The sequence below is a fragment of the Meles meles genome, chromosome 7, assembly GCF_922984935.1.
Source record: "Meles meles chromosome 7, mMelMel3.1 paternal haplotype, whole genome shotgun sequence".
NCBI classification, from domain to species: Eukaryota; Metazoa; Chordata; class Mammalia; order Carnivora; family Mustelidae; genus Meles; species Meles meles.
Genome location: NC_060072.1, coordinates 118797977 through 118942155, shown reverse-complemented (window position 1 = coordinate 118942155; position 144179 = coordinate 118797977). Strand labels below are relative to the sequence as shown.

At 37.9% G+C, this 144179-nt stretch overlaps 1 protein-coding gene across 4 annotated transcripts; it reads right to left on the bottom strand.

Moving 5' to 3' along the window:
* Positions 1–45153: 45153 nt before the first annotated feature.
* On the bottom strand, positions 45154–137333 carry EPC1 (enhancer of polycomb homolog 1). Of its 4 annotated transcripts, none has more exons than XM_046011716.1 (15): positions 137064–137333; positions 74357–74516; positions 64124–64269; positions 63540–63746; positions 63012–63160; positions 61978–62137; positions 60445–60621; positions 60272–60361; positions 60032–60180; positions 58112–58464; positions 50520–50638; positions 50353–50439; positions 49388–49529; positions 48689–49052; positions 45154–46537 (listed from the first exon to the last, which is right to left on the bottom strand). In XM_046011716.1, exons 1-15 carry the CDS (start codon positions 137160–137162, stop codon positions 46465–46467), a joined length of 2475 nt encoding a protein of 824 aa, XP_045867672.1. In that variant the 5' UTR covers positions 137163–137333; the 3' UTR covers positions 45154–46464. The 4 variants fall into 4 exon arrangements, 3 of the variants coding, with proteins under 3 accessions (XP_045867672.1, XP_045867671.1, XP_045867673.1); XM_046011715.1 differs by lacking the exon at positions 137064–137333 and adding an exon at positions 111503–112141; XM_046011717.1 differs by lacking the exons at positions 50353–50439; positions 137064–137333 and adding an exon at positions 111503–112141.
* Between the last annotated feature and the right edge of the window lie 6846 nt (positions 137334–144179).

Below are 144179 nucleotides of genomic sequence, written 5' to 3'. Positions count from 1 at the left end.
ATTCCCTGGTTCAGTCCTATGGAATTGATTGTTGTGTGGCTGGAGCTTGGGTCAGCAGTCTGCTTTCATGACGTATGTGGGCAACTGGGGTAAAAAGAGTCCTGAGAATCCCCACTAAGTTCAAAGGAACAGTCTGAACGTCATCTAAGCAAAGTCACTCGAAAGCCTATACATAGGAGCCTACTCTTCAAAGTACCAATAGTTTCAAGGACCTACGCCAGTCCTTTCTACAGGGCTCTGTGACTGTCCTTTCGTGAAGAACGGATTCTAGCTTAGAGCAGAGCCTTCAGTCAAGCATTTGAGAGAAGCAGACACCAGTAAAACAATGAGACTGAATGAAGTTAATGTGTTACAGTGAACAGTAGCATCAGAATGGAAGAAGGTAAAATTCTCTACTGGGATCAGTGTATAACTGCTTCATTAGGGTTTAATCAATGTTTCCTTCCCCTGAAAGTCAGAATATATTACAAACAGTGAGAGCATTTATAAATCTCTAAGATCTTTCCATAAAATAGACACAATTTAGAATATTGATATTTATAACATTTTACCAATACAGACTTAACCGAGGGAAGGCTGAGCTTCTCTTCTGATTTGACAATTTTTCCCATGCAGTTTTTCCGATTGTGTTGAACTAATAAAGGATATCAAACAAACCCAATTATTTCTAGCCTCTCTTCTTTTATAAGGTGAAAAGAATATATCTTTGCAATTTCCAAGGGCCCTCTGAGAAACTTCAAAGAGAGTTTAAGTTTAAAGGACAATCCCCCCACCCCCTGCCTCTTCCATCGTAAATTTGAAGGCTGGATTTTGGAAAGACAAAATCAAAAAAATAATCAGAAGATGTTTGGATACTTGTAAGATAATAGGAGGCCTGGGAATCGATACTTGATTACCTATTCAGTCAATGTAAAAATATTTTAAGATAAGCATAGAAGAAACTTAGCTCTTTCACAAGTGAGGAACATGATATGTTTTGTTTTGAATAATCAAGGACTTTATTCTGGTAAGCTGTGGGATCTCTGTTATCTGGGCAGTTTTCTCAGAAGGTAAAGGAAACCTTTAACCACTGCCAGGTAAGAGCTCAAGAACCAATCTTTCATGTAACAGAGAGAAAGCCACATTCTAGTTTTGGTTCATAGAGTACATGGCAATAAATGTTTCATGATTCCCCCTCCCTTTTTAAAAAAATTGCTTTGTGAATAAGCCCATCAAAGCTGGTAAACTTGGTGAAAAGTGATCGTGCATCATTGTTGCATCTCAGACTCAACCAAGCATAAACTAAGGCAAATAAAATCGGCTTCCCTCACCCCTCAGCCCCATGCTACTCACTTGAATTTTATCTTTCATTTTACTCTTGCATATCCTGAAACAAACTTGTATTATTTTTATGTTTTTTAAAGATTTTTATTTATTTGAGAGAAAGAGTGAGAGAGAGCATGAGAGGAGAGAAGGTCAGAGGGAGAAGCAGACTCCCCATGGAGCTGGGAGCCAGATGTGGGACTCGATCCCAGGACCTTGGGATCATGACCTGAGCAGAAGACAGTTGCTTAACTAACTGAGCCACTCATGTGCCCCAAACTTGTATTTTGTTTTAGACGAAACTACTTTCCTTTTCCTTGAAAACAAAAACTGATCCCATGGCTTTGCATGCACAGCTATAGTTTTCTGTCACTTTTGCTGCGAGTCCATGCACATTAATGATAACTTTTAGCCAAAGTCACTAAATTATATTGCAAATAGAAAACTGGGACCTTTGTTACATATAAGCATTTCAGCGGACTCGCAAAGCTCAGGGATGCTGGCAACACCACCCTCAACAGCTGCACACTTATACCTTCCGTCATACCTTCTCAAAGTGGCGAAGTGAATACTTTCTTTTTTTAAAGTTTTTATTTAAATTTCAGTTAATTAACATAAAGTGTTATATTAGCTTCAGGAATACAATTGCATGATTCAACACTTCCATTCACCAGTTAGTGCTCATTACAAGTGCCCCCCTTAATCCCCATCTGTTTCTCCCATCCCCCCCTCCCCCAGTAACCATCAGTGTTTTTTGTAGTTTAGAGTTTGTTTCTTGGTATGCCTCTCTCTCTCTTTTTTCCCCCTTATGATCCTTTGTTTTGTTTTATAAATTCCACGTGAGTGAAAAAAAATGAACGTATTTCATAACGTGGCCTAAAGATACAATCACTTGTTGTGTATTAAAAAAAAAAAATTCCAAAAGTTAAAATCATTCTTAATATTCACTGTTCAATATTCAGTCTTAGAAATTTTTCAGAGATACTTGAGTGGCTCAGCTGGTTAAGCATCTGCTTTTGGTTCAGGTCCTTGGAACGACCTTGGGATCCCTGCCTGCTCAGCAGGAAGTCTGCTTCTCCCTCTCCCTCTGACTCCGCTCATGCTCATGCGCTCGTGCTCTCTCTCTCTCCAAAATAAATAAATAAAATGTTTTTTTAAAAAAAGAAAATTTTCAAGGATCAAAAGAGTACTCATTAATTAAAATGGTGTACTATCGAGGCACCTGGGTGGCTCAGTTGGTTAAGTGTCTGCCTTCCGCTTAGGTCATGATCCGAGAGTCCTGGGTTGGGGTGAGCTCCCTGTTCAGTAGGGAGTCTGCTTCTCCCTCTGTTCCTCCTTCCCCTCCCCTGCTCGTGCTCTCTCTCACTCTCTCTCTATCTGAAATAAAAATCTTTTAATAAAAAAATGAAAATAAATAGATGTACTATCAACCCAACTGTTTAAGTTTCCTAAAGATTTTGGAAATTATATTTAAACTGAACTACTATAAAACATAGTTACTACTATAAAACATTAGTTGAAATTATGATTCAATTTAGTTGAACACAAATATGGACTTTAATAGTCTTAAATATTATATAGGAGTAATAATACTAGCTTATTTGGTAGATAACTTATATAAGAAATTTATGAAGTTCAAGTCAACTACTCTCCTTATGAGAAAATAAATCTAAGTTTTATGAAAAAGTAAAATGTATGCTTATAGATTATCTAGTACTGATAAATCTGAGAAAAATGTATACCTGTTTCTTTTTTTCTCAAACCAAAATTGTCAAACCAGTCTGATTTGTTCAAAGATTCACCTTAATTATTTAAGCTTGGATTTTTTAAAGTATTTCTGAGTTAGTTGTTTCGGTAAGAATGATTTTTTTCCCTAAAAGTTTAGCATGTTTAAAGTACTTAAGGTACAGTTTATTTTATATAAATTTTGAGACTATTTTATTTCTTTAGGTACTTATTTATCCCTATAAACAATCAGAACAGAGCTCCTTTAACTTAAGAGTGGTAATTATTAAGAACGGCTGGATGTAGGGAAATATTTCACACTTGGACAAGTAGAGGTAAAGGCTGTTCTAAACTGTAGACACACAGATGCATAAGCACATAGCTTAAAGCTTCATCCTATGACTTCAGCAATGGATCAAAAATAAATACAGAAATCAAGAACTCAATTGTCCTATTATCATATGATCTCTCTGATATGAGGAATTTGAGAGGGGGGGTTGTGGGGGGTAAGGAGGGAAAAAATGAAACAAGATGGGACGGGAGGGAGACAAACCATAAGAAACTCTTAATCTCAGGAAATAAACTGTGGGTTGCTGGGGGATAGGGTGGCTGGGTGATGGACATTGGGGGGGGCGGGTATGTGCTATGGTGAGTCTGTCAAATCTGTAAGCCTGATGATTCACAGACCTGTACCTCTGGGGCAAATAATACATTATACATTAAAAACAAACAAAGAAAAAAACCCAAAAAAGCAAAAAACAAACAAACAAACAAACAAACAAAACAAAAAAACTTGTCCTAATCTCAAAGAGCTCCCTCACAATTGACACCAAATATTTGGTTGATTGAATTGAGCTCACCAAACAAACAAATAAATAGTCACCAGACAAGCAAACAAAAAGCAAACCAGAGTCTCTGTCATCTGTCAGCCAATAGAGAATAAATGTCTGTTACCCACGCTACAGACAACCCAAATCATTAGACCATATCAGCAAGTTTCTAGCCATTGCTGCCATTAGTGGGGAATCACTGACTGGTCTTACATGAGCCAAAAACAAAAACAAAAGCAGAAAATCAGAAGAAAAGAAAGAAAGACAAACAAAACCCACCAGAATCCGTTTCATCACTGCTTGAGAATCACTCTGGAAGCCAAGAAAAGACGTATCTGGGCTCGAGCAACCCATGGGGGTGGGTCTCAAGCAAGGCAGTTTAACAGGGTCTTTCGGGGAAGTCCATGTGGATGTTTCTGTCAATCACCTCTGAAAGTGCTAAAGTAAATTTTCAAGAAGGTAAAATCTTGACTCTCCTGCAAATATAAAATAAACACATGCCCCAATGTTATTGAACCAATGAATGGATGAAAGAACCAATAAGATATGAAAATTTTCTCAAGGAGCATTTGAGGAGCTGGGGGATTAAGCAGCTTAGTATCCTGTAAAGTCATAAACTGTAACTGTCAGGCATTGTTTTTGACACTGGACAGAAATTACTTGCACCCCTTACCAAACAGAAATTCACAAGTGAATCTGCCCCTGTGGAGATGGAAAATAGCTCAGGCAATACAAAGTCAACAAAAATTGCAAGCCCAGCACTACTCTTAGTGCTTAGAAATCTTTGCTTATTTCTCCGTTTTTGTGTTTTACCTACCATTTTTTTTTCCTTGCAGCAGGGCTACGGTTAGGAAGACAATTAAGTAGTTCTTGGATATCTGGGTGGCTCAGTGGTTAAGCGTCTGCCTGTTGCTCAGGTCATGATCCCAGGGTCCTGTCCCCTTATCGGACTCCTGCATCATGCTTTCTCTCTCTCTCTCTCTCTCTCTCTCTGGCAAAAAAACAACAACAACAACAAAACAAACAAACAAACAAAAAACACTTAAAAAAAAAAGAAGTTCTCAATAATCATGTATGGTAATAGTACCTTCATTTATTTTAAACACTTTCTTTTGATTGTTATTGAAGCTAAGTGCTTAGATGGGTTTTATCTTTGTTTCCTCCCATGTAGACTCTTTAAAAAAATTTTTTTTTAAGATTTATATATTTATTTTAGAGAGAGAGAATACGTGGCAGAGGGAGAGAGAACCTCAAGCAGACTCTGTACTCTGAGTGCAGAGCCCAAGTTCTGGCAGGAGGCCATGACTCTAAGATCACAACCTGAGCCACGATGAAGACTGCCATGCTTAAATGACTGGGCCACCCAGGTGACCCTACTCCCATGGAAACTCGGAATTCATCTACTTTGGATCATTCCCAGAATGAGAAATCTGGGCATTTAATAAATACTTCTTTTATTATAATGTTTTTAAAGACTTTTTATTTATTTATGTGGCAGAGATCACAAGTAGGCAGAGAGAGAGGGGGAAGCAGGCTCCCTGCTGAGCAAAGAGCCTAATGCGGGCCTTGATCCCAGGACCCTGAGATCATGACCCAGTTGGAAGGCAGAGGCTTAACCCACTGAGCCACCCTGGTGCCCCTATTATAATGTTTTTAACAGACAGCCTTTGTCACTTGTCTTTGCACAAATGTAATTTTTTTTTAAAGATACTAGACCCTGAGATCATGACCCCAGCCGAAGGCTGAGGCTAAACCCACTGAGCCACCCAGGCGCCCCACAAATGTAATTTCTTGACTTGTTTTTCTTGACATGTACAAATTATATTCCATTATGCAATCATAAATTTTAAAAATATCCAAACATCTTAGAACTGATAATAACTTTCTTCATTCATAAGTTTACTGCTCTTTCCCAGCTGGCTTGAGCTGGTGCTTCAGAGATTTGGTACATTTTAATTTTTTAACCTACTTGTAATAGTCTGTAGTTTGGGAAGTCAGCTCTGTTTTGTTCATCTGGGATCCAGCTGTAGACTTATTCCCACAGCATTTGTTACATAGAGGTTCCTTCCCCCCTCTGTTGTGCTATTGCTCATTTGTAATTCATTAAATTCATACAGTTGTTGAAGTTAATTTATGGAGAGTCTTGCTTAGTTTTTCTCATGATTTTAAAGTAATTTTCTCTTTGTAATATCCCTCAAGTAAAATTCTCAAAAGATAATTTCTAGAACTTTATAAACTTGTGATGAGGTATATCCAGAAAAAAAACCAAGAATATAAAATATTTCTATATGTTTTAAAGATGAGGGACTCTGTTAAAGTAGTCCCCACCTTGGTTTTGTGGTTTTCATTTATTAGCTCTCTTGGTCTCCAAGTTAAATGAGTGTGCCCAGTATTTTGAGCCTTGTTTTAGTGGGTGGGGGGGATCATTGTAAATGAAATCTTACTTTTTTATTACCGCGCTGTATTTCATAGATTAAAAGAGGGTGGTGGGTTTCTGTTTCTCAGGCAGGAGATTCCTTGAGGTACCTAAGATATGACTCCAGCCTTGAGGTCACCCAGCATCTCCTCCCAGTTAGAGACAGCAGAACAAAGCAGTTAGGAGTCTTGAGCTCTGAATCCTGACTCCACGACTTCCTAGCTGTCTGACTTTCAGCAAACTAGAAAACCTCTCTGTGCATTAGTTTCCTCAGATTAAAAATGTGAGGAATAATAGTATTTGCTTTATAGGATTGTCAAGAGAATTAATCGAGATTATATATGTAAAGATTTTACAGCATATCTGACTTCTAAGAAGCACTCAATAAATGTTAGTTGTTATTATTAAGAATTCCCTAACTCTTTTTTTAAATTTAAATTCAATTTAATTAACATACAGGGTATTAGTTTCAGAGGTAGAATTTAGTGGTTCATCACCTGCATACAACACCCAGTGTTCATTCCCATCAAGGGCCTTCCTTAATGCACATCACCCAGTTACCTAACTCTTAAGTGAGGGCAAAGAAATGAAGAGACATCGCAGAAGATGGGAGAATTTAATGTCTTTGGTGATTGGCCCTGAACAGCCAGGTCTGTCTTAAGTATTTGAGGAAGATCTATACACACTCTTAAGGAACCGTGTTGTCAAAAACCACCTTTCAGAAATCAAAGAAAACCTTGAGTAGGATCCTTTTCGTGATCCTTATTCACTTTTTCATCACCAATGAATTTTTACTTTACAATGCAAATTTAATAAACATTCCTTATTTTGTTTTATACATCGCACTTAAAAAAAAAAAATTGGCCACATGTTCCAAGAAGAAAAACTGATCTTGTACTCTGTATGCAAAGCTGCTAACATAGTCACTGGTTTTGCCAATGTTTATTATGCATTATGTTTTGCTTCAGTTGGCATAATTTCATGCTACATTAGCCATATAAGCAGGATTTATGGTGAATGATATCTAACAGTTTCAATTAGCAAAGATGCCAGGTGTGTGGTGTTGGAAAATTGTAATGGGGAGATTCTAACCTTGTTCACAGAGCATCCTACTTACTCAAAACATTATTTTAACATCTGTTCAAGTCATATTCATTAGCAGTCATTTGCAGTATTGTGAATGGAATACTGATTTCCAAAGACAAGGCAATCAACAGTTGCTTGATTTGGAAGCGAAATGGTTCCTGTTATTTTGCATGACAGTGTCAGAGTGCGGCTGCAAAGCTTGCTGTTCTGGTCTGACTAAGAGAAAATGGAACTGACTGTGGGATTCTCTAGAAGTCTGGTAGGCTGAGGGGAGAGCTGGAGAGGGTCTCCCCTTCCCCTCTGCATCCCGTCCTTCACTAGTTCAGCGGTCACTTGCACCTGGCCCCGGCTCCCATCTGCCCATCCTCCCAGAGGCCTCTGCGGAGTGTGGTCGGCCTCGGCTCTCTTAGGACTGCCTCATGACTACCTGCCGCTTGTCCCCCTCCAGCCTTGTCCCCTCCGGCGGCTTGTCCACATGGCTCCTGCCCATGTGATTTTCCTAACACACAAATATGATTATTCTACTTCCCCTGTCAAAGTTGTTCGGCAGCTCCCTGCTCACCAGCCACATGACACAATGAAAAGTTTTGCCCTTGACCTACGAAGACCATCAGGGTTGCCCCTGCCTTCCTGTTGCGCCTCATCTCCCTCTGTTCCCTTCCCTAGGCTTCATCCTCTGGAATATGGAGCTGCCTGTGGCTCCCTTTACTTGCCCTTCATGCTTCTGCTCAATTGCTTTCCCCTGTAAAGAGTTCCCTGGTCCGGCCGGCAGACCTAGGGAGCCTTCTCCTGTGCTCATACAGCACCTTGTACCTAGCTTCATAAGAAATAAAACATTTTGGGGATGTTTGGGTGGCTCCGTCAGTTAAGTGTCTGCCTTCAGCTCAGTCATGACCCTGGGGTCCTGGGATTGAGTCCCGCATCAGGCTCTGACTCCGCGGTGAGCCTGCTTCTCCCTCTCACTCTGCCCTCCCCCCGCTTGGGCACATTCTCTCTCTGTCAAATAAATAAATATAATCTTTAAAAAAAGAAAGAAAGAAAACATTGTGTTGTTACTGGTTGTCTAGCAGCTCTCTCCACTGAGATGGTAGCCCCTTGAAAGCAAGGGCGATTTCTTTCATTTTCATCTTTGAATCCCAGGGCCTGGCATGTCATGGGCAATATCTATCTGCTGAATAAATTTGAAATTGTAAATTAGGGGCGCCTGGGTGGCTCAGTGGGTTAAAGCCTCTGCCTTTCGCTCAGGTCATGATCCCAGGGTCCTGGGATCGAGCCCCGCATCGGGCTCTCTGCTTGGCAGGGAGCCTGCTTCCTCCTCTCTCTCTCTCTGCCTGCCTCTCTGCCTACTTGTGATCTCTATCTGTCAAATAAATAAATACAATCTTAAAAAAAAAAAAAAAAAGAAGTTTGAAATTGTAAATTAAATAATACAAATAAAAAATTTCAAAATGATTTAATTCAAAAATAAGTAAAAATGTTTTTAAAATAGTTGCCATCTTTCACCATGTGTTTACTCTTTGCCAGATGCTTAGGCAAATACTTTTAATTTTGTTACACGTTTCCCAAATTCCAATGCAGACTATTTTATTTAGTTTGGCTCATTTTGCTAAGATAAATGTATTTTATTTTTTATTTTATTTTTTAAAAGATTTTATTTATTTATTTGACAGAGATCACAAGTAGGCAGAGAGGCAGGCAGAGAGAGAGAGAGGAAGGGAAGCAGGCTCCCTGCTGAGCAGAGAGCCCCATGCGGGGCTAGATCCCAGGACCCTGAGATCATGACTTGAGCTGAAGGAAGAGACTTTAACCCACTGAGCCACCCAGGCGCCCCAAGATAAATGTATTTTAAAAGAAATTTTATATTATTACCGCATGTGGAAAGCGAGTATTACTGTCATAAATGGAAATAAAGAAGTAAGCTATGTAATATAAACAGTAGTGTATCTAATTAATTTGCCAAAATGTTCTCCAAGAGAAGAAGAAAAGTATTTAAGATCAGTTAGGAAATAAGGATATTCAGCTCAATTTCACATAGCTTAAGAAAAATTTATGAGAATCTACATTAATGAGAATGTTTTAGTTTTGATGTAAACTTGCACCAAGATTTCTAATTCACGTGTATTCATAGCTTGAGAGGTGATTACATATAATTTACTCTTTTGATAGTTCCTAACAAAAGTGATGTAAGTGACTTTTGTTCAACAAATTTTAGTTAAAAGAAGCCATCTGAGGAGATTGGCAGAATTCGTACTTGTGTTATTTGGTAATTATGCCCAAAATGATGGGGAAAAAAATTCCTTATTCAGTCAAGGCTGCCAATGAGGTTGGAAAAACACTTACAAGAACCTTCTTTTTATGAGGTTGTTTGAATCTCTTTTTTGTTCAAAATTTTCTTGGCAACATCTCTGGGTGAGTTCAAAGCCAATTTGTTCACCTAACAAAAGGGAATCATCATGTCATAATCAAGGAGTGACCCTCCCTAGGTCTAATTTTACGGCCATTGTGTATGCTCTGCCTCTCCCATGGCATGCTACTTTGTAGGAATACATTCAAGTTGTTCAGATGACCCAATGTGACTGAAATTATGCTAATTGGCAAAGTTGCCCAATCACGGATATTAACTCGGAGAATAAAAGTTTCTTTCAGAATGACTTTGTCCTCATGGTTTGGATGGACACTGGGGAAACTAAAAAGCTTCAATGGGAACCAGTCGCTCTGCCTTTCTTCAGTCTGCTTTTCTTCAGTCTCTGCCTTTCTCTACACAAGGCTGAAGAAAAGCTCAGAATTCAGTTGAAATGGACAAATGTCACAATTTAAACAGCTTTAAAAAATAGCTAAATCCTGGCTGGCTCAGTGGGTTGAGCCTCTGCCTGTGGCTCAGGTCATGATCCCGGAGTCCTGGGATCCAGCCCCACGTCAGGCTCCTAGCTCAGCAGGGAGCCTGCTTCCCCTTCTCTCTCTGCCTGCTGCTCTGCCTACTTGTGATTTCTCTCTCTGTCAAATAAATAAAGAAATAAATAATCTTAAAAAAAAATAGCTAAGTCCTTCCCTTTCTCTTCACATGGTTAAGGGCTTCTCTATGTTTCTAACAGTGGGTAGAGTTTTGATTTTACACCTGGAATAGGTGTCCCCTTGGCTTTAGACGTATGTGCATTCTACATGGGATCGCTAACCCTGCATGCTGTCCACACTGCTGTGCCAGCCCCACTGTGCTCCACGCTCACCCTTGTAAAGGAGGATAAAGAGTCAGTTCTTGAAGGCTCAAAATGTGTCATGGGTGGTAGGCAGAATGATGACCCTCCAAAAATGTCCACTCTCTAATCCCTGGAACCTGTGACCTTGTCTTCTTTTGGCCCAGTCTCTAGGCAAGGGCAGGGGCAAGGAAGGCGGATGTGGGGGCAGACGCAAGCCATTCTGAAGGGCAGGGGAATGGAGAGCTGGAGCTCACGCCCAGACACCCCATCTTCTGCATGCAGGAGAGCTAAGTTCCGGTTAGACCGCTGCCGGGTTGTCAGACAGAGGGCAACGGCGGAGTAGGAGCCCCAAGTAGGATCGCCGAGCCATGCTGGGCACGCAGCTGAGGTCGAAAACCGTAGACGGGCGCTGGGTACACGTCCGTTAGCAAAAGACTGTTCTACGCAAGCGGCCTCACACTTCCGAGGAGGTGGCGCCTGTGGATGTTTTAGGGAAATGATGTGACTTTGATACACGGGGGTCATGATGGCCTTGAACTTGCTGCTGACTCAGTTAGCACTCTTACCATACAAAACTGGACGGCAGCTACAAAACAGGTGGGAGGAGCAGGAGACTAGCTCGCAGGAGAAGGGGCGTTTGCATCAAACACCCCGGAGGAGCTCCAGAGCTGGGGTGCAAGGACCAGGCATCTGTGAATGACGGAGGGGCGATGGGGCCGTGCTGGCAGGTGGTGGTGTGGACCTCAGCTGGGCACGAGGTATTTTGTTCATAAGGCTGTCATCAGCGGTTGGGAGGTATTGACTCATGGCTGGCCCCCTGACAGGAGGAATGGAGGAGGAGAGTAAATTATTTTCTTTTGGAGAATAAATATTTTTTGGTTAGTGAGTTAGAGGGAAAAGAATGCTATTTGGCTCTTCTCGTTTTCCTCTAAAGAAGTATCCTAATTTCTCGCTGTACTAAGTAGTTTTTCGCTACATCAAAAAAAGCTTCCATGATACAGTATATAGCGAGAGGAGAAGAGTCCTAGAAGGCGAGCTGCTGGGGAGATGGTCATAAACAACATGCTATCCAGAATTTGCAGGCATCTCTGATATTAAGCAAAATTGTGCCCCAGAGTGAGAACTTAAGCAGAACCCCGACAACAGAGCGGGTGTCCTCAGCTGGCCCCTGGGCTACTCTATGAAAGCAGTACATTTTCCATTTGGTAGTTTCTTTCTGTTTCCGTCTATGTACACAATGAGTTCCTTGCTCTTTTTCTGCTTCTTTGGGGGATCCATGCCAGGTCCTTTTCTTTCCCCCTATCTTTGAGGTAGTGTTTGTCCTCAAAGGTTATAAAATACAGTGTAAATTTTTTCTTCATCCTGATGTTTTCCTTTTGATACTGTTTTGTCTTTTCCTATTTTCGAGGAGTGGATTTCTGTCGTGGGCATATCTTCCATATCTTTCACTTGAGAGTGCATAATTTAACAGCTCTGCTTTTTGTTTGAGACCCCATTCTTGCTAGACTGATGGGAAATATATCACAGCCATTTTTAGGCTTTTATCAAGGTTCCTGGGGCTTGTTAGGAACTGTAAAAGCTTTGGTAGAGTCTGACTGGTCCTCAAGTCACTGGTCCACACAGTGGACTGGGAGGTCCACTGTCCAACCCCACCTGGGCTTTTCAGCCTTCGTGTCTCTGAAGATTTTGTGCCTTACTTGTAACCAAGACTTGGCTCAGGCCAACTTGGCTCGCATCTGCTATGCTGTAGCCTATGGCTCTGTGTCTCTCAGAGGTTGCTGCCTCTCTTCCCTGCTGTCAGGAACTGGGGCCCAGATCCCTCCACTCTGGGAAGCATGGTCCCTTTGCTCTCATTTGCCCAGCCAGGGAAAATACCATTCTTGGATTAGGATGTCATTCTCCCTTTGTGTTTCCAGTCATAAGGCTTGTCCATGCTCTCCAACTCTTTCCAGCCTCAAACTTTTGAAAACAAAATCAGAAGGAGAAGGATTGGGGTAATATCACTTTTCTAGGCCTGGAATTTTCTCTGTGGGAATGTGTGTTAGCCATGCACTCAATTTTTCACTAGGTCTAGGGCAATTCTTGTTATGTATTTCCTCTTGAATAAGACTTTGGTTATCTGTATCTTTCAAGGAAGTGTTCTATTTTACTTAAATTGTCAATTTTTAAAAAGATTTTATTTGTTTATTTGACAGACAGAGATCACAAGCAGGCAGAGAGGCAGGCAGAGAGAGAGTGGGAAGCAGGCTCCCTGCTGAGCAGAGACCCTGATGCAGGACTCGATCCTAGGACCCTGAGATCCTGACCCGAGCCGAAGGCAGCGGCTTAATCCACTGAGCCACCCAGGTGCCCCAATTGTCGAATTATTGGTAAAAATGTGTTTATATATCCCCTTATTATTCTTGAAATATTTGTAAATTCTTTAGAAATGTCTCCACTTTCATTCTTGAAATAAACAATTTTTTTGCCTTCTCTTTGTTACTCGATAATTCTAGCTAGATGTTTATCAATTATTATTGATTATAAAAAAGTCAACTTTTTTTTAAGGTTGTATTTATTTATTTGACAGAGAGGGACACAGATAGAGAGGGAACACAAGCAGGGGGAGTTGGGAGAGGGAGAAGCAGGCTCCCCACGGAGCAGGGAGCCCAACGCAGGGCTCGATCCCAGCACCCTGGGATCATGACCTGAGCTAAAGGCAGATAGATGCTCAATGGCTGAGCCACCCAGGTGCCCCAAAAGCCAGCTTTGTATTTTATTGTTTTTCCTGGTTTTCTATTTTATATGTACTGATTTATATTGATTTTCACTGTTACCTTTATTTCCTTTATTTATTATCTTTATTTCCTTCTTTTTGCTTACTTTGGGTTTACTCTAACTATGCTTTTTCTAGTTTCTTAACATGGGAATTTAGACTACTGATATAAGAGATTTCTTCTTTTCCGGTATAAGTTTTTGATGGTATAAAGTTCCATATAAGTCTTATTTTACTCATATCCCACAGGTTTTGATAGATTGTGTTTTCATTTTAACTCATGAATTTGTAATATTTTGTCATTCTTTGCTTTGATCCAACGGTAATGTAGAAAGCCTATTATTTAATTCCCAAATATTTGAGGAATTTTTCAGATCTTTCTGTTACTAATTTCTAATTCCATAATTCTAATTCATAATTCCATTGTGATCAGGAAATATATTTTGACTTCTTTCATGTTTATTGAAACTTGAAATAGAACGTGATTTTCTCTATTTTTCATGTGGACGTGAATGAGGATTCTGATGTTTTGTGGTGGAGTGTTACGTCCATTAGGGCATTTGGCTCACACTGTTGTTCAGGTTTTCAATATCCTTATTGATTTTTTACTTATTTGTTTACAACTGCTTAGAGAGGAGTTGAAATCTTAACTGTCCTGGAGAATTTGCCCACTTATCCTTTCAGTGCTATCAGGTTTTGCTTCATGTATTTTGAAACTATATTATTAAGTGCATATAAACTTTTTTTAAAAAGATTTTATTTATTTATTTGACAGACAGACATCACAAGTAGGCAGAGAGGCAGGCAGAGAGAGAGGGGGAAGCAGGCTCCCCGCTGAGCAGAGAGCCCCATGCGGGGCTCGATCCCAGAACCCTGGGATCATGACCTGAGCCGAAGGCAGAGGCTTTAACCCTCTGAGACACCCAGGTCCCCCAAGTGCATATAAACTTAGGATTGTTGAGTTTTATTGATGAATTAAGCTTTTTATCCTTATAAAATGTGCCACTTTTGGGGCTCCTGGGTGGCTCACTTGTTAAGTGTCTGCCTTCAGCTCAGGTTCCTAGGATGGAGCCCCGCATCTGGCTCCCTGCTAGGTGGGAAGCCTGCTTCTCCCTCTCCCACTCCCCCTGCTTGTGTTTCCTCTCTTGTTGTGTCTCTCTCTGTCAAAAAAAAGAAACAAAATCTGAAAAAAAAAAAAAAAAAAAAAAAAAAAAAAAGGTGTCACTTTTCCCATGGTAACATTTTTTGTTCTCTCTTGTATTTTCTATGATAGTAATATAGCCATCCAGCTTTCTTTCAATTAGTTTTGTTTGGTATATTTTTATCTACCTTTTTATCTTTAACCTATCTGTGCCTTTATATTTAATATCAGTTTCTTGTGGACGGATTATTATTGTGTCCTGATTATTTTTGATCCAATGTGAAAATCTCTGCCTTTTAATTAGAATGTTTAGACAATTATAGACAAAATTAGTAATTATTCATATAATTGGGCTTCATTCCACCATCTTTCTACACTTCTAAGTATCAATCACAACTGTTCTTTGTTTCTTTTCCTTTTTTTCTTGCTTTTCTCTGGATTATTTGAGTATTTTTTATAATATACTTTTAACTACATTATCGGCTTATTAAGTTTTAGCTGTCTTTATTTTTTAAGGTTCATAATATACATCTTTCACTTACTGCAATCTACCTTCAGGGAATATTATATCACTTCACATATAGTGACGAATTTCTAAGAGCGTATTTTATTTCTTCTTTATCTATTGTATGATTTCTGTGATGTCATTTACCTCTACCTGTTATAGTCCCAAAATACATTGCTATTGTTTCTCCTTAAATACTCAATTATCTTTTGAAGAGATTCTTTATATTTATATATATATAATATAAAATACATTTATATATATTTGCCATATCTTATGCTCTTCGTCCCTTTGTTCATATTCAGATTGCCATATGGAATTATTTTTCTAAGTCTAAATAATTGCTTTAAACATTTCTTGTAGTGAAGATCTGCTGGTGATCAATTATTCTATCTTTTCCTTATTTGAGAATTCTTTATTTCACCTTCAAATTGAAAGATATTTTTTCTAGTTATAGAATTCTACGTCTGTTTTGTTATTTTTTTCTTTTTTCAAGATTTTATTTAAATTCAAGTTAGTTAAAATATACAGTGTCATATTAGTTTCAGGTGTTGAATTTAGTGACTTATCACTTAAATACATAAATACAGCATCCAGTGCTCATCAAAAGTGCCTTCTGTAATACTCAACACCCATTTAATCCATCCCCCCACCCATCTCCTCTCCAGCAGCCCTCAGTTTGTCCTCTGTAGCTATGAGTCTGTTTTCTGATTTGCCTCTAATCTCTGCCCCCATGTTCATGTTTTGTTTCTTAAATTCCATACGAGTGAAATCAAATGGCATTTGTCTTTCTCTGTAGATCTGTATTTTTTTTTAAAAGTATTTTTAAACATTGCTCTATTATTTTCTTACCTGCATAGTTTTTGGTAAGAATTCTGCTCTCCTTTTTATTTTTGTTGTTCTGCCGATAGTATCTTCTTTTTCCCCTCTGGCGGCTAAAGGTTATATTAAAAATTAGGTCAAAAACTTGTAGTGTGTCAAAGTTACTTGGAAACTAAATTCACAGCTCCAGGAAGTCTCCTTGACTAAAATGAGGATCCAGAGACATGGGATGGCTACATTTGCAGTCGAAACATTAAAACACCTGAGTCTTTTCAATTCTTGCTGGAGAAGAGTAGACTCCTACTGCTTGTAGATCATGCAAAGTTCTCATCCGAAGCAGGTGTATTGCAAATGATTCACGTCCTTCTCAAATCTATCTGGGTTTAACCTCGTTGCATCTAGACAAAGAACTAAGTTTCAGACTCTGAATGAACTGAACAGAGAAGTACTGTTCCCGAAACGAGAGACAATGCATTATTTCCCCCATCCCCAAACCTGCAGGACTTGGCAGGAACCAGGAGAGTGAGTCTGGGAGTGCGTATGGAAAGTATTGTTTGACAGAGCAGGGAATGGGATATAAATCTTGATGGGGCGAGTTTATCGATATGGGCGTTTCCATCAGATGAGTATCCCATGACCTCCTAGCAAGGATGCCTAACACGCTATGAGAATGGTTCCTTGATCTTTGGAGATCATGATGGCCCATGGTAGTGGAGTTCCCAAAACTTCCCTGAGTACATTAGGAAGTGTTTAGAAGGTTTAGAAAACTGGTCATTCTAGAATAGATCCATCATGTAGAACCAGAGGGACCTCCCCTCTCTGTTTCCTGAAGGGACACTCCCCTCTCTGAAGTGGTAAAGGATGAAAGGGAATTATGAATAGCAAGGTATGAAATAACATTCAGGCTATACACATTAAGGGCACAATAAGACACAACCTTATATTCATAAAAAGCCTGATTATTGCTTTTATCAAGCTGAGATGGTGTAGTAGACATCATTTTCAATTTTCTTGAGCTCTCAACAAAGTTTATTTTATTTTAAAGATTTTATTTTTTTATTTGACAGAAATCTCAAATAGGTGGAGAGGCAGGCAGAGAGACAGAGAGGAGGAAGTAGGCTCCCCGCTGAGCAGAGAACCTGATGCAGGGCTCAATCCCAGGACCCTGGGACCACGACCCAAGCCTAAGGCAGAGGCCTTAACAAACTGAGCCACCCAGGTGCCCCAACAAAAAGTCTTTAAAGTGACACTTTTCGGTTTGTGCTTTACACTCAAGGCATTCATTCTTTCTTGCAAATCTTTGCCAGATGTAGTGATGTTTTCACTTTACAAACCAGGAAGTACTAGTTCCTCCATATTTTCTCCAACTTGTGCTTCTAGACATAATTTAGCTCATTTCTTATTTTCTGTACTGTTCAAGTTAGTGTAGGAGACACTCTGGCTGATTGCTGAGCTGCTGCCTGACACAGGTCCCTATTTTTCTTGCTGTTATAGAGCAGTTTTCTCACTGCTTCTTCAGCTTCCATTAACAGTTTGCTTGCCATTTTTAACTCCCCTCAGAGTTTTCCACTACATTTCTAACCTCTACCCACTGTCCAGTTTCAAGGCCATAAAATTTTTTAAAAAAGATTTTATTTATTTACTTGAGAGAGAGTGAGAGAAAGAGCATGAGAAGGGAGAGCGTCAGAGGGAGAAGGAGACTCCCCGCTGAGCACGGAACCAGATGCAGGACTCGATCCTGAGACTCCAGGATCATAATCTGAGCTGAAGGAAGTCGTCTAACCAACTGAACCACACAGGCGCCCAAGTCCATAAATTTTAAATTTGTGTTATAACAGCACGCCATTCCTGGTACCAGCTTATGTAGCAGTCATTCCTTATTGCATCACAAATACCCCCAAACTTAGGGCCTTCAGGCAACAACCATTTTTACTTAGTTCACAATTCTGCAGGTCAGCAACTGTACCTGAAGGGGCTTCCTGGTCTGGGCCAGGCTTGGGCTATTCCCAGATAGGCTTCTTTGTATGTCTGGCATAGCTTGGATAACTGGGATGTCCAGAGCCTTCATTCACACAGTCCTTCATCTTCCATTAAACTAGCCCAAGCTTGTTTCTGTGGTAGTGGAAATATTGCCAGGAGCAAGAAAGTAAGTCCCAATTCACAAACTATTCATGTTCCTGCTTCCATAACACGATCTATTGTCCATTAGCCAAAGGAAATCACCTGGCTGATAGAATTAAATACAGGGAGGGGAATTATAGTGGCCATGTCTAAACTGTAAGACACACCTTTCCTTTGTATTCATGTATTATCTATGGGATGATTCCTTGAAGTCATCTGAATCTTGTACCTCAACTTTTTAACCTGATGGTTTTATTTTATTTTAAAGATTTTTAAAAAAAAATATTTATTTGACAGAGAGACAGAGAGTACAAGCAGGGAGAGCAGCAGAGGGAGAGGGAGAAGCAGGCTCCCTACTGAGCAGGGAGCCTAATGTGGGGCTCCATCCCAGGACCCCAAGATCACGACCTGAGCTGAAGGCAGATGCATAACCGACTGAGCCACCCAGGTGCCCCTACCTGATGGTTTTAGTATCCACTGATATTACGCTGTGAGTTACAGAATGGTGGTTTTCTATTTTATCATTCTTCCTGTATTTATTAACTGGCATACAGTAAAGAAAAATTCTTTCCCCCACTTTTCTGCATCTGTTTTTGTGACTATCCCTATGGATTCATGGATTGTTAAAGTTCAGTAAGTTGTAATCAATAAACTTAATTATTCATTCTTCCTTCTTTCCGTCTCAAATTGTCTCAGATTTGGCTTACAGGATTTCCTTCAAACCAACTTCTATGCCCTTTTTGTCATGACCTTATTAGTCTTTGAGCCCTTTCTTCTTTTGGGAGCAAGATATTGATGTTTCATGCTTACCTTCCACTTTCCCTGTCTCAGGGTCTGGAGTAAGTCAGAGGATTCCTAATTTTTCCAATTCCTTTTAATGGACAATGGTATTTAGAAATCAAGAAATAGACATTAGATATGTTCAATGTTCTGTAATGTTGTTGTTTTAAGACCATTTCTATGGACAGAGCTAGGAAATAAACACAAACAGATACACACCTACACAAAATTGTGAATTTATAGAAAAAATTATATTCTTGAGGATAGAGAGCCTTTTTCAGAAAGATAAAACTCAGAAGTCATAAAGGGAAGGTCAACATGTTTGACAATGAACAGCTCTGCACAATATGCTTGCAAGTTCAAGAAGTGATCATTGGATCACACTCCTCGTGAGTTTCCAATTTTGAGACATGGTGGAGGAGGAAAACTGTCCCCAGCACTTGTTAGCTGTCCTAATTTAGCATTTTTGAAATCTTACACCTGATCCCAGGCTTGGTTACCTCTAGGAGTTTGATTTCTCTTTATTGAACCTGTTCTGCTTCCCTTGGAGGGAAAGGGGAAGGGTCCATCATGGGCATATCTGGGTGCTGAATGGCCACTCAGTGGGCAGTACAGAGGAAGGATTAGAGATGCTAAATATTTTAGAGATAAAATGATAAAATTCTCCCTTTGTAATTCTGCCAGGGTCAGCCCTGGGTTGAGGTGTTATGAAGTGGCCTTGGTAGCACCTGTTAGCATACGTCCTTGCTCAGGAGTCTAAAGGACATATGACAGTTCCTCAAAAGGTTAAACATAGAGTTGCATTTAATCCCATGATTCCATTTCCAGATACATACATAAAAGAACAAAAAACAGAGATTCAAACAGATACCTAGATGCCCATGTTCATAACAGCATTATTAGCATTATTCACAATAGCCAAAAGATGGTACAAACCCACATGTTCGTGAATAGATGAATAAACAAACTGTAGTATATACATCCAATGGGATGTTATTTGAGCTTAAAAAGGAATGAAATTCTGATCCATGCTATAACATGGATGAATCTTGAGGACATCATACTACACAAAACAAGCTAGGCATAAAAGGACAAATATTGTCTGTTTCCTCTTATATGATGTTACAGACTGAATGATGTTCTACAATTCATATATTGAAGCCCCAACTCCCAATGCTTGGTGATAAGACCTTTATGAAAATAATTGCAGTTAAAGGAGGTCATAACAAACCATAAGAGACTCTTAATGTCACAAAACAAACTGAAGGGGGCCGGGGGGACGGGGGGAGGGAGAGGGTAGTGGGGTTATGGACATTGGGGAGGGTATGTGCTATCGTGAGTGCTGTGAAGTGTGTAAACCTGGCGATTCACAGACCTGTACCTCTGGGGATAATAATACATTATATGTTTATAAAAAAATAAATTTTTTTAAAAAGGAGGTCATAATAAATCTCTGATCCAGTAAGACTAGTGTCCTTGTGAACTGGTCACGAGCACCGGGTTTTGTATAGAAATGTTGAATCACTATATTGTACACCCAAAAATAATATCACACTGCATGTTAACTAACTGGAATTTAAATAAAAACTCAAAAAAAAAAAAAAGACTTGTGTTCTTATAAGATGAGACACCAGAGAGTTTTCTCTTTCTCCATCTTCCTCTCTCTCTCGCTCTTGCTCTCTCCTCCTCTCCTTTCCTCCCTACCTGCCACGTGAGAACAGGTGAGAAGGTGGCCATTTGCAAACCAGGAAGAGAGCTGTCACCTCAACCATCCTGGCACCCTGATCTCGGACTCCCAGCCTCCAGAACCGTGAGGAAATAAATGTCTGTTGGTTAAGCCACACAGTCTCTCCAATTTTGTTATGGCAGCCTGAGCTGACTGACATCTGAGGGACCCAGAGGAGTCAGATTCATAGAGATAGACCAGTGGTTAGCAGGGTGTAGGAGCACTGCCAGCCCTGACGCCATCATGTTCTTCTGTTGGGCACATGGATCGGACACCATTTTTTTTTTTAAGATTTTATTTATTTATTTGACAGAGAGAGACCACAAGTAGACAGAGAGGCAGGCAGAGAGAGAGAGAGGGAAGCAGGCTCGCCGCTGAGCAGAGAGCCCGATGTGGGACTCGATCCCAGGACCCTGAGATCATGACCTGAGCCGAAAGCAGCGGCTTAACCCACTGAGCCACCCACTAAGCCACTGGCGCCCAGGATACCATTTTTGATAACTACCCTGTGGCCTCACCACCATGCTCCTCACTCTATAGAAGCTGTGGGTTGAGGTCCGGGCTGTGTGGGGAAGAGCTGTGCGGTACCACCAGGATCATCCATCCATCTCCCCACTGCCTGATGGCTCCTGTCTGTAACTCACCCTGAACAAAACTTGGTGTGAATGGTATGGAGTGGCTTGCTTCATTTGTCCATATTAAAGGGCCTTACTGATTTTCCTCTACCTTCTAACAACTGGAGTAGTCAGCAAGATATGGAAAACAAAATGAGAGTGGATAAACGGGCTGTGCCTGAGGAATGCCCATTGTTCTTGGGTGAAGGGGGGGCATTGAATTGGAATTGGAGCTATTGAGTTGCTTGAGCAATGGGGCTGATGAGGGTTGACAGCTTGGGTGTTATAACTATGGGATACTGGGGGGGATAGTATTATGTTAACTGGGTTTGAAATGTTAGAGATGGCCTCAGTTGCTGCTTGACCTGTCTCGGACAGAGATACAGAAATTGTGTGCTGCAGGCAGGAGTGAGAGTTGCAGGTGCTCAGCTAATTTAATTGACTGGATAAATGTTAGCATTGAGATCACCTAGACTAACGAAGGGGATGCTCCCTCCCCTCCATTACCCTGAACGTCTATGGAAGAAATTAAACAGAACTGGGAATGAAGTATGCCATTTATGCCCAGCATTCTAGAGGCCCAGATGAAGAATTGGTTTCCCCGGGGATGAAAGACGCTATCTTACTTCGGCCCTGGGGTCATGTGGGACTTTAGCATCTGTCATTGCTGCAACCGCTATGGAGGCCGACTTGAGTGGAACTGAAAGAATCTGTCATTAAGGAAAATAGACAGATGGAAAAATGGGGAAGAACAAAAGGTCCTGCCACAATAAAATGGTGGAAAAGGGGCCCATCAAGGTCTCTCATAAACAATTACAGCAAGATCTAGTATTATCTCGGACCTGGAGACACCATGTAAAGAAACAACCCAATGAGATCTTCTAAGCTTATGGAAGGCATTGCCTAAGAGAAAGTTCTCCTTTGAAGGCAGGCTCAAAAAGCTAGATGCATCACCAAGTGCCCTTCCACTGATGGAGGGATTTCAGGATTGGCTATTCCCACCCCTAGAGTCCAGGTATCAGGCAGCACTGTCCTCTAGGGCTTGCAACAGCAGGTGACCGGAGGCTCCATGTTGAGTTAACCATTCACTGGTCTTGCACAAACAACCAGACTATATATTAGCTCTAACAGATACTGGAGCTAAATGCATACGTATCTAGGGAAAGCCCTCACAGTTTCAGGGAGAAATAAAGGCTTCCAGTGTTTATGGGGGGGGGTTGCAAATTATCAAGGTTTGACAAACTAGTCTGTCCCCTACAGATTGGCAGGCTTCGTCCTGGATGTTTCCTACTGCATATTTCACCCACTCCGAGTGTATTTTGGGCACAGATTTTTGAATCTAACTACAATGGGTAGTGAATTCCAGTTGTGTATCCAAGTAGTGAAACTTGTCCTCACGGGTCATGCAAAACAGGAACCTCTATAGCTGCCTGTTCCCAGAGAGTAAGAAACATAAAACAATATAAGCTATGGGATGGGGTGGGGAGTGCCTGGTGAGATTACGGCCATTAAAGAATTAGAAAAGGCAGGGGTAATCAGGACTACTCAAGCCCATTCATTAGTCCAGTTTGGCCTATAAAGAAATCTAAAGGGACCTGGTGAATGACTATAGATTATAGGGAACTCAATAAAGTCACTCTGCCCTTCTTTGCAGAGGTGCCTCATATAGACTTGTCAGAAGAAAATCATGGCATCCATTAAGACATATCATCACGTATTGGGCCTACGAAGCCCTTTTCAACATTCCAACAGGAAGGACTTGAACCTGGAGACCAATTTGCCTTCATGTGGAATAGGAGACAATGGACCTTCCAGGCATTGCCCCCAAAGGTACCTCCATAGTCCCATGATTGGTCCCAGGATGGCAGCCAGAGATTTGGAAAATGGATATTGGCAGAGGAGATGTTGTTGATGATGTCATGTTAACTTGGGATGATATTCTCCTTGTCTCAAGTAGCTGTGTCATTACAGGCATCCTTCAGGTCAGGAGGAGATCCGTGGGCCGGGCTGTTCAAGGAAGGCCCTAGTGTCATCTGGCTGGGTAAGACAAAGTGATGCCAGATGCGGTCAATGATGAGATACAAGCCTTCCCCACGGACGCTCACTGGTTTAATAGGTTACTGGGAGACCTTTTGTTCCCCATCGAGAGTAGACTTTTTTTTTAAAGATTTTATTTATTTATTTGGCAGAGAGAGATCACAAGTTGGCAGAGAGGCAGGCAGAGAGAGAGAGAGAGAGGGAAGCAGGCTCCCTGCTGAGCAGAGAGCCCGATGTGGGACTCGATCCCAGGACTCTGAGATCATGACCTGAGCCGAAGGCAGCGGCTTAACCCACTGAGCCACCCAGGCGCCCCTCGAGAGTAGATATTAAGACCTTCATACACCTTGATTAAGAAGGGAAGCCGATGGGATTGAGGCACTGACCAACAAGAGGCTTTCTTAAAGGCAGAAATGGTAGTAAAACATATCAATGGGGGCATTGATGCCAGAGGTGAGCTGTGAATTCGATGTGGGTTCAGATCCGGAAGGGTCTAGCTGGGGCTTCTGGCACTGACATGATGGGAAAGGAATCCCTTGAGGATTCGGGTCTCATTTACGGAAGGGAACAGAAAGCAGGTATCTTCCTCTGGAGAAGCAACTGTTAGTTGTCTCTCCTGCACTGCAATGGATGGAAGGACTGACCACTGACCTGCCCGTGATGACAGGAACCTCCGGGCCAGAGCGAGAATGAATTAAGAATACATTTAGCAGGCGGAAGATTGCCTGTGCCCAGAAAAGCACCTGAAAGAAATGGTACATTTACCCCCGACAGCAGAGGAGCACATACACGCCACTGACTGCCGTCTCATGCCCTGGTTACAGGGCCGGTCACTTATGGCCACCCCAGCCCGGCAGTATGTCTCCCCCGCCCCAAGTAAAGGAAGGGGAAGGCTGGCCCCTGGAGGACACGTGGCACGCTGATGGCAGTGCCAAGAAAGCCACCTGTCTGGCGTTTCTTGGTCACCGAATGGATCCTGACGTACTTTGCTTGGAAAAAGGAACTCAAAGTAGGGAGCAGAATGGAAAGCAGTAAGGATTGCGTTGACGGGTGAACTTGTGCCCATCAGCGTGACCGCCGGCAGCCGGGCAGTGTGGAAGGGCTGAACAACACGGCTGCTACCGTGGTGCAGAGAAGGCTGGGTACATGAAACACACCCCCGTGGGGAGCAGGACTACAGAAAGGTACTGGGGAACATGCACCGAACCCGAGGCCGCTCTCCAAACAGGGCATGTGTCCACTCGCTCGGCATCCACGCTGCAGGGCCTTCGAGAGTCAGAGGAGTTAGCCTGAGCCTGAGCCCTTCTGCCGGAGGAAGTGCTGGTCCCCCTGATAGAGCAGAATGGGCCCACCGTAAATCAGGACACTGCGATCCTAACACGAGTCGGGGAATAGTAAAAGGATTATGTTTGCCTTTAAAATCTGCAAGCTGGGGGTGCCTGGGTGGCTAAGTGGGTTAAAGCCTCTGCCTTCAGCTCAGGTCATGGTCTCAGGGTCCTGGGATCGAGTCCCACATCGGGCTCTCTGCTCAGCGGGGAGATTGCTTCCCCCTTTCTCTCTCTGGCTGCCTCTCTGCTTACTTGTGATCTCTGTCAAATAAATAAAATCTTTAAAAAATAAAAAAAATTTAAAAAGGGTCTTTTAAAAAATATATGTTTTATTTATTTATTTGAGAGACAGAGAGAAAAGGCATACCAGCAGAGGGACAGAGGGATGGGGAGAAGCAGGCTCCCCACTGAGTTGGGAGCCACATGAGGGGCTTGATCCCAGGACCCTGAGATCATGACTTGAGCAGAGGGCAGACGCTTAACTGATTGAGCCACCCGGGTTTTTGTTTTTGTTTTTTTAATAGGAGGTAAAACTCCAAAACAACAAAGAATGTGAGGGACATCTGGCCCATCTGAAACCCCAATACTGCATGATCATCCTGGCCACAGTGTCGCCTTTCCTTTCCCATCCCCTCACCATGGGCACAGTGAAGATGTCCTCCTACCGGGGCCTTTGGAATCACATAGCTCAGCAGATGACAAACTGGAGAACATTTTAAGTTCCTTCTAAATGAGCTCTAGAGCTCTGCTGTCACTGAATTTAAAAGTCTTTTTCCCGAGAGGGAAAGAAACATTGAGAAGAAGAAAATGTTTGCAGCTGGAGCCTGAATTAGCAGTTTTGTCTCCAAAGACCGGAAAACACCTGGTCCTAGCAGACTTTCTATTGAATTTTATGTGGCTTTCAAAAATAGACTAATTCTTAGCTGACTGGCAAGATTGAGTTATGTTAGGTTGTCTAACACAATTTTATCTGAGCTCGAGCATCACACAATACTTCATTTTTTACCAGGGAGAAGACCACACAAAATAACTGTCCTATCTTTCCTAGATCAGGTTGTAACTTTGTTAACTCAGGAAGCTTATGACAGAGCAAAAGCACATATTATTGAAGAACCCCCGAGGGCATGCCGTTGATTTAAAACAATCTTCAAACTCTGGAGTCTTGCTACTCTGAGCCGGTTCTCAGACCGGCAACGTTAGCAGTTTCTCTGAGCTTGTTAGAAGTGCAGGACCTTCTACCCTGCCCGAGATCCACTGAATCGGAACCTGCATTTTAACAAAATTTCTAGGAATGCTCATTAAAGTTTGAGAAGACTTGCTATCGATCACTGTTTCTCAGAGGGTGATTTTTTAGACCTCCCTCAGCAAAATTGCCTGGGAATACTTATTAAAAATGCATGTTCCTGGGTCCTGCCCAAGACCCATGAAAATCATCCCATATGATTCTTCGGCAAACTAGCTCAACAACCACTGCTGTAGCTGTTAAAAAAAAAAAAAAATGTGGTTTAAAAAGCTACTCTGAGGGGTACCTTGGTGGCTCAGTCAGTTAAGCTTCTGCCTTTGCCTCAGCTCATGATCATGAGGCTCTGGGATCGACTCCCACATGGGGCTCCCTGTTCAGTGGGGAGTCTGCTTTACCCTCTCCCTCTGCCCCTCCCCAACTCTCGCTCATGTGCGCTCTCTCTCTATCAAAAATAAACAAATAAAATCTTAAAAAAAAAAAAAAAGCTACTCTGGTGATTCAGATACTCTCTCCCACCCCCCAAAACGCCCTCCTCTGAGAACCACTCTTAAGAACTTGAGGTTTCTCAGTGAGCCTGCCATGAGGGTAGAAAGAAGCTAAACTCTCCGTGCTAGTGGGATCTGAGGGGCTCTGACTCCACACACCCAGTGTGAATGAATTTTTAAGGATGTTTCTTGGTCTGAGTCCATTTTCTCAATCTCAACTTCTCTCTCTCTCTCTCACACACACACACACACACACACACACACACGTCTGTGATGGGATTAAGAGAAGACTGGGAGCCAGAGGCAGACGACCTTTGCACATGAACCCTCAGAGGGGTAATTCTAGGCTGACGTGGGGTTCAGCCCTGTCACCGCACTTGTCTTTGAGCAGCTGCCCAGTGCCTTGTGAGGACTCGGTGTGGCCCTAATCGCCTTCCTCTCCCCGCGTTAGGCTGCAGCCTTCCTGTTCCTGATGTGGCAGCTTCTCCCTCATCACGTGTGTGTGATGAGACCTAACAAGCACCAGGCAGCATCTCCCGCCGGTTTGCAGTCACGTCCATGTCACCATATGGGGGGTTGCTTTGTGCCTCACTTGGGGCTCACGTGCACATCCGGGGAGCCGTCCTGCACAAGCCCTTTCAGCCAACGCTGCAAAATTCATTTATTGACGCAGACCTTTCCGAGCCAGTCACCCCATTGTGAGCGTTATCCTATTGGCCTGAGATAAAGCGCAGGAGCCTGGGAGAAAAGGGGCCTGCGGCCTCCGGACACAGCAGCCATCACGTGGAGAAGGGGTACATGGCAGAGGTCACTTACTTCGCGGGTTGGGAACCTTAGAGGAAGGCCTATGCTGGCCATTATTTCTTACCCCAGCGCTCCAACTAGCTATGGGGCCTGGATCAAGGTGACAGAAAGCTGACTGGATGCTGGAGCAGGAAGGGACCATGCAGAAGGTCTGTCGGACCCATCTTGAGCATCGGAGCACGCAGTGAAGTGGGTTGCGGGAGCGTGTCGGAGGGGGTCATCTGGAGGACGTGGCCTCCAGGGGACCCGAGAGTTGGATGAGGGCAACCGGAGTCTCATCCTTGGAACAACTGTTCAACCTCCTACTCCCACCCTAGCAGCTGTTTCAAGGACATGGTCTTGAGAGAGTAAAGGGTTGAGACCATCTGGACCCAATGCGTGACCGAAACCAGTGAAGTCTTCTCTATAAACTTTTAAGATCCGGGTGCAAAAAAAGTACTCATTTTGTGACTACCCAAGACATGCCCCATGTGTAGGTTCTCTTGCTAAAACGGCCACATACCAATTGGGAGGGGTCTGCCTCTTCGGTCTCTCCTTGCCTGCTGGATTTCAGATTTCATTCATCCAGGGAACACCTGTAGTTCCAAACTGACACACGGGCAAAGAGTAACCAGAGCTGTGACACTGATGTCACAGGGCTGTGCGCCCTGAAATATATCTGCCTTCACGTGGAAGCCGGATGACTGGCTCAGTAAGCTTTGAGTCCTCGTCTCGCGTCTAACAGTAAATGTCATGTCTACAACAGGATGGCAGTAGCACTTTGGGAAAATGGGCTTTAACGTTAGACATGGGTTCACATCTTTCTAGTCATTTGCTCATGGGACAGAGGACAAGTGGCAATTCTGAGAGTTGCAGCGCCCCCATCTGTAAAATGGGGCTAATTCTGTTGTTGGAAAATACTGTTGTTAGAAGCGTTAATGGGGTACTGTGTATAAACTCCGGTGTTTTGCAAACGTGAATGAGCCTATGAATGACCTGCATTCTGGTTCCGTGCTGCTTTGGGGTTGCGGAGAATCTGCAGTGCCGACAAGTTCCAGGTGCGGCAATGCGGCTGGACGCGGGCCACACTCCAGGGAGCAGGGCTGTAAAGCACTTACCAAGTGGAGACCCAAGTTTCTTTTTAAATTTGTAACTTAAAAAATTTTGGAATAATGATGTCCTTGCAAAAAATAAAAATGAAAGCAGCACAAAGAACGCCCCAAACCCCTTTACCCAACTTCCCCAAATGTGAGTATCTTCTATATCATCATCGTACTATTATCAAAACAAGGAAACTGACCTTGAAACAATACTATTAACTAAGCTTCAGGTATTTTTTTGAATTTCTTTAGTTGCCTCACTCAGTTGCCTTCTTTCTGGACCGGGATCCATTCAGGGTCGCAAGTCCTAGGTCACTGTCTTATCTCTTCGGTCTCCTTTGACGTGGGACAGATTACATGAGAGACTTCCGGTGCAGACGGCCATCACAATGACAACCCACCTGAATTTCATACTCATCTTTGAATTCAGCTGGTTTTCAGATATTAGTGTTTGTAAGAAGCACCCAGGGAGATTGTTTTACATGTTTGTTCCCAAAGAAACGAAGTCTGTAAGGTTTGGCTCCTGTTTGGGAGTCCGCCTCTGGATGCGGGCGCCGGGTGACAGATGCAAGCGTTTGGACGACCAGATTCTGCAAAACCGTGCCAGGAGCGGCTGGCTCTGCTTTACTGAGCACTTGCCTGGGATTGCTCCTGATATAAGGACAAGCTGTCTCTGTTCCATTAGAATATATTTTTAAAAGATTTTATTTATTTATTTGACAGAGAGAGAGACAACCAGAGAGGAAACTCAAGCAGGAGGCGTGGGAAAGGGAGAAGCAGGCTCCCCACGGAGCAAGGAACCCCATGCAGGGCTTGATCCCAGGACCCTGGGATCATGACCTGAGCCGAAGGCAGAGGCCTAACTGACTGAGCCACCCAGACACCTCTTTAGAACATTTTTTAAAGCCTGACAGTGATATAGTAACGTTTTTAGAGATGGTATAGACCTCCTCTCCCCACTCTGCTTCCTTTCATAACAAAAGGGGAAGCCCAAGGGCGTACCCTGTTTTGCACTTTGCCCTTTGGTTTTTCCCTGTTTTCTGGGCAGTTCTGGGTTCGCACCTTCTCAAAGTTTGCCACAAGGGGGCACCAGTGACTTCCTCCCAGAACTCAGACTGCTAATCAAAATGGCCAAATTGGCAAGCAATTAGCAAGAGTTTGAAGAGTCATGGGATGTTTTATCAGGCAGTCTTTACTACCTATGGCCTTGAGATCTGGATCTTTCCCCCTCGGAACACATTAGGATGGATCCCAGAACTGCTGACTTCAGGCCACGGCTCCACTGATAATGATTAAAGAGGTTATGTACATGGAGATGTGGGGTGTGCCAGGTTGGGCTGGGCCTGGGTACTTCAGCCTGGGGGGTTTGGTCTAGGTTGTGCTGGTAAGAAAGGATAGTTGTGAATAACGCGGCAGTTGTATAGAGGCTCAAATAAAGAATTGTGGGTTTGACACACAGTCTCCATCGAGTCCTAATGATCTTTTTTATACATTCTTTCCCCTTGAGACCAGGGAACAAAAATAACACTCTGCATGGGATCTCAGCACCCACCCTCATCAACCCCCAGCACCGTCCAAGGGGCTTAGAAAAGAAGGGCCTAGATCAGTGACTATGTCAGGCCATAGTCACCCTATGTCAGTGATTAGTGTGTTTTTAAGTGACAGAGAGGGCCCAAACCTACCTCTCTGCAAGACCAGCGGTGTGCTGGGGAATGTTCACCAACCAGCGCTCCAAACATCTATTCATCTTCATCTATTTCTGTGGGGATAAATACCTTCCTCCTGGCTGATTTCAAGCTGTCAAGGCGACCTTACTAAATGCCAGGCTGAGAAGATACGCGGAGAAGCCCCCCTGTATAGAGCGTGTTTACCACATAAATAGAACAGATGTGACCCCAAGGGCACATATTAGAGTAAAAACAGTAAAATAACTACAAAGTTATGGGGTCTGAGTTCCTTGTTCTTAACATCTTTTAGTGGTGCTAAATACACATGACATAAAACTTACCATCCTTACCCTTGGGGCAAATAATACAATATATGTTAGTGTAAAAAAACAAAAAACAACTTACCATCTTAACTATGTAAGTATACAGTTCAGTAGGGTTTCATCTATTCCCCTTGTTGCACAATCCACCTGCAGAACCGTCCTCACCTTGTAAAACCAATCTCAGTACCCAAGCAACTCCTGTTTCCCTCTCCCTTAGCCCCCGGCAGCCACCATTCTACTTTCTGTTTCTATGAGTTTGACGACTTTGGGTACCTTATGTAAGTGGAATCACACAGTATTTGTCCTTTCGTGGCTGGTTTATTTCATTTAGCGTAATGTCTCCAAGATTCATCCATACTGCAGGATGGGACAGAATTTCCTTCTTTTTAAAGACTGGATTGTATTCCAGTGTATGTAAATAACACATTTTCTTTTCTTTAAAAAATATTTTATTTATTTATTTAACAGAGAGAGAGACAGAGACAGAGATCACAAGTGGGCAGAGAGGCAGGCAGAGAGGGGGAGAAGTAGGCTCCCCACAGAGCAGAGAGTCTGACACGGGGCTCGATCCCAGAATCCCAAGATCGTGACCTGAGCTGAAGACAGAGGTTTAACCCACTGAGCCACCCAGGTGCCCCAATAACACATTTTCTTTATCCACTCGTCTGTTCATGAACAATTGGGGTGCTTCTACACATTGGCTATCGTGAATAATACTGCTGTGTATATGGTGTATAACTCTTTGAGATACTGCTATACATATATGTGTGTGTATATATATTATAAATATATTATGTATATATTATATATACATATATATTATGTATATATGCATATATATGTGTGTGTATAAGTATATTATGTATATATATGTACTATACGTGTGTGTGTATGTGTATATATGTATATATATATATATATATATATATATATATATAACTAGAGTGTGATTGCTGGATTATATGGTAATTCCATTTTTAATTTTTGGAGGGGCCACCATGCTGTTTTCCGTAGCAGCTGCACCATTTTACATTTTTTGCTAACAGTGCACAGGGTTCTAATTTCTCTACTTCTTCACCATTTGTTATTTTCTGCTTTTTTTTAAAAAAATAGTCACTATCCTAATGGGTATGAAGTGGTATCTCCTTGTGGTCTTGCTTTGTATTTCTCTAATGATTAGTGATATTGAACATCTTTTCATATGCTTATGGATATTTGTGTAACTTTTCTGGAGAAACGTCTACTCAAGTCTTTTGATTTTTTGTTTGTTTGTTTGTTTTCCATTTTATTTCTTTTCAGTGTTCCAGCATTCATTGTTTATGCATCACACCCAGTGCTTCATGCAATACGTGCCCTCCACAATACCCACTACCAGGCTCACCCAACCCCTCACCCACCTCCCCTCCAAAACCTTCAGTTTGTTTCTCAGAGTCCACAGTCTCTCATGGTTTGTCTCCCCCTCCAATTTCCCCCAACTCACTTTTCTGCTCCATCTCCCAGTGTCCTCCGTGTTTCTTTGTTTTTTTTGATTGGGTTGTTTTTTTGTTGTTGTTATAGGAGTATTGCATATATTTTTGATATTTATCCCTTATCAGATATATGATTTGAAAGGATTTCCCCCCATTCTATAGACTGCCTTTTCACTCTGTTGATGGCATCCTTTGATGCATAGAAAGTTTTAATCTTGATGTAGTCTAATATATCAATTTTTACTTTTGTTCCCTATGCTTTTGGTGTCATATTCAAGAAATTATTGCTAAATCCAATGTCATGAAGGTTCCCCCCTATGTTTCCTTTAAGAGTTTTATAGTTTTAGGTCTTACATGTAGGTCTTTGATCCATTTTGAGTTAATTTGTGTATATGGTGTAAGGTCCCAACACTACTTTTTGAAAAGAGTATGCTTTTCCCATTGAATGGTCTTGGCACTCCTGTCAAAATTCATGTGGCCATATAAATGAGGGTTTATTTCTGGACACTCTATTCTAGTCCATTGGTCTATGTGTCTGTCTTTATGCCAACAGCACAGCTTTGATTATTATAGCTTTGTTGGTAACTTTGAAATCGTGAAGTGTGAGATCTCCAACTTTGTTGTTTTTCAAGATTGTTTTGGCTATTCAGCATCCCTTGAGATTCCATATGAATTTTAGGATGGACTTTTCTTTTCTGAAAAAAAATGACATTTGGAATTTGAGAAGGATTGCACGGATTCTGTAGGTCACTTTGGATTGAACAATGATAATGTTAACAATGTTAAGTCTTCCAGTCCATGAACACAAGCTCTTCTTCCATTTTTGGTGACTGCTTAATGTCTTTCAGCAATGTTTTGTAGTTTTCAGTGTATGCAAGTCTTTTGCCTTCTTGGTTAAATTTATTCCTAAGTATTTCATTCTTTTTGACACTATTGTAAATGAATTACTTTTAAAATTGATTTTCAGATTGTTGGTTTTTGGTGTATGAAACACTACTACTTTCGTGTTGATTTTGTCTCCTACAACTTTGCTGAATTGGTTTATTTGTTCTAAAAGTTTTTTTTTTTTTAAAGACTTTATTTATTTATTTGAGAGAGAGAGAGACACCACAAGTGTGGTGAAGGGCAGAGGGAGAAGCAGAGTCCATGCTGAGCAGGGAGCCCGGTGGTGGTTCTTGATCCCAGGGCTCCAGGATCATGACCTGAGCCAAAGGCAGATGCTCAACTGACTGAACCGACCAGGTGCCCTCTAACAAGTTTTTTGAGGAATCTTTAGAGTTCTCTGTGTAAAAAGTCATACCATCTATAAGCAGAGATTATATTATTATTTTCTTTCCAATTTGCATGTGTTTTTTTTTTTTTTTCTTTAATTCTTTTTCTTACCTAATTGCTCTGGCTAGGACTTCCAGTATTATTCTGAATAGAAGTGGTGAAAGCAAGCAACCTTGTGTTGTTTCTGATACTAGAGGGAAAGCTTTCATTCTTTCACCATTGAGTAGGATGTTAGTGGCATTCTCATCTAGATCTTTATTATGTTGAGATTGTTTTCTTCTACTCCTAGTTCGTTGAATGTTTTTATCATGAGAAAGGGTTGAATTTGTCAAATGCCTTTTCTGTGTCAATTGAGATGATAATGTATTTTTTCCCCATCATTCTGTTAATGTGTTATATTGATTGATTTTTATATGTTGAACCATCATTGCATTTCAAGAATAAATCCCACTTGATCCTGGTATATAATCCTTTTAAAGTGCTATTGAATTCTGTTTAACATTTTGCATTAATATTTATCAAGGATAGTGTTCTGTACTTTTTTCTTGTATTATTATTTTGTTATTATATAATTTATTTACCTGTAAGCTTATATAATTTATTTTTTTAATACTGTTTAACAACCAGTTCATAAAATTCCTGAAAATTTAACAATTGGTTCTCATAAGTCAGTGTGTGCTGGTTCTAACACATTACTGGCTAGATTTTGTGTCTCTTTTCCTTTTGCAATTTGGGGCACACTGAATTGAGAGACTCGCTTAATTTTGCTTAATCACAGGAACAGCAAGAGATAAAGAGTACATCTGTATGTCAACTTACTTGGCAAAGAAATAAAGATTCGGAGCAAGTATTAAGTTGTAAACTGTTTTCCCAGCCCTGATCTGACTGCATCGTCTTGACAGAATTCAGTTATTTTTAAGGGAAGGCACTATAGATTTTCTCTCTTTTTCTCTCTCTTTTGTTTAACATTGGCCCAATTAAATACTTTACTTTTATGATCTCATTCAATTGTCTCAACAAGTAGGTACTATTATTTCTCTCATTTTAGAGATTAAAAACACGGAAGTTTAGATAGGTTCAGTAACTCACACAAAGTCACACAGTCACATAGTTGTACAGTCAGGATTTGAACCAGAGCTGCCGGGGTTTCAGTTGTCATCTGGTCATGATTGACACATGGTAGGATATAAATTGCTCCATTGGATGTTGGCTGTTGATGTATAACTGTGTTTCTGTCTTTGAATACAGAGTATCTACAGCTCTGGCTCCATCTAAGTTCTATCCACACCTTCTTAGGAACTATAGGGTAAATTTCAGCCCAAGGGCTGAACAAGGACATACTTGGACTATGGGAAACTATGTAAGTGTCTCAGGTATCAGTCACCTAGCTATGCCATACAGTCACTTTTGAGGTGTTTCCTACTTGGTCATAATGTAGTATCCTTCAAATATATTTAAACAATTGATTTACTAAAATTTTTTAAAGATTTTTTTTTGTATTGATGTTTATGTTTTTCTGTATTGATCTGTAGTTTCTTCTTTTTAAAAAAATTATTTCTTCTGGATGGAGCTTTGGCAATTTATATCTTTTAAGGAATTTTTCTACTTCACCTAAATTGTCAAATTTATTGACATATAATTTTTAATTTCCTTATCATTTTAATTTCAGTAGGATCTGTAGTGATATTTCCTCCCATACTCATCATACTCCATACTTCTTTCTCTTTATTCTAATTAGTCTGACTGGAGATTTATCAATTTTACTGAATTACAGAGCCAGCTTTTGGTATCATTGATATTCTGTATTGTTTTACTTTTTAAAAATTTCTTTGATTTCCATTCTGATACTCATTATTTCCTTTCTTCTGTTAACTTTAGATTTAATTTGCATTTCTTATTCTGGTTTCCTCTGGAGGTAGAAACTTAGGTCATTGATTTCTTTCTTCTTTTTGCTATAAGTTTCCTTCTAAGCACTGTTTTAACTATATCTCACAACTTTTGATATGTGTACTTCCATTTTCCTTTAATTCAAAATGTCCTAATTCTTGAGGTGCCTGGGTGGCTCAGTGGGTTAAGCTTCTGCCTTCAGCTCAGGTCATGATCTCAGGGTCCTGGGATTGAGCCCCGCATGGGGCTCTCTGCTCAGCAGGGAGCCTACTTCCTCCTGTCTCTCTACCTGCCTCTCTGCCTACTTGTGAACTCTCTCTCTCTGTCAAATAAATAAATAAAATCTTTTAAAAAAGTCCTAATTCTTTTGATTTCTGCTTTGACACATATATTTAGAAGTTTGTCATTTAATTTCCAAATATTTAAGATTCTAGATTTCTGTTAATAATCCTAATTTAATTCCATGGTGGTTAGTGAAAATACTTTGTATGATTTAATGCCTTTTAAATTTATTGTTACTTGTTTTATGGCCCACAGTATGGTTTATCTTGGTAAATATTTCATATGCATTTAGAAGCAGATGTGTACTTACAGTTGTTGGACAAAGTGTAAAAATGTCAATTAGGCCAAGTTGGTTGATGGGAAAATTGAGTGATTCATCATTTACACACAACACACAGTGCTCAGCACAACAAGGACTCTCCTTTTTTTTTTTTTTTTGAAGATTTTATTTATTATTTGACAGAGAGGAGAGAGAGCACAGTAGGGGGAGCAGCAAGCAGAGGGAAAGGGAGAAGCAGGCTGTCTGAGCAGGGAGCTTTATGTGGGGCTCAATCCCAGGACCCTGGGATCATAACCCAAGCCAAAGGCAGATATTTAACAACTGAGCCACCCAGGTGCCCCAAAAGTACCCTCCTTAATACCCAACACCCATTTAGCCTATCTCCCACCCATCTCTTGTCCATCAACCCTCAGTTTGTTCTCAGATAGTTAAGAGTCTATTATGGTTTGCTTCACTCTCTTACTGGCAATATCTTCTATTCTGAAATTTATTTTGTCTAGTGTATTAATATAGTTACTCTAGATTTCTTCTGATTAGTGTTAACATGATTTATCCTGTTTGTGTTTTTAGATTTATGAGTTTCTTATAGGCTTGTGTAGATGGATTTTTTTTCTTTAAAAATTAAAAAAAAAAAGATTCATTCATTTATTTTGAAGAGTGAAAGAGAGTGTGTGCGGGAGGTAGGGGCAGAGGGAGAGGGAGAGAATAACTGAGTAGATTCTGCTCTGATCCCAGAGCCCAATGGGGGGACTCGATCTCACAACCCAAACTGAAACCAAGAGTCAGTTGCTCAACAAATCACATCACCCAGGTGCCTCAGGTTTTTCTTTCTTATACAGTTGAACAATCTTTGCCTTTCCATTGGGTTGTTTAGCTCATTAAGAATTAATATTATTTATGGGTTTGGGTTTAAAATCTACTATGTTTATATTTGTTTTCTATTTACTCTACCAGTTTTCTTCTTTTTCTGCTTTCTTTTGGGTCAATAGAATCTTGTTTATGATTTTACTTTATCTTCTTTCCTGGCTTATTAGCTATAATTCTGTTTTGTTATTTCAGTGGTTGCTTTTTTTTTTTTTTTCCAGTGGTTGCTTTTAGACTTCTGGTATACATCTTTAACTCATTATAGTCTACCTTCAAGTGATATTATACCACTTCAAGTACAGCATAAGACTCCTTACTCCTGTCCTTCTCAACACTTTGTGCTATTGTCATATATTTTCTTTTTGTGATAATGCCATAATACACTGTTATTTTTTCTTCAAAAAGTCAATTATCTTTTAAAAAGACTTAAAAAATAAAGAAAGGGGTTTTTATATGTACATATGTACTTTTCATTTCTTTTTTTTTAAACCTTTTTTTTTAAAGGGGGCGAGCGGGAGAGAATCTTAAGCAAGTTCCATGCCCAGCATGGAGCCCCATGTGGGGCTTGATCTCAAAATCCTGAGATCATGATCTGAGCAGAAATCGAGTTGAACGCTTAACTGACTGAGTTACCCTGGTGCCCTCATATTTTCCATTTCTAATGTTCTTTATTGTATATATCCAGATTTTAATTTAATTTAATTTAATTTAATATTTTTATCTGCTTCAATGAAATCTTTAATATTTCTGGTAATGGATGCCTGCTTGCGATGAAGTCTGTTTTAAAAAAAAATTCACCTTCACTTTCAAAAGGTAATTTTGCTAAGTATAGAATTCTAGATTAATAGGTTTTTGTTCAGAAAAGATATTGCTCATGTGTTTTAGCTTTCATGTCTTCCAGTGAATATCTGCTATAATTCTTATTTTTGTTTGTCTGTGTGGTTTTTTTTTAACTATTTGTTTTATTTATTTTTTTTACTAGTTGTTTTATTTTTTTTATAGTTGTTTTAGGAAATTTTCTCTTTATCAATGATATTTAGCAATTTTTATGATATGCTTGAATGAAATTTCTTTCTTTCTTTCTTTTTTTTTTTTTGTTTATGGCCTATTGATTTTCTTGGGTCTGTGAATTGTTTTGATCATATTTGGAAAGGTTTTGGTCATTATTTAAGTATGGCCCTCCTTTCCTGTCTTTCCTATACTCCAATTATGTATATATTAGAAATTATACCACAGCTGATCCATTGTTTTGTTTTTTTAAATCTTTTCTTCACCTATGTCTTATTTTGGATGGCTTTTATTGTCATATTTTCAATTTCACTAGTCTTTTCTTCTGCAGTATCTAATCTACTCTTAATTTCATCTCAAACATTGTATTTTTCCCATCTTGAAGTTCTATTTGAGTCTTTGTAATATTTTCAATGTCTGCACTTATACTCAAGTTTTCCTTTAATTTCTGGAACATTTAAAATACAGTTATAACAGATTTTACATTTTTTTAATCAACTAATTCTTTCATCTGTGACATTTAGAACTCTTCCACATGATTCTTCTCCTGATTCAGTTGTATTTCCCTGCTTCTTTGCATGCCAGATAATTCTGAATTGGAGGCCAGAAACTGTGAGTTTTACTTTCTGGAGTGCTAAGATTATTTTTTTTTTTAGATTTTATTTATTTATTTAAGAGATGTAGAGTACAGAAGCACGAGTGAGCACGAGCAGGGGGAGGGGCAGAAGGACAGGAAGAAGCAGGGTCCCTGCTGAGTAGGGAGCCCAACGTGGGACTCAATCCCAGGTCCCTGAGAGCATGACCTGAGCTGAAAGTGGATGCTTAACCGACTGAGCCACCTAGGTGCCCCTACAAAAAACCTTTTTTTAAAAATTGTATTTTTAAAGATTTTTACTTATTCATTCATGAGAGACGGAATGAGAGAGAGAGGCAGAGGGAGAAGCCGGCTCCCCACTGAGCAGGGAGCCTGATGTGGGACTCGATCCCAGGACCCGGAGATTATGCCCTGAACCAAAGGCAGATGCCCAAACATCTGTGCCATCCAGGCACCCTGCCCCTAAAAATTTTTAATTTAAAAATTTAATTTAAGAATCTTAAAAATTTTTAAAAATTCTTGAGCTTGGTTTTGGGAAGTAGATTTCTTGGAAATGATTTGATTCTTTTGAAGTTAGCTTTTCAGATTAGGCAGATCCAGTGCAGACAGTCTAATTTGCCCTACTATTGAGGCAATAACCTTCTGAGTACTCTGCCTGATGCCTCATGAATTATGAGGGTTTCCGTTGTACAAAAACTGCTCCCAGCCCTGACTAAGCTTTAAGAATTGTTGCCTCTAAATCTTTCCTCATCCTTCTGCAGTTTCTTCACACACATGCATTGTTAAGTTTACCACTGAATAATCAGGGAGGACCTCTGCAAATCTCTGGTGTTTTTCTTTTCAGCACTCTGTAGTACTTGTTCGGTGAACTCTGGCCCTTGACATCTTGGACTTCTAGTTCCATCTCCTCAACTCTTCATCCTCAGCTGCTAGGCTCTGAGTTCCTCCTCCTTGCAGTGTCCCCTCAGAACTTAACTGATTTTTTTCCTCTCTCTCAGGGCTCACTATCCTCTGTTGCCTATGTTTGATACCTGAAAATGAGTATTTTTAAATTTATTTATTTTTTTTAAAGATTTTATTTATTTATTTGACACAGAGAACACAAGCAGGCAGAGAGGCAGGCAGAGAGAGAGAGAGGAAAGCAGGCTCCCCGCTGAGCAGAAAGCCTGATGCGTGGCTCAATCCCAGGACCCTGGGATCATGACCTGAGCTGAAGGCAGAGGCTTTAACCCACTGAGCCACCCAGGTGCCCCTAAAAATGAGTATTTTATGTACTTTGTTTGGTTTTGTGTTTTAGATGAGAGAGTAAATCTGATCTTTGTTACTCCATCTTGGCCAGAATTAGAAGCTCACATTCAGAGTTTTAAAGCATGATTTAAAGACTCTAACAGTTTGATTTAGAAATACAGGTTTTATAATGTATAATGGAGCACAGTTGGTATAATGTTCCTGCTGAATAAATGAATTTTTGTACAAATTAGAGTTAATAAAATTGGTTTACAACCAGCTTTATGTCTTCATTCTAATTTTACCATGATATAAAATACTAATTTGTACATGACTAAGGTTAGTTTTTCTTATGATTTTATTTTTTATTTTATTTATTTATTTATTTTTATTTATTTGAGAGAGAGACAGTGAGAGAGAGCATGAGAGGGGAGAAAGTCAGAGGGAGAAGCAGACTTTCCAAGGAGCAGGGAGCCCGATGCGGGACTTGATCCCAGGACTCTGGGATCATGACCCGAGCTGAAGGCAGTCGCTTAACCAACTGAGCCACCCAGACGCCCTTTCTTGTGATTTTAAACTCTTGAATGTCCTACATTGGTTTTATGGACCAAGTACTTTATTATTTTCCACAAAAAATTTAGAAAACTACAAAAACATAAGATTGGGTTTTACTAAATGAGATTTAATAATTATGTCTTTTTAATTTTTTACCTTTCAGTTCAGTCCCCAAATTCATAATAATCAAACTATCAGGATGTTATTTATGTCTCAACTATGAAATTTCTTGGAAGGACAACAAGTAACACGAAGATTTGCTGCTTCACTTTAGAAAAGGATGGGCAGTTGTAAGAATTTCTCCCACCTTTGAACCTGATGAAGAAAGAGGAAATATTTCTTCCTAGAAGGGAAACCTCTTTGGTTTTTACAGCCGTTAGCTTTGAAAGCACAAGATTCTACATATGGTTTATATTATTTATCCACAAATGTAATACTTTGCACTTGTCCTCATGAAAGCTAGACTGTTATTTCAAATATGGCCTTTGGTTACCTATGTGGACTCAGGAGTGAAAATGGTTGGGAGTTTTATCCCACCTGAGGTAGGTTGCTTTCTCATCTGTAAACTGTGAAGTGGGGAGTTGGAAGTGCGCCATTTACATGAGCCCACATAGATAATAGGAGCAGAAACCAAACAACTACACCCAGTGGCCTTGGTTGCGAGGATTGCATGAGATGATGCAAACACAGTGCTTTAAGCAGTGACGGCACTTGGTAAGTGCTCAATAACCATTGCCTATTATTAGGGCCAGAGTAGAAAATGGGAAGGGGAAAATGGCCAAAGATGGTCTTCGATCATGTGAAGAAGTTTGAAACTCACCTCCAAGAGTATTCAACATAATCAGATTTGGATTTTAGAAAGAATGCTCTGGCAGCAGAATGAGATAGGGGAAGGTTTAGAATTAAGACTGGGAGCAAGGAGAGCAGTTAGGGAACCAGAGCAGTAGTCCAGAAGAGATTATGGTGGTCTGAACAATGTGGCGGTAATAGAGATGCAAAGAAGTGTAACAATTTTGAAAAATCACTTTTACCTGATGAATGTGGGAGGTTAGGTAGAAGGAAAAAAAAATTAAGGATCTAAGGTTTCTTGCTCAGTATGATGGGTAAATGGTGGTGCCATTTACTAAGATAGAGAACACCAGAGAAGAACCAAATTGTACATGTGGATTCTTAAGGGGTGAGGAGGAAGAGGAAAGATGGCCTTAGTGTGGAACATACTGAGTTTGAAGTGTGATAAAAGACATTCAAGTGTAAATGACTGATATATATATATATGGCTTTGGAATATCACAGTCTATTCAAACTTTCTGTAGTGACGTAAATGTGTCCAATATGGTGGCTACTATGCCAAATGGCCTTTGAGGATTAGAAATGTGGCTTGTGTGACTAAGGAGCTGAATGTTTGATTTTGCTTAATTTTAATTAATTTACATTTAGGTTGCCATGTGGTTAGTAATTAGCATATGGAATTGCACAGGCATGGAGTTTAGAGTCAAGAACTCAAGTTATAAATAGTAAAATCTGACAAGTCAAATCAGATTAGTCTAAGGGAAATCAGATGGTTTTATGATGGCTACTTTGGAATAAAGATTTATCTTAGAGAATCCCTAGTTTGACCAGAACAGCATATCATTTTATTATATACATTAAACCTGTTTTGAACTTAATTTAGCTAACTTCTAAGCACAGTTGATTAAGTTAAATTCACTCACTGTAAGCTTACATAGTTCTTCCTCCAATCATAAATATTTTCTTGTGTGTGGGGGTGAGGTAGGGAGGCTCTCTTGTTTTCTAGAATTTCAGTATCTGGTGAACAAAATCAAGTTCATTCTCTGTATATCCATCGTAATGACTTGAGTCATCGCTTGTTTCATCTTTCCAGACTAGAGACCAAATGTTTTCAATCTATCCATAATAAAATTCTCTTACATCCATGATCATTCTAACTACTTTTTCAGGAAACGTAAGGGTTTTTTTCCCTTGAGACAGACAAATAAGAATTAAAAAAAAAAAAAATCAATTCTAGCTACTTAAAACAATGGCCTGATACAAGGGTAAATTTTGTTTCGCTTTTTTACTATCCTTACTATCTCTGTTGTCTTAAAGCCATCATTTGCTAATTTATTATTACAGCCACAGGTAGCTAATACGTGTGGTCAGCAATCAAGTCTTCAGTACAGATGAGTGCTCTGTGATACTAATAGTCCTAAATACTACCCCCCTTTTGATTTATAGAACTACAGAAGTAGGGCAGATTGTTCTCTAAGACTGGATTCTCTTCCAAAATGCAGTTATACATTTGCCTATATGAAACTTTTTTTTTCTATTGTGCCTAATTTTCAGAATATACTCTTGTGAGAAAATACTAGAATTGTCATCTGGCTCTTCCAGTGATGACCAATGCATACCCTATGAAAATGTCCCCGACACTGAGGGTAGGGACTTCAGTCATTGCTGGGTTCCCAGCATAATGTTTGTTGCATCAATGTGCTATTTGTCCATTTCTCTATTGCCACTTTTCACAAACTTTTTAAAAACAGCAGAATCCTTTTGTTGAATATATATTTTATAAAGAACACCAATATATAAAATAGATACAAGTAGATCTGTTCTTAGTAAGGAGTGTGGAATCCTGCAATCCTGCTTACCTGTCTGTAACATATTACACATTAATGTTGTAGCATATTATACATTGTTAAAATATTCACAGAACTCTTAAATCTGGGGTTCAGAAAACACTATTTACATAGTCCTTTTCAAGAAACAAAATTTATATTTAAGTAAGGAGTCCCTTCGGGAGGATTTTTGGGCTTCTGCTCATGAAATGAACAAAAGTGTAACAAATACCAGGGTAACAGAATCAGCAGTTCTTTGGGAGCACAACAGGAACAAAGGTTACTAAGAAATTATGTTAGAAGTCTGTTTCTGGGTTTAGCCACTAAGTAGGGGGAAGCAAATAGCAACAGCTTTGGAATTTGGCAGTTGAGTTCAAATCCTGGTCTGCCACTCACTGTATGTATAACTTTGAGTGAATCTCACCTATAATATGGTGATAGTCCTTGCATCTATTAACAAGATTATTGTAAGGATTAAATGAAATAATGAAATAATTACTATGCATAGGTTGTTACATTGTAAATATTCAATAAATGATAGTTGTTTTTTCACTAGACTAGATGTCAAAGTTCTCTTGATCTATTTGTCTTTCTCTAAGATCTTAGTGTTTAAATTGTTCTGTTGTATTATCCTTCACTTTTGGCTATTATGAACTTGGTAATGAAGGCTATGAAAAAAAAACACAAGAAATTTAGAGGCTGGAGTCTCTGTTTTGAATAAACTTATTTTAAAATGCGAACAATATGAATTAGTATTCTCTCTGCATCTCAGTGTTGGTATGCTAAAATGAAGGCGTGCCACATGGATGTTTATGATTACTTGACTATCTGTCACTTCCCTACCCCCCTGCAAGACTCATTTCAAATTCCTAAGGGTATGCTTGATGAAGACTCATTTTCTTGTTCTTCAATCCATTTCTAAATTTGCCCATGAACAGTAGGCATTACAAGGGGACTTCGGGAGCCCAGGCCTCACTCTCTTTGCTGGACTTTGTTTAGAAATTTTAATTCTAACTATTTTTGTGTATATTTAAGCCAGCAGTTTGAATTTTAGTCACACTTATCAGCCACTAGCACTGAAAGGCAGCTTTTTGTCTTTTCTCCTCAAAGAATGTAGAACAGAATTAAGACAAGTAGTTACATAAATTGGAAGTCTATCCCTTTGAGACAGGGAGTTCTCTTAAAGGTAAGAATAACTCTAAAACATGCCATCAGTGATAAATGTATTTTTACATCAAGATTTAATCCCACGGTCTTGGGGATTTCACCGATTCATGGCTTTAAACTTCATCTGCAAAGAAAACTCTCAGGGTTTGATCTCCAGCCCAGACCTCTCTTCCAAATTCCAATTTTATATGCAACTGCTTGCTTAACAACTCTATCTGGCTGTGTAATGGAGATCTCTAACAGCTCAAAAACGAGCTTCTCCCAAACCCACTCCTTCCATAGTGTTCTCAACTGTGGCCAATTGCTCAGGCTTAAAACTTGGCAGTCAGCTTTAAATCTTCATTCCCTCATGTACCTCACGTATATTCAGTGAACAAAATTTACTGGGCTGACCTTTAAATATGAAGAGAATCCAAATACTTTTCGTTGGTGACACAGAGCAGAGACTGGACTTGGGTCCTCTCAAAGCTGACTGTGAAATCAGCATCCCTAGGCTGCCTCTACATTTAAAAACAAACAAACCAAACCAAACCAAACAAAAATACTAACAGAAAAAAACAAAAATTTAACAACTCTTTGTCTCTTGAGCAGACTATTTTGCAGGAATGTGGAGGGAGGCTGCCTCCTGAAAGGAGGGGGCTTATTACAAAGACAGGCAAAAACCAGACCAAAGCAGCCTGCACCAAGACGGACCCCAGCGCTGACATTTCACCAACTTTCCTCATTATAATACTAAAACCATGCCGGGGGGGGGGGGGGGGGGGGGTAGAGCCTTAACATGTTAATTGGATACATGATGCACCAAGAAGCATGTGCCCCCTTTAGGGGCACAGGTGCGAATAAATCCCCGCCTCTACATGTTGAGACATCACTCTTTACCCACCTGAGTTTCATCTTTAAAAAAACTCTTCATGATCTCTCCTTGGGTAGTCAGCCTGAGGGTTCTTTCCTTTGTGCTGCAGCACAAGCCCCTGTAAAGCCCTGCCTGGAACTCCCCTTTTGGCCTCTTCTCAATTTCTGTTGCTTAGACAGCCCATGGGCCCACTAGGGTATCCTTACTACCCTTGTCACTCTTGTCTCTCGCCTGGATTTGCTTCCTCACTGGGCTGCCCCATAGTCAATTCTAACACCAAAGTCAGATGCACCTGTTCATATCGCTTCACTTCTCTGCTTCAAACTCCTTTCTCAGAGGAAGAGCCAAAGTCCTTAAAATCACCTACCAGTAGAGAAGGAAGTTGAGGGAAATTGGAAGGGGAGGCGAACCATAAGAGACTATGGACTCTGAAAAACAACCTGAGGGTTCTGAAGGGGCGGGGGTGGGAGGTTGGGGGAACCAGGTGGTGGGTAATGGGGAGGGCACGTATTGCATGGAGCACTGGGTGTTGTGCAAAAACAATGAATACTGTTACGCTGAAAAAATAAATTAATTAAAAAAAAATCACCTACCAGGCCCTCCATCAGCAGATTTCCCATTACACCTTAACCGACCCTACGCTCCTCTTTCCCTCTGCACAGTAACGGTGCTGTTCCTTTAGCAAGCCAGGCACACTCCCAACTCAGGATCTTTGTACTTATCCTCTGCCTGGCATGCTCCCCCTCAGTTCAAGTCTCTGATCAATAGTGACCATGTCACCATGTCTGTGAGATTTTCCTCGCCCACCCTGCTTGAAACAGAAACCTCCACCCCACCCTAGCACAGCTTCTCCCCATTCCCTCAATTTTTTCCCTAATACTTATCATAATACAATTTAAACCTAAACTCCATGAGGGCATGCCTTTTCCCACTGTTCTAGGATCTAAGCATAAGTAATCATTTAATAATCATTGTTGAAAAAAATGAACTTAAAGTCATCACCTCCCATTCCCATGCCCCCTCTTTACTGAGTGATTTTAATTGAAGTTCCACGAAGTTCTTGGGTTGGAAATAAAAGCAAAAGACTACACATTAGTTTGTCAACATGTAATGCCCTGGGTTTATTTTGTGAGAATTCTATCACAATTTTTCCAGGTGGGATTAAAAACCTTAAGGATAATGTATGCCATTGGACTGGGCATTCAGACTTCGGTACTGACAAAGCACTAGTAGTAGTCTGTTAAGTACCATTCTCTTCACAGAAGAGAGGTCAAATATTTCCAAAGGAAGGCACCCGATATTTGTGGTTCTGGCCTTGCAGCCTTCTGGAGAATCTTAAAAGGAAAAAAGCTGGCTGGCTGTTTTTAGAAACTGGAATGATGATACACGTACAGCAATTACTGCATTCTTCTCCCTTATATCCTTTTTGTAAGAACAAGTAAAGAATGAAGTCTTTTAAACAATTCGACAATAAAAAAGTACAATTTTTTTTTTTTGTGCTAAAAAAAGGGCAAGACAACATAAACTCCAGTTGTAAGGACTCCATTTGCATACTTGATTTAACACTTTTTGGTGTGGAAGGAAATGGGACTACTGGGCTGTTTGTAGAGCAGCAACATAACATTAGTGCTTGAAGTACCAGAAAGTGCCCACAGCTTTGTGGGCAAGTGGGGATGGGAAGATTCAAGAGACTTCATTTTTAGCTTGTTACTTGTCCTAATGATAGTAGACCAGGAAGATCCCCATTTAACAGTACATTCCCCATTTTTTTAAAAAAAAACTGATGCCTTTTTTTTTTTTTTTTTTGTAAAATTCTGTATGTATGTCACCATTTTTTTCACATGATACACAGAAAACTCAGGGACCCAGAGGGGAACCAAGTTATGTTATACCATTTACAAAATACCAAGGAGTCCACAGCTACCTAACACATTTACTACAGCACAGGAACCAATGAAGGTACAGTGTACAAAAAACTGTAAACACGGCACAATAAATAGATAAAACAGCAGGTTCCGCACCATGCACATGATGTGATGACACTTCATCTCTATACAATCTCACATCTCACACTCTTTGTTGCAATTTATTTCCCTCCCACCCCCCACCCCCAAGTGCAAAGCATCACAAATGAACATTTCTGTATTCAAGTAACATATATACAAGGGTATTACAAATATGCAGTACTGTACAGATAATTGCTGTATTCTTAATTTACAGATGTTGATTTTCTCCTATTAACAATAAGAAAAGAAAAACTGAAGCATGAGAGATGAGCATTGCTGTCAAGTCCCCACAGCTGCCACAGAAACGCATGTGCTGCATTCCGTCATCCCTTGCGTTCCAAACGCTACTGATGCATAGCACCGAGTCAAGTCCCCAGGCTGCAGCTCGGCTCCTGAGGAAGCTACGTCACCTCCATCGCTACTGTGTTGTCTGCTATGTTGTTCAGTGCTGGCTTTTCTGATTCATGATTTTCCCTGTTGAAATAAAGTTCAATTCAATTACCATCAGCAACAAACGGACCAAAACACAAATTCAACAAATCAAGACTATCTTCCCTATAAAAAAAGGAAGTACTTTTAATCAGAGGAAGAAATGTGACTCTCTCTGGGGCTAAGACACAAGTAGAGGACTATGGGTTTTTATAGCGTATTATTAGGCATATACAACCAGAAGTCTCGCTGTTGTCCACCATCAATTCCATGGTCAACTATATGACCAACAAAACTGTAAGAGCAGCCAAGCAACCCAACTGTCAAAAACAAAGAATTCCCAATTTAGCCGATAGTTTCACTTTCCTCTTCTTCTAAACCTTTCACAAAAGTTCTGAAAAAGGAACGGATGTGACTGAGGTTCATTGCTGTCAGGACTTCATATGTGCCGTTGAGCAGGACAGCTACTGAGCTGGCAGTTAGAAGACCAGGGTCAGAGCCGTTCTAGAATCTACACTGCTGAGCGTGCTTGCAGAAATCCATCAACTTCTCTGGATCTCATTTCCCTCATCTTTAAAACAAAGGGACTAAAATAAGTGATTTAAACTTTACCATACATTGTGAGTGTTCCATGCTTATGGAATTCTATAGCAATGAAAACCAGGTATTATACATTTAAGAACTATAACTGATTAGTTACGACTAGACCCAGAACGCTAGTAAGAATGGCTCTGAATGGAGCAGATGATAACTACTAAGCTGAGAAGCAGACAGGGATGCGTGGGTTTGGAAACTTAAGGTAGTCCACTGCTGCAAAACCTGCTCTTCCTCCCTCTGGGGCCACTCCTGGCCGAGGACGTCTACCTATCAGCCTGGCATCCAAGCTGTTCCAAAGTCTGCCGTCCTCCCACCATTCTGACTTCAAATACTAGCCTTCCCAAACCTCTAGACAAACTAGTTGTTAACCTCTGAACACAATTTGTTTGTTAGATTCTCTTCTTTTCTGCCCAACCAAGATCAAATCTGATCTTATTTTGTAGAACTTTCCCAGAATACCACTGGTGTGAAAAGATTTCTCCTTACATTGAAATTATAGCCATAATCTATACAATTAATTTGACAAGGATATGATGCTTTGTAATACAGGAATGATTTTCACTTATTATTTACAGTTACCATTACTTAATTTTTACACTTTTATGCCTGTCTTCTAACTAAACTAAAAATCCCTTGTCTTTCTCTTTTTTGTTTCCCTCATAGTACTCTTTGTAAATAGCAGGACTCTAATTATCATTAATAGTTAAAACAGGAGAGCCCCAGCAGACATTGTGAACCATCTACTGAAACCCAACAAGACAAATTAGCACAAAAAATAACAGTCTGAGTAAAAGTTGACCTGGCATTAATACTGTAAGCCTAGGCTTTACATTATTAAGAGCAGCTTAGCATAAGCCACGGGTGGGTTATATCAATTGTTCACATGAGAAGCTATGGAAGAAAACAGACAAAAGAAACGTTCTATTCTAAAGAGAACTCCCCCCACCCAAAGGTGGGAAATGAGATCACTGTAAACTATCATTATACTAAGAAAGTGACGTCCAAAGCACATATGCAACATTCGGAACATCATTTAATTCAAATTCTTAATAAGCAATACTGAATTATAACATTTATCTGTTTAGCTCCTGAATAAGTAAGGAATTCTCATCTATCCATTTTTTTTTTAAAGATTTTATTTATACATTTGACAGACAGAGATCACAGTAGGCAGAGAGGCAGGCAGAGAGAGAGAGGATTTCAGTGAAATCACATTTCAGTGATTTGCAAATACACAAAATGAAAAATGAGTATGTAAACTTCTTTCAACCTAACTTACACATATATACATATATAAACAAAGGCACCTTTGGGACAGTAAGAAAACTATTCCTTTAGAACAGAAGTAACAAGAGGAGGAAGCAGGCTCCCTGCAAGCAGAGAGCCCGATGTGGGGCTCGATCCCAGGACCCTGGGATCATGACCTGAGCGAAAGGCAGAGGCTTTAACCCACTGAGCCACCCAGGCGCCCCTCATCTATCCATTTTTAATGTATATAAGGAAAAGAACAAAAAGCATAAATAAGTAGAGAGCACTGCCTGAGGATTTAAGTTTGAGCTCATATTTTGCAAACATTTTAGGCTTCAAGTAACTACTGACCTTGGAACCGAATCTACAGAGGACGAAGATGGAACCTTGGAGACTTGACAGTTTGCTGCGGCAGCCAGCTTTAAGGCAGACGATGGAACAGCACTTAAAGTCCTAGGTATATGTCGTGCATTTATAGGGGCAATAGAGTTTACAGTGGCAACTGATGAAGGGACAGTTAATCGAATGTTGTTCCCAATCAGAACCTGAGTTGTTGCAGAATTGGCAGCAGTTACTTGATGACTCAGTGCACTGTGGGAACTCGAAGTCTGTGTCATGTTTGAAGGCTGTAACAAAGTTGAACCTGCCGTCGATGGACTCGTGTGTACAAGTGCTGTTGGTGTAGTACTACTGAGGTGTAAGCCCTTGTATACTCCTAGAGAAAAAGAAAGAAGCACTGAAACAATGCACAACTTTGCTGTTTATTATAGATATGTTACAAACATCAGAACAATTTAGATGTCTTTGCCCTTTTCTTTTAAGATTTTAGAGAGAGATTTATTTTAGAGAGAGCACGCGTGCACATGTGTGTGCAGGGATGGAGGGGAGAGGGAGAGAATGTCAAGGAGACTCCCTGCTGAGCACTGAGCCCAAGGCAGGGCTTGTGGGGCTCAATCAAATGACTCCGAGGTCATGACCTGAGCTGAAATCAAGAGTCGGATGCTCAACCAACTGATCCACCCAGGCGCCCCTAAATGTCTTTATCTTTACCTGAGGCTGGAAGGACGCCATTCACCCCAATTCCAAGCACCACATCATCCTTCATCTTGAATCCCATCAGTTGTTCTGATGTCACCAAAGCAGAAGCAGCAAATTGAGCACTAGCAGAATCCAAAGTCTTGGAAACAAAACCCTAAAAAGAAAATACAAAACAAATCTAAGCATTGCTTGGTCTCAATAAATTAACATTAAAGCTACACAGGTAATCCACAATCAGTCTGAATATAAACCAGAGTAGCAAACCACTGAAATATATTCATTTCTTTTGACAGTCACAAATTTGAAGAATGCTCAAGCGATCTAAGAACTCAGACATTATGAATTTTGGTTTTCATATGTGACAATATGTAATATGGACCAGTCTATTACGAAAAGAAACCTATAATGTGGAAACAGTAAAGCTCTGACACAAAGTGTCAGACAAGAAATACGCTAGTAAAACATTTCAGTGATTTGCAAATACACAAAATGAAAAATGAGTTTGTAAGCTTCTTTCAACCTAACTTACACATATATACATATATAAACAAAGGCACCTTTGGGACAGTAAGAAAACTATCCCTTTAGAACAGAAGTAACAAAATATCATATCATAACTTGGCCTAAAAATTAAGAGGCTCCTTGAGTTTTTTTAAATGAATTTTTCCTCCAAGATGCTGAGATTTGAATTTCAGCCTTTAAGTCTTACGTGTGTTTAAATGGCAAATATTTAACATGCTTGAGGTTTAAAAGTGATTTCTTTTAATAGTAAAAGAGGTTTAGTATGATAACTTCAAATAAATTTTAATACTAATTAAAATATCTAACATAATGAGCTGGATGGGATTATGTATTAAAGAGGTAAATTCACGGTCTATAGGACAGACTTGGAAGACAGTGTCTTGATCTCATTTAACTATGCTTTTTTGTTTTTACTTTTTAAAATAGGGAGCAGAGGCAATAGCTTCCATACTCACCTGTAATGTTCTTTCTAAACCCTGTATAGAATGGCTATGATGTAGATTCAGGCGAAAGCCACTTTTCTGCTGGTTAGATGCAAGGTTCTATGACAACAGTTGGTAATTAGAGATGAACTCTGGTGGGAAACAATGAGGGATAATCATAAGACAGACAAATCCCTCACCTGTGCAGTGGTGGTGGAGGAATTACTATTTGCTTGCTGTTGCTGAATTTGTGCAAGCTGCTGTTTCTGCATTAGTGCCAGTTGCTGTTGATGCTGCTGGTATTGTTCGGCTGTAAATGCTGAACATAAAACAAGGAAAACACTTTATAAAAATGCACAGAGCACACACATCTTACAGTATCAAGACAAATTTCAGCATTAAAAAAACTTCTGTGCAAAATTATAGTATCTGACAAAGGCTCATGATCCTGCTAAAGATCACTTCCATAAGAAAAATTCCACATTTTTACAACCACATTTAACAGGAGTGGCTTGAGTTCAAAGCAACACGAAATTATAAACTTCCTGAGTTATAACAACATAGGAAAGAGAACTCACTTCTCAAGTTTCAGAACCATTATTTTTGTAAGCTGTGACACTTGTGCTAGACAGTGTAAAAAGGTAATCCAGCTTTTTAAATCCACTTATTTGGAATTCAACTTTGCACTGAGCTTGAGAAGAAATCTGATAGTTACCATTTGGTTTCTCGTTTACTCATAACTGTCCCAATGCATTCAGATGATCCCTAACAGTTCTGTGTATCAACACTAATTGTTTGACATTTTTTCTAATTTCAGCCATTACATACATTCCCTCTACATGGAATATAAGGTTGTTGGTTTATTACCTTTATTTTATTTTTTTTAAAGAACTCATCCTTTAACAGGAAGAAAAGAGGCTCCAAATGTTAAGGTTAATTAATTTTCCCCACCCAATTAACCCACCTGGAAAAAATCCAGTCAATAAGAACGGAGTTGTTTATGTTGATTTACTGTACAGAATGATGTCTGAGGAAAGACACTGTGTTATGCTACTTATGTTTGTCTATGGAGAGCTCAGTTCTAAAAAAAACAAACAAAAAAATGTTCATTTATTACCCCCCAAAAAAGTGTGTGCAGTTTTTAAAAAGGAAACCTTTTCTTTTTCTTATTTTTGCCAATTAAAAAAAGGAAAAAAAAAGGGCACATACAATCACAACATCTGACTTTAAAGGCTTCTTTAAGAAACCTGTGATGTTTGGGTAAGGATTATTTCAAAACACAAAAAAGGTTATCATGCATCCCTGAATACCAGGGAATCTATAAATCATGCAATGCAAATTTCCTCAATCTGAAGTTTAATGTTTTCAAAACACTGTCACCTAATTTGTTGTCTTTAGCTGCATTTTAATGATTTAGTTGAAGAGAATATCACCTCATCACGTTTTATAATTTTCACTCATAACTCATAAAGCATCTTTATCTTCCATGATACAGATTTTCTGAGTGGTTCCACTACAGAATGTTTAGGTAGAAATTCTACCATATTCTGAATGGATCAGAAAATTATGAAATGATATTTAATAGAACTCCAGAAATTATTAGTGTTTACAAAGGCTTTACACTTGAACTAAGACCAAAAACGTAATTTGTTGTTGTTAAATTTTTAGTTGATATCCGTCCTTTGATGCGTTTCTTTCCCTATGTTGTAATTCTCAGATCTGAATACTACAGGGAAGACTTTTACTGACAAATAAGAGGATAATAATAGGATAACTTCTAAATATTGACAGAAAGTAATTTTGTGTCAAAATGACCATTTCCATATAATAGAAACGTGCGGAATCAAAATTTGAAGAAAATACAAAAATTAATGCTGCTCTGATTCTTTATAATTAATATAACATTTATCTATGTTTTTTAAAAATCCATAAAAAGCAACTGTTTAAAGCTAAAGATCCTTAGTTTATTGAATAGTTTTTCTAGTATGTCTTTGAGATTTACACTTTAACTTCCTAAGTTTGAGTGAGTTGCCTAAGTCTTGAATTTCCTAGCAGGGGATGTTCAGTAAATTTTTTTAAAAAAGGATCATTCCTACAAGGTCAGGTTATTATTTATCTACAAAAACAGTAATTTAGCATTCACTGAAACTCTATTTACAAAAAGCTCCATTTATATGAATGAAAATACTATTTACAACTTTGTGTATGTTTTATCAGCAATAATAAATTAGAAACTGACTTGAATAAAGTTCCAAACATTTCCTCCCAAATTTAAGTCAACATTTTAACCCTTGGTCTCTGAGGGTCTTGTGAAGTACACTTTTAAACAACTATTAACTTCTTCCTAATACAAGATTTAGAAATAAAAATGGAACTAATACTCGTCATGATTTGAGAACATTACTGTCAACTTACTGCTTAGAAGTATTTCTATACATATGGAATCTAATTACGAAGTTTTCCAAGGGCATTTTTCATAAATTATCTAGAATAACTGTATGTACCGAGTAACATATAAGCTGAAAATGATGGTAATAAAATCCATGGGCCTAGGGGCCAAGAGACCTTGATTTTTTTTTTTTTTTTAAGCTCCCATCTCTATCATAACTAGCCAAGTATACCTGGGCAAGTAACTAAACTTTTGGGGGCTCAGTTATGTTCATCCAAAATACTTAGATCTAAGTTAGGTGATCACTAAAGCCCTTTTCAGCAACGTGATGCAAGGATTATATATTTTTTTCTGAGAAATAAATCTCCAATCCAAAAGGCTGTTTGAGGGGCGCCTGGGTGGCTCAGTGGGTTAAAGCCTCTGCCTTGGGCTCAGGTCATCATCCCAGGATCCTGGGATCGAGCCCCACATCTCTGCTCAGCAGGGAGCCTGCATCCCCTCCTCTCTCTCTGCCTGCCTCTCTGCCTACTTGTGATCTCTGTCTGTCAATTAAACAAAAGGCTGCTTGAGTAAGCTGGAAAGCCTGGACAAAGGTAAATTGTAAATTTGGGCAAATACAATCTAAACTGGATTTTATACTGTTTTTATACAGAAAACTGAGGACTTCAGATGACATTATAATTCAAAGTCTAATCAAATGCTAAGCAGAAATAAATAGAAATGACCGTATTTCCCTAATCTCTACCAAGGTAGAAAGTGTTTCAGTTCTAGGTCTACCTCCAGATAGGGTGTGGTAGTCAAGTTTGCAATTAACATGAAGATGGACAGCATGGTTTCATGGACAGATGACCAAACCTAGAATGAGAAGCATTTCATAGAACCCCAAATTTTTAGGTCGGGAGGCATCCTTGGTGATTTCCTCCTACAACTTCACATTAAAGATGAAGAAACTTTCATCTGAGGTCAGAAAGACAGATAATAATAGAAGGGGGGGGGACCCACCCCCAAACCATTTAAATTTTAAATATAAAAAGAAACAGACCAAAGTTTTAGATTTAATATTACCTACAAGAAATAATTAAACTTTCAATGTGCCCACCAGTATAAATCAAGAGCTTAAAAAAAAAATAACAACACACCTCACATATATAGCACCCGACTAGGTGTCTAGGTATGGGAGAAGAGTCATGTGAGGGATGTGACTAAAAATTTATTCAGGATGCTTCTACGGGCAAAAGAGGAACCTGCAGATTTAAATTTAAGGAGGCAGCTTTTGTTCATATATGGACAAACTTTTAAATGAGATTCCTAACTCTAGAATAACCTGATCTAGAAAATTGTTGAATCTCCCCTCCCTAAGGTATCTAGACAAAGGTCAGAAACTACCATTGTTTCGTAGTTGCTAACAATTCTCTGGAGTAGAAATTCAGGTGAAGTAAGTTAAGATGTTACCAGTCCACTTGGACAGGAAACTACGGTGAGGCACGCCAACACCTAGAATAGTTCAGGCTGTTGCCCTTTAAGACACATTTCCACAGCTGGAGCAGACTGATGGATAAGCAAAGTGGGAGTAGGTGAGGGTGACAGGTACTTAGAAAAAAATTAACAATCTGAAAATCCAGTTTGAGAAGACAGATTTAAGATCACTAAAATATACATTGTTTTGTTAGTTAAAAAAAAAACCAAAACCCAAAACCAAAACCAAAAAAATCCAATAAACCTAAACACCTATTTTAAAAGATAATACTTGATTAGAAATTTCTTTGATGGGGCGCCTGGATGGCTCAGTGGGTTAGAAATTTCTTTGAGCAGTACATAGGCAGAAAATTATTTTAATACAGGAAAAGGTAACTTTAAAGAAATAAATATAAAATAAAACGACTTCAGACAGTATTAAAGTATGATCGCCTAGCCAGTAAGCTTGAATGATAGTTTTGAGGTTCATAAGCACTTAACAGCCACCCAGAAATCCAACCTGAAAAGAAAAACATGGTGTATTTCCTTAGATGGCCAAACATGAATTAATCTGAATTCATCTTGCTGCGAATTACTTGAACATGAGATTATCTGTGGTCTAATCTTGCACTTCAGCACACAACTATAGAACTATCAATTCTACTACTATGGGTGCTACTTCATATCCTGCTAAGGGTGTAATTTTGAACTGTGAAACACACTTGGATAAGGATTACGGTCCTATGAATTTATAAACTCTAACCATGAAAATACTCAATGCTTGAATCTAGAGTTCCTTTGAAAACTGAATGTTACAACTTTTATGAAGTAAAACGTATTAAAGTAAGCTACAAATCCTGAGACACAGAAGGTATCATGCCAGCTACATATATTCTATTAATGTATGAAAATAAACCAAATCTTTAGTAGAGATATATGAGCTTAGGAAAATTACTTAGAACACTAATGAAATCTCAGTGGGAACTGGGAATGCAAATCCTGAACATATACTGGGGGTTTAAAAATCACTTTTCTATTTAGTCTTTCTAAATTACAGTGTTCTAATTATGAGAAATGTATTAATTCTGACATGTCATATCCCCCAAGCTTAAACACAAACAAATGAATAGTCACTGAACAAACACTAAATTTTCAAAGGTACTTTTATAGATTAAAAGAAAAAAAAACAAAAAAACCAGCAGACTGTATTCAGAAACTGTCACAATCACATATTAACTCAAGATTATTAAAATATAATACATACATAATTTGTTCATATGTACTAAAATCTAGTCCTAGAAATTCTAAATACACATATATTTAAGTCTCCCCAAGTTCCTCAACATTGTGTCATTCTGCTGTGTTATCCAGATCAAGCACTCTAGCACCCAACTAACCAGGTTACCCATCTGGCCACACAACTATGCAAAATGGCCAAGACTGGGAAGCAAGCAAAACTATTTTGAGCACCAGAAGCTACAAGGTTGGTGTGTTAAAGTTCATGCCCTTTACTAAAAATAATGGGCTGCTGATATCCTCATTTAGAATTTCCTATTTGAAAATGAGAAAAAATGGGCTCTTATAGGTGATATTTAGAAAAAGGAAAATCAGTCCAGAGGGCATCACTATGCCATAGCATATATGTAAATATTAATATTTAAAATGACTAATAAAAAATGGCTAAATCAAAGTATTTAGCTTAAGCAGCACACAAGTAAGTATGTATCAACTGACTCCTATCTCATATAGTGGTTAGGTTCTAAAGTCAGTATCGTAAAACTTAGGCCTTGAATATTCCTTTACAGTCTCCCATGATGGGTGTATCTCTTTCAATAAGCACAGTAAAGACCGTTTTTCCTCTGGTATCAGACTAGATCAGGTTCTGTGGCTGAGAACCGGATGACATAGTCAGGCTTGTATTTGGGGGCCATGCTATACAGAAAAATTTATCTTTACAATTACACTGATGGAGGTGCGATGCCTATCCTTGGAATGAAGCAAAAATGGAGGCACAGACACTCTGAGAGCAACAGTAACAGATTCACTTCTGCCATTCCCAGAGTGGCCCACTCTGGACAATGTATTCTTGCAGTAGCATTGTATTTAGAACTTTGTATAACTTCTGAACTGTTAAAATTTTATTTTCTTCTCCAGGGACCTATAGCTGAATTCACTTAAGTTAAATGTACATATGATAGGGCCTCTACTATAATATACTTCGTAGAGCATAGAGAGAAAAGCTTTAGGTTTTTGGAATATTCACAAATAGGAAAGAATAAAGCATTACAAAATAGCAATCTGTAGGCATCTAGTCACTAAGTATACAAAAGATCTAGTAAAAATTAAGGGAAAATCGAAAACAATTATGTGCAACAAAAAAATTGATAAACCCACTCTTTAAAGGTTGTATCACATTATATGGGGGAGGACATGATTAAAAAGAAAATCACACCGTTACTAAAAATTGTTTTTCAGCTAAACTTTTGGTAATACTACTGGTTCAATGTTCACTTTTTAACATTCTTTGGAAAATGCAAATCAAGTAGTTTCACAATATTGATGTTTACTTATATATATAGCAAAACAATTTACATAAAAAAGATCATTAAAAGATCTCTACTTTTTTTTAAGATTTTACTTTTTAAAGTAATCTCTATACCCAACCTGGAGTATGAACTCACAGCCCAGAGATCAAGAGTCTCATGCTCCACTGACTGAGTCGCCAGGCACCTCTCAAGTTCTCTACTTTAAGGGGCAAGAATATGGGGATTGATGAAACATTCCAGTTTTCTACAAGAAATCTCAAGGAATTTACACAGCTTAAATATCTACCAAGGAAAACATATCACAAGTTTACACTTTTAAAATCTCTAAACTCGCACACTATATGAATCATCCTTCATATTGAAAAGTGCTTTATTTTGATTTTTAAGACTGTAATAGCTAAGAGAAACTGACTCTCCAAAGTAAACACTCTGAAGCTAATGGGACTATCCTAATCAATTAGGACTCAGGATAATTTAAATTATCTTCTAGTTGATTTCTGAAATGTGATTATTTTTCTAATGAGCTAAAGACTTAAATTTCACTGAAGTACTTGTTTTCCAAACACAAAGTAAATTAGTTTATGGAAACTTTTCTGGAGATCTTTAAGAATAAGCAGCACATTTCGTATTTATTATAAGGTTTAACTATAGCCTTACCAGATAATTAGGGTGACACAATAAGTATCTTTACAGTCCCTTCAAAATCTGTGTTTAAATTACCTTTATAAAAATCTGTGGTAACATAATTTTAACAATGAATTTCTGTAGCCTACATGCCTCAAATAACACAGACCTAAGCTTTCAAAGAAAAAACTAAAATTTTAAGGATATTTAAAAACAGCATTTATTTAGAAACATTTCACAATGTAGTCATAATGCTAAAGTAGATGTTATCTGGAAATGTTTCCAAATTATAATAATCCTAAAAAATTAAAATAATCCTTTAAGTATTGTTCCCTGAAAAATTAGTTTCTTTTATAAATTATTCTGCATTACTGTCAGCAGATAAGGCTTTTACATATCTCCTAACTTGCTGGTCTACTTTTAAACAGTTTAAATAAAAGACTAGATTAGTGTCCAAGCATAAAATAGTCATAATTAATGGCCCATTTTCTTTTTGTACTCTTTGAAAATATAGCTGCTGAACTGTGAATTGTGGGTTCACAGAGTGTATCCAGGAAACAAATGTCATACATTAAGTAGTAATAAATCACCTTTGCACGTGGGTGTGTTTAAGTGAAAACACATGTACAGAATTCAAATAGATACTTAACCTAGGTCCTTTTTTTCTCATTATTTTGAGAGAAAGGAACTTTTAGCCTTAATATAATAAACCACATATTCAGAAAATGGATGAACCTGACATTTCTATAGAAATGTACACCATAACAAATAAACATACCAAAATGTGCTGAACCACTGCTACTTTTACTTTGCGTGGAGGTACTGCATGTCTGGGTCCCGGGTTGTGCTGTTCCTGTTCGATTTATACTCCTATATAATTTTCTACAGGAGAGTTCATCATTGTCACTGTCATGTAGGGATGGTGTCCGAGGCCTAAAATGCCGCCATCTACATGATTTGATATTGACTAGTATCTGACTGAGGTCTTTAGAGAAAGATTTGTCCGAGGTATTTGTTTCTGAGGTATTGGCAAACTGATTGACTGGAGAATGTTGTGGAGAGGAAAGCATTTCCAAATCCAGATGGCGAAACATACTGTCATAGTCTGAGTGAGCTCTGTCCAGTAAGACCCTATTAAAAATAAGGCAGGAACACATATGTAAAATAGTTATTCAAAAATTATATAAAAAAGACCCTCCCAATTCCCCAAAGCCATAAGCTGTAAATTTGATTATTTCAGTATTTGGCCCTATTAATAGCTACATTCTCAAATTTTTTTGGTAAATTCTCAATTTCTGATAAAAGTTCTTTTACTTTATAATGATCTGATTAAATAAGAGAGTAATTCACCTTACAGAATAAGGTACACTATTCATTTACATTAGCAAGTGCCCTCTAACAGTTCCTGAGTTGGTCTATCAGTAGAAGTTACTGATAAAACATGAGATTATTTTTCTTTCCAAACTGCTTTTGAACCAAAGATTTTTATTTCCATTACAAAGCACCAAAACACTTTCCAAATATCTGTTCTCTATTAAGCAAAACTTTTTTTTTTTTTTTTTTTTTGCAGGGGTAGGGGAGGTAAGAGAAAAGCAGTAAAAGGTTGTGTGATCTTTGGGATATCTTATGCCACTAAAATTTCTTATCGACAAAATATTTGAGATCCACTACTCTAGAAGATATATTTTTATGTTATTTATATATTTATAAATGATTCCATCTTAAAATACTAGAACTGAATAATGCTAGTATAGAATAAAATAGAGCCAACATACAGAATTTTCACTATTATTGATGTCAACATAATAATGGGGGAAAAGCATTAAATAAAATATATTTCAGTGCCCAGACAATTCTAAACTAATGTTTAGGTGATTAAAAACTGCAATTAAGATCTGAAAAATGAAAAAACATGTATAAGCTATAATTCACTATAAATTATGGCCTAAAGTTTCTTTCTGAAAACACCCTGATATTATGTTCTGCCTTTTTTTTTCACCTACATGAGAGTATCTTTTTTTTTTCATTTTCATGTGCTCTGTAATTCCTTCCTGCCTCCCACACAAATTCTCACATAAAGACATATAGAGGGACAGGAGTTCTATCATGTTTAAACGAAAGAAGAGTAATTAGATCCTGATAAACTGGGATGTCAAAGCCAGGTCGTGCATGGATCCTGGAGCCGTTTTTTTTTTTTTTTTTTAAAGATTTTTATTTATTTATTTGAGACAGGGAGAAAGAGAGACATACACAGCATGCGGGGGGAAAGGGCAGAGGGAGAGAGGGAGAGACAGAGTATCTCAAGTGGACTCCGTGCTGAGCCCTGAGTGTGGAGACCCATGTAGGGTTCCACCTTGACCCAGCAATTATGACCTGAACAGAAACCGAGTCAGATGCCCAACCAACTGGGATACCCAAGCGCCACATTCTGGAGCCTTTTCATTGAGGAGTTAAACAGCTTAGTGTACTAGTTACATGACATAGCTTAGCTTATTCAACCCTTTGTCCTAATATCTCCCAGAACTTTTGATACAACTTTCTCCAGTTTCTTTAAGTATTTCAGTCAAAAATCAGTTAAGAATAGAAAATGGAAACAAAAGAACTATTCAGAAGGATTCCCTTTCTTTAAGCTCTAGATTTGATTGCCCTACTGTCTATGTCCCTATTGTCCCTATGCTAGGAATACAGAAATACTTACCTTCCACCACGCCCAACCCGTCTTCGTGCAAATCCAATACACCTTTGGGGTACGGTGAGGGTAGTTAAGCAGTATCTATATCGTACATCCCCTAATCCTCCATCTTTAGGACTAGTCCAAGGCCAGTTGCCAGTTTGGTCTAAATGAGGCTAAAAAAAAAAAAAAAAAAAATCCAAATTATTTTAGTTTGTCAGTTAAAGGTGAACAGTTTGTTATTTAAAAATAGAAGTTGAAACTTACAGCATAGTACTGACAGCCTGCTTTCCTACGGAAAGCAAAAGGACCATCGGGATCATTGTCTTCTTCAGCTTCCGAAGAGCCAGACAAAACCTTTAAAATAAAATGAAGTGAGTCAAAACGTGTGACTTCCTCCATTTCTCCTCTATACTCACAGAGAAATTCGTTATCTTTACCTGGGAGAGAGGTTCTTCATCTGAGCTGGGAAAGTCATACTGATTTAAATCTTTAGCATTAAAGACTGGCAGTGCAGCAGGACTCGTCTGTTGAGGAGTAGCAGCAGCAGACGATGGTAAGACTTTGGGCTTCTTTTCATATTTACGTTTAGGTCGGATAAGATCAGCCTTATCTTGCTGCAATAAAGTCATATATGAATCAAAACTAGAAACCATGTTCAACAAACCTGTAGTTTGGGTTAAGTTTAAAAAAAAGAAGTTTAGAGTGAGGGTGGCTGGGTTATGGACATTGGGGAGGGTATGTGCTATGGTGAGTGCTGGGAAATGTGTAAGCCTGACGATTCACAGACCTGTACCCCTGGGCAAATAATACAGAACATGTTAATAAAAATAATGAATTAAAAAAAAAAGAAAAATTAAAAAGTTTAGAGCTATAATGAAGACACTCATACTCAGAAGACATGTAAAATGCTTATGTTTTGTCATCTTGTATTGTAAAATCTTATAGGTTGGTCTCTGTGAAACATGGGTAATGTTCCTACAACCAAAACATAATCTCATAAAACATTTTGTTGCAGTTGAAGTAAAAGAAGAGAATAGAAGTTCTTCAGCTCCTCAAATCCTGTAACTGCAGTTAGTAATTTCCATTGGCTCCTGTACCTTTTTCTTAATTTTCTATTAAAATTCTTATTCTAAAGAGTAATAAATCAAGTTTGGGAAAATAATAATGCAAGTAATTTTATATATACATAAAGCAAATCTCAGATAACTTATAATGTGAAGGTGTTACAGAGGAAAAAAAGAGTAAGGATTTGTTAACTAAAAAATAATGGCTTTCTGGAGTGAATCTGGATAGTTTTAGGTGATAAAGAGATGAAATCATGAAATAGGGACAACACAAGGATAAAATACAGAAGCAAGAGTGACTGAGCTGATGAACACAGTGCTTGTTAGAAATATGTATGCAGGGCGCCTGGGTGGCTCAGTGGTTAAGCCTCTGCCTTCAGCTCAGGTCATGATCTCAGGGTCCTGGGATCGAGTCCCGCCTTGGGCTCTCTACTCAGCGGAGAGCCTGCTTCCTTCTCTCTCTCTCTCTGCCTACTTGTGATCTCTGTCAAATAAATAAATAAAATCTTCTAAAAAAAATATGTATGCAGGTGACAGACAGCAAACAAAGGCTAGAAGAACTATGAAGTATGCACAAGGCAAGAAAGGTTAGAGGCAAAAATGATACTTGTTGGGAAGAAAAAGATCATGGGAAGTTATCATGGTTGTGCACATACGCTAAATATTTGTATCAAGTATTAGGTAGTTTAGGGCATTATGGTTCTTTTTGGGAAAAGTAAATTATTAAAAAGTTCATCTATATGGTATCTGTCTTTACAATTCCTACTGGTGCATCGTTCAGTCCTGAATCAAAAGCTGACTTTGTAGCATATTTCATGGTAGGGTTTATATGTATTTTTCTTTTTCACTCTAATGATAAAATGACATTCTGTTATCAGCTACTATTATCACAAAAATGTTTATCACCTTATTTGCTTTGAATTCCTTCACATCCATTGCTTCTTGATGTTTAAATTGACTACTATTAGTAATGGGGATGATGGGGATGGCATAAGTAGGTTTCATTGGCTGTCTCTGTGCCATAACCTCGGACACGATCTCTCCATTGTAGTCACCCAAATTATACCTGAAATTATAAAAAAGAAAGCTGCAAAAGTTAAAGTTAGTTCTGTAAATTCTTAGGACTTTCAACACCTAACTGAGATGTGATTATAAACACCAAGTATACTTAAGGTAAGATTAAACTCTGACAATTTGCTGAATGCTTATTAAAAATAAAGATTACATAATCTTTTGTTTTATTTTCTGTTTAGTTTTTGGCTTATAGCTTTATCTTTGCACCATGAATAGATGACTATGGGAAAAAACAAAGGTTCGAATTTTAACTTAACAATTTTGGTGAAAGATTTGGTGGAGATGCTGAAATTAATGCCTAAAATGGTGCTGAGGAACTTTCTGGTAATTTGAATTATTTGTGCCCTAAAACTAATTTTCCTAAAATGAATTATGAGAAACTTAATAGTGGTTTTCTTTGGAGATACTGACTAGGAAATAGGGGAGTGAGGCTTGAAATTTTCTCTGGGTACATTGACAAATGGATGAATGTTAAGACTATGGGACTTTCCCCTCTCTTCTTTTTACTTCTGTTGAAAATCAGAATTACTTTCTGTTGAAATAATCAGTACCATCTAGTGAGTAAATTAAAAACTTTAGAATTGACAAATGTCCTCTCCCTCCCAGCCTTGCTCTCAACTCAAATGAAGACAAAAGAATAAGATTATACCAGCCATATTTTAATTTTACTGAACCCAATCAATTTTAATGAAAATGAAGAGAAACACATGTAAAATTATCCAAAGTGTATCATATCACACATTTAACAGTCTCCGCTTATTATTAAAGGAAGAAGTATTTCTAGGATTAATTGCTTAAGTACCATACCTTAATACTCAAAATGCTAATGGTACCATACTTCCTGTCCATATTAAAGTATACTTTACCTCTTTTCCATAATTTCCAGTGTTAAGTGCAATAGTTCCCGTTTACTCTTTTCTCTTCTTTTTATCATCTCTAGAATAGTAACAGCCCGACTCAGATCTCGACGCAGTTTAAGCATTTTTTCATAAGAGGCTTCATCATTCTTGCGATTCTGCAAATATGAAGTTACTTTTTGTCAATAACGTTTCCAACTAGTGGCATTCTGAACAGAGCTACTAATATATAAGAATACATATGTTTGTATGGCTGGTTAGAATTTAAAGACACTGAAAGGGAATATGGATCACCAGCAAATCAGTTTTATATGTGATTTTTAAACAGTTTAACATTAAAATTTATGATTGATAGCTGTGTAATGAATCCTAAGGTTGATTCATTTTAAATTAATACTTCTCTCATTATTTTGTATAGACAGTCTATTTAAATATAAATTAAAATATAACCTTCCAATGCAGAGATATTCATAAGTATAAATAATTTTTCTTACATCAAAAAAAAAATTACAAAAAAAGTTTTCTAAATTCACTTACTTTTCGAGTTTGCATTTTTTCAGTACGTCTTCTAAAAGCCACATAAGGATCATTTGTGCTGGAACCGTCGCGCTTTTCTTGTTTTACTGATGGGATAAGAGATGGCCCCCGACAGTTTTTTCTCTTTTTAATCCAGTATTCATAAACTTCTCTAATTAATTCATCGTCTTCTTTTAGCAGCAGCTTGGCTTCCTGCAGACTGACTGGCTAAATGTAAAATCATTATGTCATTTTTATATAAGGTTCAAAAGTACTTCAAACTTTAATGACAATAACCAAAATAACAACTGTATTAACAACAGCAAACGTGGAATGCCTTATACATGTCAGTCACTGACGCTTTATATACATTAGTTAATTTTCACGTTTCATGTTTATCATCTCTATTTTACAGAAGGGAAAATTGAGGCACAGAGAGTTTTTTCTAGACTTATTGCTCAAGATTATACAGGTTAGTACTGGGCAGAAATGGGATGTGAATTCATGCTTGTTAATTCCAGAGTCTGCTCACTTATCCTTACCCCTACATTATCCTGTTTCCATATATATGGAAACACATACTTATATATACAGTGAAGTTGTACCTGCTGACCACTGCCTTTTTCTAGACGGTCAATCATCTCCTCAAATTGCAATGGGCAGATGTCCATTTTCTTTTTCAGTTTATTCACAAATACTTCATCTTCAGAATCCAAATCGTAATCAGGCTGTTCAGCATCCAAACTAAAAGCTGACAGAAGAAACCATAAGCAATCATTTACTATGTGAATCCACTGAAAAAAAACCTCTCAACAGATGTCTGGATTAAAAACAAAATCTAGACTTTCTAAAGAAGGAAGAAATTTATGCTTCCCACATTTAAAGTTACTGTTAATACAGTCATACAGTCATAAAAGACAATGGATGTAACCCCTTCTCCCATCTCAAAAACAAACTAGAAGCCCATTATTAACAACATAAAGAGATTATTAAATATACTGGATTCAGCTATATGAAAATTTGATAGCTAAAAATGATAAAATATCAGCGATTTCATATGGTTTGATATAATATAAAAGGTCTTTAAATAAGATTGTTTCTAGAATATTTAAATCCTACTTAACAGATTATATAACTACTTTACCAAATGCTTAGGGAATGGTATTTAAAGCTAAGTGTTAGAAGCCAGTGTCAATAACAGTAATAGCTATCTCTCAATGCGTGCACTTCTGCTAAGAGGGCTTGTTTCTGCATGACAATCATTGTCATGGTGACAGAAATGTGATGTATTTCTTATATTTGTTAAGATTTGAAAAAAAGGCCAAGAACCACTGCTCTAAACCATATTATCAAATGTCAATTATGTATCAAAATTAAACTAGGCTAACAATAAGTAAACTATTAAATAGCTTGATATCAAAATGTCTCACAACTTTCCCTAATACCTCTTAACTTCCCATCACCTCAGAATACAAATCCTTGGCATTGTAATGAGGACTTTTTTGACTTCATCTCTCTAGTCTCATCAGTACTTTATGAGGTAGCAGTATCAAATTTCATATATTTCTTTTCTTTTTTTTTAAGTAATTTCTATACCAGCATGGGGCTCGAACTCACAACCCCGAGGATCAAGAGCCATGTGCTCTACCAACTACGCCAGTCAGGCGCCCCTCAAATTTCACCTATTACATACAGCATGCTATTTATGTCATGTCTTTAGGCCTTTACATTGGCTGTTTTCTGCCTGCCCTAGCAAATGACTGCAAATAGCCTGACTTCAAGTCCTGTGGAATTCCTTCCCGACTGCCTCCAATTAGGAAGTGGTTCCCAGTCACTTTTATCTTTTACTGATGCTATGAACCCTCTCCCAGAAAAAGAATGTGTGAACATGTAACATTCTGCATAAATCACAAGGCATTCAAATATCCCTAAAACCTGTGGCACCAAGGTTAAAAATTCCTATTCTAGATCAATGCCCTTCTTTTGTACTATTTTCTACACATACTTTATAATCTACTTGATAAATATTAGAATATGAGGGAGCTCCTTAATAGGCATTGTGACTTATTTATCTCTGAAAAGACAGTAAACATGTTCATCTTGTATGCCAAATCTGTTTGCAGTACTCTACTGAAAAGCATTCTGATACTGCCTGTATTAAAGTGTGTGTGTGTGGGAGGGGGGACGCCTGGGTGGCTCCGTTGGTTGGACGACTGCCTTCGGCTCAGGTCATGATCCTGGAGTCTCGGGATCGAGTCCCGCATCGGGCTCCCAGCTCCACGGGGAGTCTGCTTCTCCCTCTGACCTTCTCCTCGCTCATGCTCTCTCTGTCTCTCTCTCAAATAAATAAATTAAAATCTTAAAAAAAAAAAAAAGAAATTAAAGTGTGTGTGGGGGGAAGCCCTCAAAAAATATGCGCTCATCCATTAGTGATATTTGTGATAGGTACAAAAGGAGACCCTTTGGCTACCTCAAACCTGCCCTCCCTGCTTCAAGTTTAACAAGGTATCTGGCCTATAGGAATCCAATAAATATTTGTGGAATTGAACATATTATATCATTGTTCGTTTTCCACTTTGACCTATATTACACTTCTGTAATAGTCCTAATTAAAATATTTAGATCCTTCATGAAAATCTCTGTATGTTAACACCTCCACACGCATGTTTCTTACACCCACAGGCCCTCCAATGACTTTCCATGATCTGGTTTTTTTCTGTTACTGCAATGTAAATAGTGCTTCTGCAGATCCTAAAGTAGATTAAATACTGTTTGTGAAATTAAAACACTTGTTTTTTTGGGTCAAAGCAAAACAATTCATATCTGCATTGTTCAACAGAGTAACCATTAGCTAATTTAAATCAATTAAATTAAAATTTTAGTACCTCAGTCACATTAGCCACACTTCAATATTAAATAGCTACATGTGGCTAGTGCTATGCCAGAAAGCACAAATTATAAAACATGTCTATCATCATTTTCAGTTAAACAGTGATGATCCTGGGGCACCTGGGTGGCTGAGTGGGTTAAAGCCTCTGCCTTTGGCTCAGTTCATGATCTCAGGGTCCTGCAATAGAGCCCCACATCGGGCTCTTTGCTCAGTGGGGAGCCTGCTTCCTCCCCTCTCTCTGCCTGCTTCTCTGTCTACTTGTGGTCTCTGTCTGTCAAATAAATAAATAAATAAAAATCTTTAAAAAAAACCCCCAAAACCAAAAAACAAACAAACAAAAAAACAGTGGTGATCCTGACAACCCAGAAAGCCAAACCGACAGGGACCAACTAGCATTGTTCTGCTTCTTAAAGGCATATTTTATATATGTTTAGGGCCTTATTTATATATCACTTGGCATTTTCCACTATAAATTTTTTTAGATCAAATTACACTATAAAAATTATTCAAAAAACAACCTAATCTAATATCACCTTATCTGACATATATTATATCATGAATGACAAGTCACATCCAACATACTGGAGAAGGCAATCAAGATGGTAAAGAAGATCCCTAGGTTAGGGAGCTCAGTGTCTTTTCTAAGGAAAGTTAACAAGTACCTGAGGGTCAGACTGCTCTCACCTCTGCAAGAAGCTTTCCTTTTACAGATGTGCAAACACATGTAAGATCTTAAAATATGAGAACCAAATCTTGTTTAGACATAAAAATACTAAAGCCCCAGAAAAATGCTAACATGTAAAATTCACTTTAGGATTTCATTTGACCAAAACACCAGAGCCAATGATGAAAGTGTAATTTAGCTTCAGCCCAACCTGCCTCTTCCCAATGACAGCTCAAATGCAGCTGATGAAGATGTAACATGGCTATCATGGTCCTAGAAAGAGGAGAATCTTCAAATTTTCTGGGTCATTTTACTGAGTGTGTTCAAAGTAGAAAACAGGATCAGAGAAATAAGCAAATGGATTGCATCTTGTAATTAAGTTCTGTCAATTAAAATGTGACCTAGCTAGCCAATAATTGTTTAAGAGCAGGAGCCATAATATAGAAGCTAACTCTTTTAAAAAATATTTTGATAGGGATAAACCCAGATATGTGTATGGTTAAACAAAATACATAGAGGAGAATGTATCTCCTCCATACATGGAGGAGGAAATACAGTAGAAAAGAAATTTAAGCAAAAAGAACACAACAGTACATACATGTAAGTTGATTGTTTTTATTATTTGAGAGAGAGAGAGAGAGAGAACACAAGCAGGGGAACAGCATAGGTAGAGAAAGAGAGAAGCAGGCTCCCTGCTGAACACAGAGCCTGATGCGAGGCTCGATCCCAGAACCCTGGGAGCATGACCTGAGCTGAAGGCAAATGCTTAACCATCTAGGCCTCCCAGGAGCCCCTAAACTGATTGTTTTTAAAGAAGATAGAATATTACACAACACAGTCCTTGCCCTTATGCTTAGAGTCAAGTAGCACAGATGAAAAGTATATAAATATTTATGTAACAAATGCCATATGTAGCTCAGATTCAGTATGTATGTCTATAACACCAACAGTGGAAGGATATTTGGGCCCTGAAATGGCACAAATTGTGAATTAGAAAGAGAATGTAATCCCTGGAACATTTCCATAGCCTTTCTTTGTCTTTTAAGACACTGACGTTTTGAAGAATATAGCCCTCTCCTCAGAACATTATTATTATTCCCATTATGATTAGACTATGCATTCTTAGATGACATACTGCATACTCAACTTTCTTAGACCTTCTCATGGTTTCACATCTAGAGGCACACAATGTTCATCTGTTCCTCATTAAGTGATGATAATCTTCATTACCAGTCGAGAAATTACCTAATTGTTTCACTGCATAACTACTGTTTGTTCCCCTCTCCTTGTAACTGATGAACATTTGGTAGGAAGAGCTTAAGATCATGAAAATATCCTGTTCCTCATCAAAATTTCCTCTTATATTGAGAACACACTGATGATTCTTACACGATTCGATCTTGGTCAAAATAATTGCAAAAATGATCTTCCAATTCCAGCAATCTCTTCACATTGTACAACTCAGCTTTGGCTTTGTACTACAGAAGCAGCATGAGATTACTCTTCACCATTTTTTTTATCTGAATTCCTACATTTTTCAATGCTTTACAATTCATTATTATGTTTAATTATTCTGTTGCTTAAATTGTTCCAGAACCAGACAGTGGAAGAAATTCCTATGTCCTTGTGATATGCCTGTCATTTTTTTTTAATGGTTAATTTCTGACATAATAAGAAGTTCCAGGTTCATCTCCCACGCCCCCCCCCCCCCCACCCCAGGTTCATCTTGCACCTCCGCTTCCACAGTCCTGGAATTAGCCATTACTCCAGATTATTGGTCCTATTTAATGGAGAATGGATTAAAGAAGAGGTGCTAGGTGTGCTCAATGCTACTGAATAATCTTGCTTCTTGGCTCTTCCAGTGGACAGAGCTACAAATGTGTGTGTGTGTGTGTGTGTGTATGTGTATATATATATATACACACACACACATATATAAATGTACATCACGATTACCCTTTAAAAAAAGGCTTCCTTTCAGGATTAACAGGAGAGACTTGAAACCCAAATGCAAAAACCAGGGGGCGAAAAAATTACTCCTGTCTATTCTGTTCAGAACTGTTTTGTCCTTTCTTCCAGTATAAATAGGAAAGAAGTCCTATCTGTATAATCTAGAAGCCTTACAGGTCAGCAGCAAAAGAGAAACAACATTACATGATCCTTGGGATCAGGAGATGCTGAGTGCCAAGCACTCAGTGAAATAGCTTACAAAGTACCCAAACTCTGGAACTAAAGAAGGGATAATGGTTATAATATGGGTTTCTTCCTTCAAAGCTCTGACTGGATAAAAGTTGAAGATAAGGACCGAGTTGAACCTTTCCAAACTAATGTTCAATGAAGTGTTAATAGAGAACATGTAATAAATGGAACTGAAAAATGCTGGGTTAAAATTTGTTTTTGTTTTTGTTTTTAGCCACAAGACTCCTAGAGCCTATAAATATAAATATCATAAATATGATAATATACCTTATGATTCAGGGGGCAGGTAAGGGAATAAAATATGCAATCATTCTCAAACATGTTTGACCACTGCTTTTTTTTAGAGAATAGTAATTATCACCTTTTAAAAAATTCCCATGGAGAGTTTGTGTAACATTAGCTTAAGAGATTTACACAATAGAAATTCGGGAAACTAAAATAAACCAGTCCATATATATAATTCAGGTAACATATCCTTCGTAAGTTAATTCACTGGACCACCTGGCAGACAAAATTCAATTTTAACTTTGCAGAAATCTATACTCTAATAATTTATTTATTGTAGTGTATTAAAAGCCAATACCAACTTCTAAAGAATTAACATAAATCTTACACAATTTCTTCTAGAAAAGGGAATGAGAACACTTTTCAACCTGTTTTATGAGGCCACTATCACTGATACTAAAGCCAAATAAGACAGAACATGCACACATGCGCACACACATATACATAGCCAAACAATCTCTCATGAACCTAGATGCAAAATTCAATAAAATAAAATAAACCCAATAAAATCCTTCCCAACAAGGTATAAAACAAAACAAAACAAAAAACCCACTACAGTCAAGGGAGATTTATTCCAGGTATGTGAGGTTGGTTCAGTATCTGAAAATCAACCAGTGCGACTTAACGTATCAACAGGCTAAAGAAGAAAAATCATATGTTATCCACTGATGTAAAAAAGTATTTGACAAAATTGAACACCGATTCATGATAACTCTCAGTACATTAAGAATAAAAAACCCAATCTATAAACCAGATCTCAGCAAAAAAACCTTTTGCTCTGTGAAAGACTCTGTTAAGAGGATGAAAAGACACATTATACACTGGAAGAAAAGATTTCCAAATCACATATATGACAATCGCATAAAAAGCAAATACAAAAAAACCTACATGTAATATAATACATAATGATGAAAGACTTAACTATTTCCTTTTAAGATCAGGAACAAGGCAAAGATGTCTGCTCTCACCACTTATATTTTAACACTGTACTAAAGTTTTAGCCCCTATAGTAATGGAAGAAAGAGAAATTAAAGACAGAGAGACTGAAAAGGAAAAACAAAACTGTATTTATTTGCAGACTTCACCATGATTATCTATGTGAAAAAAACCCAGAGAATCTGCAAACATCTCCTAGAGCTAATAAGCAACTCAGTTAAGGCCATAGGACATAAGATAAATAATTTCGCCTGCATTTCTGTATACTGACAATGAACAAGTGGAAACCAAAATAAAAAATGCAACACTACTTTCAATTGCTCCAAAGAAAATAAAACACTCAGTTATAAATCTAAAGAAACATGGTAAGAATATATATGATGACAATTATAAAGTGTTAATGAAAGAAATCAAAGAAGACCTAAATACTTGCAGCGTCATACTGTGGTCATGGACTGAAAACTCAACATAGTAAAGATGCCAATTCTCCCTAAAGTGATCTTTAGCTTTAATCTAATTCTTATCAAAATATCAGCAAGTTTCTCTGTAGACACAGACAAGCTTATTGTAATACTTATATGGAAAGGCTCTAGAATACCCAAGACAATTTTGGAAGAGAAAAATAAAGAAGGAATGACTCTCCCTGATATTAAGAGTTATTATAAAGTTGCAGTAATCAAAACAGTGGTATTATCTTGGAATAAACAGAAATCAAGGGAATAGAACACAGAACCCAGGAATGGATCCATATCAATATGCCTAACTGATTTCTGGCCAAGAAGCAAAATCAAATAGTGAAGGAGGGATGGCTGTTTTAATAAATGATGCTGGAACAACTGCACATCCAGAGGTAAAAACCAAAACCAAACCTAAAACAAAAACCCCCGACCTAAACCTCATACACTCAAAACTGATCATACACTTAAACGTGAAACTGTAAACTTCTAGAACAGAACATAGGAGAAACTCAGACCCAGGGAATGGCAGAGTTCTTAGAGCTGGTAACAAATCATGATCTCTAAGAGGAAAACTGATTAAACTTGATCTCATCAAAATGAAAAGCTTTTTTTCTGTGACAAACTCTATTAAGAGAATGAAAAGACAAACTATATACTGAGAGAAAATTTTCCAAATTATATGTATGACAAAGACTTTATGTCTAGACTATATAAATAAAAGAATCCTAAAACACAACTGTTAAAATAATCTAATTAGAAAATGCGCAAACACATGCACAATCATTTCACCAGATGGCAAATAAATCCATGAAAAGATATGTAACATATTAGCCATTTGGAGAAATACAAATTTAAAGTATAATGAGATATCATTGCATACCTACTAGAATGGCTAAAGTAGAAAAGTGATAACCCCAAATACCAACAATAATACAGAAGGAGAAACTGGATCACACACACTGCTCGAGATAATGTAACACCGCACAGATACTCTTGGAAATACTATGGAAGTTCTTGTCAAACTAAAAATGGACCCAGCACCTGAACTCGAAGGTTATTCCAGGAGTAAAAACTTACATTCACACAAAAACTTGTAGATGAATGTTCATAGCAGCTTTATTTGTAATAGTCAAAACCTGGAAACTATTCAACTGTTTCACTGGGTCAATGATTAAACAAACATATTATGGAGTACTACTCACCAATAAGAAGAAATGATCTATATTACATGAAACAAGTTGGACGGATACCAAGGATATTATGCTAAGTGAAAAAAAGCCAATCTCAAAAGGAAATACACTGCATGATTCTGTTTATGTTATAATCATGAACTGATGTAATTGGAGAAATGGAGAACATGTTAGTGGTTGCCAGGGTCTAGATTTGGCTATAAAGGAGTAACAACATGCAATCTGGTGGCAATGGTAGAGTTGAGTTATCTTGATTGAGGTATACAAAGCTACATATATTGTCCTGTGAATTTATAATTATTTAAAACAAAATATTAAAAGAGACTCAATGGTAGCTAATACTAATTAGCAGACTATCTTGATTAATATTCTAATGTATATATCTTTCCAGAGACAACATACTTCAAATTTGTACTAATACTTTTCTCCCCAAATAAACTATAATTCTGCTGCCATTTTATTGCTGTTATTTGATTACTAATTTAATATTAATTTTATTATCTATATACTATTATTTATAATAATAAATAATTTAATAATAATTTGATTAATATTGGTCAAATTTGTTTAAGATGTCTGTGTCTATGTCCTATATGTAATTAAACATGTGAGTAGGGAAGAAAGCACATGCCACTTTATTTTAGTTCACTTCAACGTAACCTTTAGTAAATTAGAAAAAAATATTTTCTTCGAAATGAAATCAATAAATTACGGCACAAGTTAGAAATAAAGAGGAAAAAACACATGCAGTTAAAACAGCAAATGCCAATACAGTACTGATAAGAGCCAATACAGGCACTATGTTTATTTTTGGATTTTCGTATTTAACAAATAGTAAAATAAATATTTAGAATCCATGACAGAAACTAGATCATATGGAGGAAAGGTTAAATGAGAAAAGAGAAACAGCACACATTTATGTGGTCATGAAAAAAGTTTAGACAGTCACTGGAAAACCCTCTTCATTAGAAAGGTCAACAACACAACAATGAAAGCTGTCCCAATTTACCTTAGTAAACTTTATATCAACTGAGCCACCTAGGCGCCTCTTACCTTAGTAAACTTTGAACTATGTTTTAAAGTTGTCAACTACTTGGCGACTGAGTAAATGAAATGTATTCTCTGAAGTTTTTTTTTTTAAGATTTTATTTATTTATTTGACAGAGAGAGATCACAAGTAGATAGAAAGGCAGGCAGAGAGAGAGAGAGAGAGAGAGGGAAGCAGGCTCCCTGCCGAGCAGAGAGCCCGATGCGGGACTCGATCCCAGGACCCTGAGATCATGACCTGAGCCGAAGGCAGCAGCTTAACCCACTGAGCCACCCAGGCGCCCTATTCTCTGAAGTTTTAAGCTCTCAGTTATTCACCATCAAATGTGATAGCCATCGAAGGATTAGTGCTAATGAAGAACTCATCACTACCAAGTGAAATCAGTTACCACCTAGAACACTAAAAGCTAGTAGGATCACAGACCAGAGGTTGGCAAACTATTGGTCCATGGGCCAGTACTGGGTTGCCGTCTGTTTTTTCTCAATAAAAATTTTCCTGAAACACAGCCATGCCCATTTGTTTACTTATTGTCAACTGCTGATTTTGCCTTTCTTTCAACAGTACAGCTGAAGACCTGTGACAGACTGAATAACCCAAAAAGGCTAAGATAAACACTATCTGACCCTTTTTAGAAAAAGTTTGCTGATTTGCGGCTTTTACTAAGATGTTCTTTAAGGCTACTCATATCACTATTTCTTTTTCTTTTCTTTTTTTTTTTTAAAGATTTTGTTTATTTATTTGACAGAGAGAGAGACAGTGAGAGAAGGAACACAAGCAGGGGGAGTGGGAGAGGAAAGCAGGCTTCCCGCTGAGCAGGGAGACTAATGCAGAACTTGATCCCAGGACCCTGAGATCATGATGTGAGCCAAAGGCAGATGCTTAATGACTGAGCCACCCAGGAGCCCCCATTATTTCTGAATAGTAAGAAAACCATTTCTACATCTCAGGTATATTCTTTATCCTATTTGTCTAAAGTAGTATAAAATCACATGTTGAGATGAAACCAAAAACTTAGGATGAAAATGCCATCTCTTTTGTCAGCCAGAAATCTCAATTTTAAAAGTTGAAAATGGGCACCAAAAATGGCCTTGAACAGGTAAAAATGTGTCAAAGAGTTAAGCAGAAAAGAGCTATAGAAAATGTAATAATTAAAAGAGTAATTACTTACGCTGTATGTGAATGAGCTGCTTTGGCATCTTAAATTCCCCAGGATATATAGACTCATAGTAAGCAATATTACTTTCTGCTTCTGGGACTGGTATGACCATATTATCCCTCTTCTCGCCATACACCTGCTGTGCTGAAATAGCCCGCTGAAGATGGTGCTCCTAGAAACAGGAAGAAAATAGATAAGTTTATATATTTAAAAAATACCAAACAGAATGTATAGCCTTATTAAGATGTTTTTGCTCATATGTTTTAAAACCAGAAGGATTTTAGTAGCCTTGAGAGGATGCTAACAATACAATTAGTGGTAAGCACACTTTAAGCAGAATTAAGGTTTTGTTGGATACACCACATACTTCCTCAATTTAGGCAATGTACCACACTGAAATTGAGTTAAATTATACTAAAGATTCCAAAAAACTAACTAAACTGTTACTCTGAGTTTGCATTTTACAGATGAAATTCAAAGAAAAAGGGTTAAAACATTTACGTTTGTATGAAGAAAGCAGGCCGTGGATGATTAAAAAAAAATTATTCTAATCTCCTTTACACAGAATGCTTCATAAATCTGGAAAGCACTTTCATACAAACCAACTAATATGATCTTTTCAAAGAAGGGCAGAGTATCCTTTCCACTTTTATTTGATGAAACTGATACATTCAAATCTGGTCTTTTGTCTCAATAACCCCTAATGAATTTTCAGAGCCTAGTATAGGGGTCAAATGCATAGGCTTCAGAGTCTGTGAATCCTAGAAAGACACTTTAGTCTTCTAAATCTGTTTCCTATAGAATGAGAAAAATAATCTACTTTATAGTGCTGGTTGGAGATTTAAGTAAGATAAATGTGCAAAAAATGTTTAGTATAATGCCTGGTATATAACAAGTACTCAAGTAAACTCTGGTTTAGTCACCACACAGGAAGATTTTAGCTATTTGTGGTACAACCAGCTGCCATAAAAATATCTGTTCTCAGTCAGCCTATCACCACTGAATTTTGGTAAACACTTCATTAAATTTAAACTAGCTTTTAAAAAGTATATAAAATATAAGTTCAGAGATGAAAAAGATTCCAATGGTATGAAAACAGAAAATTCCGGTTCTCACAAGTACCCTGTTTTAATTAAAAATATATATTCATATAGGATTTAAAAGTCATAAAGAATTCTACCATGCAACATATAGAGCTTTATCACTAGGGCTTTGGTTCACTAGCTAGATCCTGGAAATCCTTCTATACTGACACTTCTACAACTTTTGTAGCAGCTGCACTGCATTCCACTATATGGATGTACCATAATTTATTTAACCAGACACTAATTAATTGGAAAAATCCCCTGGAGACAACCTAAATGCCCGTTATTCTCTCTGAATGCTACAAAAATCAAACCTGTAAGGTGGGGTTGGGAGAGGGGGAGGGGGTTATGGACATTGGGGAGGGTATGTGCTATTGTGAGTGCTGTGAAGTGTGTAAACCTGGCGATTCACAGACCTGTACCCCTGGGGATAAAAATACATTATATGTTTATAAAAAAAAAAAATTGGAATGGGAGGCGAACCATAAGAGACTATGGACTCTGAAAAACAACCTGAGGGTTTTGAAGGGTCAGGGGTGGGAGGTTGGGGGAACCAGGTGGTGGGTAATAGGGAGGGCATGTATTGCATGGAGCACTGGGTGTGGTGCAAAAACAATGAATACTGTTATGCTGAAAAAAATAAATTAATTAAAAAAAATCATACCTGTACTATTATATACAAAACATCTTTATGGATTTGTAAAAACATCTGTAGGACAACTACAAAAAAGTCCTCAAAGGGCATATGAGAGATTTGAGAGAAAGAGAAAGCATGAGCACACGAGTGGAGGGACAGAGTGAGAGTGAATCTCCAGCAGACTCAGCACTCAGCGTGTACCCTGCATGGGGCTCGATCTCCTAACCCTGAGATCAAACCTGAGCCAAAACCAAGAGCTGAATGTTTAACCAACGGCACCACCCAGGCGCCCGTCCTTGTAATATCTTCTTAAAGACTCTTTTTTAAATTTTAAAATCACCCATCTTGTCATTTTAGGTTAATTTTTTTTTATAATGATGACTTTTTTCTTAAATATTGATGCTGTTTGCTCATTTTCAAAAGAACTACTTTTCTTCTTCAACATTTAAATATATTATCTCCTTTTTAATATTAAGGAAATTAGCTCCCTGTAATAAATTTTCCAAATATTTTCCTGAAGTGTAACTTTTCATTTTGTTTATTTTTTCCATGCAAAAAAGCTCTATTAGTCAAATTAATCTTTTCCCTTATGATTTTGTCATGCTTAATAACAGGTATAAATTGTATAGTCACAAACTAGGGTGTAAACAAATACTCTCTTTTTTATAACTCAATTTGATCCTTGATTTGGGCTCTCTAATGGCTAAACGTACCCTCTTATACTTTGGTATAGTTTGTACTTATATCTACTGGCCCTTATCTATTGACAAAGGGTACCTCTGTAAGCTCCAGCTGGGAAGTCAGTCACATGTATACTTATTCTACTCTCAGATTCCTTCAAATGTCAAGACAAATTTTCTTTGACCTATGCCCCATATACATACCAAACTCAAGGAGGGCGTGGGAAAGCAAGGTACAGTATTCTTAATTTGCATTTTGTTCCTAATTCAGAATAATTACTCTATCATAATTTCTTATATAAGTGAACATCTGAGAAATAGTTTATCTTTTTATTTTTTGTGTAAGGAGAGATAATGGCAAGCCACTTGTTCTACTGTCATGCAAAAAAAAAAAAAAATCTATTCCCTTTAATGATTATAAATGTACCTGTATCATAGAATAAATTTCCCTTGCATTTGAGAGTATTCCTAACTTTTTTCCTACTCTACCCAAACTGTCTCTCATGCTAGTATTTAACTTAAAGTTTAGCCTCATACTACATTTTATTATCTAGTAAGGCAATTCCTCCTTGATAATTCTTTCTCAGAATATTCCTGGCTTTCTCATTTATTTTTCTAGATGAACCATAAGTTACTTTCTAGGTGGGAAGCGGGACCTCTAAAGTGTTTTGATTTTTACAGGCAATATAGAAAGCTTGTTAAGAACGTGGACTTTGGTAATCCAGAGGCTCTGGGTTTGAATTGTTGGCATGATGGTTTAGTAGCTCTAGGACTTTTAAGACTTGAGACAAGAGATTTAATCCAGTATGTTTTATTACCTGTAAATGTACACTGTGTACTACCATATGGAATTGTGGTTAAGACAAAAATGCCTGAGGGGCGCCTGGGTGGCTCAGCGGGTTAAAGCCTCTGCCTTCAGCTCAGGTCATGATCCCAGGGTCCTGGAATTGAGCCCCGCATGGGGCTCTCTGCTTAGCAGGGAGCCTGCTTCCTCCTCTCTCTCTCTCTCTCTGCCTGCCTCTCTGCCTACTTGTAATCTCTATCTGTCAAATAAATAAATCTTTAAAAAAAAAAAAAGACAAAAATGCCTGAGACCTACTAAGTATCCAACATATGGTAGCAAATATATCTTTCATTATTAGAAAAGCTAAAGAGTCTTCCATATGCTTACTAGTTACCATTTATACTTTCTCTAATACGAACAGTGTTCTGTAGAAAGATTCTTCCTTATGGTTTTATCCATTTTCCATAACTGTGAACTCAAATTTTTTGTTTATCAATAATAGTGAATACTTACTGCTTAAAAAAAATCTTTGTAGTTTTTTGTTTTATAAAATATTTCACATAATTTTCTCCTATCTTTAACAGTCAAGAAAATTATTTCCCCTAAGGTGGTGTCATGATGTGTACAACATACTTTCAAATGGTTCAATTATAAAAATATTTTATTAAACAATAAGAAAAAATACAGCAAACAGGAACAGCTCTGGAATCAGTTTGAGTATACAGCTGTTCAGCTTTTCTCTAAGTTTGAAAATTCTTTTTTTTTAAAAATTTTTAAAGGTTTTATTTGACAGAGAGAGACACAGTGAGAGAGTGAACACAAGCAGGGGGAGTGGGAGAGAGAGAAGCAGGATTCCTGCTGAGCAGGGGGCCCGATGCGGGGCTCAATCCCAGGACCCTGAGATCATGGCTTGAGCTGAAGGCAGCCACTTAACGACTGACCCACCCTGGTGCCCCTGAAAATTCTTATAATAAAAAGTTAGATAAAGAAGAACAGGGTACTAAGGATCCTAAAAGTGTACAATATACAGCATTTATGGTTAAGTTCTTCTGAGTCTTACAAAAGTATTCTTCAACAACTGAGGTATAACTGTAACTTTATATATTCCTATTTATGCTTTCTCCATGTATATCTGCGAACTCTAAGACTGGAAGGGGATCAAACATAGGCCTATATGGCTAGCGCACAGTGAGTGAGGAGGGCAAGTAACAGATGCTATCTGCTTAGAGGATTAACACCCAGTCATGCAGTCACTGATCATGTTAAGGATCTGTCCTTTTATGAAGAGCAGGAGTGGCTGAAAGGTTTTAAAAACGATCACACTAGTTGCTATATAGACAATAGACCATATTCTATAAAATGGAATATATGTAGCCTGTAAATGGTTCAGAATAATATTCACTATATGGAAAAAAACATCAATTTATTAAGTAAAAAAGAATCTGAAAACTGGATGTTCAGAGTATTTGTATTAATTACTTTTTTTAAAGGAAAAAAATGCAACTGAACAGAAGCACATTCAGAAAAAAGTCTTAAAGTAGATGAGCATATATACAAAAGAATCCTTCTCTTTACACTCCTTTGTTCCTTTCCTTGCCCTATTTTTTCATAGCTCTTATCATCCTCTGACATGTCATATACTTGTTTACTGTTGTCACCCCCTTCTCCCCGCCCCACCTAAGTAGCATGAAGGCAGGGATTTTTGCCTGTTTTGTTCACTGCTAAACAGCCACCCTAAAACAGTGCCGGGCACAAAGTGTAGTGCTTAAATATTTGCTGAATAAGTGACATATGTACATATCTATCAATTCATGCACAGACGTATACATAAAGTTTCAAAGTATGTACACCAAGAAGTTAACAGATTATTATCTTCAGGTGGTACAATTTTGAAATGCTCTTTTGTAATTTTATTTCTCGTATTTCCTAAAAGGTACCTGTAGTACTTTTTGACAAAAAAAAAATGAGTATATTTTACTAAATGATTTCCTAAAACATCGATAATTTCTAGAAGACATTTTGGTTGAGTAAAACCTTTCCCATTTAAGTTAGTTTAAGAGTAAAATACACTTGTAGCTTTCCAGGCAAAGAAAGTATTTTTAAAATCCAAAATTATATTCATCTATTTCTAGGAAACAGAACATTAAATTACATAATAGTAACATTAAATTATAAGTGGAAATGAGATTCTTGCTTTAGTATAGGAAGATACAGAATGGTGAAGCCAAGTAACAAATGAAATAAACTAGAATGAGTTCTGAATTCAATAATTATTGAATGCCTTGACTAAATACCTAAAATATCCCAATTTTAAATTACAATTATGTAAAAAGTTAGAAGTTCCTTGAAGATACTGTCATTGAAATTTTCTGAATAATCTACTTGCAGTAACAGGCCAGCTGTGTTCAAATAACTTCAAATAGTCCAATAAAGAGTCTGACAGTTAAAAAAAGAACGCTGGATTCTAAACTTAAATTCTTTTTAAACTTTAGGACTTCTAAGAGCATTTAACATGCTAATGTAAATTGTGGTTGTTCCAGAGCGGGGATAGTCATTCAGGCCTGTGACCACAGAATTATTTTTTCAGAAAATATCTATTAATAGCTCAGAGAACTTTTGTAATACAGTTCGGGAAATGTTGGTATAGAACAAAAACTAAAGATATGGAACGGAATATCTAGGATTAAGCTTTTATTCATTTATTAACTTAGTCCATATTTATTTATTGAGTGCCAACCATGTGCCTGGCACTGGAACATAGTTTTGTAACTAAAACGACACAGTTCCTAACACTGCACAGCTTACACTCTAGTAGGGAGAACAGATACTAATAAAACAGTCCTAAAAATAAACTGTACAGTGTGGTAAGTTCTATGAAGAAAAAGTACAGTGTATTATGGTAAAAGGAAAAGGATTTCAAGGACAATATCATTTTCACTAGTGCCAAGGGACATTTAAGCTAACATCTACAGCAATGGGAGTTAAAAGATTGTTTTAAGAAAAGGGATAACTATATTTGAAGACCACTTATATGTTTGACATGGTGGTTAAATAAAATTTCTTTATATTATAGGATATTTATATTAAAGCACAGTTGTAAGAATTAATCACCAAAACGCCAAGAATAATTCAAATTCATAAATTCTCAAGTTAGGTTTTAGAAGAAACAAAGTAAAATGAAATAATCTAAAGACTTCTTTAATATTTGATCTTACATAAAATGGAATAAGATAAACTATAATTTACAATTAAGTTATTCAGCAAATAACTTAAAAAAAACTTCTTGCACTATAATTATGTTTTCTATACACAGAAATACAAACAATAAAAGAGGATCAGAAAAGACTAAACAATGATCTTTAGACTGAAGTTCAGAGCACACTGTCATGTCTCTATGAACCTTGCTATTGGCACTGGGCTCCAAAAGTATTCACTCCTGTTACTTCAGCCTGTCTAGTACACCGAAAGGGCATGGGTCTCACAGACAGACACCTACTCAAAAATCCTAGCTTCCTCATCAAACCCGAAATCCAGCAAATCACTCTGCTACCTATTTGTATTTTTTCCCCCTACTCATCCCTCCTTGTCCTCGCACCAGCAGTAAATGTTTTTTCTTTTAATCTCCTCTTTGTTATTTTTGTTTACCCCGAGAAAAATATTGCCCTTCCAGGTGGCTTTTTGTGGTTTTGTTAAAAGCACTGGTAGTTAATGTGACAGGGTTAACTGGCTCTAAACAGGGCATGTCACTTGTATTTGAGGAATCAGAAAACACCATTTTTTATTGATTAAATGAGAGTGACATTAGCTACGTGTAGATAAAACCTGTTTGAAGAGACATTACTGCAAATGTACCTTAAACATCTGCTCTGTGCCTTTGCTCATATGGATGGATACATCTGCTGACATCACCATTCACCATGCCCCACTCCACTATGGAAAATTACCACCTGTTCTTCAAAGTCTGGTTTAAAATTATCTTTCCTCCCTCTCCCCTCAGAAGAAATGCTCCCCAATTTGTGCTTCCACAGTACTATAGTCTCTACTTAGAAACTATAATTGCTTATTTATATACTGATCTCCAAAATGTAGACACTATGTTTAATTAACCTATGTATTTTTTCCTTTAAAAGATGTTTTCTCTTGTATTATCTGGGGGCTCTGACGTTTTTTAAGGATGAAGATAATACAATTATCTTGTTAACCTGCTCAGCATCTAGTACAATATTCTGCCTTATTACAATACTTTATAAATTATCATTATAGAGAAACGATAAGTATCAGTCTAAATAAAATGCATGAAAAAAATAAAAACATTTCTATTTACTTTTTAGTATCTAATACGTATTAGCAAACCAAAACAAGCTATTCAAAGTTATATTGTAAAATTCCTAAACAAAGATTAAATTATATTCACTTATTCATTAAGGTTTTATTTAAGCAAATAAAGACCTTCCCACTTAGACATAATAATTAAGACTACATTTAGACCTTTTGGGTTATGAAATTAAAAACAGGTTATTATAAGCAACAATGTATAAGATTCCTTATGGGGAAATAAGTGATTACTAATTTGTAAAAAGCTACTCAAGAAATTTAATCCCGATTACTTATGCATGCAGAGCTAGCTAGACTCCACTGCTACTTGAACAAAAGCACTGAGCTGAATTACTTTCTCTCCTATTTTCTAATGACATTTCTAAGAACTGAAATGTCATTGCCTGTTCAGGAACATGGCTCCTGCAAGGACTCTGTAGTTTTTCTACATCCAAATACCCTAATTCTTGACTGGCTCATTACAATAACTTTCTGACTGGTTTGCCATTCTTCTACAGAATAGCCAATCTGTTAATATATAAGTCAGATTATGCCATTATTCCATTTAAAGTATTCCTCATTCAGAATAAAAGAAAAGTTCTTAAAACTGTTTATGAGGTCCAGCATGATTTGCATTTCCCTCTCCTTATTACCTTTCTGGCATCATTCACCATTCTCTTTACTCACTCTGCTCTTGTATACTAGATTCCTTGCTTCTTCCCCCCAAACTTGAACAGCTTGCTCCCTCACCTTCTTCAAGTCTTTGTTCAAAAGTCATCTTTGGATCAATTCCTTGCCATCTCCCCCTCTATACACCCACCAGAATGGCTAAACTTGAGGCTGACAACATGGTGACGTTGTCAAATGATGGTGAGGTTGTGGAATAACTAGAACTCTCATACCCTTGTTAGTGAGAAAAAGGTATGGCAGATCTCATAAAACCAAAAATACACAGTCCACATGGCCCAACAATCCCACAGTGGAAACAATCCAGATGTCATCAATAGAAATAGGAGAGATGAACAAACTGTGGCAGAGTAATACAATGGAGTATTATTCTGCAACAAAAAGGAACTAATGCATGCAACAATATGAGTCAATCCTAAAAACACTGAGGTGAGTAAAAACAGGTTTATACAAGAAAGCCCACATTCTTTGAGTCCATTTATGTGAAGTTTTAAAACAGGCAAAATTAATCTGTGGTGAAAAAAATAAAAACAGTACTTGATTCTGGGGAGTGGCATCAGGGATTGACTGGAAAGGGGAATAAGATTTTCAGAGATGATGGCAATAATGCTCTATCTCATGATGAGGGCTGGGCTATGAAAGTATATGAATTGTCAAAGTTCAGCTAATATTGACTACTTATTTGTGAATTTCTAGGCATGTAAGCTTTACCTCAAAAGAAAAAAACCAGTAAATACTGAAATGTAATTAATGACATCTATGCTGAAATATTTATAAAAACAGGCACTATCTGCAATTTTCTTTGAAATGCACCAAAAAAATGGAGATGATGGATGTGTGATAAAGCAAGTGGAATAAAATGTAATAGGCGAATCTAGCTAGTGGGTATAGAGGTTCACTGTATATTCTTGAAACTTTACTGTGTACTTGAAAATTTTCTTAACAAAATGTTGCAAAAAAAAAATATGCACTCTCTCCCCTCTCTTAACCCTGGAACACTTTATCTGCCCCCTGCTTTAGTTTACCTCTACAGCACTTACTTCTGTATAGATTACAGAATTTACTTACTGTTTTATTTGTTGTCTTGTCTTCTCTCCTTAAAATATAAGATCCATGAAGGTAGGAATTTGTTTTCTGCTTAGCTTTACCTCAGGTCTAGAACTGTGCCTAACACACACAAATATCCAGTAAATATTTACTGAATAAATAAGCCAGCGAATTGTGCCTGTTATTTAAGGTCCACAAATACCGTTTTGGAACAGAACTCATAAAAAACTGAGATTAAATTTCATAAAAGCAAAGAAAAAATTAAGATGAACACACTTTGCTTTTGTCCTTAAAATGCTCAGGGTGAAGAGTCAAAACAGCTGAAGATATGGACTATTTGGGAAGAAAAGAGCGATTCAGTACTTAATATTTTCTACAAGGAATAAATGGTAAAAGATCTTAGGACTATTACCCTCTACCCCTCCTCCCACTTAAAGCTCAAGATCCTGAAATTACTTTTATTTCTAGAGTATAAAACAGTAAAAGATTGCTAAGGTACAGGTAAAACAGTACAGTCTTGTTACTTCTTTTTAGTGTGAAACATTTGTCATTTTAGTACTTTTATCACAAAATATTCAGGACACAAAGTTACTAAAGTAGCAAGGTGGTCAAAGGCAGCCCTAATCAAAATTCAGTTCAGTTTTGATGCTTGCCTTCTCATGTCCTTTATTTGTAGCCCTTACATCTCTTTAGACTTGGGTTGTGCTGCATTTATTAAGAGCCTGCGTGCCCATGTGATAACTGGCAATGTGAAGGGGAAGGGACTAAAATTAGTTTCTTTCTATTCTCACAAGTGGCAATCTAAGTGGAATGCTTCCCTAAAAATTAAATTCAAAAAGGCTCAAGAAGCTCTTATTTTTGGTTATAATCTAAACCGCCAACATATCCTGGAGAGCTAGTCATCTGTCATTATTTAATGCCTTTTAACTTAGGCAGTCAAATAAAATACAAATGATGTTTCTCATTTTGGAGAGTTAATACCTTAAATCAACAGCCTGAGTAATTTAAGCTTGTCTAAAACTAAGCATGTTTATATAATCCAATACAAACAAAGCTATGCCAAGACTTCGTCCTTAGCCCTTGCACATACTCACTCTTGTAATTTCATCCACTTTCATGGCTTTAACTGCCATTTGTGTGCTGATGACATGATTAGAAATCCTTATTTCTAGCCCAGATTTCTGCTAAACTCTAGGCATAGTATAAAGACCTCTTACTACATGCTCTACAAATAGACTTCATATAACATGAACATCCCCATCTGCTGAGTCTCCAAATCTGTTCTTCCTCCAGTATTACCTAGTGCAGTGAATTAACTGCTTCTGACTTCCCCATTTCCAAACAAGGCCATCAGAACCTCTAGAATTCTCACTCATTCTAGAAATTATTCAGTGCCCCCCCCCTTTTTTTTTAAATCCCACTGTCTTCAGTTGAGGCAGCTACTAGCCTCCTTACTTCTGGTATCACACTATTCTCCAATTACTTTCTATAGCTGTAGCTGCCAGGGTCTCTCTAAAGGTTGGATTCCATCATTCTCACATCTAATCCTTGGCTCTCTACTGCCTTCATGATGAAATTCAAACTTCTTGGCATGACAAGCAGGGTCCTTCATGATCTAGCTCTAGCTATTTCTTCTGGTTCAACACCTTACCTCACCTTTCTACTCTGAATTTCACTCTCATGCCACAGGGGACATCTAACAGACTTTTCTAGTAATACCTACATGTAATGTCTCCTGTCTTTAAGTCCATCTAAACCTCTCTCTATTCTTTATAATTCTACTAGGATATCTACCCCTTTCTTAAAACTATTACATAACACTATCAGAGTGGTAGAATAGAAAACAGGTATAGACGATTTTTTAAATGTTTATTTCATAAAAATTCAATTAAAATTTTTATGGAATTGAATACTCAGCAAATAGGAATTCAGAAACAAATTTCCTGATAGGAGTTTCATCCTTAAACTACTTGCCTCACACATACCAGAAGGGACAAGGCAAAACAGACACGAAAGAACACCAAGAGTGAGAACAAGCTCAGCAAGATTTTAAAGAGTCATTCATCTTGGATAAAATATTAATCTACTTGAAGAAAAGACTTTGTGAACTCATTTTTAACTTTGGGTTATAAAGCTTTAGGCTTTATTACTATGTCTGTTAATTCACCTTTTCAGAACTGAAATAGTAATAGCTAACATATACAGAGCACTTATCAATGCTAGGCCCAAGCTTCACATATCTTACTTCATTAAAAGCTCATAGCAATATATATTCTCTCTATATTACATATATACATTGTAGAAAGAAGTGGGAACTATCATCCCTATTTCACGCATCACTAAACTTGCCTAAGTTCATATATTTAGCTGGATTCAACCCCAGCTGTGGCTCTAGTATGAACTCTCTCTTTTTTAAGATTTGAGAGAGACAGAGAGAAAAAGAGAGAGGGCATGAGTGGGGAGAGGAGCAAACAGATTTAATCTCAGGACCCAGAGATTATGACCTGAGCCAAAGGCAGACGTTTGCTTCACCTGGATGCTCCCAGTATGAACTCTTAACAACTTCACTATATTAATTCTCAAAAGAATGTAGATTCCCCATAGTATGCTTATTAGTTGCAAGGAAAAACTAGTAACTATATAGTGGAGAAATTAACCCATATCTTGACTGGGTTATCAAAACTAATGTTACCAATCAGGGGCAGATAAATTATGTGTCTCAGGATGTGATACTATAAGACTACAACATCTTTTATGTAAAATTCTACCTGGGAGTGCAAAACCTGAATCTAACTGGGAAAACATCAAACTCAAAATGGGATCCTCTATTAAGAAAAAAATCAGGGGCGCCTGGGTGGCTCAGTGGGTTAAAGCCTCTGCCTTTCGCTCAGGTCATGATCCCAGGGTCCTGGGATCGAGCCCCGCATCGGGCTCTCTGCTTGGCAGGGAGCCTGCTTCCTCCTCTCTCTCTCTGCCTGCCTCTCTCCCTACTTGTGATCTCTATCTGTCAAATAAATAAATAAAATCTTAAAAAAAAAAAATCAAAGGGACTGTAATCTTCAAAAACTGTCTGCATCATAAAAGATTAAACTCCACTGAAATATTTAGGAATAAAGCGCCATGATGTAGGCAACTTACTCTTTTTTTTTTTTTAATTTATTTATTTGACAGAGATCACAAGTAGGCAGAGACGCAGGCAGAGAGAGAGGGGGAAGCAGGCTTCCCGCTGAGCAGAGAGCCTGATGTGGGGCTCGATCCCAGGATCCTGGGATCATGACCTGAGCGGAAGGCAGAGGCTTTAACCCACTGAGCCATCCAGGCGCCCCAGGCAATTTATTCTTAAATGGGTTTGGAAAAATATGTGTACATGTGTCTATATATAAGTGTGGAAAAAAACACACAAACAATAAAGCAAATTGGGCAAAATGTTAACAATAGTTATATGTGGGTATACTACTCTTTTTCCTGCAAACTTTTTGTAAGCTTGAAATTATTTCCAAATTTTTTTTCCTAAAAAAAAAAAAAAAAAAAGTCTCCCTGAAAGTAAGAGGAAGAGATGGAAGTACTTCTTCCAGAATTACTGCCAAGTAACTGCACAATCTCTGATCCCTAAGTCAGTGAACGTTTTCTGGCTCTTAATTTCCCTATCTAAACTAGACATTACCAGAATACTGTCTTCCGAATAGCTGTTCTAGAGATATCATTGTTATATGAAGGGATTAACTTTGGGAAATGCACAGACAGATAAGCAATGTCAACAGTTTCTTTACAGAAGAATCCTCACAGATTTTGCACACATTAAAATATACCATGATTTTCCAAATCAGTAATACAGAAGTCAACATGTCCTAATTATTCACTGACCACTGTTAGTGTGATTCATCTAAATGTTTGGTGGGACCCAGCTTTTAATTTTCAGGACTAAAAACTATGATAAGCATTAAAGTTATAATGTTAAACCAAGGAATATAAAAACCATTCTCTTCTAAAATAACAGTCTATCAATTTTGGGAAACATAACCTTATGACTCCACCGTTCAACTTCAAACTGAGGTATTTTTCAGTAAGTTTATTTTTAAGACGGGGGGCTGTTTTTAGACTACAAAATCTGATAACAGAACTCCACTTTATGGAGTAATACAGATTAGCAGTTGGCAAATTACAACGGGGGGGGGAGTGGGCAAATCCAGCTCCCCATCTGTTTTTGTAAACACTTTTAGTAGAACACAGCCACACTCATTCATTTACATATTGTCCACACTGCTTGTGCCCTACAATAGCAGAGCTGAGTAGTTGTGACAGACTGTAAGGCCTGCAAAGCCTAAAATATTATCTGACTCTTATGCAAAGTTTGGAGAATCCTGATATTGATAAAGTTATTTCCGCTGTTTACTTTTGAAGATTCAGCAGCTGGGTTTGTCACTGACAGACATGAAAGCAACCATGCTCTACTATTTAAATGGTAAAAATGACAGAAGAGGGAAGTAAGTTTATTATATAAAATTGTATCTCTATGTTCAGACCCTGTATTAGATACATCATCTTCATTCTTAAGATTATTATTATATCTATTTTACAGGGAAAGTGAAGCTCAGTAAGATTAAGTCACTTGCCCGAAGTGGTAGAAGTAGGATTTGGATTGAGGTCTGACTCCAGAACCCTATGGTCTTTCTACTGTGGCTTAATTCCTCCTTCTTGTCTTCTTTTGCCTTCCCCATGTATGGCTGAGTTCTGGCTGGTACTCAAGGGAGGACTCAATACTAAGAGAGAAGCAGAAAGGATTTTTAACAGCTGAAGAGATGAAGAACAACATTACGGCTTCAAGGATTAGTGAAAAGTTATAACCAGGAACTTGAGAAAGTAACAGCAATTTCCTAACTTCTCTTACAGGATTCTCTTGGAATGCTTTACTAAATCATTGCTCAAAAAGGTTAACTCTGGTAATACCCAGGCACTGTGGATATGAAGAATGGAGTTCTGGAAGATTAAGTCCTAGGAGAACCAAGACTACATACATATGTTTCCTGTGTAATTAACTACTTTTAATCATCTATCATCCCTACAGATATAGAGGTCTACAGTAAAGAGTAAAGTTTCCCTTTATTTAGTATTGTTTTGTTTTATCTTGCTGAATTAGACAGTAGAGTTACATCAAAATTTGTACTTCTTCTGGACTTCAAAGACTTCACTTACTATACATCTGACACCACATTTACCAAATGTGGAAACAAAATAATCTTCTTTTCACAAAATAGTAGAAATAGGAGTTTCCCCTCTGAGAAGAGAATCAGCTTTGAATTAAAAGCAAATTGGGAAGGAATTCATTTTGGCTTTAAAGTACGTTATTTAGGTACAATTATATAATCTACCATAAAAGAAGTCAAAAGAATACTAAATGATTTACCACCCTGGAGAGATAAGGATCTATATAATAACAGATTGAAACAGTCTCAAGTTAGACTAAATTTGACCATTCCCTGTTCCTTCATCAAAAATAAGAGATTTATCTATTTTATTTTCCCACCAGTCAATGTACCAATTGAGACTTAGTTGTTACACTGTTCTTATTAATATTTTGTATTACACATCAAAAATACAAATTTTCAGGGTTCGTATGAATGCTAAGATTTGTCCATTTTTAAAGTAACTGTGGAAAACATTATAACATGGCTAATATAGGAAAAAATCATAGGGAAAATTTTCTCCCTTAACTTAACACCAAGTCCTGTGGTTTCACCAAAACCACAAAACCCTCAGTGTAATTTCTAAAGCTGTGTCTTCTGTAGTGGCTAAAAAATAAAAGGAGCTCTGATAGTCTCAAAGCTTTCTTGTTTAATTATATGTCTGTATCCTTCACTTCCTCAAACTTAAAACTCCCCCTTAATTTAAACTAACACATTGTTAGATGAAAATAAATATTTTATAATCTCAAATTATCCTAAGTAGTTTAATGCTATTTTCTGCCACAAATTATCTTCCTGTAAGTTATAAAACACACTATATGGAAATAAAATTTCTGATTGTTTTTATTAGAATACTCTATCAAACAGGAAGATATACAAGGCGTACTTTCTAAAACATACATTTTGATGTCAAAAACCTGGAACGGAATCCCAATTCTGACAGTTACTAATTGTGACTTAACTTCCCTAAATCTACATTTTCTTATTAGTAACATGAGGTAACTGCTATTATCAAGGTAAAATGAGACAAGAAATGCAGGTAACCTCCTAGCGTACACCTAGCACACACTTTTATTAGCTTTTCATAATATAAATAATGACGCCAACTCAGCCTTTTTTCCTTATTAGTAAAAGGCAGAAAATGCTACCTAACTTATAAAGACTGCATTGAAGAGTGAGATTATGTCTATAAAGTGGTGGCGTATTATTATTATAATAGCAAGTTTCAATAGATTATGGCCTACATTATTAATAGAAATTACAATAGCTATATTTGGATCGATAAATTAATAAGACTAAGTCCAAATTTACCTTATGTTTTCTTAATGATATCCTGTCTCCTATTAATCCTATAAATGAAGATATTTTGTTTTATTTTATTTTAGTAGGCTCCAAGCCCAGCGTGGAGCCCAACACCAGGCTTTGAACTCATGACCTAAGCTGAGATCAAGAGTCTGATGCTTAACCAACTGAGCTACCCCAGTGCTACAAATGAGGATATTTTAAAACTCCAGTTGATTTTTATTGGCAAACTGTCACTGTTAAAACAATTTTAACTTCTGAAGACAGTCAAATCTCATTTACTGTAGAACTTAAATGACATTGTTCTTTAAATGACAAAGTTCAGGCACCATACTATAGTTACCACACTCACTTTTTCAGCTTTTGCAGAAGAATGAGGTCTCTCTAGACATTTTGAAGTACAAAAGGAAAAAAGAAACACGCACTGTAGTCCTAAGGAAGCCCTGTCCTCCCAGCTTTCCTAATCAAGTTAAATTAATGGGAGGAATTCATTTCAAAGATTTTTTTTACCATACACTTTACCCCACAATGGATGTGAGATAACTCACTGGAACATTTTTAAACTAATGAATGCAATGCTACCTAGAATAAATCTGGTTTCATGGAAATGAGAGAAATATGGAGAACTTTTATTTGGGGAGGAAGGGCAAAAGGCTGCAAAACTTGAATAACATACCTAGAGCAGTTTTAGATTTAATTCTAACACATTTAATTATTATCTCTATTTAGCTGGTATTTATAGCCATAAGAGAAGGAAAATTATATTCTTTCTTGCAAAGGTCTTTAGGCTCCTAGAAACATTATACAAATTCTCTCGTTTCATAGCAGAAAGAGTTAAGACAAGTTTTCTACAAAAGTATTATGTAAATCATGCAAAAAAGTTTGTATCATCTCAGGAGCTGCATTAAATCTGATCAGAATGAAAGTCTAAACAAGAGTAAGTCATATACTTCCATGCTCTCATTTTAAAGAAGTAAACTGCGGCAGACACTGCCCTTTTTTTAACCTCATAAAGGCGAATTAATTTTCCAGTAATAAATGGTAGTACAGGGGTTGTGTACCTGTACTTAATTAGGAATTTATATTTATATTTCTTCCAATCTGATGATGACGACCAAAATAATCACCTTAGGTAAGTAAAATATTTATATTATAATTTGACCAAACAATGGTCAGAATGCAAAATTTACTATTTAAATGGAGTGAAGGATAGGTTAAAAACCTTAAGTTCAGAAGAGATAAAACATAGCTTACTGAAGGTATACCTAAAAAAACCAGATTTATTTATATATTTTAGAGAGAGTGAACAAGTAGGGGGAGGAACAGAGGGAGAGAATCTTAAGCAGACCCCCTGCTGAGCAGGGAACCTCACCTGGGGCTTGACCCCAGAACCCTGAAATCGTGACCTGAGCCAAAACCAAGAGTCAGCTGCTTAACCGACTAAGTCCCTCAGGTGTCCCTGAAGGTGTACTTTTTATCTGTCTTCACAAATGTCCTCAAATACCCCTCCCTTCTTCGTTTTCTTCCTCTAGTACACAAAGATAAATACTGAAAGTGTAATAGATAGCCTTTAGTTTTGTTCATCAAATTATTCCTGGCTGGCTTCCAGACACAAAATAATACTGCATTTTCTGGCTCTGCGGCTGGTGGGGCTAGGTGACTAACCCTGGTCAATGAGTTATGAATCAAAGCAACTTATTATTTCTAGGCTAGAGTATTTAACTGATGGTGAAGATCTGAAATCTCCTCCCACCTGCCACCATACCTGACTGCTACATATGCCTGGTTCCCCAGCTGATTCATGAAAAAAATGTTACATAAAATAAGAAATGAACTTTTAAGCTTGTTTGTTATTACATCATAACCTAGTTGATCCTGAATGACATAAACTGGTTCCAGAAATAGGATACTGTTACAACACAAAGGCTAAAATATATGCCATTAATTTGGGGGTCAAGCAGCAAGGAAATTCTCAGAGGATGGAAGGCTAGAATCCACATTAGGCAGCACAAAATACTTGGTAAAAGTCAGTTATGATAGCTTAAGAAGCAAATAATGTACTTAATAAACCTGTAGCTCTAGAAGAGGTTAAAAAAAACCCTAACCATTAAAATGGTGTGTTGGTTGCTCTGTGTTTATTATAAGAAACAAATTTTTAAAACTGATCAGTTGGTAAGCAGGAATGAAGAGTCCAAAAATTCAGAGATTTGTAGCATTTTAAGAATGCTTCTCAACCCAAGCTATAAGTGTAAAAATCAAGAAGGCCTTTGGCTAACAAAGGAAGAGTAATCAACCTTGAAGGTAAGGTTTAAATCAGAGTGCGGCCATGATACTTATAATAAAACATTTGAATGGATTAGAGTCTCAAAAGCAGAGACACAATTAAAACTGCATTCTTGCTTTCAGCTGAACATAATCCCCACAGGAAAAAGAGTAGACACTTAGAGTGTAGCTTTCCAGCAAAAGTTAATAGGTTTATGCTACTAGCAATTAGGAGGCTGACATCTGATAAAGAACTATAAATACAGGCTACTGGCATACAGAACTAAACGGAAACACATTAGAAGCCTACTGAGTTGTGCTGCTGACAACTGAAAATCAAAAGCCGAGATTAAAATCTGATTTAAAAGTACACTTGCATTAGCTCCCCAAAGGGCTTATTTTCCAGTATCTACTTCCGATGAGGTGAAGAAAGACCATGGAGAATGAAAGAATGTCAAAAACCACAAAAAACAATGGACTGAGGAGACCCTCCAGGAGAGATCTAGTATATAAACAAAAATATTCCCCAGAGCCAGGGGAAGGGGACCCTTATAAAGTCAGCCTGGTGCCATTTTTGAGTTGCTATGGATTATGGAGTGCTAGGTTTCCCTCAATCTTCTAGTATCCAAATGGGAGTGTTTATTGTGGTTATCATAGCCCTGTTTTTCTCATGTATATGGGGTATGCTTACAGCAGAGGTAGAGATAGTATTTTCATTCACAGATCTCCAGATCAAGGGGAATGAGATCCAAACCAATGTAGAGAATTATGTGTATCACCTGGAAATCCTAATACTTCAAGCTTGATGCTGTTTAGCTGGGACTTTGGGGATGTGTTCACTCTGGAGTAGATGAGTATATTTTGTGGTAAAGACAGTGATTCAAATCTTTGGTTGACCAGAAGGGCAGATCTGTCATTAGTGTTGTTTGCCAAATCATTTTTTTTCTTTGCCTTCTGGTCATATGGTAGGATTGTATCTCTTGGTCCCTTCATAGTTAGTTAGGTGCAACCATGTGGCTCATTCTGGCCAATGAGCTGTGAGCCCAGGTGACATGTAATTTCTGGCCAGAGCATTTGAATAACTGACACAAGATAAGAGATCTTCCAGAGTTCTTTCCTCTATTATAGTGTCCAGCAAAGTTCAGGATAGAGGCTGCTCTGTCAGCTGAATCCTGGAGTGGGGTCATATAGAACAGAACCTCCAAATCAACCCAATAGACAATGAAGTTAGAAATCAGTCTCTGGGGGCACCTGGGTGGCTCAGCTGGTTAAGCGTTTGACTTGAGCTCAGGTCATGATCTCAGGGTCCTGGCCCATGCTGGGCTCTGCACTTGGTGGGGAGTCTGCTTGTCCCTCTCTCTCTGCCCCTCCCCCCCACCTATGCATTCATGCTCGCTCTCTCAAATAAATCAATAAAATCTAAAAAAAAAAAAAAAAAAAAAAAATCAATCTTTCTCCTGATGATGAAGGGGAAACCATTAACATCACTGAACATCCGAATCAGAGCAAGCTTACAGATCAACTAGTTCAGTTCCTTCTACAAATGATAAAAGTGAGGTCTAGTAGTTATATGAATTGTCTAATCACATAGTAACCATACAGCAGAAAAATTTGATGGAAACATCATTACTCTCATGTAATTCTAAATTACAACAGGACTTATGCTGTTAATCTCTAAACACCAATTCTGGGATAGATTGAATTAGAAACACATACATAAATTAACCAGCCAATCCAGCCTTTAAAGCAACAAATAATTAAGGCATTAAGTTCCAATGCTAAAGGTACCTGGAACTAAGAGTCATATGTAAAGATTAATTAAATAACCACACAAATGAAATGGAAACTTTTAACAGTAATTGCTAAAAAAGTTATGTTATGGGAGCATGTGACGGATCTACCCTAATAGGTAGATAACTAAGGAAGTGATATAGAGCTGTGATGTAAGGATCTGTGGGAGATAACTAAACCAATCTGTACAGAAATAATGAATCAGTACATGGCAGTAAATGAGAAATGATCTTGTGGATGGTGGGACCTGGAAGGCTTTGGAGGAACTAAAAGCAGGCAGGGGCCAGATTACAGAAGGCCTAATATACAAGTCACTTTAAGAGCAATGGGAGCTCTTTATAGGTTTTCAGCAGGAAGTGACACAATGAGATTTCAGTTTTCAAAGGACAACTGTTTTTAATGGTGGGGAAGGCAGGAACTGCAGTCTTGGGAAGACTTGTTAGGAAGGTACTTAAATCTGGGCAAGAGATGACAGTACTTTGAATTAAGGAAGTAGCAATGGAGATGATAACATGTGAACTACTTAAGAATTTTTATTCAAGGTATTTTATGTTCTTTCTAGCCTATGTGAACTTTCATCCTCATTCTCTAATGTCTCCACTGTAATTCACAGTAAATCTGAATGCATTAAACTTAGTGAAAGGACAGCATAACATCAAGATGTTATGGGTAGCATAATATATTTATATCATAAGGATGCCTCTCCAACAGGCCCCAGTAATATGTTTAGAAGATGCATATATACTAGGAATGAATGGTTATCTTGTTTCATGCCACTTTCTTAGAAATTACAGATCTTTTTTATTCAAATTTAAGATTTATTCCAGGAAGGACTTAAGGAAGCTGGGTGGAATTAAAGAGACATTATAGTTATTTAATTGGTTTCTTCCAAGTGATGCAAAGTATTAGGAATTCTTCCTAATATTTTTAGATATTAACAAAAACCGAGGTTCAACTGAGAAATTTCATACGAAAAACCCAATCCTAAAAATATAAAGACCAGGGGAGAATGTTAATCCTATCAAACATTTCTTTACTCTGTCAAATCTTCAAAAAAATACCAAGAAAATGTTTCATCACTACAGAGGTTAAGAGGAATTTCTACAGTGTATTCTACAAAATCACAACACAGAAGTTTGAACAACAACAACAAAAGAATTCAATAGATGTTTTTTGATAGTGACAGAAAAACTCAAGATGAAAGAACACTTTTGTGGAGTGTTCAGTAATAAATAAAATAAATAAATAAATAAATAATATATAATAAAATATAAATAAAATAAAATAAAATAAAATAAGACTGCTCTTATTTTACTGGAATTGCATTGCAAAGGAAAAATTCACTATGGGCAAAAAATTCATACAGAATTCATATACAGTTCAAGATGTCACTATGGTAGAGAAAAAGGAAACTTCAAAGAAGGTAATAAAGTGGTATTTGCAGCCAAAATCTTGGTTTGCAAGAACACTTTTAGATCAGAGAAAAGGCATTTCAATGTAAACACTAAATTAGAGTAAAATGACTGATTTTGATCTTACTTGATTTTACTCATATTTACTTCCAATGGGGGGAAAATGACTTTTTAGGAACTTAATGTCAGAAGTCAGTTTCCACAGTTTTATTAGATTCTGAGTGATAAACTACCCAGAGTAAAAATAGGTATTTCTGATCTTTAAAACAAGGATTTAAAACAACTGCCTAACATTAGAGTTTATTTACCATATATTTACCATATAAGCCCTTGAAGGAAAAGACATGTCTACAGAGCCCATAATATTTATCATTATGCTCTGTAAGTGTAAGCTTACAAATAGTTGATAAATCAACAAAATATAAAACAAGTACTTTTAGCACAGTGTTTCAAAACACATATTTTTGGAAAGGTCATGACATGTTCTCTGGCTTAAACTTTTTGGGGTCATTATTAGAATGTCTCATGTTCTTCCTAATCTGACAAAAATACACAAAAATTATAGCTTAAACCGTACTTTATTCCTTACTCCAAAAGCACAGATAGTTAACACAGATATCTGATTACCATTTTAGAACACAAAAAAATTGTGAAATACCTAGATCTTCTCAGAACACAAACATTAAGAAACATTTGTACTAGAACAATATTAAGTGTTTAAGATACAACTTTGTTTCTGTGTTCAAAGGGCTTTCAGTATAAGAAAAACCGATATAAGTGAATTTATTTTCTACAAGTTCAGGTTTTGTATGACAGGGCTTGGGAGGTGTGTCAAGAAAGGCTTCATCAAAGCTGAAAGCAAACAGGAGTTTGTTGAGTGAACCCATGGAAAGAAAAGAGAAACAGTGTAAGCAAAGGCAGAGCTAAGCAACTAAGAGAATATTAAGAACAGTAAGCAGTTTAGTTTACTGAGCAGAGGGTTTCTGGTAGCATACAGCAGAGATGACGGTGTATCACTTCAAAGATAAGGTTATAAAAAGACTGCAGCTTCTGTTTTAGGCACTCTCTGACATAAGCACACTCTTTCTATTGCATCATCTGCTCTGGGGAAGCCAGATGTCAAGCTGCGAGAACAGACAGGTAGTATCTGGCCCATGTGATGAGGAACAGAAGGCTCCCGCCAACATAAGTGAGCCTGGAAGCAGAATTTTCAATTGAGATGACTGCAACCCTGAACAGCTTTCTGTAGATACCCAGCCAGAATCACATAAAAAAGCAACTCCTAGATTGCTAATCCTGAGAAAAGGTAAGTCGGATTGTTTTAAGCTGCTAGGGTTTGGATAAGTAGTTAGTTTTGCAGCCACAGATAATCAACACATATGTTGATATTGGGTCCTCACTATATAACAAAAACTGAAAATGTTAGAATGGCTTTGGAACTAGACCACGGCATCTAAGGACAGTATTAGTGAAGAAGCTGTTAATAAAAGCTTCATGGTGTTTCCTTTAAGAAAAGAGATGATTTCTGCAGATGAGGGCAGGAAATTTAGTAACACTGTTACCTTTAGTCATGTGAAAAGTAGAAAAATTTACCTAATAAAGCAGGTGATTTAGCTAAGGAGATTTTAAACTGAGAGCTGAAAGTACTGACTTGTTTTTCTGCTTTATACAGTAAAAAAAATGACAAAAAAATAAACTGAATGAAGAACTGTTAACGAGCCAGGACTTGATGGTTTTGAAAATGCATAGTTTCCCCAGGATGCAAACGCTGAAATTTAGAAATGGACTCTGAGCCAAGACCAAATCCACCGCACTAACAGAAAAAATGTGGTCTAAAACTAAATGGAAGGAGTGACTATAAATCTTTTGTTAAAAACCTCAGAAAGATCAAAGACTGTTCCAGATAAAAGGCCTGGTAAAGAGAACTACTCACTTCAGATTCTCTCAAACCAAAAGGCTTTTTTTTTTTTTTTAAAGGAGGCTTAATGGTGTGGTCTTTCAGCAGCAGCTCAGGATAGTAAAAGGCTTATCTGGACAAGTATGGGTGTGGTATTCAACTAATAAAATAGATTCCAATAAAATACATAGAAGACCTACAAACTTTTAAAAAGAATTACATATTATGAAACACAGCCAACATGAACCACAGACAAGAGACAATACAGAATGAAAAAAGATCTTCAGAGTCCCAGAATGTTGGCAGGAAACAAGCGAAGAAAACTCAGTAATGAACACATTCTACCTTTCACGAAAAAGGAGTGAGAAGAGGGCATAACCAAATGCCCAAAGGGCAAAGCTGAGGGTCTTATATAAATTATACTCGGGAACTGACATCCAACCAAGGAACTACTGTAATTGTGTAACTGGATTTCAAAAATGCTTTGGACCAGGAACCTTCTTGAGTCTACCACGCTCCACCTTCTGCCTCCTGGTTTGAATGGGGAATGCTTTACAGGATTATTCTAAGCCTTACCCAGTATAGTGTTTTGGGTATGTGAGGGAGGGGGCAGATATTTCTCTTTAGCTTAAAAGACTGAGAGAAATTTGAGAAGCTGTACTTAAGGATCTACATCTGAGCAGCATGAATATATCTGAAACTGATTTGCATGAGATTCTGGACTATAAGCTGATACTATAATGGGATGAGACCTGTGGGGGCTTTGAAAGAGAGAGAGTATTCGCAGGTGGCTACTGTGGTAGCTTGCCTCCAATGATCCCCATCCCCTGGCATTCACAGCCTTGTGTGGTCCCTCCTACATTTACCAGACTTGGTAATTCCTAGCCCTCAGAAACTGCGCAAGATAATAAGTGTTTGTTGTTTTAAGCTACTAAATTTAGGAGTGATTTATTATGCAGCAATAAGTAAATACTACAGAACGTAAGCAGGGGAAAGGGAAAAGACTAGAAAAAGAGGTCAGATCATCAGGGCCCATGAAACCCTATTATGGAGTTTTTGCATTTTATTCTATCAGAAAAAGGAACAATTTTATGGATTTTAGATATCGAGCAACAACCAAATTCAAATTTTAAAAAGATCTCCCTGACAACTTTGAGGGGGGTTATAAATTTGAAAACCAGAGTAGGGAGATCAAGTAAGAAGCAATTATAAATCTTTTAGACTAAGAGGCTGTCCTAACCTTTTAACAGGAATTCATAGATTCACATGTGTAGATTTGTGTGAAGGAAAAGCCTTAAAAAACTATAAATTACTGAAGCGTACAGAACCTGTTAAAAAATGCAGAAAACTTTTTCACCTGATAAATTCAAAGCACATTTTATACATTTTAGCATTCACTAGGAAACCAATCATGCGTTTAAGTTGAGAAGACAATCCATTTGGCTGACACACTTGTCTACTTAAGGCCACGTTTTTTGCTACCCTGCTTAGTATTTCACATTCTGTCATAAATACAGCTAGAGGTACATCAAAATCCATACTCACTATCGAAATACTCCATAAGAAAAATAATTTGGTATAATGGAAATTTGTTGAAATTTTAAAAAACAACCTAAAAAACATGTTTCTATCCTTCAAGGACTAAAAAATCCTTCAAGGACTAAAAGTGAAGCTAAAATAGTAAGTTAAAAAGATCTGAGCACTTACTATATGTAAGCCACCATGCTATACTTTACACAGGATCTCAATAAGATCAGACTTGGGGTTAACTGCACAACCAGAACTTTAACTAAAACCTAATGTTTAAGCTCATGTTTTGAGCCCAGTTGAGAAGGTATTTTTCAACCCTATCAGACCTAATGCTCCTTTTTAAATTCTTTTACTATTCTATTTTACACATTTTAAAAAGAATATTCAATCCAAGAACGTAACTGCAAAACAAAGGAGAATAAAAGGAAAGTAATTTCCAATAAAGTATGTACTACAACATGTAAATACTTGAGGTATTACCTAGGAAGACAAAATGAAGCCATCACAGATGCTACATGTCTACAAAGAATCACTGTGAATGTAACAGTTAAAAAAGAACAGACGTTATACTTTAGGTCTGTTGACTCAAATCCCAAAAATGATGTTGACGAAGTTATTTCCAAAATGGTAACAACCCTACAAAAGTTCTAAATGAAATACAACATTTCCCTACTTTATATATATATATATTACTTTATTTTTAAACATTTTTTTTTTATTTTTTTTAAAGATTTTATTTATTTATTTGACAGAGAGAAATCACAAGTACACAAAGAGGCAGGCAGAGAGAGAGAGAGGGAAGCAGGCTCGCTGCTGAGCAGAGAGCCCGATGCGGGACTCGATCCCAGGACCCTGAGATCATGACCTGAGCCGAAGGCAGCAGCTTAACCCACTGAGCCACCCAGGCGCCCCGATATATATATATATTACTTTATATACGAACAGCAATCCCAGAAAAGTTAATACATGTGTAAATATATAAAAATAAATATAAAAATAAATACACTGCACAGAAAACACTTTACATGTAAAATGAAATTAGGTCCTAGACTCAGATAATTTACAAATGGAAATTTAACCTGTTAGGATATTCTGGGGGATAGTCAAAATCGTAAGGGCAATTCTTTGTGTTGCAGGGCTACCCTTTGCACAGTGGAACTCACAATGTTCTTGACCCCAAAAGCATCTCCCTAAAATTGTGACTATCAAAGGCATCCCCACAATTTTCCAGAATGTCCTGAGGATGAAGAGAATTCTACAGTCCCCGTGGAGAACCCCTGATGAGAAAGGAAAGTTCTCAGATGCTCAATAAGAACCCCAAAGGTCCACCATACCAAAACCCTTCACTGTAAAGATATTTACATAGAGCTTCACAGTTTTTACAAATTGAAGGTTTGTGGCAACCCTGAATAGATCAAGCATATAGGCCTCATTTTTCCAACTGCATTTGCTTATTTCGTATCTTTGTGTCACATTCTGGTAATTCTCACAATATTTCAAATTTTGTCATTATATACTTGTTAATGGTGATCTATGATCAGTGATTACAATTCACTGAAAGCCTGAATGATGGTTTTCATCAATGAAGTATTTTTTGGGGGGGCTTAAACTCATGGCCCTGAGATCAAGACCTGAGGCTGAGATTAAGAGTCAGATGTGTAACCAAATGAGCCACCCAAGTACCCCACTAATAAAGTATTTTTAATTAAGAGGTGTACATTTCTTTTGACATGTTATTGCACACTTAACTGACCCCAGTATAGCGTAAACATATATAACCCACATACTTACAGATGGGTTAACTATTCATCCTCCTTGCTTTTAGTGAGAAGCAATCCCATATCATTTTGTCTTCATTGTCCTTTCGAAAATCATAACCCCTCTGAAATTCATACCATCACTCTTCCCAAAGCTGACTTACACACTCCCTTGGTCAAGTCACAGAGCTCCCAGTCTTCTTCTCAACTACTAACACTCTTCTGCCATCATGACCTCACCCACATTAATCTCTTCCTCTATTCCACCTTGGGCACCACTCGTGATTATACTCTAGCTCCTGCCTTCACTGGTAATTGTACCACCTCTGACATCTAAAATCAAGCATCTCACATTTTAACCACCACCCTCTCCTTAGTTTCACCCAATCTAGCACATCCCTCCCACAGAGCCTTTTATTTCAGTGACTCCTACCACTCCCCCACTATTTATCAGCTCCCTGATGTCCTTTCCCTCCCCAACCAGCTTAGATTCCATGGTTTATCATGATGATCTACCTCTCATCCCTCTCTTCTTCCTCTGTCCATTCTGGGCAAACCTTTGCCCTAGAAAAACTCCTACTGTATACCTAGTTGGTGCTTGAACCCAAGTTTAATGCTTGCATTCAACTGCTCAAGTGAGCTGACTGGTCTCACTTGAAATGATCATAAACACTGAGTTACCAGCTAGTCCTTCAATCATACCACATTTCTCTAGTAAATTAGCTTTCCTACACATACCTTCGTCTCTCTTAAGGTCCCCCCACTACTCTTGAGGTGATGACCTCACCTCATACTTCACAGAGAAAACAGAATCATAGGATGAATTACCTCATTCTCCCACTGCCAATTCTAATAACGGATCTGCATTTTCCGATCACATATCTGCCTTACTTTTAGAGAGGAAGAAGTACTCTAATTAATGACCAACTGTTCTAATTAATGACCAATCCCCACCGTGAAATTGATCCAGGAGAGACAGTTTGAAGGAAATAGTTTTAGAAAACAAAGTGCCGAGCAGAAGAGGGGATAGGATGATTTTATCCTTTTTGACATCATCATTAAAACTAAGTCTAATAACTACTTTAACATTTTTATCTACTAATTCTATTACCTGGGTTATTTGTCTTTTTGTTATTTTTTTCCCTTGGTTGTTGGTTGTATTTTCCCATTTCTTTGCATGCCTGATAAGTTTTTAATGGATGCCAAAAACTAAGTTTTATGTTGTAGGACCTTTTAGCATTCCTTTGAACATTTCTGGGCTTTTTCTGGGACACAGTGAAGTTCTCCAAAATTAGTTTGATCCTTTTGAGAACACTGTTTAATCTTTGTTAGGCTGTATGCAGAACAGTCTTTAAAGCTAATTGGGGCCTACTACTAAGGAAGTAACTCTTTGGAGAGCTTTTATCTGACAACCTGAGTATTAGGATGTCTTTCTGCTCTGGCTATTGAAGACACAACCTACTCCTCGCCCTATGTGAGTTCCCTGTACTGTCCCTCTGAGTTCTTTCCAACTGCTTTTCCCTCAGCCTCTTTAGTTTCCTCACAGATAGGCTCTGATCAGTTTTTGGCCACACTCAAGGGGATCTCTGGAACTTTGTGCATGTCTGATATCCCGCCCTAAAGTCACTTCAGCATCCCCAAACTCTGAATTTTCTCTCTTCAACTCAAGGAGGCTGCTGTCAGGGTCTATTTGGGATCTCCTCTACCTCTGCTTACAGTCTGTAAACTCTCCGGGTAGAGACAGGGAAACCAAGGGCTATCTCTGCTTCCCTCATTTCTGTCCTATCCTTCCTTTGTGCCTGCTGGAAATTTGTGACTGATTTTTAAAAAAATTAATTTATGTTAGAGAGAAAGAGAGGGAAAATACATGTGCACACACATGGAGGGGCAGAAGGAAGAGAGAGAGAATCTCAAGCAGACTCTGGAGCGCGATATGGGGTTCGATTTCACAATCCTGAAATCGTGACCAGAGCCAAAATCATGAGTTGGATGCTTAAAAAGACTGAGATACCCAAGCACCCTATTGTGACTCATTTTTACAAGAAATCATTTTGTTGCTCCCCTGCCCACTCCAGCCACTGTCCTACTTTTTCTGCTTCTTCTCATAGCACAACTATTGCGAAGAGTCCTCTATACTCGCCATGACTCTTTTATCTTTCATTATTTCTTCTATTCTCACTGGGCTTTCCTTCCCATTACTCCACCAAAATGGGCCAATGGCACACATCCGATCAAACAATCACCATCCCCTTACTAATCTTCTCAGTGGACATAGTTAACCAACGTCCCTCTTTTTTGAGACGCTTTGATCCTTGTTTTCTTCCTACTTCTCTATTAGAGCTACTCCTCTAGCTGAGCCCCAAGGCACAGCTTTAAAGACCATCTATCTCCCAAAGACTTTCAAGTTTATAGTACCCACCCATGACTTCTAAATTTTACAGTTGTAGTGCAGACTGTTCTAATGCACTATGTTCTTACATAGCCAGTTAGTTATGGACAAGAGGCACTTCAAACCAAACATGTCCATTCTTTCAGTATCCTCCCTCCTCCAATTTTCCCTATCTCAGTAAGTGGCCCAATCATCTACCTATCCAGGTGCTGAAGGTAAAAATCAGGACATAATCCCTGATTCTCTCTCTCTCTCCATCTAGTACATTCAGATTCACCAGCAAGTTTTGCTGGCTCTACCTTCAAAATATACCTCAAATCCATCCATTTCTCTTCATCTCCACTATCATCACTCTAGTTAAAGTCACCATCAACTCTCATTCCTGCCAATATGACTCATTCTCCCACATGGTGGCAAGAATAATCTTGAAAAGACACAATTCATATCATGTCACTCCTTTGCCTAATGCTCTAATTGCTTACTTTATTTCAAAACAATACAAACTTGGGGCACCTGGGTGGCTCAGTGGGTTAAAGCCTCTGCCTTCGGCTCAGGTCATGATCCCAGGGTCCTGGGATCGGGCCCCACATCGGGCTCTCTGCTCCGTGAGGAGCCTGCTTCCTCCTCTCTCTCTGCCTGCCTCTCTGCCTAGTTGTGATTTCTCTCTGTCAAATAAATATAATATTAAAAAAAAAAAAAAAACTATACAAACTTCATGTAGTAGCCTGTAATACCTAACCAGATATGGACCCCTAACTATCCTTGGTCCTCAGTCTCATACTACCCTACCCTTTTTTCACTTTGCTCTCATCATATTGGCCTTCTATTCCTACCTCAGGCTTTCTGCACCTATGGGTTTCTCTGCCTGGAATGTTCTTCATCCACATCTTCACAGGGTTGGCTCATTCCCATGGTTCCAGATCCGTGTTCCTTGACCACATATGCAAAGAAAACTCAATCTTCCTCCTTCTACCTGAAATTAGCTTGTTCTGCTACCATGTAAGTTTTATTTTTTACTTTTATTTGCCTTCTTTTTTTGGTGTTTTCCCATTAGAATTCATTCAGTTAAACAAATCAAACCCTTATTACATGCCAGGCACTATTCTGGGTGCTGAAAACATCAGTTAAATAAAGCTAGACAAAAATTCCAGCTCCAATAGAGCCTACTATATATTCTACGACGTAAGATTCATGAAAAAATGAACCCTGTTTGTTCACTGTCATATCCATGGGGCCTATAACAGTCCTTGCCTCAAAGCAAATGCACAACAAATATTTGCTACAAAAGTGAATGAAAATGGATTATCTCTGTTTTCTCAGTCTTTGTACAACAAACATACCTCACCTCAAATACCTTCACTTATCTATTAGAATAATGATCACAGTTCTTGCTTTAGACTTCCAAATAGCCATATTTACGTTTTGTTTCCCTTCAGCCTCCATTACATTACAAGGTAAAACACAACTTTGCAACCATCACTCTAAGATTCTGGCTCCAATTTTGAATTCTCGTAACAATAAAAGCATTGTGACTACAGCACCCACTTAGATTCTTTAAATCCTTTATAACTTGTGAGCCTTCCTAGACTAAAATGAAACTAATTATCCATGCACCCAGACTACCTTTACTTCTGTGTAAATTATGTTTGTATAATATGCAAATAAAATCATTAACTAATTCAAGATTGAATGACTTTTCTATAACCGCATAAAGCACATCTGGAAACAGATTTGAATTTATTGGTAACATAATATACTCATTACAACAGGAAATTATCATAGCCTTGCTTCATTTTGCAGTTACCAAAACCTCAGTACTCGGGTGTATACATGCATGCACTCAACTGTTGGAACCTGGATGAAGCCTTTAGTCTAACGCTGATTTTCCCAATTATTGCCTAAATTTAAAGACACCCTTTTTGCAAATATATACAACTGAACAAGCAAAAGAACACATCTAACATGGTCACATCGGATAATCCCCAAACACAAGGGATTGTGTAAATGTAGCTGTTCTTCAGAATCAAGAAAAAGGCCATTCTAACATTCAATTAGTACTTGGTAATAACAAAAGTGATCTACACAGCATTTTTACATACCCTGCCTTATTCACTCCTTGGAGCTACCTCGTAAATCAGAAGACCGCAGACACATAAGAGATTAAAGTTCACTCAATAAGGTTAAGTGATTTGTCAAAGGCCACAAAAGCCAAACTACATTTTCTCGGAGAATATACGACTGCTACTTGTGATTTCACAATTATGAAAATAGTTCATCCCAATATATAAAAAGATTTGAGACTGTATTAAATCATCAACAGGATGCTTTATTTATTTTTAAAGGAGATATTAGTTTATTGAATACACCGCAGGAAGCAGCAGGCAGGACGGCAGAGAGGCTGTCTGCCCATCCACAGGATGTTTTAAACCTCACATTATCTTTGCCCCTGGATTTACACTAAGGCCACGTTCTATTTCTTCAGCCAGAACTTGTTATACTGAAATAAATTCAAACAAAATGATTTGCTTTAATATGTTGCAAAATTCAGCAAGCAATGCCATCACGTATAACTGAAACCGAACCAAATTTTCAAAGATAACTTCTTCAACAACAAATAATTGAGGAAGAGTTTTATCTTTTGAAGAACTGATTATACTCCCATTCATCACAGCTACAATTCAAATAATGGGTCATAGTACACTTAATTACAACATGTCTTTGTTTTCATCCACCTACTACTAGGAAGCTGGTGGATGAAATTCACTTCATATACATTTAAAGGAACAAAGTTGGGTCTCTATTATGTTTAAAGTAACTGTAATAGCTCAAAATCACTACCTGTAATCACAGGTTTTAAGTTACATAAACTTTATCAGGAAAGACTTGTTGTTGCTTGAGACAACACAGTTAGCTTCAAGTAACTGATGGAAAGTAGTTTTAGCAATTTATTGAAAACATTTGAATCATTTTTCTCATTGACTTCCCAATAAATGATATACTCTTACAGAAAAGGTATTATAAAATACTAACATAAATCACACCTTAAGGATTCAAAAGTTTACTTTAAAAAGTAAAAGACATACTCTAATCCCTGTCTTTAGAAGTATTTCATATTTTCAAACCACTTTTGCACCTAAAAACTCACAACTCATTTTATTCCTAAATTACAATATAAAATTCTCTTTTCCTTGTTGATTCTCTTAAAAAGCAGAATTACAAACTATGCCATCATTCCACGGTATTACTGCTCCTTTTATAAAGCCATCTTTTACTTTAAACTGTTTTAATCAACTGCTTATAACAAATACCCCTAACTTTTCAGGAAAACTGAATCATATAGTCAGACTCCACATTTTTATATATACAAAAAAACTTGTCATTGGCGATGTACGTACATACACACATTAATCTTTCATCTGTTTAACTTTACTACTACCACATACCATGATGCAAAATGAATGCAAAATATAAAACTAAAACCTTGTTTTTAGGGGTGTTGGTTTAATACTCAATCTAACCACAAATCTATGAATGTGTAAACACAGGTTATTATTCCCTGTTTACAAAATTTAAGCTATCTTACATTTAGATGGTACTTTTAATTAAGTACTGTTAATTAGGAAAAAGAAATGGCAGTTCAGCACAAACTCCATTACAGATCACAAAGCATTCACAAAACATGATTAGATATGTAAGCCTGTCAGTAATGGTTCTAACCCAAAATTTTAAGTATCAAATAGTACACGGAAACCTAGGAATTGTAATTTTCAAGAGGTTCCTTTGGCAGTTAAGAGTACTCAGTCTCTTCCTAAGTTGCGTATTAGCTTTCTTCAATTATTCTTCTATTAATAAGTCTATCTAATTGTCATACTGATAAAACCAAAATAACTTCATTTGAAATTTCTACAAGTAATGTTTAACCTTGAGCTTCCTGCTCTACCTCATTACCAATACTTTGAGAAACTGATGACAAATAGGAACTTTTCTCCTAAAAAAAATACCATCACAAAACTTTATGTGCATACTGTGGAAATTCATAACTTTCAAGATTATTTCCAGTAACCCTTAAAACACCGACTTAGAAACCTCTACCTTAAAAATATCTTGGTTGCAGGGCAACTGGGTGGCTCAGTGGGTTAAGCCTCTGCCTTCAGCTCAGGTCATGGTCTCAGGGTCCTGGGATAGAGCCCCACATTGGACTCTCTTCTCGGCGAGAAGCCTGCTTCCCTCTCTGCCTACTTGTGATTTCTGTCAAATACATAAATAAAATCTTAAAAAAAAAAAATCTTGGTAGGGAGTGGCACCTGGCTAGCTCAGTCAGTAGAGACATAGTTGAGTCTTGATGTTGGGGTCATAATTTCAAGACCCATGTTTGGTGTACAGCTCACTTAAAAAAGAAAAAGAACAAATAAAATGTAAAAATTAAGAAATCTTGGGAGGGTAGAATTAAATTTTACTACTGCTTCTCAGTTATCTTTGATTTTAAATGACTATTTACTACTTAATGCAAAAAAACCTCTCAATTTCTTTCTAATGTAAACCATTTGAAAAAATTGAACCTTGCTCCTACAGTAATTGAGATTTCACATTATTTTTCTTCACTTCCAAGACAGAAGGGAGAAAGCTAGATTAATTTTACAGCTTCAAATACAAGGACTAAAAGCTCTTAGTTTATAAAATTTTAAAGAAAAAAAGATTCTTGGTTTCTTTCAAAAAAATGAGAAATCAAACTTTTAAGTTGATAATTTAAAGTGATTTAATTTTTTTATAAAATAGAAAACTACTTTAAGTTTTGAAAACGTAGCACTTATTTTTCCTCATATCAAAGAGATATACATATTTCCAATTTCCCCCTAATTAAAAATGAAAAAATCCTGCCCACTTTATAAATGGTCCTTAACTTGGGTTTAATAACATCGTATATAGGACCACTCCTAATGAAGCCACAACACCCTAGACATCCCAATGAAAATGTTAAACTATTGGAACCAGGTAGCTCCAATTTGTTGGAGCTTTAATATCACTTTAAAATCCATGTTTTCAGTATGTCTTTCCTAAAGGTTAAGTATCCATATGGGAAAACTATAATTTAACGTAAAGCTCCAATTTTGACTAACATAAATCAACTTTAATAAAAACCTATCGATAGTACTGACATCTTGGAAAAGCTATCTTTTCAATTAAAGGTGAAGCTATGGCATGAAACTCAGTATTTGAACATTCCTAACTTCAAAGTTAGGATCTCAAATTTAAGATTATAATCTTAATAAAAATGTTCAAGAACTATAATGGTGAAACATCTGCCCTCCCCACTTGCTTAAACTTTTGTCTTTTTTAACCCCCAAAGGGACTCATTTATCTCGCTCAGATCTCAATCTCAGGGTCCTGAGCTTAAGCCCCATGTTGGGCTGCCCTGGGCAGGGAGTCGACTTAAAAAAAAGTTATTTTTTGATTTGACAAGTTATAATGTATTACAGTGTATCAATTCAAACATTTAACCCCCAAACGTCTAAAACTCAGTCAAGTCCTTCAATTTATTACAATCTGGAGTTATTTTTCAATCCTACTGTAATAAAAATAAATAAATTTTAAAACTGAGTTAAGTCATTTTTGGGTGGGGAATTGAGTATTTCTGCTTAAAATTGTTTCCTAAAAATTAAGAGGCAGGCCTAATTAAGTCAATGTGTTCAGCTTACATTATTAAAATTGGTTAAATGGGAGTACATTAATAAGTTTTATTTTCAGTGTTAAGACCTAGGATTTCTGTTATTCACCACAGAAACAAAACATGGTAAAAATTACCAGACACAGTTTACATGACAATTTTGCAGATACATTTGATCATGAAATGCTTTCTTAATCAAGTGTGTATACAAAACCATCCTCATTTAAGTCTGCCCTATTTTTCATGATCAACATACCATTATACTTCTTCTAAACTAGACCCTCAATTCAGGTTCCAGAGCACTCCAAGAGACACCATAAATAATGCATCTGTCAAAGGCAAACTTTGTTTCAACCTTTCATCTTTTTAAGAAGTATATCATGCTTCAGCAAATTAACAAGAGGTTTTGTTTTTCTAAGGTTAGCTCAGAATTCAACTACATTTATGCTTAGTCCACATTTTCAATAGCGTGTAACATGCTACTTTTAATAGTGTGACTTAACATGGCCTGCTACTACAACTGACAGCATGAACCACAGGACTGTACAGGAGCAGTTTACCTGGTACTGTTTACATCCTTCTATTAAATTCGGTATCTGTTCCTGAGGTCTATGTTTCACTGGTCATAGTTTTGGTTGTATGTAAACCGAAACATTTAAATAGATGATGGAAAAAGAAGTCTGAAGGAAAAAAGTCCCCGATGTCCCAGAGAAATAGATTCCACGTGTTACTAACTAATGATACCCACTGCACTATAAAATGTCAAAATTATTTCTGTGAACAAAATTATTTGTAAAATTTAACAAGTATTAATACTTGAGTTGAGCTCAGCTCTGATTTCAGGTTGTACCTCTTGGACTGTCTAAAGTATTCACAGAAGCAAGACTCAACTAAACGTCTAAAGTGTACTGTAGTGCTACTTTGCTTTTATCAAGGCTCTCCCCACCTTCCCTGGCTGCAAAACAAGAACTATAAATTAAATTCCAAGGCAGTGTAACACCAGCACCCCAACTTGAAAGTATTATCTGTAAAACTTATAAACAGAAACAAAAATAAAACCAAAAGACAAGATTCTGCAATCACAAGTACTTTAATTTTTAAAAACAAATCACTTATTAAAAAATAAACAAATGGCACCAGTCTACTCTAAAGTTGATACATGTAAAATAAATTAAGAGGTTCCGTCTCATAGATAAAGGGCTGAAAAGTCAGTACTGCACTAGACAATCTCAACTACTACATAAACTTATCACTTAGCTTATCTATAAAGTTAGATTTAAAACACTACTCTCAAAAGTAACATTTACTGTCACAACTGTTTTACTTGAAAAGGTTAAGTAACCCAAACAGTTTAAATAGCTTTATTTTCAGAATCAACATTACAAAGCATAATTTCTACATTTAAAATTCTTACAGTACCAAATAGAAGTATTACAGTACAATTTTCCACAACAAAATTGTAGCACACAAATCCAGCGACTCCTTGATTTCCTTGAACTGTCAATACACTGCACCCTGTTTAAATGGCTGTACCTGAAAACCAAGGTATGCAATTCCTTAGGATTAGAAGTCATCAAGTTATACTGTCAAGGATCTGGGGGAAATGAGAGGAAGATTCTATTATCCTTGTGTCTGAACCCAATTTCTACAACAAGGTAAAGCCACAGCTATGATAAAATGTCTATTAGGTTTAAACAGTTGGATACGGAAACCCACCCGATTTAGACATCTCAATGTTAAGATTTCTGTAAATGAACTCACTTAACTTTAGTTCGGTTATCGATAAGGAAGGACCCCCTCTTTCGAAATCTAGATCTATAACATCTTCTTAAATTGGGTGTTTTCTTCCCCTATGTTGAGAAACCAGAAAGAAGGCGAACTTACACTTTATTTAAAAAAAAAAAAAAAAAAAAGGCAGTAATAAAGTTACAGGCTTTAGGAAGAGCTACGTACTCCAAAATAAGTCTGCAACATAGTCTCAAAGATCAAAGAAAAGTCAGGGATAGTTTATTACCCTCCGATTAATTAGAACGGGGGAGGATTAAATGCAAAAGTCCCAGAAAGAGGATACAGATATTAAGTCTTATCTTCTATGAAAGTAAGTCATCCGGGCAAACACGCCGCACCCTCGACATTCTACTGCAGGGGGTGAAGGGAATATAAACCTCACAGACGTGCTGTCAACATTACAGGCCCCACTGAGCCCAGCCACCTTTCCAGGCCAACGGGAAGTGAAATTCCCCCACAGGGCACGGAACCTGCGCTCCCCGGCGCCGGCAGCGCGCGAAGACCGAGGTGGCCCTAGAACGCCACCCAGCGGCCTGCGGAGAGGGCTGCAGGCGGGTCCTCCGCGGCTCCTGGCTCGCCGCACCCCCACCGCCACCCAGCCCGTTCCCCTCTCCGGATGCACAAGGCCCAACCCAAGAACTAAGACCACAAAATGGCTGCCGGTAGCTTCGTCACGTGACCCCTTTGTGCCTTTCGGGCTCCCGAACTCCGCGGGACCCGGGTACAAGTGGCCGGGGTCGGCGGGTGGCCTCAGAGGAGGCCCCGCCGGGCCGCGGCGGCCGGGGGTCGAGGCCGGGGGAGGCGGGGTAAAGGCCCGGCCGGCGACTGAGAGTCGGCGGCGAAGAGAAGATGGCGGCCATTTTGTGTGGGTATGCTGCTCCGCCGCCGCCGCAGGCAGCAGAGGGAGCGGGGCCTGGCGCTGGGTCGGACAGGGGAGTTAACACGTACCGACTCCTCTTCCTTCTCCATTCCGGTGGGCATCTGCGGCACGGCCCGGTTTATCGAGGCGTATTCGTGCAGGTCGGGCAGATCCTCACAGCGGAAAACCGGCAGCGGCTTCGAGGCGTCTAGCGCCCGCGCCCGAAACGACAGTTTACTCATCTCAGGCGCAGCAGATACCTCTCCGCTCTGGGGAAACGGCCCCGGCCAGCGGGATCATGGAGAACCGGGGGTTCGGTCCCCACTCGCCTACCGCTGCCGGGGACTTGAGGGGCGGAGCGCAGAGCCCGCCGTCCGGGCACTAACACCAGCCGGGAGGGTGGGAGGCTGTGCCGCTCCGCTCCTCTCTCGCTCGCTCTCTTCAATACGCCATGGCCAACATGGCGGACATTAAAACTCCACTGTGCGCTCTTCAGCCAACCCCAGCCATTCCCCACACTGCATCGCGCAGCGGCGCGGGCACGCGGGGGGGGGGGGGGAGCGCGGGCTCGAGGCCCGGCGCCGGCACGGAGCGCGCGTCCCGCCAACCCCCGGCGCCCGCCGGCCTCGCTGCTCGCGGCCCCCACCCTCTGCGGGCCTGGAGGCGGACGGGCGGGACAGGGCAGACTGGGCGCTCGGACGCCGGGTATCGGCTCCTCCGTCCTTCTCTCCCTCTCGGGCACGCGCTCACTTTCTCACGCTCGCTCCCTCCCAGCACCGGTTTCTGACAGGCGAAGGTGCAGGCAAACTATCTCCACCCGCACACCGGTTTTGCGAAAGGCAACGGCGGGAGAATTGCGGGGTGGTGCTATTGCCCCGGGGTAGGCGGGCTCGGCACCTGTCACCCCGGCCAGCTGCCGGCGCGAGGGGCGGGGGAGACGCCGGGGGGGGGCCAAAGCCGCCCTGGGTGGGGGTTAGGAGGGGCGCTCCAGAGGCGCAGCGCACCGATGGGAAATTCAGTGATGAATGCATGTCTTAGCGGGTTTTCAGGTCTTTAAAACAAAAATACGAACGAAATTAGGGGCAGAATGCCTCTTCGGGTGAACTTTTACCAGCCATTTTTTTTTACGTCTAATGAAACTCTGGATTATAATATTTGACAGGCTCAGCCGCAAACCATTGGTCAGTTCCCATCCATTGGGCTCAATATAAACGGTAGACATCCTACTCTGCTCCAAAGTAGGGTTTTTTTAAAAAAAATCTTGCATTTTATCTATCCATATTCACTCTTATTGTAATTGAAGCAAAAGGAGTTATTATCGGACACTGTTACCTTAGGAGAAAAAAATTTGAAGCAAGACCTTCAGATTTTAGAGCCAATTTGTTACATGTAGTAGTTCATGTTTTTTTTTTTTTTTACTGAAGGAAAATGCTGCTTCAACATAGCCATGGGTTCCGCTTATCACTTGTTTTCTGAAAAACTTTCTAAAATTGAATCATATAAAGATCTGTAGTGCTCCTGTCAAATCAAAAAAGAAAAAAAAGGCGGGGGGAGACCGTGTTGTTATAGAAATTTAGATAGATGCCATCTATTAATATTTGGTTTATAATACACGTGAAATTGGTATCTAGAAATCTCTTTCCAGTGGGTTATTTAAAAAATCCAGAAAGACCATTGTGGTGGGTTTAGTAGGTTTGCCAGCAATATTACAAACATTCACTGAGATACAAAAATGTTTTATTAAAAGTCTGGTTTTCTTCCTGGGGGCTACATAGTAAAAATAATCACTATTCTTAAATACCGGGTTGGATAGGAGCTGTTACTTGCTTAAGGCACATGGGCAAACTGCTGTCTTCCAGGTTGGTTTAGCTACACTCTACCAGGTGGGGAAAAGACAACGAGTGCATAGATTGCAGTTCTCGAAAATTACCCTGAAACTCTTAATACTGGCAACTTCCCTGTATGAGGCAGAGGGACTTTCATTATATTTCCTATACTAAGACTGTGCATTTATTCAGTGAGCAAACATTTATGAGTCCTCATGGCCTTCTATGTATGCTGCTGATTGTCAAAGAGCTCGCGGAGAAGGACCTTTAGATGACAACTGCCACACCTGGAGTGTTATGATGAAAGTGCAGGCTATTGTGGGAACAGGCAGGAGTGGCACCCAATGCCCAGGCAGCGGCTCTAATGAGAGGATTCAGGGAAGGTTTTTTGGAGGAGATGATATCTGAGTCAAAATTGTGTAGGATAATATGAGTTAATCTTGCCAAAAAAATGAAGAGAAGGAAAAGTATATTAGGCAAGGGAAGCAGCATGTGCAAAGGCAGCCACAAGAGCCCATGTCATATTCTGGGAGCCTCAAGAATTGCCAAGCATACTGTGCAACAGACATGTATTTAGGCAGGTTTAAGAGTTCTGGCTCAATATTCATATAGTAGTCCTCTCCAGCCTGCAATATTAGATTTCTGAAAATCCTGCAAGTAGAATTCTGTTAATTTTACAGAAGACTTTGTAGAGCAAAGTCTTTACAGACTTTACGGACCAATAAGACTTTCTAGAACAAAATAGGGTCTTAAATTATGAATGAAGCACCAGGGAAACAAATACAATATTTTTAAACTGCATTAAAATAACAGCTTATGAATAACATTTTCTTCATCCCTAATGGGCACTGTACAAATCAGTTCCTTGCTCCCTAGAAATTCTAGAATCACCCTCCATGGCAGGGTTGGAGATATTTACAAATTAAGCTTACGTTTTTGCAGATAATGTACCTGCTGAGAGACATTTTCTTTTTGCATCAATTCTCCATCCAGCTCAATGCCCGGGATTTCTGACTCCCAGTCCTGGTTTCCCAAGGACCCAAAGGCTGGAGTCCTAAGCCTTATAACTCAATTCACTTCCCTCCCTCCTAAGGGGCAGGAGTGCAGTAATAACAGTTCAGGTTTCAATGTAGGGAATACAAGTAAGATTCTGATCAAAGGATACCCAGTTAACCAAATGATCAGCACAAGGCAGTATGGTGAAGTACAGTGTTATGGGAGTTCAGAAGGAAAAGTCAGTTCCCGCTGGGCTGATCGGAGAACATGGAGAAGACAGTGTGTGATTTGGTTGTGAAGGATGACTAATATTCCAGTTGGCAATGGCAATGAACGGGTAGAAGAAAGGGTATTCATGGAAAAAAGCAACTGTTTGAACAAAACAGAGGAGGCAGCTGGCTGGTTTATGAAGATGAGAAGGCTTATTTGGCCAGAATTCAGTAGGAGACTCCGACAACAAACCAGGTATATGGTAAAATGGGTAGGAACTTGGATTGAAGGAATAGGGGAGAAAGTAAAGACAAAGTTTTAATGGTGATAATAATTATAATATCATCATGCTCAAATGTGCTTCATTTCAATTTATACCAAATACAGAACTTCTGCTGAAAACAACAAAGAATGTGTGAAATGCAACTGCTCTGGCACTGCTGTTGGCTATATATAATAAACCTGAAATATGGTTCTGAATTTTAGCTCATGTCCAATATGTGCCCAAGTCTTATTATTTATTCTTGGACATTGTACCCAGGATTCGTTTCCTTATTTCCATTTCCATTGTCTCAACCATAGTCCCAGCTCTCATCACTTCCTGCCTAGAAATGACCTCCAATGCATCCTTTATTCATGCATTCCTTTGATAAACTGTTCTTAACCACCTACTTTACAGGAAACAGCAGGTACTCTCATAGTGACTAGTGGTAACCAGTAGTGGCTGGACGAAGCTTTGTTTCCTGGGGATATCAAGAAGAGAATACAAACTGCCCTTCAGGGATTCATTAGTGCATGCCACCAAATCAGTGTGCCTAAATCCCCATTCCATATGTATCCTCCCCTCCCCAAGTCACTTATTTATATCTGCTCTTTGTTTTGCCCATTAGATAAAGCCTTTTGGGGGTATATGGCTGTTAGGGTGCCTCAATAACTTTGACTAACTCTAACATACTTTCCCATTATTGCATAAGACACGCTCTTCACTGCCTCCTAAGTCACACCACCATCTTTAGAAATCAGCATGTCTTTCCTGCCTCCAGATTTTTATTCATTCCTTTCACTCTGTTCTCCCCCATTCAGCTTCAGACTGACTATTTATTTCTAGCTACCAAAATGCTACCTCACAGAAATGTTGTGAAGATTCAATAAAACAATCCATGTAAGTATTTAGAATGGTCTGTGATCCACAGTAAACCTTCAGTAGTTGTAAACTATTGTTATTATCCTTCAAAATCCAATTCAAATATCATGTCCTCCATGAAATTTTGACTACTTAATCTCTCTGGGTTCTAATTTCCTAATCTGAAGAGAGGTTAGGTGAATTCAAAATAATTCTTCTTAAGCTTACACCGTTCTTTCTCCTTTCGGAACTCCTATTACACTTTCAATCAGAATAATAACCACATTTACTATGTGGTAGGCAATGCAGAAGTACAGTTTAAATGCATTATCTCATTTAATTTTCATGGGAGTCCTACGAGATCTGTCCTGTTAGAGAGGTTGCAAGACCAGCCTGTGGTCATGAAGTTGGTGAGAGGCAATGCTGAGATTGAAATCCCTGGTGTCTAACTTCAGAGTGAAGCACCCATAACCAGATTATAAAGTGACTTGAGGAGTGAATGAGAAGTGAGGAAAGATGTTGAATATGGGTTACCCTTTTAAGAGCCTTAGCAAGGAAGGGAGGAGAGGCAGAGACAAAGGGGTAACTATCTGGGTCACAAATTTGTTGTTTTTGAAGGTGGGAGAGATATGGGCATGTTTGAATGCTGAAAGCAAAAAATCATGTAAATGGATTAACTTTAGAGCTATCTTCCTTTGAGGCAGGAAGGAAGGAGAGCAAGAATGGATAGTGATCCAAAGAAGTTAAACTCTCTTTGATGGGAAAGTAAGATTTAAAAAATCATGATGCCAATTTTCCTAGCAGCAGTCTAGATTCTTCGTTCCTTCGAGCATTCAATAAATATTGACTGGAGGGGCACCTGGGTGGCTCAGTGGGTTAAAGCCTCTGCCTTCAGCTCGGGTCATGATCCCAGGGTCCTGGGATCGAGCCCCACATCGGGCTCTCTGCTCAGCAGGGAGCCTGCTTCCTCCTCTCTCTCTGCCTGCCTTTCTGCCTAGTTGTGATTTCTCTCTGTCAAATAAATAAAATATTTAAAAAAATAAATATTGACTGGATGTTTACTAAGAACTAGGTAAAGCAGTTTGTGCTGGAGAGCAACCTATTTAATCCAGTGACTGGCACTTACTGACAGACTACACCTGTGTATAGGCCAGGTGTTAGCCCAAGGTTGTAAGGGGCAAAGGCATAAAAATGAGAGAGTTGGGAGACACCAGAGGAGCCGGCTGATGGGAGGAGGAGGAAGAAAAGGGAGGCAGAAGTAGGGAAAGGGAAGGTAGTAACCTTTAAGGTGCTTTACAGTCTCAGCACATAAAATATATTATATTTTGACAATTAGTTCTACTAAGCAACATATCCAATCAATATGGTATAAATGGTACATGGGGCAAAGAAATGAAACTTGGAAAAATAAGAGAAAAACCATTAATGAAGTAGAATTTTACATTGGAAGATTTAAGTCAAATTTATTAGTGTATGGTAGACCAAAAAAGATTGACAGGGAAAGGGGCTTTCAAGAGAGACTTATGTGAGTTACTATTGCTTCTATGACCCAAAGAAGGAAATCATTTTCTCTCTGAAACTTGGGGCACAGAATTATATTCTCTATTACCTAATAAGTTAGGATTGTTGAAATTAAAGTTCTACTTTCACTCTATTCTTCTTTACGATACTGTGAGTAACCGTTGTGCCAATTACTTAGATAAGCACTCTGAATCAGTTTTTCCTCTCTTCCAGAATAGGGAAGGGAAAGTGAATAATTTCAACCCCATGGACCGAGATTATAGGTGTGAAGAATGATTCATGGAGTGAGAAGAGGAGGGCATGGAGAACAGAGCCGGAGGAATACCAACATTTAGGAGACAGCAGAGGCACGAGAGCCAAGGAAAGAACAGAGAAGGAGGGAGGGACATGGGAGAAACATGAAGGGAGAGACATAAGGAGAAACATGAAGAGAAACATGGGAGAAACATGAAGAGAAACATGGGAGAAACATGAAGCAAAGCCAGCTAAGGTCCATATTTCAAGGAGGACCAAAAGGGTCAATGATAAGGACCAAAAATGTCAATGAGGAGGACCAAAAAGGTCAATGAGAAGGACCAAAAAGATGGAGGCTGTCACTGGAGGTCATAAAAAGCACAACTTCTAGAGGACGCTGTGGGCAGAAAATATACTCTGGGTGAGTTGAGACATGAATTGGAGGAGGCATGGCTGAGTGGTGCCTGAAGAATGTTCATTAATCATTTACCAGGCAAGCCATGGCCAAGTAAAATTTTGAAGTGATTTCCCAGTACTTTTCTGTGATACTGTTACTTGCCCACCCAAGTGAGAGTACCTCCAGGCCAAAATCAACTTAGCTTCAGGACATACCCAGGGACAGAGCAGCTAACATCATCAGCACCTCCCACATTAGACATATTAAGAGTGAATGCGTTCCATTATTTCACAACAAAATCCTGGTTATGGGAGGAAGTAAAACTTATCTGCCATCTTTAAAGTTGCAGAAGCCAATGAACAAAAAACCGACCCAAGGAGTGATAAGGATATACGTCACATCCATATCTTCAGATTTCTTCTGAATTAAGTTTCCCAAACACTAGACTCATCAGCCAAAAAACAACACGGGTGCACTGTGGTAGATGTACTTGGATATTATATTTTGGTTTAATTGATTTCTTTATAATCAGGTTAACACTTTGATGTTTTTGTTTCTTCCAGTTGTTCCTGGGTTTTCTTTTTTTTTCATTTGCTTGTTTTGTAATATTGAAATAATAATGAATATTGTTTTGCAGTCCTCACTTCCAAATATAATCTGAGAATATTCTCATCTTATTAAATAGCTTTATAAGATTATTTTTTGATAGATAGTTATCCTATGTATATACCATAATTCCTTAAGCGTCCCCTCTTTGGGAGGTTTACAAAGTGTAAAAAAAAAGTCACAAAGTGACTTTTCTTTATTATAAAGAACACATATTGCCTTAAAGAACATTTAAATAAACAATGGGTTTGAATTTTCATGGCTTAAGGCTCAGAACAAATATCTGCTGTTCTTTATTTTTTATTTTTATTTTACTTTTAATTAGTTAATCAATTAATTAATTTTGGTGGGCAGCAAAGAAAGGTTTAAGAGGTAGCAAAAAGACAGTACAAAGCTGGGTTGCCCTGTTTTTTTTATTTTTTAAGGATTTATTTATTTATTTGAGGGGGCAGAGAGAGGGTGTGAGCGCATGGCACATGCATGCAAGCAGTGGGAAGGGGCAAAAGGCCGGGGAGAGAAGGAAAGAGAAAGAGAGAGAAGTCAGGCTGACTCCCTGCTGAGCACGGAGGCCCCACTCAGGGCTGGATCCCAGGATCCTGAGATCATGACTGAGCTGAAACCAAGAGCAGGATGCTCAACTGACTGCGCCACCCAGACACATCTACCTTTCTTTGAATAACACTACAGCCGAATCTGCGCAAATGAAGGTGGACGATTTTACTGCCATTCTGAGTTGATGGCAAAATACAGGTCTTCAATATCTTAAATACCAATATTTAAGGTCTAAAATGTAAGTATTTCTTCCCAGATATTAGTTCAGCATTTTTCCAAAGTATGATCCATAAAACATGAATCCCAGAGGTTACATTCTGAGATGAGGTACATAAAAAAGTTACATATAAAACCAGTAAGTTAGAAAAATACTGTCTATCATATGTTTCTTTTACAAATATGGATGGGCTCACAAGGCTCAGTGTCAGGACAAGTCCTGCAGAAAATAAAGCTATTTACTAATACCACAGTATTTTTCAAATTTATCAAACCATGCAACCTCTTACTATATACTATTAATTATTACCTTTAATTCTATAAAAGTACACTTTGAGAAATTCTAATCTAGGCAATACAGGAAAATGAGAGTTTTTCTAATCAAGTTTTTCATTTAATTGCTTAAGAAGCCTGACATGCTAACTTCAATTTGAAATGCAAAGTACTATCCTTATTACCAGTTAAGATTTTTTTAAAAAATATTTTATTTATTTATTTATCTGACAGACAGAGATCACAAGTAGGCAGAGAGGCAGGCAGAGAGAGAGGAGGAAGCAGGCTCCCTGCCGAGCAGAGAGCCCCACGCAGGGCTCGATCCCAAGACCCTGAGATCATGACCTGAACCGAAGGCAGAGGCTTAACCCACTGAGCCATCCAGGCACCCCACCAGTTAAGATTTTTATCCTGCTAAACAGTGCAAAATAAGACATTTAAGTGTAAAACTGAACAGAATTCTAACCAACACAGAATTAAGCAGATTGCTACTCTTCAGCTATGTATTTGGTATTTTATACCAAATTAACCAAATTGTTCAGCCACTTTTCTTTCCAAAAGTTTCTCTACTAAAAAGAACATGGTAAGGGGCGCCTGGGTGGCTCAGTGGGTTAACGCCTCTGCCTTCGGCTCAGGTCATGATCTCAGGGTCCTGGGATCGAGCCCCGCATCGGGCTCTCTGCTCCTCAGGAGCCTGCTTCCTCCTCTCTCTCTGCCTCCCTCTCCGCCTAGTTGTGATTTCTCTCTGTCAAATAAATAAAATATTAAAAAAAAAAAAAAAGAACATGGTAAAACACTTTGATTCAGATTTTTATTCTAACTTAAGCTCTTGGAGCTGCAGTTTCTTCATCCATACGAATCAACAGAATCTACCATGTAGGTTGATACATTGATTCAATAAAATCATTAATGCAAAGAGTTTATCATGGATCTGACACAAAAATAACGCTCAATAAGCATGGGTTATTTTTAAAGGACATTTTAATCCTATTTTATCCCATAGATCATTTTATTTTTCTGAGCTCCCCCTTATATACAGTATAAAACAATATTAATTGTAAAGGCTTTCAAAACTCTTAGCTGAGGCAACAAAACAAAACCAAGCTAAAAATGTCCTCAAATGAAACCAAAGACCTCTATTTGAGCGTATATACACATACACAGATACACATATATAACTAATTTATATAAAACATTATACTCATTTTCTAGAGGTTTTTTTGTTTGTTTGTTTCCCTTAAGTAGTTTTGTTCATTCCTACGTTTAAATCTACAAGGACCCCTGGCAGCCAGCACTGCCCCCCCCCCCAACCCCACCCCCTTGCCAAATGATTCATTAGGCTGGTTGCCCAGTGACTGCTCAATCTCCAAATCTGGTCAAGCCAGCTCCCCAGGGGGTCAGGGCCTCTCTGTACAGGCTGCTACTGTTTCCCTTAGGGTGAGTGCTTTGTGTAAAAATGGTCAAATGGTAAGTAACATTTTGCATTCAAAGTAGCAACATGGTGCACTGAGACACAGCAGTAAGTCTTGAAAGGAACACTGGCTTCCATGTTTGAAGAGCTAGATGCTAATTTAGTATCTACCACTTTACCAGCAGTATGACCCTACAGAAATGATTTAATTTCTGAGCCGTAAGTATCTCATATACTCAGTCTAAATACTTGTTTTCCTCTCTTTCAGGCCACTCTGATGAACAAATGAGATAATATAGTGAAAAATCTTTGACAGCTGCAACTTCAAATATAAATGTTAAGGAAGAATATATTATTTCAATTCCACCATAGTGGTTAGGAAGGGCATACGTGTATACATGCCCCAAAATAACACATTGGGACAGAAAATCTATGACCTATCCAAATTGCAGTTGATCACAGATTTGATTGAGAAACTAAAGTGCTTTGGACATTGCCGTAAATAGGAAATCTTTAACACAATACTGAGATTCACCCATTTATTTATTTTTCAATAATTTTTTTTCACCCCTTTTACTTCATCCAGCCATATTTTTTTCAATTATTCTAGAGTGTCTAGCACAAAATAAAAGTTCAAAAAATCTATCATAAGTTTAAATTATTTTAAGAAATGTACCTGATTATAATTTTTATAATTATAAAGTTTTATAATTTTAATATATTTTTCTAAAAAATCTCTCTTCCTCATCATCACCTTAAGAACAGAAAATCAATAAAAATAGTTTTTTTTCCCCTGAATCTTCTCTGCTCCCTAATTTCCCCCATTTTAAAAGCAGCATTCCAGGTTTTTAGCAGATGACATGCTAAGAAAACAAAAGGCTAAAATACAGTGGTTAAAAATACTAGCTCCAGAGGCGCCTGGGTGGCTCAGTGGGTTAAAGCCTCTGCCTTCAGCTCAGGTCATGATCTCAGGGTCCTGGGATCGAGCCCTGCATCAGGCTCTCTGCTCAGCAGGGAGCCTGCTTTCTCCCCTCTCTCCCTCTCTCTGCCTGCCTCATCTGCATACTTGTGATCTCTTGTCTGTCAAATAAATAAATAAAATCTTTAAAAAAAAAAATACTAGCTCCAGAGTCAGACATGATTTGGCTTTTGTAGCTCTGTGAACATAAATAAAATTATTAACTTCTATGAATTGCAGTTTCCTCTTCTGTAGCATGGCGACAGTTTGGAATAGATAAAGATAAATAGATAAAGAAGCCACATGACCAAATTTACTGAGTTGTTACTTCGGCTGGGCACTTACATATACTATCTCATTTAATCCCTGTAAATGTTATAAAACAGCTTCAGTGCCTGTCATTATAGTAAGATTCCAGTAAGTATTCTTAGATAATACTCTTTCACAAAAAAGCTGAACACTTTTCTCAAAGAAAGATTAAGCAATAGTTGTCAGTATAGGGTGGGAAGTTGGTTGCCCCTGAGTAGGCTGAACCAGGTCCTAATTATCTTCATTGTAACATAAATGGTAAACTGGGTTTATACTAGCTGTTCAGCCCTTCTTTTCATTGAACAGAAACACTCAAAACCCAAACCTTCAAAAGAAGGAAATGCTATGGGAATGAAAAAGTATTCCTTCTTGAATAATTTTTCAAACCCTATCTTTTGTCCTTCCATTCACAAAAATGCTAATATGTACACATACACACACACTTTTTATATCAGGCTCATAGAGGACACTATTGTGTGTCTCTTTAGTATCTAGTTTCATTCTTCCATCTTAATAGAACTCTCTGCCTTTATTTTCTTGGGTTGTTCCAGAATCTGTGCTTCTTCAAATAAACTTTCATGGTCTGCTTGAGAAATAATGGCTCTTAAGGAGTAATTTTGAACTATATTCTGTCTAATGGCCTTAAAATTCTATTTTGTTAATTCTCGGAATAAAAGACAAAACAACTTTAAGTGTAGAGAAAAGGATAACCTTATGATAGTATTGCCTCCATCATGTGGGTTTTTAGACTATTTTTAGAAAGAAGAGGTGTTTAAAAATTTTTTTCAACTAATTTTTTTTTAAAAGATGTTATTTATTTGATAGAGAGTACACAAGCGGGGGGGGGGAGCGGCAGGCAGAGGGAGAGGGAGAAGCTGGCTTCCCACTGATGTGAGAGCTGATCCCAGGACTCTGAAATCCTGGGATTATGACCCGAGATGAAGGCACTTAACCAACTGAGTCACCGAGGCGCCCCCAACTGATTTTTTAAAAAGATTATTTGAGAGAGAGAGAGAGAGAGCATGCGTGCGTGTGCAAGAGCATAAACAGGGGGGAGAATGGAGAGAGAGGGAGAAGCAGACTCCCTGCTAGGCAGAGAGCCCATGAGGGTTTATCCCAGGATCCCAGGACCCCAGAATCATGACCTGAACTGAAGGCAGACACTCAACTGACTGAGTCACCCAGGCACCCCAGGAAGTAAAAGATTTTTTAAAACCATGTTATATTTTTATAATTGAGTCATCAATGAATTAAAAATAATGCATGCTTGGCGATCTCACCTGTATCAAGTGGTTATTTAGGAACATTTTATGTTAAGAGATGTAGGTTCCGGGGCGCCTGGGTGGCTCAGTGGTTTGAGCCGTTTGAGCCGCTGCCTTCGGCTCAGGTCATGATCTCAGGGTCCTGAGATCGAGTCCCGCATTGGGCTCTCTGCTCGGCAGGGAGCCTGCTTCCCTCTCACTCTCTCTGCCTGCCTCTCTGCTTACTTGTGATCTCTCTCTGTCAAATAAATAAATAAAATCTTAAAAAAAAAAAAAAGAGAGATGTAGGTTCCAATTCTGCTTCTACCCCTAGCTTGCTGCATGATCTTGATCTTAATGTCCCGTGGCCTCAGTTTCCTCAACTTTGAAAAAAGGACCCTGAAAAAAAGAACTTTGAAGAAAGGACTTGATGGTCCCTCCCAACTTTTCAACTGTCAAATTTTATGACTATCTCCCTTTTCCTAATAGTTGGTAGGAAAAAAAAAGGATATATGAAATTTTTTAAAAGTAAAAAGTGAAGAAAACATCATTCAATTTGAGATGTACGATTTCTATAGTAAATATACCTTTAGTGTTTCCTGGCCATATGTTTACATAGTATAGAAAGCCCTACGAAGAGGGTAAGAGCAAATAGTGTTCTGGAAGATACACCCTAGAAGAGTAATTTCACTGAGTGAGTCAAAGTTGTAGTGCTCTGTTAGTTGGTAATTAGTAACACTTAATGCTTATACAAAAGGTTCTTAGAGGATGCTTAGTAAAAGTAGCTTTGTCATAAATATGGTCAAATGTGATCTGAGAAATCCATGTAGCTCATATCATTAAAATTGGAAAATAAAGATTCAGAATTAATATCAAAAGGAAGACAAACTTCAAAATAAAAGCTGAAGCAGAAATGATCAAAATAATTAAGCCTAGTAATAGAAGATCTGCAATTAGCCTGAAATTCTCACTGGAAAAGGGCAGGGAATTTCTAGGTAACAAATTGAGAAAATAACACAATGCTACTATCCAGGCACTGAGAAAAATACCAAATAGCAACAACCAGAACAGTAATAATAATTTAACCAGTTTAACAATTTGAAAAATACGATGAAAGTATGAAGAGTACATTTAAATCTTACATCAAAGAACTAGATTGTGTTACATATACTTTAATAAATTTCCCAATGTTTCATTTATTGGGCCCTGCTTCTGTGCAAGCATTGTATTATGAACTATATGAGACACAAAAGAAAAAGATATTATTTTCCTTAATGGAGTTAGTTCCTGTAAAAACAAATAGCGCATGTCCTGTGTATATCCTGGTCATCCTAGCTTGAAAGGTAACATTTTAAATAATTTTTTTATTTTTATATTTTCAGATTTACAAATGATGGAAATAAAATACACAGGAAATGCTTCATAAATTTATGAAGTTGTTGGTTCTCATTTCCTTTCATGATATTTAAGGACTAATTTTCAGGTAAACTATCTCTTTTTTTAAAATTAATTTATTTATTTGAGAATGAGAGAGAGAGAGCATGAGAGGAGAGAGGTCAGCGGGAGGAGCAGACTCCCTGCGGACTCCAGGATCATGACCTGAGCTGAAGGCAGTCGCTTAATCAACTGAGCCACCCAGGTGCCCAAGGAGAGAGAACTGTAAGCAGACTCTGTGCTGAGCATGGCGCTGGATGGGGGGCTTAATCCCACGACCCTCATGGCCTGAGCAGAAACCAAGTCGGATGCTTAACTGACTGCAGCACTCAGGAGCCCCTCGGGTAAACTACCTTAAACCAAAAGTTTGTTCATCATTTCAGATGTTCCTGAATGAAGGTGGCAATCAATATTCCATGCTTGTGGAATAGCCATCAGTTTATGTGGCCATTTAAAGTGACAAGTGTAACATATGCCAATACATGGAAAGAAGCATCTACAGAAAGGTGAAACGAGGGAACAAAAAGCAGCAACTGAAGGACGACGCATGCAGGGGTCACAACCGCCTAAATACGTGTGATGGGCACTGAGACAATCATGAAGGAACAAAGAAAGTTTCTATGTGTGTCGTGTATGAGTATTATTATACATCTTCCTCACACAAGGAGAGAAAGAGCTATTTTCTGGTGGACATAATGTAGCATTCACAAAGGTAAATCCCAGAGCTAAAAAAAAAAAAAAAAAATCTACATGGAAGCTTCTCATTTTCTACTCATACTATCATGAGCCATCCAAACTTAAAGTATATTTTATTTACTTATTTATTTGAGAGAGACAGAGCATGAGAGAGAGAGAGAGAGAGCGAGCAAGCACACAAGCAGGAGGGAGGAGCATAGGGAGAGGGAGAAGCAGACTCCCCGCCAAGCAGGGAGCCTGAGGTGGGACTCAATCCCAGGACTCTGGGATTATGACCAAAAGCCGAAGACAGATGCTCAACCCACTGCACCACCCAGATGCCCATGAACCATCCAAATTTTTGAACAGGTTAGTAACAGGTGAATTTCACCTGAAAAATATAATGTAGATATGTAGTGTAGATAGTGTGTAGATAGTCTCAAATTTTACTTTATTTTTTAAAAGATTTTATTTGTTTAACACAAAGAGAGAGGGAGCGCAAGTGCCCCGCAGTGGGAGAAGCAGGTTCCCCCTGAGCAAGGAGCCTGATGCGGGACTCAACCCCAGGACCCTAGGATCATGACCTGAACCGAAGGCAGATGCTTAACTGACTGAGCCACCCAGGTGTCCCACAGAATTTTAGATATAAAGAAAAAAACTTCATTTGGATGTCCAAAGATTTCATAAGCATAAAAGCCAAAATTTAAAATTCCATATATTTTGTATGTAAATAGGGTGTGTATTAAAATTTCTGTTCATTATTTAAGTACAATTTTATTTTCAAGTGTTTTCTCTCTGTCTCTCTTTAGTTTCTTTAAGGAATGCAGGGTATCAGTGTAACTGAACAAGGGTACTTCAAAAAAATGTAGAATCTTTTAAGAGTCATCAAAGTTTCCAGACGAAAACTTTTAAATGAAAATTTAAATTGCTTTCCAATTTAAATTTAGACATTTTCAAATTTATATGAACTCTGTTTATATGAACACATAGACAACTGTTCATTTCTATGCTCTCAAATAAACAGCAATGTCATTCTGCCATCAGCCAGCCTGTTACTTTTCTTCTTTTCTCTTTTAATTTCTCTTCATTTTGGGGGAAAGAATGCTAAATTATTATTAATATAAGTAGCCTATATTATGTAAATTTATAATTGTCAAGCAATATTACAGAAGCAAATGCCCTATGCATTCTTTTGACTTTTAGGTGCCCTCCTGCTGCCCCCTGCTGCCCAGTGTCCACACTTACTAAAAACTGTCTCAAACTTTTCAACCTTTCCTACTTCTCTATGTTCTCCCCATCAAAACTTACTTAGCAAGAGATCCAGACCATTGAAGTTTTCCTCTACTCAGGTTAATGGGTAAATGGTAAAATAAGAAAGAACTAATTTCCTATTTATCCCATCACCATTTTTTGGCTAATTACAAGAGCTTGAATTGGTGTTCTATTGGAAATGACTGACATCCAGATTCCCTAGCTTGGGATTCCAAAACCTCCTTGTGTTGGTTCCAAGCTACCATCGCAAGTCCATCTCTCCCAGTCTCTAATCCCCACACATTATAGCTAACTTTCTACCCACACTGGACTTCTAGCTGGTATTTCCAAATGCCATGTGTTTTCTCTCCTCCTTGCCTGTGCCCACACTACTTTCCTTACCTGGAATGTCTTCTCTCAATTTCTACATATCGAAAGTCTATGTGTCTTTCAAGGCTCTGGTCAAAAGTATCTTCTCCATGGAGTTCACCCCAACTCCCAACTGCTTCTCTTCTCTCTAATCTGTTAAGGCTCAGGATAGTGTTGTTGCTGTTGTTTTTAATACAGCAGAAGCCTAATAAAGACTTATTTAGTGAGTGAAGAGCAGGTAACAAAGAAACCTTAATCGCTGGAGAGACTGTTGGATTTACTGACTTTTGAGAGTAACTGTAGAGGGTAATGAGAGCCTCTCTAATAATATTGTGATACCCATATGCCTAAATGGGCTAACCTTTTTAATTCCTAACACTCTATATAAAGTCTCTTTTGGTCCTTGAAATCAGGGGTGTCTATGAAAAAATGAATGCATGGCATATACTGAATGTTTATGACATATCAGGCACTTCTTGGTGCTTTCTTGGTGCTTTAACTCATTGTAGTCTCACAACAGCCACACGAGGAGGGTAACTGGCCCAAGTTACTTAACTGTGCAGACCCTCAGTTTCCTCTTCTTTGAAACAAGGTAATATTCCTTCCTCACCTGGCTGTTGTTAGACTATAATGAGTTAAAGGGCAAATCTAGGAACACAAACAGATCAGGCAAAGCTGTGTTCTCATAATGTTTTCAACAGAAATGTATACGTATGGAGAGGCTTCTAGTCAGCTATTCTAGGGGTTAAAAAAAAAACAACTTGTCAATAGAATATGCTTGGAAATTGTAACCACATAGACAAAGTCATGGAGAGATTCAGTGTCAGTTAAATATCTGTTAGCCTCTCCAAGAGTTGATTGTCCTGTAAGACAGAATGTGAGAGATTCGGCCAAGTTCAAAGGTGTCTAGATTAAGAAAAAAGGACAGTTATCCATTCTAAAGGATTAAGAAATGTACACCATAAATATTTGTTCATTGTTGTAGCCATTTGTGTGTGTGAGGATCAAAGATTCTAACCTGACTTGGAAAAAGGTAAAGATATGACTCACTTTTTGTGGGGTGGGGTGTAGGGATACAATGAATATAAGTAAGGTTCAGAATGTTACATCAGTGTCTCAGCCAAGGATCTAGTCTGTTCCAATCCAAACCTCTGCTTACCAAGAAACCAGTTTATTGAAAAGGCAGATCAAAAAATTTACTTGGGGGCGCCTGGGTGGCTCAGTGGTTTAAGCCGCTGCCTTCGGCTCAGGTCATGATCTCAGGGTCCTGGGATCGAGTCCCGCATCAGGCTCTCTGCTCCGCAGGGAGCCTGCTTCCCTCTCACTCTCTCTGCCTGCCTCTCTGCTTACTTGTGATCTCTCTCTGTCAAATAAATAAAATCTTAAAAAAAAAAAAAATTTACTTGGGAAGGCATCACCCAAAATTGTTTGGTAGGACATAGCTATTTTCTTAGCAGGTAAGAAGCTTTTAACTCCAGAAAGATGTAGAACAAATACAGAAGTGTTTTTTTAATGTAAATTAATTGTTCTGTTTAAGAACACTTGACCTATTGGAGTAAGAGGTCAACCTATTAGACTGTAAAGTACAATTCCTGCAAAATTATATATAGTGGTGAAACATTAAAGAGAACTTAAGAATCACCATACTTACAAGTTAAATTTATTAGATATGTAAGACTTTCTTGACTTCTTGAAACTGGTTATGAGATACCAAAAGAGGCAGCTGTATGCAGTAAATTTATAAATGCAGTATAAAGGAGAATAAAAAGTTGAAAGTTATTTAATCAAGTAATAATATAAATAAGACCACATTTTAAAGGACCGTGATTTCTAAAATTTGCCAGATTTATAAATATGGTAAGATTTGTGAACTAAATTTAAAAACATTAGGAAGAGCTTCCTTGGATAGTAACACTAATAAATTTCATATTACCTTTTGAAAACTCAAATTAACTTCAGAATGAAAGTCTTTCAGTATGCAAAACAAATAGTGGTAACTGGGCTGTTTTTCTCCCAGCTAAAGCTGGTGTTCATTAGACAGTCAACTTAATGGTTTATCCCACAGAATTGGCCACGCTGTCCAGTTATTCTTTACCTGGGTTTGAACGTTCCTCACTTTCTAGGACATGTGACTGTAGGTTCTGAACTATTGAGATGAGAAGTAGCAGCACTAATCGACTGACCTCTTCATTTTTTGGTTTAGTGGCTTACTTCGGTAGAAGAACTTAGCATTCTCAACTCCAGCTGTATATTGGAATCCTGTGAATAGCTTTTGGAAAATGCTTATGCCAAGATCTGATCCCAGGACAATTAGAATCTCTGGACATTTCGTTTTTAGGTTTCTGGATGATGGTAACTACAGGAAGTTGAGAAGCACTGGTGTAATAATAGTGTGAGCCAAGCACAGTCTGGGGTACCAGTGCTGTCCAATAGAACTTTCTGCAATTATGGAAACTGCTATAGACTGAATGCTTATATTCCCCCCACAAATTCATACACTGAAATTCTAACCCCCAATGTGATGGTGTTTGGAGGTGGGACCTTTGGGAGGTGTTTAGGTTATGAGGGTAGAAACCTCATGAATGAGATTAGTGCCTCTGTAAAACAGACCCCAGAGAGCCCCGTCACCCCTTCAGCTGAGAGGACACAGCAGGACATTACGACCGTCACCAGACACTGAATCTGCCAGCACCCTGATCTTGGACTTCCAGCTTCTGTGACCATGAGAAATTTTGTTGTTTCTAACCCACCCACACTATGGTATTGTTATAGCAGCTTGAACAGACTAAGACAGAAATGTTCCATAAATCTGTTGTTCAAGATGGTAGCCACCAGATAGGTGTAGCTTCTAAATCTTTAATTTCAATTCAAATTTAAATTTACATAGCTACAGAAGGCTAATGACTACTGTGTTGGACAGCCCAGTTTGGCAGGCTTAGACCATTTAAAATGATCTGAGTTTATTATACACAGCAGCTGAATGACTCTTTTTGCTACTGGACCACATCAATCCACACTTAACTACTCTTGTCTCTTGGGGTACTTCATGCTCGTGTCTTGACAAAGCCTTTAGTGCTATGAAAGGATAGCTCAAAGTTTATATAGGCTTGCTGGGAACATTAGGACATTGGATTTGCTCATTGTCTTTTACTCATTTATGCTGGCATAATATGCTGGTTTCTTGGACTTTAATGAAAAATGAGCAAAAACCTTTAGAATTAAAAATTTCTTGAGTGTCAAAGCAGTGGAGCAATTAAACTCTTGGAAAAAGTCTTCTTCACTCCTTGGTATATGATAGTGTTTTTCAACTGGAGGTCATGACCTTTGTCTTGGATGATGGAGAGTTTCCAGTGGATTGGGGCAGTGGACTGAGTTTCAAAGCTAAATATAGGCCATTGGCATGGCAGCTTCTTTCTCAGTCTCATCAAAACCATGTCCCATTAATGAATGTGGAACATTCGTGGCTGGGGGATAAAGTCAAGGAAAACCAGAAAAATGCCAATACTGAAGTCTTTCTTGGATGTGACTTGCGATTGAGCGCAACTAAGTTCTATTTTTACCTGCTTTTAAAAATAATTTGTAAATTGTGGATTGCTATTTTTTTTTAAAAAAGGGTTAAAAATACACACACATATATGATTCACTAGCAAATGTGAAATGTGATATTCGTGCTGAGGCATAAGAAGAATCATTGTCATTGCTCAACTCTTCCCTTTTCAGTGAGGTTATCCTGACAACCCTATTCAGTATTTCAATATATGTGTATTCCTGCATTTGCCAAATAGTAAATGACATCCTTTTATTTGGCATATTTCAAAGTCAAAAGACTTATCATGGCAGGTGCCATCTGATTCTCTAGAGCAGGGTCTCAAAGGGACCAGCAACATTAGTGGCATCTGGGAGCTTGCCAGAAATGCAGCTTCTCAGGCCTCAATCCAGACCAACAGAGCCAGGAACCCTAACTGTGAGGCCCAGGAATTTGTGTTTTAGGTGGTTCTGGTGCACAGGGACGTCTGAGATCCACTGATCTAGAGTACACTGAATCCACCCAAATGTCCCAGGGGGCTAGACTTCCATTCATCCCAAACTTGGTTAAGATAAAACATTTTGTACATAAAACTGAACTTGTAAGTTGTGAAACAGATCCCAATATTCTATTTGTACCTAGTGTTATGAATCATGAATTTATCCAGTTTAACTAAGCCTCGCTGAATCTCTAGTCTTTGATCTTTCTTTTCTCTATAAAATCAAACTTCTGAACGAATTTCATGAGATGTTCCTGAAGAGATAAGATGCAATACAAGTGTGCCTTCAGCAAATTCAACATACAAAAATTCAGATGTATACAACTGCTAAGTTAACTGGCCAATTACTGTTTTTATGAAAATACTAGATTTATAAAATGATTCACTAGTAGATTCATTTAAACAGTGACATCATATAGTGCATTTAAAATATGTCCATTTACAGAACATAAATTTTACAAATGTCTAATGTGATAGTATAGAAGTACAGGTAAGTACACTGATTTCAAATGTCCCAGGTTCAAACTCCAGCTTTTTCATTTACTGGGTAACCTGGGTCAAATCTTTCTGAGCCTCAGTTTCCTCATCTGTAAAATGGGTATAATAACTGTCCAAACTTTGTGTGAGAATTTAAATATATAATAAAAGTAGCACTTAGCTAGAAGCTGGAATATGGTAAGCTCTGATTAAATGTTTGTTTTTAGTGTAGTTTAGTTTTTAGTTAGCTGCCTTCGTGTCCAGTCTGGTCTCTATGAAAACAGATATTTATGTTTTATAACTCAAGAATGTTCACACAAAGCAGTTAAAGTTCATACAAAGCAAATAGGAGCTAACCATACTGAGTTATCACACTGGATACTGAGCTGGTATTCACCCTTCCAAGAACTCTTCTCTAGCCAAACTTATCATGGGAATTTTAATCTCCTTGTCCATGACTTGGTGAGGTATGAACATGTCCTATAAACCTAGTCAATGAGCTATAAGAAGCAGTGTGCTGTGGGCCACTGGGAAAGAATTTCTTCCTTTATTTTATTTTTTTTAAAGATTGTATTTATTTATTTGACAGAGAGAGAGAGAGATATCACAAGCAGGCAGAGAGGCAGGCAGAGAGAGAGATGGGGAAGCAGGCTCCCCGCTGAGCTGAGCCCAACTGATCCCAGGCCATGACCAGAGCCGAAGGCAGAGGCTTAACCCAATGCGCCACCCAGGCACCTCAAGAATTTCTTCCCTTATAGAAGGATGTATTAAGAGAAACTATCTCCCCTTTGGAAATTGTAATATCAGGCTATGATGCTTGGAGCTGCAGCAGCCATATTGTTACTATGAGGAAAGACAATTGCTGACATTGTGCAATGTAAAAGAATAGAACTTGCTAAGGATCTTGGTAATACTGTTGAGCTACTAAACCAGATGTAGAACTGGCTTGCTTCCTGTTACTGATTTAGTTGAAATAATACATGTCCACATTTTTTTAATGTCACTATCAGGAAGGTTCTGTGTTAGTACAAAAGCAAACTAAATGCCATAATACATCTATAGCTAGTATGGATTAATTGGCTCTATGACAAAATAATTTGATGACTTTATTCTCAAGTTCATCTTAATCCACATATAGAGAATCCTTAATGAAGAGATCCTTAATCTACATACAACAGCGGGCTTACTTTCCTGCTCCATGTCTCATGTGCTTAACTAATTAACTATCAGCTAAATGTGTGATTATGTTATTTTTGTAAATGAAAATATTTGTTTTTATTTTAAAAATTCTGTTTTATCTATCATTAAAAATATTACAGGAGGTTTTAAAATGAAAATAAACATTTTAATTTTGATATAATCCTTTACACTGTAATCATATTTCACTGCTTCATTTCACAATTTTTATTTACACTGACAGTTTTTTCATGACAAAGTGAATAAAATGTACAAAATGAGGCTCTATCACATTCAAAAGTTTTCATTAAATGGACCTTACAAGGACACACCTCAAATTCCCACTACCAGAGTGACCTCCATCTCTCTAAGTAAGTTTATGTTTTATTTCTCATTTTGCAATGAAATGGGCAATGGTTAACTATTTATATAGCATCTACTTGGGCTATATCTAAAATCTGAGGGCTATTTCCCCCTCAGTCTGTGAATATTTGGTGCCCAACTAATGGCCCCTCAATAGAAGGACAGTTGTTAAATCATATGATTATATTTAAATTAAAAAAAATGTTTTTTACTCCAGAAATCTCATGTGGTCTTTATTTCCAAATGAGAGGCCCCCATATCTAAAACCTTAGATTAAAACTTGAACCTTCTTGGACAATAAGCTCCATGAAAGCAGGGATGCTTGTCTTGTCTTAATATTATACCCCAACATCTTAGCATGGAAGGAAATAATAGGTAGGAAAAAATCTAAAATAAATAAATCTCCAGATAAAAATAAATGTTGAACAAATCCAGTAGAAAGTAAAACCCTCTTGTCTTTTTCACAGAGAAATAATTTCTTTGCTTTATTTTCTCTTTAGACTCTTCAAGAATCTTTTTGGAAATATAAAAAAATTTATACTGCAAATACCCATTTTTTCTATTACTTTCCCCTTCTCTTTCCTTGCACAACCTGACTAAGGAGAGCAGTGAATCTGTATGGTCTTGTGGAAAATAATGATATGTCCAAGAAAGAGCAGAGGTAAATACGCACAAGAAGTGGGTGGAATTGGAAACGTACAATTTCAGGTCTGTATTGAACTTGGTTTTCTGAGAACAAAATTTTTAGCTATTTTTCCTTCTTCTAAAGAAGTTCATTCCAAGGTATATTAGATTGGCCCTGGCTAATATTTTTAGCATTTATATTAGGTCATCTTAATATTTCTTCCCTTTGTTATCTCATCTTTCCTAATAGGTTTGGTTAACCTGAAAATTTCCTCAATTTTTAGCAATACTAATGAGTACAAATTAATAAATTAGGAAATTGCATTGGTTCATTACATTGTCACAATAAAATTTTCATCTTATTTCTGTTATTGACCAAACTCCGTAATTTCAAATTTACTTTTCTAGGTTTATTGTTTAGAATTTGATTTACAGATTCTCCATGTCTTTGGCACCATTTATTTATTTTTTCTGCAACCTGTTTTTGGCGATTTCACTACTCATTGACCCCTCCCTTCCACCAGAGGGATGGGCAGAGTAAGAAAAAATATGATATGACATTTTAATGTAGTCAATTTTGCTACTTGTTACTATCTCTGATAAAATGGTGTGCAAGAAAAAAAGAAATGTGTAATTATTAACTGAAATGATATTTCAGGATTTTTTTAAAATAATTTTTTATTGTTCATGATCTAGCAACTGTTACTATGGAAAACTGAGTACTCTCTAGACTACATTTAATAAATAAAGATTTTTTTCATGATAAAAACATAGTTTATAATAATTCTATTCTAAATCACACCAAACTCATGAACTAATGCCCACAAAAATATTGTCAGTTAAAAAAAGAATTAATGTCCAAAGAATCCAGAGCTAAAATGAAGCACAAGGTGGATTTAAAAATGGAGAATAATATAAAATAATAAATTGTTTTTGCCGTATAGATTTAAACCTTACCTACCTAGTGATGTAAGAGGAACATATAAAAGAATATCTTGAATGTAAATATATACAGATGATTTTAAAAAGTGAAGATTTAACTCTAATGGTTACTTCATAATCAATGATGTAATAGTCAATGATGTAGGAGAACAAAGAGCATTGCATAGCTACATATGGACTTCACAGAATCAGTTTGTTTTTGAAAGGGGGGCTACAATATATAAACATTTTTAGTTTTTACAAATAAAAACAAAATATATCACCAGCTGAATAACAGAATATTTTAGCAACAAACGTATTGGGAAGTATATTTTATTCAGTAGATCAACTTCGGAGAACTAAACTCTCCAGAATAACCAGAGGGTTCGATAGTACATTTACACCTGCTATATTTCATTCTATAAATAATCTGTAATGTCAAAACTAGTCTTGATGGGGCATTTAAATTTTATAAAGAGATAAAATGTTACAGTGGACATTTTAAAATTTTTACAGCATGGTATAAACAAAACTATGGATGTGATACCTAATTATTTTTGAAGTTCAAGGAAAGAGTCCTACAGAAATAAATTATATGGAACAAAAATGAGAGATACTATTCTTAGACATTTTCACATATTCTTTTACTTAAGAATTTTAAATGATTAGTGAAATAAGCATTTACCTATTTCAAAGTGAAAAAAAACAGTAACTCCAGAAATCTTCACTCTCTCAAGAAATTATTCAATCATACGTTAAGGTGGTCTAGGATAGTATTTCAGTTGTTTTTATTTTATTTAGCAAAATAATCTGTTTTAGGTACAGTTATTGATTCCTCCCACTTCCTTTTTGAACGAAGGATATACTTACTATCTTCACAAACAACTAAAATGTTCACAGAGACGGGTATAACCTATGTCATATCATAATGTACATTTTGTTCTTGGGAAGCTTTGGGCCTAAACCCCATATTCTCTAATCAGATAATTCTCAATAAGAACAAAGATGAAAAACATTTTACCTGCCTTCAGAGACACGAATACCAGTATTTTTAAAGTTAGAAACAGTTGTGTACATGTTCTCAAAAAATTACCTTACTCCAAAACATTTGCTCTTTTCAAAACAAGGATATACATAAATTCAATTGAAGTATCATTTCAAAACAAATAATAATGTAGGCATTATTACATGCCAACCTAGTAGAAAATTCCCTGGAGAAACTGAGAATAGTTATTTAAGAAATCCCTAGGTTCAAAACAAAAATTCAACTTTTACAATGTTGAGTGAACTAAAACTCAAACATTTTGTTACATTGGAAAAACATGAACATGCAGGGTATTGTAATATAGAGAAAATGCAAAATGTTATGAAGGCAAGAGAAAGTAAACCAACAGCTAATTATTGAAAAATTCTGATCTAGAGATAATCAGATCAGATAGAACACAACTGCAAACTGCACACTTGTCCCTGATGCTCCCTGGACGGGTTGTGACGACATGTCTGCTCTCACCCACGGTTCACAGTTCACAATAAACATTTAAATAATACAAGTGAATAATTCCCCTGACCAAATTGAACTTTCTTTAAGGAAATAAAGGGATAAGATAATAGATCAAATCTTGCCCCACCTCTTTTTTTTTCCTCCTTTTTTCTTTTAGTGAAACTGACATAAATTGTTGAGGAGCACTACAGCGCCACCAACACAGATCAATGCAAAACAAAAAAGATCTCCCACCGTGTGCAAAAAGAAAAAAAAATTAGAAAAATGCCAAAAATTACAAAATGTCTCCCAAATGTACCTTTTAGGAGAAAAACAAGCTAGATCTGCAAAGATTATCTAATGAAGAGCTTCAGGGAATTAATATCATGGAATACAAGTTTAGATCTGATCAGCAAAGAAAAGATCTACTATTTAGTAACAGCCATAACTTAATATAAACCCGGTTATGTCAATCTCCACCTTCATTATACCAAGGGCAGCTTTTCTGTAGTTTGTATCCAAGTAATCCATCAAGAAAACCACAATAGGCCTATTTAAAAAGAAACAAACAAACAAACAAACAAACAAAACTACATCCATAGTTTGTCTGCTGATAATTTAGTCCTGGACAAATTAGGTAATACATAATTTTTATAAAGAGGATATGCACATATTTGGCATTACCAACATTGCTGGCACAAAACAAGTCCATCTTGAAATAGCTGAGTTCCCCTGTAGTTCACAGTAATTAAAGTATAATTTATATTACAAATATTTGGCTTTAATAATGAAAAAAAAAAAACATGTTTTTTTTTCTTTTAGTAAAATTTTACCAGACAAGATTAGATGGAATATGCAGAGACCAAAGCTAAAAGAAAAATACAAAGATTGGTTTTGTTAGAAGAAACACAATGAAAATCCTCTTCATCTGGAGGCTCATTCAAAGACTTAACGACATAAATGTTTAAAATTACGAACTTACCATTAGTGTAGGCAGAGAAGAAGCCAGTTCTTGAAAAATAATTGTAACAATATAGGCTGAATACTTGTGTCCCTGGAAACAACAGCCTCCAGGCAGCATATGGATCTTCAAACATCTTTAAAATATTTGGTAAATAAAAAGTAATACTTTCTTCCATGATCAGTGGCTGAATGGGGTGGCTTCCCCCAGGATCTGTGGGCGTTTGGAAAAAATCGGAGAAATATCCACGAAGATTAAAAGCAGAGGAGGCAGCGGCAGCCAGAAGACTCTGGGGTTAACAACTTTGCGATGGCAAGCAGGCGCGCTCTGATTGGTTAGGAGGGCAGTGTCCCTACAGTCTGCACTATCCCCCGCTCCCCCCGCCTCCTGCAGCTCGGAAAAAATGCAGTGTGTGTGCCATTTTACACTGGGCTTTTAAAAGCACAGCCACCCAAATGACAAAAGTCTAAGCTCGCTATTAAGTGACACTGCAAAACAATAGCTCCCACGACTGCCTGGGAGCTCGGGAAAATGCCCTTTGAACGTCTCAAGGAACACTCTTCCCTCCTGTGTGGGGGTTTTTACGGAATATAAGGCTTTCCATAAGCAAATCGTTTCTCACTTCCCGAACGCCGATATGTAATTGGGATACAAATATGGCCATTTGAAAACTATGGCCATCAAAACAGTTTTGATTTGACATCATTGGGTCCCTAAAGAAGGCGGTAATCCGTGAACAAAATTCACGACTCCTGTAGCTCGGGGAGCTTCGATTCCTTGTAAAAACAGAATTCGTTAGCCGCAGGAACTACCATTTGTGCAAGGAACGAAAATAAAAGGGCTTTAGTGGTTAAATTTAAAACAATAGGCGCACTTTTCCCCCCCTCCTTAAAAATTCTGTTTCAAAAAGCCTTACTGGCGGACAGAATCCTACCGCCCTGCCTTACAAACAAAATGGCTGTGGTACTGAGTTTTTTTGGATCCTCCCACTGTGCCTCCTCCTGGCCTCCAGGAAGTGGTAAAAATCCAAAATAAATACAGTACTAAAAGTACATTGTCCAGGCTCAACTCGGGAGAAACCTTTGGTAAGGGGGGGGGGGGGTCTTAGAAATGTGCTGCTTTTATGAGTTTTTTTTTTAATTGTTTTGAAAAGAACATCAATCACTAGAGATTTACTTGACTGTAATTCGAACTTCCTGCTTTACATATTTATAAGGTCTTTCACCTATCTTGGCAGGCTTTCAAATTAAGTGGGCTGGGAAATTTGAGGCTCCGTCTCTAGTCGTGAGCTGAGTCAGGTATTTGGTGGTTGCAACGGGGCTTTTAAATAAAAACGAAGTCTGAGACTTAAAAAAATGTAATATGAAATGAATGCGACACGACCTTTGCAAACGTGAAGTCAAAATGCCAGCAAATATCGAAATGTGTCAAATACTGCATATATGTATTCGTTGAACATGTTAAGGATAAAATTCTTTGCATTCTTTGCCAACTAAATTTCTAATGAGATAGAACAAGGTTTAAAGGAGTTGGATGAAGACAGAGGTGGGGAATTGCCTATCTTTCCCCATACACACACACTTGTTGGTCTGGCATCCCTATCCCTGCCTGGCATTTAAGGAGCTATAGCTAGGGTGACTATATAATTTACCATCTTAACCAGGACACTTGAGAGTGAAAGGGGACATATTATTAGTTATATGACAACTGGAATAAACAGGGACTGTCCGTGGTAAACCAGGAGGTAGAGACCATATCTTCAAGCGAGACCTTTAACTTTTGCCAGACAGGGCGCCTACAGGCATGGGTTCTAGGCCAAGTTAGATAGAACCCGAGCTAGACCCCTTCTCTGTCCTTGCTGTAATGGCAACTGAAGGAGATGACAAAAGACTTGGATTCAGATGTATTTAATAAACAACTGTGGTAAAAAGAATACCTGAACACCCATTTTATTTTGTAATCTCATCAATAGTGACCCGATGAGAGTAAAATTTGGTAATACTTGATTATTATCTGGAAAACATTCTTAAGAAGTCATCTAACGAGGAGAGTAGACTAAAATCCTTTAGTAATTTTTAAAAAAGATTTTATTTATTTATTTGAGAGAGAATGAGTGAGAGCACGAGAGAGGAGAAGGTCAGAGGGAGAAGCAGACTCCCCAAGGACCTGGGAGCCCGATGCGGGTCTCAATTCTGGAAGTCCGGGATCATGACCTGAGCAGAAGGCAGTCGCTCAGCCAACTGAGCCACCCAGGCGCCCTCTTTAGTAATTTTTAAGTAGTTTTCCTTTCAATAGAAAAAAATTGTTAGAGGCCAGTTTCACTATGCCCTTTTGTTGTTCTATGACCCTAGCCCTGTCCTTTTCTCTCCCATCCCTTCCACCACCCCTATATACAGATGCACATTCATATTTGCATGCATACAATTATACATATATGATTATATATGTACATCCATATATATGCATGCAAATGTATACTTTATTATCTATAGATTAGAATCTTCTGTTCATATTCCACAATGTGCTTATTTCTAATCGTAGGCTTTCTTATAGGAGAATTTTCTTCAGAGTTTTTGAGCCGATGTTCATGATTTACAAAATTTGAACATCTTTTGTTTTGTTAAAGGTAAAATGTAGAGTGAGATGTTTTGGGAAAAATATTACTGAAAGACATAGGATAAATTATTCTCATGTTGTTTATTGAAATAGTTCTTATGAGTTTAGAATGTGCCAGGCATGATGCTTGGTGCTACATATATATTAATGAATAGGAGATAGTTTATCATCCCCTTCAAGGAGTTCACTGTCTAGTGGGGAGACAGAGAAATAAGCAAGCAAATTATAATTACTATTAAAAAATAAACAGAGTGAAGTCTTAGTCGAAAATAGGCAGTGAAACATGTAGATGAGGTGGTAAGGAAAGTTCTTTCTAAGCTGGTGACATTAAAGCTAGATTTGATGGATAAGAAGGAGCCAAACTTGAAAAATATGTGAGAAGTAGCAGACCAGAGAGGCGCCTGGGTGGCTCAGTGGGATAAAGCCTCTGCCTTCGGCTCAGGTCATGATCCCAGGGTCCTGGGATGGAGCCCTGAATCGGCTCTCTGCTCCGCAGGGACCCTGCTTCCTCCTCTCTCTCTGCCTGCCTCTCTGCCTAGTTGTGATTTCTCTCTGTCAAATAAATAAAATATTTAAAAAAAAAAAAAAAGAAATAGCAGACCAGAAGTAGGGCACAACATGTGCTAATGTCCTGAGGCAGAATGGAGCTTGAAGTATTCCAGGAAGTAAAATGAGGCCAATGTGGGGGCAGCATATTGAGAGAAAAGGAAAATGACATCAGAGGAGGTCAGAAATGAGGTGATATCCTGCAGAGTTTTGTAAGCTACAGAAAAGAATTCCATATCTCAGCAAGTGAATTATATTCAGAGAGTAGAATGTTGGAATTTGAGATTTTGGAGGTTTTAGTGGCTTAAAGGTCCAGAGAAACTTTGGTGAAGTGGAGAAAAAAAACAAAACTAAACTAAACCCCATGCAAATTGTGAATTTACAAAGCTGGATCACAGTGTTTTAGTATTATATTTTTTAAAAACTACATTTCAGGGATGGCTGGGTGGCTCTATCCGTTAATTGCTTGCTTTGGCTCAGGTCTTGATCCCAGGGGCCTGGGATCAAGTCCTGAATTGGGCTCCTTGCTCAGCTTTTCTCTCTGACTGCTGCCCCCCCCGTTTGTGCTCTTTCTTTGACAAATAAATAAAATCTTAAAAAAAAATCTACATTTCATCTTCATCATTATAGCCATTGATTATGTCTCAGTTCATAAATGAATATGAACAAGAAACAAACATCTAAGACCGTACATATTACTAATAAAATGAAAAGAAAGAATTCAGGCAACCACTTGCCTCATTTTCTGCTTCTTTTCAAGTGCTGATTTTGGTATTTTTTATTCAAAAAACCTTGTATTTCTTATCAGTTGAACAAAGCTCAATTAGCACATTTTTTTAAACAAATGAGCCAAAGCATTATTAAAGCAAGAATTTAACTAATACACTTGGAATCAAAACAGATATCCTTTTTGAATTTATTCTTTGTTAGCAAATCAAAATGCTGTGTATTCATGGGCAGAAATAATATGTTCGACTTCTTAGATTCGAAGACTTAGAAAAATTTTGACAGCAATGACGTGTAATTCCTTCAATGAGCTTTTGTAGTAATAGGAATCTCTAAACACTATCTAATTGTGAACCAATTAGATAATGCAGTTTTTAAGACCTTTGCCTCTCAGAACTGCGAGAAGCTATATTTTGGAATTCAGAGTTTTAAAATATAGTAGTTCCCCTTACCCAGTATTGCTTTCTGCAGTTTTCAGTCAGTCACACAGAACCTACCCTCTGACAGGAACCAGATGATCCTCCTTCTGACAAATCATCAGAAGGTCAGTAGTTGCCTGATGCTGTCACAATGCCTCTATCACTCACCTCACTTCATCCATAATGTAGCATTTTATCATCTCACACCATCACGACAAGAAGGGTGAGGATGGTACAGTGAGATGTTTTGAGAGAGAGAGAGACCACGTAAATTAGCTTCTATAATAGTATATTGTTATAATTGTCCTATTTTATTATTAATTATTGTTAATCTCTTACTGTGCCTAGTTTACACAGTTAATTTTATCAAAGGTATGTATGTGTAGGAAAAGACATAGTATATATACGGTTTGGTACTGTCTAAGGATTTAGGCATTCTGTAGGAGTCCTGGAACATATCCCCCATGGATGGGGGGGGTGACTTCTGTAATTTTAAAATAGCAGTATGATGCAGCACCCCATAACCAAATAACAAAATATATGACCAATCATACTAAATGGGGTAAATAAAGAGTATAAGTGACCCCATGTCATTTCAGGTCAACTTTTGTCACCAAACAGGAAGTACAACTTGTGAAAAAGTTTTCAGTTTTCAAATTTTGGGAATTTGTAAGTGTAGATAAGAGAGTGTGCATCTGTAGACTCTAGTCCCATTCAGTTTGTTGAAAAGAAATCATTCTTAGTTCAAATCAAAGTTCATAATCCTCATGAACAGCGTTACAGAATGAAAATGACCAAACTTCCATTTGTGGGTCCTAATGAATTAATGTACACCTGCCGTCAAATTCCTTTAGTTATTTGTGTGGTCTTAAACAAATTCTTTTAATTTTACCCTTTAATATTTTCCCTGTATTTTCCTTCTTAAGAATAAAGTTATTCTTTATGTTTCTTGGGAAACATATTTTTGAAGCAGTACCTCACTAGACTTCTTCTTTTCCAAATGGTTTAATATTATATCTGTAGCAGGGGTTATAGGAATGTTTATTTCGGAACACATTGCCCATTGTGGGATGATTTCAGATTGCATTTATCCATTACAAGCAAAGTGGCATTTTCAAGCAAGGTCATTCATGGGAGCAATTTGTGACCATTGGTGTGGCCGGACTGCTGGCTAACCAATATCCATCCTCCCTTCCTTTCTTACTCATAAATTCGCACTTATTTTGGGTTTGCCACCCAAAACTATTTGCCATGCAGTTTTCGCCAGTGAGGTTTAGGCAGCCATGATTTGGCGGGGCTTCTGAGAAAACACTGACAGGGGCCTGACTCAGCAGGGAGGGCCTTTCTCTCCTCAACTTCACCCTTCGTCCCACTTCGAGTGTGGTCACCATACCTGGGCAGAGTCGGAGCTACATGAAAACCAAGATCGCTCACGGCTAAGGGTAGCGGCACAGAAAGAAAAAAACTAGGTCCTCTGGAACCTTCACTCCATCTGGACTTCTTTTCACAAAAGGGAAAAAGAAAATCGTTAATTTGTCTGAGGCACTGTTTAATGGGGTCTCTTCTTCACAGCTAATGCGGTTTCTGGTGCAATTAGTGTGAGTAATCTTCAAAGTATTTTCTCTGTTATAATCAGCTACTTTTTAATTGTTGTGTCTACTAGACTGAGAAGGGGAACAAGGGGACTTCAGAATACAAGAAATCTTCGGTCTTCATCTGGGCTGTGGTTGCCAATATATGAGACAGCACATGTGTATGTGTATAAATGTGTGTCATGGTTGCACACATATGGATGTAAAAGTTACTGAGCTATACGTTGATGAGTACACTGAATCTGTTTAATTGTATGTATGGTCTCTCTCTTTTTCCTAAGGAGGCTCTATACCCAGTCTGGAGCCCAAGGCAAGGCCCAAACCCACGACTCTGAGGTCAAGACCCAAATCACGATCAGAGTCAGATGCTTAGCCAACTGGGCCACACAGGCTCCCTGTATGCTATCTCTTAATTAAAGAAGTTATTTTAATTATTACAAAGTGATGAGATCTGATAATTCCTATGTAGACATATATAGTAAGAAGCCAGACAGATATAATTCTTTTAAAAATATTAACCTTGGTTCTAAGTGCCTAAGACGACTGCTCATTTCTCTCATTAAAAAATGGCTCTCCTATATGTTACCCTGTAATCATGTTGCTGGCAAGCATTCTAGAACTGCGTTTTCCATCACTATTCACTTAGTATTCTTTTTCTTATATACTTGACAGCTACACGCATGCCTTCTTCAGCAGCAGCCATTTTCATTTTATGAACCTTAAATCTTGGATGATCTCAGCTGGTGCTCAAGCTTCTCATTCCTATATGGTTTATTGGAATTCTAGACTCTCTGGTGATTGACCTATTGTGGACCTGTGGACATGAAGTGGTTAAACAGTAAGTAAAACTCCTAGGTTGGAGTTTATTTATACTATGCTGTAGGAGTATCATAGTAACAATACAACAAAGAGGAATTTTTCATCTAGTATTCAATAGGAAAGTTATTCTTTTTTTAAAAATTAACATATAATGTATTATTTGCTTCAGGGGTACAGGTCTGTGAATCATCAGTCTTACACAATTCACAGCATTCACCATAGCACATACCCTCTCCAATGTCCATAACCCAGCCACCCTATCCCTACCTCCTAGGAAAGTTACTCTTTTTGTTATTAAAAAAAAACCAGGACTATAGAGAACATGTATCCTTCCATGATCCCCACCACTCCACCTTCAGATTAGTGATGAAAAAAATCATACACTGACAGAGACTATCCTGCTTAAATAAGCCTTGTAC

What these genes read in the sequence shown, in the direction of transcription:
- EPC1 (XM_046011715.1), bottom strand. Translation starts at nt 111,655, where the DNA reads ATGAGTAAACTGTCGTTTCGGGCGCGGGCGCTAGACGCCTCGAAGCCG. An exon ending in CCTCCACCACCACTGCACAG is followed by an intron (nt 50,440 to 50,519) that starts GTGAGGGATTTG and finishes CTGTTGTCATAG; the next exon opens with AACCTTGCATCTAACCAGCA. An exon ending in GTTTAGAAAGAACATTACAG is followed by an intron (nt 49,530 to 50,352) that starts GTGAGTATGGAA and finishes TTTTCTTTTTAG; the next exon opens with GGTTTTGTTTCCAAGACTTT.